The sequence below is a fragment of the Osmerus eperlanus genome, chromosome 16 (genome assembly GCF_963692335.1).
Source record: "Osmerus eperlanus chromosome 16, fOsmEpe2.1, whole genome shotgun sequence".
NCBI lineage: Eukaryota > Metazoa > Chordata > Actinopteri > Osmeriformes > Osmeridae > Osmerus > Osmerus eperlanus.
The window spans coordinates 10,893,285-11,003,978 of NC_085033.1; the positions used below are offsets into that span (position 1 = coordinate 10,893,285).

General features: G+C 45.1%; 7 protein-coding genes across 13 annotated transcripts; 6 read left to right on the forward strand and 1 right to left on the reverse strand.

The window, feature by feature from the left end:
• The first annotated feature begins 5,989 nt into the window (after positions 1 to 5,989).
• On the forward strand, positions 5,990 to 8,934 carry pi15b (peptidase inhibitor 15b). Its single transcript, XM_062481221.1, has 6 exons — positions 5,990 to 6,180; positions 6,436 to 6,713; positions 7,083 to 7,201; positions 7,375 to 7,507; positions 7,766 to 7,881; positions 8,118 to 8,934. The coding sequence occupies exons 2-6, from the start codon at positions 6,456 to 6,458 to the stop codon at positions 8,251 to 8,253; spliced, it is 762 nt and encodes a 253-aa protein (XP_062337205.1). The 5' UTR covers positions 5,990 to 6,180; positions 6,436 to 6,455; the 3' UTR covers positions 8,254 to 8,934.
• Positions 8,935 to 10,213: 1,279 nt separating this feature from the next.
• On the forward strand, positions 10,214 to 17,387 carry crispld1b (cysteine-rich secretory protein LCCL domain containing 1b). Of its 2 annotated transcripts, none has more exons than XM_062481087.1 (15): positions 10,214 to 10,408; positions 10,781 to 11,069; positions 13,458 to 13,576; positions 13,767 to 13,899; positions 14,109 to 14,224; positions 14,435 to 14,535; positions 14,660 to 14,815; positions 15,048 to 15,108; positions 15,361 to 15,427; positions 15,537 to 15,667; positions 15,765 to 15,808; positions 15,895 to 15,967; positions 16,095 to 16,164; positions 16,278 to 16,411; positions 16,754 to 17,387. In XM_062481087.1, exons 2-15 carry the CDS (start codon positions 10,809 to 10,811, stop codon positions 16,803 to 16,805), a joined length of 1,518 nt encoding a protein of 505 aa, XP_062337071.1. In that variant the 5' UTR covers positions 10,214 to 10,408; positions 10,781 to 10,808; the 3' UTR covers positions 16,806 to 17,387. The 2 variants fall into 2 exon arrangements, with proteins under 2 accessions (XP_062337071.1, XP_062337072.1); XM_062481088.1 differs by having other exon boundaries at positions 10,787 to 11,069.
• Positions 17,388 to 22,542: 5,155 nt separating this feature from the next.
• On the forward strand, positions 22,543 to 28,313 carry LOC134036337 (neuropilin and tolloid-like protein 1). Its single transcript, XM_062481233.1, has 9 exons — positions 22,543 to 22,741; positions 22,927 to 22,992; positions 23,097 to 23,231; positions 23,676 to 23,924; positions 25,949 to 25,990; positions 26,208 to 26,335; positions 26,492 to 26,720; positions 26,906 to 27,019; positions 27,166 to 28,313. Exons 1-9 carry the CDS (start codon positions 22,714 to 22,716, stop codon positions 27,789 to 27,791), a joined length of 1,617 nt encoding a protein of 538 aa, XP_062337217.1. The 5' UTR covers positions 22,543 to 22,713; the 3' UTR covers positions 27,792 to 28,313.
• Positions 28,314 to 28,439: 126 nt separating this feature from the next.
• atpsckmt (fATP synthase c subunit lysine N-methyltransferase) lies at positions 28,440 to 30,439 on the forward strand. Its single transcript, XM_062481114.1, has 4 exons — positions 28,440 to 28,967; positions 29,414 to 29,551; positions 29,842 to 29,892; positions 29,978 to 30,439. Exons 1-4 carry the CDS (start codon positions 28,695 to 28,697, stop codon positions 30,158 to 30,160), a joined length of 645 nt encoding a protein of 214 aa, XP_062337098.1. The 5' UTR covers positions 28,440 to 28,694; the 3' UTR covers positions 30,161 to 30,439.
• Positions 30,440 to 30,511: 72 nt separating this feature from the next.
• On the forward strand, positions 30,512 to 39,106 carry marchf6 (membrane-associated ring finger (C3HC4) 6). 2 transcript variants are annotated; one of them, XM_062481001.1, is made up of 26 exons: positions 30,512 to 30,799; positions 31,279 to 31,378; positions 31,557 to 31,630; positions 31,752 to 31,895; positions 32,035 to 32,107; positions 32,260 to 32,428; positions 32,689 to 32,863; positions 32,969 to 33,030; positions 33,243 to 33,275; positions 33,433 to 33,484; positions 33,573 to 33,631; positions 33,716 to 33,796; positions 33,956 to 34,024; positions 34,116 to 34,190; positions 34,305 to 34,439; positions 34,523 to 34,642; positions 34,759 to 34,859; positions 35,002 to 35,139; positions 35,250 to 35,457; positions 35,628 to 35,697; positions 35,908 to 36,107; positions 36,303 to 36,437; positions 36,666 to 36,755; positions 36,858 to 36,990; positions 37,102 to 37,237; positions 37,419 to 39,106. In XM_062481001.1, the coding sequence occupies exons 1-26, from the start codon at positions 30,781 to 30,783 to the stop codon at positions 37,504 to 37,506; spliced, it is 2,739 nt and encodes a 912-aa protein (XP_062336985.1). In that variant the 5' UTR covers positions 30,512 to 30,780; the 3' UTR covers positions 37,507 to 39,106. The 2 variants fall into 2 exon arrangements, with proteins under 2 accessions (XP_062336985.1, XP_062336986.1); XM_062481002.1 differs by having other exon boundaries at positions 35,908 to 36,089.
• Positions 39,107 to 40,257: 1,151 nt separating this feature from the next.
• On the forward strand, positions 40,258 to 47,217 carry ankrd33bb (ankyrin repeat domain 33Bb). Its single transcript, XM_062482342.1, is given in 6 exon segments — positions 40,258 to 41,355; positions 44,774 to 44,903; positions 45,271 to 45,411; positions 45,707 to 46,123; positions 46,156 to 46,268; positions 46,270 to 47,217. Coding segments are annotated over 6 exon segments (1,557 nt in total). The 5' UTR covers positions 40,258 to 40,866; the 3' UTR covers positions 46,537 to 47,217.
• Positions 47,218 to 51,383: 4,166 nt separating this feature from the next.
• ctnnd2b (catenin (cadherin-associated protein), delta 2b) lies at positions 51,384 to 108,074 on the reverse strand. 5 transcript variants are annotated; one of them, XM_062481541.1, is made up of 23 exons: positions 107,831 to 108,074; positions 97,196 to 97,332; positions 89,833 to 89,945; positions 80,101 to 80,135; positions 78,884 to 79,000; positions 76,464 to 76,621; positions 75,797 to 76,343; positions 75,275 to 75,418; positions 73,997 to 74,234; positions 72,180 to 72,236; positions 65,887 to 66,019; positions 64,852 to 65,065; positions 61,797 to 61,980; positions 58,937 to 59,054; positions 57,449 to 57,634; positions 56,225 to 56,398; positions 55,849 to 55,999; positions 53,728 to 53,962; positions 53,516 to 53,600; positions 52,824 to 52,950; positions 52,027 to 52,158; positions 51,802 to 51,878; positions 51,384 to 51,657 (listed from the first exon to the last, which is right to left on the reverse strand). In XM_062481541.1, the coding sequence occupies exons 2-23, from the start codon at positions 97,325 to 97,327 to the stop codon at positions 51,418 to 51,420; spliced, it is 3,597 nt and encodes a 1,198-aa protein (XP_062337525.1). In that variant the 5' UTR covers positions 97,328 to 97,332; positions 107,831 to 108,074; the 3' UTR covers positions 51,384 to 51,417. The 5 variants fall into 5 exon arrangements, with proteins under 5 accessions (XP_062337525.1, XP_062337524.1, XP_062337527.1 ...); XM_062481540.1 differs by having other exon boundaries at positions 53,516 to 53,609; XM_062481543.1 differs by lacking the exon at positions 72,180 to 72,236.
• Positions 108,075 to 110,694: the final 2,620 nt, after the last annotated feature.

A 110,694-nucleotide genomic window follows, 5' to 3' on the forward strand; every position in this document is an offset into this window, starting at 1 on the left:
ATCTGGTTAAATTAATTATACAAAATGTCTTTAAATGAAGAGGAGGCCTATTTATCTTCACATCCTGGACTGGGATGATAGAAATGTGCAGTGACGATGATGAAACAACAGTGACATCTACTGGCACAGAATAGAAAGACATCAGAGGCACACAACTCAAAATGGATCTTCAAGTACCACAGGGTGTCAGTGTACCCTAACTGCTCTTGTTTTAGGATTGAAACAACCTATAACTTGATTCCCACACTAATGGTACAGTGCATATTCTGCAGAACAGTGGGAGGATCCCTTAAATATAACTACATTTTGACATTTACATGCATATTTACATGCATTATGTAAATTATGTCATAAAGGACCATCACATTTGTAGAAATGAAAAGCAAGAAATGAATTCCTTTATTCGGATGAGTACCATGTTAGAAGATTGCTTATTGCTCAAATGCTCTGCACCATAACACAATATACAATATAATCATAATCCTCTCAGTTAGACAGGTACACAGTTGAACTATAATTAGAACACCTAAAAAGGAGGGGGGGGATAAATATAGTTCAAAGTCCCTGTGATGTTATGCTCTCAATCAGCTCTCAATGCCTCTTGTTCAATCAAATTACTAGGTCGGAACTCACTATAATACTTGTTATGAAAAGGAACTAGTACTGTTCTGTTTGAGGGATACTGTTCTGTTTGAGGAACGTGCAATCAATTACCCCAACTGTTAATGGATTATACCAACATTGAAAGAAAAACATTTTATAACACACAAGGAAATGTTTTCCTTAAAATAATGGGTGCACTTTCATTACACCAAACTGTTTGACTTTGGAAGTAAAATCATCAGTCACTGTATTCATATTTGTCCACAGTTGTTACAAAGAGGGGTTCTTACTTTAGCATGGTTTCTTATCGGCCCTCATGTATCAGCTAAAGTCAACACGAGTGAATTACATCATTTACTTTTATAGAAACACTGATTTCAGTTGCTGGGGGCAATTGAGTTTTTGCCATTATGTCACATGTTGTTGTTCAGGCAGTTATTGTTGAAGCTTAACACACAGACACACACACATGCACACACACACACCACACTCACGCATACCACAATTGGCTATGCAGGGTATAGTACTGTACTGTTATTATCTAAATATCCTTCTCCTTAACTTACTTTGTCATCTGCACAGACAGGACTGTCAACCATTACTATTATGTTCTCATGACATGTGAGAATTGTTGGTGATAGAAATGCACTGCATTAACTTACAAACTAAGTAAGATGAAATGCAACATATTGCTATTGCGTCAGGTGGCTGAGCGGTGAGGGAATCGGGCTAGTAATCCGAAGGTTGCCAGTTCGATTCCCGGTCATGCCAACTGACGTTGTGTCCTTGGGCAAGGCACTTCACCCTACTTGCCTCGGGGGAATGTCCCTGTACTTACTGTAAGTCACTCTGGATAAGAGCGTCTGCTAAATGACTAAATGTAAATGTAAATGTATTGCAGTTATTAAATCAGTAGTGAACTCAGTGGAAAAAGGCACTCTTGAACAAATACAGAAGTATGTGCAGCACCTGCCTCCAAGGACTATTTGAGTATTTCTCTATATATGGTACTAAAAATCCCTTCTCTCTTTGGATGCATAGCATACTGAACACATATTCAGCTAAGATAAAAATCTTAAAACATGAGTATACCTTGAAATCAAAACACAACATTTCAACCTACACATGTCTAAGTGTGTAGGCTGTATTTGTAGCAAGATTCAATGCAGTTTGAGAATAAAATAAAATATTAGACCAGCTGGTGTGTGCTTTGAGAATCGTTTCTAAACTCAGCACAATTACCTATAGACTGAGGATTGTATTTCCAATAAACCTCTTTTAGGGAGCTAAATGAAAAATGTGGTTTGTATTCAATCATGACATGATTCCAGAAATAGAACATATCCTTTTCTGAACAATTTTAGTCTTTTGGTGGTTCACCACATCTTGAGCACAAGGCTAAGAAGTATAGTTGTAATGTTGCAGTTTGCTGTAGTGGTACACACACACAGTGTGCCCCACGAATGAAAACTTTTTACAAATCAGAGGTCAAAGAGGAGAAATCAAATGGCTTTTTGTGGATGTTTCTTTCTTTTAGTCCTTGAATGGTCTGAATTTTGTTACCTTCTTCCAAATCGCTGGCTTGGCATTTAGACTGGATTTGTGTAAAGGATGATCAAGCCAAAATCTCCTGGATTTGGATGGTGCTTTACAGCCCAGAAACAGTCCTAACTGATGTTGGAAACAGTAATCTTTCATCTCACAAACAGATTTACAATTCCTGTACATAGTTTTCTGTACTTTATAGCGTCTGCAGCCAGGCAAGTGGATCATACAGTAGCATTCCACATTTAAACTATTGGTAAGTCCAAAGAAATTTAATGCCACAGGAAATATCAGCACTCACTTTCTGACAACACTTTTTGAATGTCTGAAGTCACACAGGAACAACATTGAAGCTACTTGACCTAAGAAAATCATGCCACCGAGTTGTGGTGTTGCAGTCTGTGGAGGATAAATTAATTCTCACATTCTCAGCAACTACTGGAAGATCAGAGGACTTTGGATGTGCAATGAAGGGTAGGGCAGTTGGAATAAAATAAAAATAAACTCGCTGCTAATTGTCAACTAACTGACAATCACTAAGGAACAGATTCATTATTTTACTGTACGCTCTCTGTTTTTCCAGCCCAAAATCAAGATCTGCTGTTGCTTCATCCTTGGGCTCGGGATCAAAACAGCAAATCACAAGAAAAGTCCTCCTGCCCTGTAGACGAAAACATCTGCTTTTTGATGAAACAAGCTACTATAATGTAATTGGCTTGATGGCATTTTCATATTTGGCAGAGACACAGCAAAAAAGGGAGGGGGAACCCTGGTTCTTTCATGCTTCAACGCTTTAAAGATATATAACAGTGAGAACATGTTATTCGCCAGCTGGTGAGGTTTGTTTTGGCCCAGATTTTGTTGCTTTGTGTGTGGCAGCCAGCCGTCCATGGCTGTCCTCTGAAAATACTCTCACAGTTACCACAGGCCCCACACCTGTTTGTTCACATGTTAGATTAGGGTATACAATCAACCACATGGACTGAGCATCCAGTATGATACTGTATGATGATGTGCAGTATATTGTATGATGACATTACTGATACATGGACCGCAATCCATGGAAATTAAACATATATGTTGGGAAGAAGAATCAGTTGTTGTTACATATGCTCTTTTAAAGTACTATATAAATGAATGACTCCAAAGTGCATCTGGTATGATGTGGTACACAGCTTGTTTAGTTTTTTGGAGGTATTGTCTTGACAACTTTACCCAAACAGCACAGTTTTCTTTTCCTAGTAGGTGTAGCCATGCATGTTGGGAAATATTTTGTTACAAACAGAGATGGGCTAGAGCATAGATAAATAAAATGTACACTTAAGGTTTGCATCTGGTATTTACACAAGGATGCATCTAGAAGCAGAAGGACCAATCAGACAAACAGGTCTTGGGTGTGAGAGCCAATAGAGTGAAGTCTCTCCACCTTTCCAAACAACCCATTTTCCATGGTAGTGTGGGGTCTGAGCTAAGACCAGGCACATGCAGATCTCAGAAAACATAATTCTCATGGTCATTATTTCTGGTCGTCAGCCAGCAAACTTCCATGGCCTGTGAAGTCCCAACCATCTGAGGAGGCCAAGTGTGGGTCAACTGTCAGTATTAAAAGTAGTTAAAATATTTTTTATTTTTTATTCTAATTGAGATGACACCATAATGAACTGATAAGCAGAATTGTTAACTGATTACTTTCTACAATAAAATGATTATGGGTTTATCTTAATGCTAACAATGGGAAACAATGTGACCTACAGTCTATTTGTTTACACACATTATTCCTAGATCGAGAAAAAAAAACTGCCTTTTGGATGCACTTTACCTAGTAAAGCTAGTGGTAAGGCAGCTTGATGCTAACAAAAACAGCCAAATGAAGGCTTAAAATCCACAGAGAAATACTGTGGGCTTAGCTAGACTGTTTCTGTTGGCCAGGACAGATGATAAATCAGCCTCCCCCAGTCCTCTGTCCCAGCTGTGGCAGAGAGATGGGACGGTGCCACTTGTTCAAATCTGTCAGGCCTCATCCAGAAACAACCACTTCACTCACTTCACTTAATACTTCCTAGCTCAAACCCTGCGTCCTACTACCTAGAACTAATATTATCTAGAACTCATATTGCAAATTCAGCAGATTCCCCTTAGAGTTAAGGTTTGGATTTATAATGTATGTACTGTATGGAGAAGGCTGAAACAGAAGGCTTTTAAGGTAACTGATCATTGTGGACATTTATGAGTATTTGCCTAAACTAGCCAACTGGGTAAAAATACCAATGCCTGTTTTGGTCATTTATGTGTTTGGTGGTTTAACGGGATTCAGTAGTTTTGCATTGCAGTGTCTAAAGGTGGTCAAGTCAAACTGGGTTTCTTTAAGGCCTGACCCCTGCCAATATGTTAGAATATGACAGGGTGGAGTGCAGATGAGTTCCAGCAGGCACAGAAGAGTGTACTTTAACTTTTAAAAGGCTGTCGATGTGAGAGTTCTATAATTGCAGAACTCCAATAAGGTCCAGATGACCAGAACCGCACTGTGCAATGGAGGTGGTTTGAAACCACTTTAGTAAAAAGAAAAAAGAGCCTTCGCCCCCGCTGTCGTGTATTGTAGGCCCTGAATGTCTCTATCCAAACACATTAGAAATGTTGGCTAAGTTCAGCATGTACAATAGTAGACAACGGCGTAATGGCCCCAGAGGTACATAGGTGGTGACTATATGGTAAATTCAGGCAAAAGACTCATAGCCTTGGTTAGGCAAGCACCATATTTGTGGCAGGTGATTCTCTTATGTTCCCAACTAAGTTGAAGACATACTTCCAACAGTAAGGGATTTCAACGTTTCAACGAGTCCCAGCTGTACAGTGCACCTTTGGTTGGCCTCCAGATAATATATATATATATAGCCATAGAGTGGACAGGACTGCCTGACACCAGGATGTTAGCTGAAATGGCTGGTTACCACTCTCTTCCAGTTTAGGAAGTGATGTAATCATCAATGGCTGCTACCAACTTATCTGCCAGCATTGAACTACTCCACCACCCCGACAAAGGGAGAGTACAGTAGGTTCACATGCTATTCTAACAGATGTTCAGCATACTTCTCTTTTTTTTGCCAGCAAAGCAAACATTTACGTTTGATGATCTCTTGTCTTTAATTTGAACATTTATCTTCATTACTAAAATTGTCACAGGTTGCATTACACATATCAGTTGTCTTTGTTCCTAAACATACAGAATATATCAAATCATAGCAGGCTATGAGTCCATTGTTATCATCAATTGTACTATCCAGAGTAGAGTACAATAAAGCAGATGAAAAACAAGACTGTGAAAAAAGGGTAAAGAAGATAGTCACACTATATTTCATGTCCAACTTGCCAAGAAAATTAAGACCAGCTTTGTTTTTTCCCAGCTTGGCAAGGCTATTTTCACAGGGGGGAAAACTGCTGACCCTAACTGAATCTGACACTAAACAAATAAAAGCTGTAATTAAACTGACAATACGCCAAATGGAGCCCATATTCTGCTCAAGTAACTAACAAGCATTGTTGCACAATGGTTGGAAAATCGGATTGACTTCCAGTCATTTGGTATGACACTGATTATGTTTATCTTTACACCAAACAAGTTTAACAATCCAAGGCATGTCAATGTTGACCTGAAATCCAAAAGAAAACTTTGGGAGGATCCCCTTCTAATAGCCTACAAGAGTGAAGGGATTGATTTCTGGGACGCTGACTGCGCACAGTTGGTGTTGAGGCATACCTGCTTCCTTGGCTCTCCCACCTGTCTTTATAAACATCATTAAAAAAAATAACATCAAGGTCTTCCATCGAAGGTCACATCATTGTGTTGCAGATTACAACTAACAGTTTTTATTCAAAAGGACTCACACAGTTCACAGCTTCAAACATCAGCTTTGGACGGCGATATAAAACCTCAGTCCATTTGAGAGAATGACATGCTGTTCATTGGTCGAACTGACACAGCTTGATAATAGAATAAGCTCGACTGGTACAGTTCACTTCTATGTCATTTCTAAGGTAAGAAAATAACCGAAATATGATTGTTTTGACATCGTTATATATGTCTTTGCAATCGATTAGGCTAATAACAATAACTTTTGGTTGAATTTAAAGTAGTTATGTGTTTTAGGGAAATATATTTCGGGATCATTTTGTCATTGTTTACAGTAGGGTAATGTAGGGTTAGTTTATCTTTCAAAACCAGAACAGGTTTATATTGTAGGGTATTTAAACCCAACTGCAATTTATTTTCCTTTTCTGGGATTTTCTCAGCACGACTTAACACAAGAAGTATGAGAGGCATCAACGTCTTGACCAACTTGGTCCTTCTGTTCAATGTAACAAGTGAATTTATCGTCAACTCGACGGATTACACACCAGCGGGCAATTTAACTGACATGAAATCAACCCTAAATCAGTCAGTCTCTCCCATCATTCCGAAATCCAGACGGAAGCGTTACATTTCTCAGTATGATATGGTTGCCATTCTCGACTATCACAATCAAGTGCGCGCGAGCGTCTTTCCACCTGCTGCAAATATGGAATACATGGTACGTTTCTAAAATTCAAAGGTTTTACGCTTTAAATGTGTTTTACACATTAGGCTGTGTGGTTGCTGTTGAAGAGGTAATTTAGTTGATTGTTCTTGTATTTTTTATAATAAGACTGAAAAGGCTAATTAATTGCAATCAAACTATGTTGCCTTCTTGTTCAGTGCTATACTGCCCTCTGCTGGGTAAATTGGATATTGCACGCAGCTCAGTGATATTTTAAGTGTTCTTCATTTATTGTGTTGTGGTCTTCGTTTCTGTATTTGAGGGAGATATCTAACGACAAATATAGCCTATGTATATAAATATGTGCAATGTCATGCATTAGGGAATCATAGTCACTCAACAGTCTGTCTGCCAACCCTGCAGTTGTGGGACGATGGTCTGGCCCGGACTGCAGAGGCCTGGGCAGCTACCTGTCTGTGGGAACACGGACCACCATACCTGCTGAGGTTCTACGGCCAGAACCTGTCAGTCAGAACTGGAGGGTAGGTACTCCTACATCTGCATGGACCTGGGGAATGTGTTAACAGTGGTGAGAACATGGAACATTGTTAATATTTTTCGTTAGCTTTAGGATTTGGTCTATCACAAAAACATATATTTGATAAATTGATCAAAGTAATTGAGTCAGATCCATGTTTTTCTCTGTATCCACCAGCTACCGCTCCATCTTGCAGCTTGTGAAGCCGTGGTATGATGAGGTCAGGGATTATATGTTCCCCTACCCCAGGGACTGCAACCCTCGCTGCCCTATGCGCTGCTATGGCCCCATGTGCACTCACTACACTCAGGTAAGACCAGGACATCCTGGCACCACAGAGAGGACAAACTGGAAAACTGCCCAACCAAGAGATGTGAATAAAACTGCACATTCAATATGCACTTGCAATACGATTTATGTCATAATAATAAATCTGAATGAACTGAAGTAAAATTGCAAACAGAAAATGCATGTTTTGAACTAGACCAGGACTTTTTAGCATGTTTGATTTGTATTGAAGTTAAGCTCATCTAATCCTGCCAAAGCCTTTCTGTCTGTGTGACTATAGATGGTATGGGCCAGTACAAACAGAGTGGGCTGTGCGGTCCAGACTTGCTACAACATGATGGTGTGGGGAGCCTTGTGGAGAGAGGCCACCTACCTGGTATGCAACTACTCACCTAAGTAAGTCCTATTTCATTCAAACATTCATTTTTACTGTTAATAGGAGAAGTTGATCTGTATAGTAAATAGTTGGAAGGGAAAACAGCCTTTCACATGTTGTCAGTATAGTCTGTGTAATATAATAATTATATTGCATTATGTCGATCAGTAACTTCAAATTAGAGGATAGAGTTGAGGATGGAAATGTGAGTGTCCTTCAGTGGTATTTCATCTTACAGTAACTTCTGGTATTCCAGGGGTAATTGGATAGGTGACCCCCCCTACAGTGTTGGGGTGCCATGTTCCGCGTGCTCTCCCAGCTACGGAGGGTCCTGTAGCAACAACATGTGCTACCCTGGGGTCCAGTCCAACTACCTGTACTGGTTCAAGTAAACCAACCATGTGTAAACAATATGAGTTGTTAGGCTATCCTTACCATTATTGTATTCGATGAAGCGTGTACTGGTTATATCTGTACTATACTTTCAATACAATTCAAAACGTATGATAAAAATAATACTGTTGATTTCGAGTGAAAAGCTATTATTGTACGTACTTGCCATGTTGTAGCATACAACTTTTTTTGAAGTCTTACCATCATATTGATGGTCAAATGCATTGATCGTCTACTATGTCTACAGTGTAAGTCATCTTGTGAATGGCATTTTGTAGCACGACAAGTAGGCTACAGGGGTCAAGCTTCTGGCCTTAGGAGGACAGGAAGGGAGCATGGATTCACAAAGGTGCTGAACAATCAACATACATGATTTACTTCAACAATTAAGGTTGTTATAAGCTATTATGGTGCTTGCATGGTTAAAACTACTCTCAAAGTCTTATGTCCACATTACAACAGTGATCTGTGGAGTTCAATCTCAATGCAATGATTTACTTTTTTTTTTATCTTCCAGAAAATGTTTTTATACCCGCTGCAGTTCATATAAGACTCAGGATTCTAGATGTTTTTGTTTCATATGTTTCCACCAATGAGTCCTAAATCAAATACCTGTTAAGTGTTTATGTCGATTTTCATAACACATGCTATAAACTGTAATAAACATGACTTGTCGCCCAGATGTAGTCACTGAAAGTAAACAGCAGGGGGAGATATATACCAATTCACCTTGCTGGTGGTAGTTTTAGAATTGTTAATGATGATTATTAAGGTGCCTGGTACCTGATACTTACTTAAGGTATTGTAAAGGCATTCTAAGCAGGAGTCCGCTTGTCCCATTAGTACGTTCAGAAAGCCCCATTCCTCTGGGAAGTCTGACTACTGACAGTGCAGTCGGTTGGATATCATTATGGCACAGCATTGTACAGCAGCCTCCATTGCTCCAGGACTTACAGGTGATCTGCAAGGCCCTGAATTTCATTCGACCTGAATTGACATGTTATGGTCACGTGGGGTGATTCCTTCAGACTCTGTTAGACAACACAAATGTTGTTAGTCAGCATAACTGAAGATGCTTTAGCATTACTTATGTCCTTATTGCTTCATACAATCCATGTTGATGTAGCCTACTGTTTTAAAGTCATAGTGTTGATGCCCTTTCTTTCTTTCCCCTTTGTGGGTATATATGTGTGTTCCTTCACAGGTGTAGGACATGTTTCACAAGATCATAACTCACATCATCAGGAAGCAGTGAACACACACACACACACACACACACACACACACACACACATACACACAAACACACACAAACCATCTTACAAATGCAGCTCTGTATGTAAACCAGCAGCGGTTTTGTGCTGTCAGATCAGCTTGTGTGAATTACAGCTCTGTGGTCAGGTCACAGAGGGATGCAGTCCACCATGCGGGCTGCTGCCTGCTCTCAAGCATTCATTCTTACACTGCAGGAAAGTCACAAAGACTGCAGTCAAGTTCGTACAGATGGACCTTTGGCTTCAGTGTTTAACATGAACAGAGTATGTCCACTTGTATTAGAATAGTAATTTTTATAGGATGTTTATCACTGTGGTTCTCATCTCATCTCATCTCATCTTGGTGTATCTGTAGGCCTATAGATTTGAACAATTCTCAGTCTGGATAATATATAAAATAAAATAAAACGATGTAAATAATTAATTTTATTCAAACTGAAATACACACACAACCCTGACAAACCAACAGCGAATACATAAATGCTACACTAAGAAGTGGGCTCTCCTAACCCAAAAAGTTTACCTTCACGTCACGTCGAATGGAATCAAGTTCGGTCCTCAAATAGTCCAACCTGGGGACTGGAAGCCAACGGTGGGCGGGATCACTTGCGCTACGCATCGCTAAACCCATATTTGGCATATAAACGAAAAGTGCGCTACCACCCTCGCACTGAGTGACCTAGAGGACTCAACAGGTAGCTGATCTCTCTCTCTCCCTCCTCATTTCGTTGATGTACAATACTGAAACACAACTGTATACGGTAGTTTTGATACTTGCTCGAGTATATGAATGGTAAATTCACCAGGAGATCAACATTCCACATGTGTTAACATTCCTGCTGCTGGATATTGGTTATCGGGGATATTTCTTTGTTGTAAGGTAAATTGTCAACTTTCGCTTCAATTCAAATTTTGCATTGCATGAACATGTAAGACCCAAGTACCTGCTTGCTCTAAAAACATCAGAAATATTCTTCAGTCTGTGCATGCTTATGAAATACTTTGTTTAGTACACAGCACACTTGATAGAGATCATCTCAAGATCCAGAAATTCAGCTCTTTACCATTAGTTTCCTTATAATATATCACATTTCAGTGAATAAAAGAGCAATCAACAGTTGATACTGAATAAATAAATGTGAAGCGACCCAATTATGTCTGGTTGTCTTCATGTCTGCTGAATCATATTTATTTACTTCTTTCCCTGAAATGAAACCAGAAAACTGATCTCCTTTTACTGTGATTCCTGTAGCTACAGCTATTCTCAAACCATCATCATCATGACCTTCCTTCTTCGGGATTGGCTTAGATGCATGGCGTTGCTTTTCCTGTCCCAGACAATGGTGGTTTCTATGGTGATCCCTAACTCCACCCACCTAGAGTCCATATTGGAGAAGTACATGGACAAGGATGATGAATGGTGGGTGGCCAAGCAGCGGGGTAAGAGAGCCATCTCCCAGGGGGACATGCACCTCATTCTGGACTTGCACAACAAGCTGCGTGGCCAGGTCTATCCACAGGCCTCCAACATGGAGTACATGGTGAGACCAAAGAGGGTGGGGGGGAGGGGTGTGTGTGTGGGGGGGGGGAGGGGTGTGGGGAGGGGTGGGGGGGGGTGTGGCGGCGGTGTTTATGACATGTGATTGATCACATTTCATGGACAACCTAAATACACACAAAGGCATTATCACCGATATTGTAGGCCTGCCTGCCAACCTGAGGAGCCTCAAAGTTTAGCCCAGCTGTGGATGAGCTCTGCACGGTAGTGGATCTGTAGGACTTCACACACCAGGATGAGGTTGTGGCTGGGCGGCCTGGCAGGATGGAAGTTCAGCGCAGAGTTCAGACAGGACGACACACGAGGGGGTTTTCACACAGAGCGAGAGCTCTGGGGGCACAAACTAGCCAGCCGGAGATCAAAGAGCTAGAGCAGGTCTGAGCTCTGGCCAAGTCATAAAGCCAGTGTGCTACTACCCTCCCTGCCCGGCCCTGCCAGCCAAACCGCTGGTCCTGCCTCTGCCCCAACCCTGGCCTGGTGCCAGCCCACGCCCCTGGTCCTGCCTCTGCCCCAACCCTGGCCTGGTGCCAGCCCACGCCCCTGGTCCTGCCTCTGCCCCAACCCTGGCCTGGCGCCAGCCCGCGCCCCTGGTCCTGCCTCTGCCCCAACCCTGGCCTGGCGCCAGCCCGCGCCCTTGGTCCTGCCTCTGCCCCAACCCTGGCCTGGTGCCAGCCCGCGCCCCCGCAGTGTTATCCTGAACTCTGCCTCCACCGTTTACACTCACCTACCAGAATATGAGCCTACTTCTGATCTCAGGCATTTTGTTTGGCAACCCAGATGAATCTATTTTGAATTGGAGTGGAACTGTCGAGCGCAGCAGTAGATGGACACAGTATGCCAGTTCAGATCAATTTTTTTTACACACTTTTGTTCTTCTGCCTGATGTGCTTTGCCCTGGAAAGGAATTTGTTAAAAAGGCTTGAATAACAGAAGCTAGTTGATTATGAAAGGATAGGATCTTGGGAGGGACAACCTTGCCTGGGGACGCTTTGAATGAATGATAATAAAAGGCAAGTCAAATTTCTGTGGTAGGACTAACTTTATTAGTTTGGGAGCTATGAAAGATATTACCACTGTAAGTATTGGTAAAATTTGTTTACTTGTTAAGTAAAGAGAATGCCGCTACTGTGTGTTGACTATGAAACATGGAGCGTGAAACATACTCTTAGAGCAGTGGTATGCGCAAATGTTTTCGGTGTAGGTATCTTACACTTTTTGCTTTGGGCTGAGGCCAGCATGTGGAGTGCAAATATCGCCACTGTAAGTGTGTAAATCCACCAAAGAACTCATAACCAAGGCCACTCTGAATGTATAGTGTATGTGTGTGCGTGTATGTACTGTATGTGCGTGTGTGTGTGCGTGTACTGTATGTGCGTGTGTGTGTGCGCGTGTACTGTATGTGCGTGTGTGTGTGTATGTACTGTATGTGCATGTGTGTGTGCGTGTACTGTATGTGCATGTGTGTGTGTGTGCTTCCTCCTATAACACATGGAATGAATTAAAGCTGTAGCTCAAGCCAGTTGACTGCACATTAGTATTTTTCAATTATCCTTCATCTGCAAAGGGCTTAATGTGACAGAACAGCAGAACAGCAGGACTGCAGACCACTACACCACACTACACTACACCTATTCTTCTCTTTGACAATATCTACAACTTGGCCAAAACACCAGAATACTTCAGTCTTGTATTTATGCAGCTCTTTGTCAGACACAGGAGGTATAGGAATACCTTACAGTTTTTAACTCCTATTGAACCACTGTTAGATCTGTATCAAATGGTTGGTGGGGGGTGGGTATTTGCTCTGGCAGGGTTTATGGAGGCATGCACAGTTTACCCACTTATCTCTCCATGGGCAGTGAGTGTACTAACATCTTAATCACAAGTGATGTTAAACTGCACAATTGCAGCTGATTCCCCCTTCAGCGAGCGGTATAAACCTGGGCATCACGTTGATAAGACCACCAGGCCCCCAACAAGGCCCCTCTGTCAGACTCTTACAGCACAACACAATGTTTTCCACGCAGCTGCGTCTCTCTGGAGACCAGCTCTTACAGTAAACCAGCTCCAACATGGCCTTGGTAAATAGTAGCACCAACCTGCAACCTGATGCGCCTGTGTGTGTAGCTGATGCAGTAGCAGTGACTTCTGGCTTTCCAGTGGGGTGGCTTCCCAGAAACCAAGCCGACCTCTGAGCTGACCTCTCAGAGATTCTCTGTTGGAGTGCATGTCCGGGGCTTTAAGTAAAGGCCCCAGTCCAGTGGGTCTTAATGCGTTTAGTTCATGGCAGATTTTGCTCGCCTTTCTACAGTGCATACAGTTTGTGTTGACTGCGTGTGTGTTTGTAAGGTGTCTGTATCTGTCCCTACAGGTGTGGGATTATGAGCTGGAGCGGAGCGCTGAGCACTGGGCACACACCTGTCTCTGGGAACACGGACCCACCCACCTCCTAACACAGATAGGACAGAATCTCGGAGCACACTGGGGAAGGTGTGTGTGAGTGTGTGTGTATTTGCGAGTGAATGTGCCCACGTGTGTGCCTATGTCCCTGTCCTCCTGCGTGTGCATGCATCCACAGCTGGGGGCGACGTGTGTGTGTGCTTACACATTGACTCAGTTCCCCTGGACCAACACAGTGGCTAAACGCCTCTCTCACCCAAACACACACCTGTTCCCTCAGAGACCGCCCCCCCACTTTCCATGTCCAGGCCTGGTATGATGAGGTGAGGGACTACAGCTACCCCTACCCCCAGGAGTGTAACCCTCACTGCCCCTTCAGGTGCTCCGGACCCGTCTGCACTCACTACACACAAGTAAGAGTCCTGATGATAAATAGGCCTACAGTGCAGCATGTCTGGCTCTGTAGTCTAAATGTCTGAATGTTACACCTTGACACTTAGTTGACGTCAACTCTCCCTATAGGCAGGAGTGAACTAGATGCGTTTACGCAACAAACCATGAACGGGCGTAGACGAGTGAGTTGACCTCTGACCCCTAGCCATGTTGTGTGGTGTGTGTGTAGATGGTGTGGGCTACAAGCAGTCGTATTGGCTGTGCCATCAACGTGTGCTACAACATGAACGTGTGGGGAATGATTTGGACCAAAGCTGTCTACCTGGTCTGCAACTACTCGCCACCGTAAGCTTGTCTCCTTGTTTATTCCATTCAGATTGTGGCACAACATCTTAATTAGTAAAGATTTATTAGCCTGTCTGCATCCTGAAAACATATAGGCCCACGACAGAGGAGGTACTGTGTGTTTCTTGACAAGACTGTACGGTCCTGGAGGGAAGGGGTTAAAAGGGTTCCCTGTGTTTTATCATGATGTCATCGTGTTTGTGTATACAGGGGAAACTGGTGGGGCCACGCCCCTTACAAACATGGCAGCCCATGCTCTGCCTGCCCGCCCAGCTATGCCGGGGGCTGCAGGGACAACCTCTGCTACAAAGGTAGCCCACATTGAAACGAAACACATTTCCATGGCTCCGACAGTTGCTGTTTAAGTCCCAGTGAACTCGGGTCGCGGTGTCGGCTGCGATAGTACCTTCCAGTATGTGACCGTGTGTTTTTCAGAGGGAGGAGTGGACAGACGTCCAGCTCCAGAAACTGAGGAGACCAACTACATTGAGCCAGAGCCCCCCAGAGAGCGAGAGGGTCGCCCCCTCCCCCAGGCCCCCTCCCCCAATGACAACGTGGAGAGGAACGAGGTGGTCAGCACAGAGCAGATGTGTAAGGACTCATCTCTCTAACTTATTTCATGACGCAATTTCAATATGAACATGGCTCTAATGCCAAACGAAATTCGATCACTGTTTCACCAAAGGTGACCCACAGAGGGAGTACATGTACTTCTGCCAAGGATCAATTGAGCTGCTAAAGATTTTTCGACAGCATTTCTACAATGTCTGGAGTCTGGAGACAAAGAGTGTGACAACTTCTTTTGGTTTTGTTCTTCTCAAAGGCCAGCAGGTGTCCTGTGAGACCAAACTACGGGACCAGTGTAAAGGAACCACCTGTAACAGGTACGTGCTGACCAGCACAGAGGAGACCACATCTCATTTTTTTAATGTCTCCACAAACTTGTTAGATTCGTCATGAGCAGTTAGGCATAAGAAAGATATTAAGGGTGAATAGTGCAGAAGTATTCAGCGGGTTGACATGCAAACCCATGCAGCATGTTTTCTGTTGCTGTCACAATCCCCAGAGGATGGGGTCGTGACAGTGGCTGTTTGTCGGAGCAGCTGCGTGTCTTAGCTCTTCCTTTTGCCCCTCAGGTACGAGTGTCCTCCAGGTTGCCTGCACAGTCATGGGAAAGTGGCCGGGACCCAGTACTATGACATGGTAAGTGGGAGTGAAAAAGTCCGGCGACATCCTTCCATACATCAGGTTAAGAGCACAGACATCCTGAAAGCAAGGTGTTATTAAACGCATCTCCCCGCCTTGTTCTCAGCAATCCAGCGTCTGTGGAGCAGGTTTGCATGCTGGGATCATTGACAATGATGGAGGCTGGCTTGACATCACCAGACTGGGAAGGAAACCACATTTCACCAAGTCCTACAAGAATGGGGTGCAGTCACTGGAGTGAGATAACGGTCTACCTTTAAATATGTTTCAATGGCTGATTGTAATCACATCATCAAACAAAGATGGTGAAACACCAAATGCCTCTCATTTACAGGAAGAACCGGAGTGCTAATTCCTTTTCTGTCGCCACAGTACCAGGTGGGTTCCATCTGTAATCACACACTGCAGTCTGGTACAGTACAAGTTGCTGTATATTTGATGTTGTCTTATCTTGATCTTCTTAGTGAAAGCAGTCACGTGTGAGACCACTGTTGAAAAGTTCTGCCCATTTAAGAAACCGGTACGGCACTGTCCAAGGTACAATAGCACTGCTGAATCATATAAACAAGATTATTGATACTTTCCTTCAAAATAAAAAATTGGGTATTGATTGGTGAATAGAATGGTCACATACTTTATTTGAGATCAATCTTGTCCTTCGTAGGTTGTTTTGTCCCAGGAACTGTCTGCGTGAGACTCAGGCCAGAGTCATCGGTACCAAAAATTACTCTGACGTAAGTCCTCAGTAAAACTTCCATGAGTCTCCTCGGGCATCTTTGAATGACTTTCATACGGCCAGGGCCACACCTCACTCCACCTCTGTGCATGACCTCTCGATTGTGTGCAGAAATCAAGTATCTGCCGAGCAGCCATCCATGCTGGTGTGATCCAGAATGACTCCGGGGGATATCTGGACGTGATGCCTGTGGACAAGAGGAAACAATACAGCGGAAGCTACCAGAACGCTGTCACCTCAGAGAGGTAGGGGGGAGGTTGGGTAACATGAGAGACCCCTCTTCTGGAAATACAGGAGACGCTGCAAGGAAAGACTATTTGAGGTGTTTTATTGTCTCATAGGGTCCTTGTCCTTGGTTTAATCACCCACGTCCACCTATGACCAATCTTTTGACCAATGTCTAAAAGTGATAAAAACTCTAAAATGATGGGCGGATTTGAACTTCTTCCCTTTTGATCTGTAGTTTAATGTTGTACCACTGAACCAAGTACTAGGCATTCCGTTTTTTCGTATTTATTTCCATGCTGTAATGGGTTAGGGCAATCCAAGTTCAACCAAGTAATGATTATCTTCTTCCTTCTCTCCAGTCTTCAGAACCCAACAAGTGGCAAGGCATTCCGAGTCTTTGCAGTCATTTGAGCCCACACTGCAAGGACACTCGCGGCCATGAAAAGGAGCAGGTCACATCCAACAGGGCTGCCATTTCACCCAGTGTGTCATTATGTGGCCTCTGACACGGCCTCTCTCGCTCAGCCAGGCTGAACCTCAGCTTCTCAAGGCTGCTTTTGGCCATGATCACATCTATGAGATATGCCGATCTCACGCAGGTGTTTCAGCATCCTGTACATTGATGTATATATCATGTTTGTACATATGTTGAATGTTTAAGCACAATTATTGTTTTTGTTGGTGTTTTTGGTTAGAAAATTCATTTGACTTTAGTAAGTTATGCATGCGTGATAAAGTTGAATTATTTAGATTTGGTTGTAATTTCACATGCATGTTTGTAAATATTGTGCATAGACTGTTAATTGCTATTAATGATACAGGACAGTATGTTGTATATCCATGTTACATTGTATGTTCGAATTCATAGATTTATTCAGAACAAGCCTGGCTGGCCAGGATAACAGCAGATAAAGAATTTAGGGGGACAGTTAAATGTAATCAAGGAATGATGTTGTTGTTGTCATAAAGGAGTAATAAAGGAAGAAACACAGAGGTATGGTTAAAAAGGATCAATCATGTCCCAGTAATCCCATAGACCAATTTTCATTTTCCAGTTGTCATAGTTGTACTGTTTAATTAGAGGCCTAATTAGCTAGAGGCCTCTTAGCTAATGCTACACTGTCTATACACTATATGGCAACAAAAGTGCTATAATCCACAATGTGCATGGATTGTAGTGTATAACCTACTCATTTGGACACAAAAATCACGGGCTGGCTTTTTCAGGAAGCCACAATGGTTTTCTTTTACCCCAGCCTCAAATTAAATATTACAACTATTACAACTATGTTGTGAATGGCGTCTTGAACATTGAGACATTTCAACCCCAAGGTCCCTTTCCTCCTGGACCTGTGAAGAATGAAAGGCAAGCAGGGCTCATGTTAAACTACTCAGGCCCTCTTGCTGTGCCAGCGAGCTGAACAGACAAAGACGCACTTTGTGTGTGTTGATCTCAATCTCTTCTCCCAGGATGCATTTCCTCCCTCTGCTGGCACAGATGTGGTCAGGCTCCAGCTGCAAGGTTCCCCATCACTCAACCCTCACACACATATGTATATAGTATTGCCATTGAACTGTCACTTTTCATCGTAATCTTCAGATTTACTGTCCATTTTAAAGAACCATCCATTCTGTTAAGTGTCTATAGGGCTACAGTACACAAAGAAGACACTTCTAGAATAATCTTTTCATGATAAGGATCTGCTGCCTGGCTGTGTGTTTTTCTGCATGACTGACCAACTGGCTGGTTCTGCTGGGTTCCCTGGAGAGAGAAGAGGCATGCATCAGAGCGCTGTCAAAATTCACAGGCCAGTGTTGCAGAGGAGGCCACTGGCACAGGAGAGTAGTGTGCTGTGGGGTGTTACTCAACAATATCACCATAACGCCCACCGTTGAAGGCCTATACACATACATATGGGCACAAAGTACACACACTTTTCTCTCTGTCCCACTGGCACACTCACATTCACAGAATATGGTGAGGATAAGGCTTTAGTAGGCCTACTTACGCCCTACGCCCTGGTTGACAGGAGAGTGGGTGTCTCATTCGTTGTCATACTCACATTCAGGTTCACAATCTCCCCAAGAGTGGCACTGTCCGTTAATAACATCATAACAGTATGGACATTATCATTGATCCTTTCAACGTTTGCATGGATGTAAGGATGTTTGATTAAGACTGGCAAAGGACAGTTTTGCCTCCACACTGGTCAATGTATGCGTCACAAGGCAAGAAGGCTGGCCTTCGTCTGCATATTGATGGTACAGTAGGAGCAGCAGCAGCCAATGAGTAGTCACCAATTTTGTAACGACCAATAACTGGTACACAATCACTCAACATGAGCTGAACAAAAAAGACATCCTAGGCTCTACTGCACTGTGACAAAAGTAGCACCCAGATCCCGACTGCTCTAGGTCATCTTTAACATACTCACACAATAATCTTACTTAACCAATAATGCCAGTGATTTCAGAGAGGAAATACATGAATAGTCATCGCTGTTATTTCTGTACCCCTAAAAGGTATTTAAGGATAGCCTATACAGCTCTCCAGCTGTACAGCTGACTGTACAGCCGTTAACGACATACTTGCCGTTACTAGTTATAGCGAAAGAACGTTTGAAACTCTTTTCTGATTGTGGACGTCGGTTTACAGGACAAGGATGTGTAATATGGCTCTAATTACAAGGTTTTTGAAAAATATCGGAAATTTCAAGGCAGTTCGCCGTATATAACTGGTGTGTGGAGGTGAGCGGTTTCTAAATATGACTCTTACAGTCGTTCTCATGCTCTATCTTGTTCTTGAGGTTGGATTCTGGGTGGACGAACATGATGTTCGTGGGCCAACAATCACTTGAATCCAGGAAAAGAAGTGTTTAGTAGTTAGTGGCTGCAAGTTATAGTTCCACTCCACTCTCACAAATGTTAAACATTATTATTCTAGCATAGTTCGCAGCTGTGCTTGTTGGGCGGAGTAGGGCAATCCTCTCAGTAGTAGGCTACTGGTTTTATAATGAAGATGAGGTATTTCCACGGTGGTCATTTAAATTCAACTCCTCTTGCACGACAGATGACGGATCGCATGCGACCGAACGTTGTGGTGTGCTGCCTCCTGCCACATTGGCAATATTACCATTGTAGTGGAATGATCTGGTGCGTCAGAGAGAACAGGACAGTTCAGGATATTATACACTTCACATAAACAACTGAAATATTCTGACCTGGCTTGAAGCCATAACCTGGTCATATATTATCTTCATTGATTAGACCATACTGTAAGTAACTGTTCCCTCACATACTCTTTTCCCACACCGCCCATGTGCCCGACCAAGCTGGGATTTTGGCAGTCCTTCTCCCTCATCCTGTTTGTTGCCATCCCACACAGAGACCTCCACTGCCAGTGTGGCAACCCTGCAAACACAAACCACTGCTCACAATCCCAATAGTGAAGCAGTCAGTTCTACTCAGAGAGGGTTTCATGCCCCTACTGTTTGTCCCTAAAGAACCTCCATGAAAATTTTCCGCAACTCCCAAAATAGTTGTCTGATGTCTTGGCTCGCTTAGTTGGTGCCCTGCTGTCGCGGACCATGAACAGAGCACACATTACATTATGAGACTAATTTCATCAAAACATTAATGATATTCATTCGTTCTGGTTTTAGCCTTACTGTGTTGAAGCAGTGTATTGTTATGATTAATTTGACCTGCAGTGTGACTTCAGTAGGACCTACCCTAACAAAACAAAGAAAATATGTTTGCCTTACAACACCACCAATAAATCCGTAATCTAATCAAACGTCATCAATCAGATGACATCATCAGGTTTACTGCACACAAAACAGACAACTGGCATTCTTCATGTCTTTACAGTAGGTTCCACAGGCAATGGATGCACATCACCAGGTGTCAGACAACACTGTTGTACTCCATGATGAGGGCAAAACTACCCCCATGATGCACCAGCTTTATAAAACTGTTTAAATGCAGCGATATTGACTGTATAGGGCACTGCATGCAATAAGACAGCTGGCTTCTTATATCACAGCACCAAGTTTGACTGAACAGTATCAACACAAACAAAATATCCCTGTGATGACATAAGCGGTTGTCTAAGCCTACCGTGTTTATTTATGTTGTTACCTGGTTTTTGAGTTTGGTGAAAAAACAACCAGAAATGCTAGAAATAGATTTGGACGACTTAAGAATATAGTCATCGAGAAGGCTGGGTTTCTCTGCTTACGTCATTACTGACCTTTTTACTGTTTGCTAAAGGGTTTTGATTTCACATCTCTTTTTTCCAACATTTACACTTAAACCATTGTATAACAGCTCTGAGTATGAAATAGTCTCTTTGTCCGGATGGAATGGTGTTGCATGAGCTGACACTTTACTGCTTGGCTGTAGAAGAATGGGCTTGCAACCAGCACCAATCATAAACTCCTGTGCTCACCTGTTTCCTGTAAGTATTGTCAAGAAGAGTTTAACACCTAAAAAATACAGACACCCTGGACTTCACTGAGACCTAGTCATCGTTTTGCATATCTAAAAAGTAGTCACATTAGTTAAGTAACTTTAGTGTGTTAAATTATTCATATCTAAACCAGATATTCACAGCCAAAGGCAAGGATAAACTGTTTTAAAATTGCTATAGGGTTAACTCCCCTCTATAGAAATAATTATTTTTTATTATTTAGTTATTTTTAGTTATTATTCATTGACTGATATACAAAAAATTCCAAAACACGTATTTGTTATGTTCACATTAAAAGTCAGTATTAGTTTAGTTCAAAGGCTTTTGGAGATGTAATGTTTGTATGCAAGTGCTGCCCTCTAGAGGAGATTGTGTCTAAACATTCTCAGGGGCTTGTGTCTGTGTTGGTGCAAACGGGGTCCAGTGGTAAGACTAAATATAACATGCATTGTGGCATGAAAACAGTTTCTTATAGGAAAGAGGGGCAGTTGGTGTCTCTCATGTGTATGTGTAGCAACCAACTGGCTCTTGAAAAATCCAACGTTGTACAACAAAGCCCAATTTGTCACTGGGTTAGATGATTAGCTTTCGGCTCTTGACGCACATCCAACTTACTTTGCATTTGTTGAAATGAAGCCGAGTGCATTCCTTTTTTCTTTTCCTTTGTTCAATGCAGCTGTGTGCACTGACTTGTCTCTATTTGAGTGTGCATCATGTCTAAGTCAGATTTGTGGAGAGCCCAATCTCCCACAGCTATAGTTACATCACAAACAAACCTATCATGCAAGTTGGCTTCCATTGTACCTGATCCAATTCCAGTGGCTCATCCGAAGTTACCCTTTTCTCCAAATCTCAGTAGTAATCTTTGACTGCCCACCACAACATGTTCCCCTACTTCTGAGGACTAGGACAGTGAGTGAAACACTACAGTTTTATGACAGTCAGGCTATGGATAGAATCAACTCTCACAGCCGGCACATACACAGAAACTCATGGTTCATTCCTCTCCTCTGCAGTCATTGCACACAGTTTAATTAAATCTCATGACTGTAATACAGACCTGTGCTCACATTTAGGACTCCTATCAATGGACACAGAAAGGAATGTGTAACTATGTAATTCCCAGTGAAGAAAAACGAAAATTCAACAACATGATGCCTTCTTTTGGTAATCCCTTCATCATTTGAAGTCTGGAATGAACAGGTATTTTCTGCCTTCATGATGATTACTGTATACTGTAGCCCCAAAGCTCCCAAACATCTGGCATTCTGATTATTATATTGACTGCAGTCCCATTTGGCAGACTGATTTGTCGATTTTGTTGTTCAAAAGCGCATATGGATAACCCATTTTGACTCTGTTTAAGTGAGTTTATGAAAAGTTCAGAGAACAATTACCAACAGCATCAATTAAGGATTGGTCTTGTGTTTTTAAATTGAGACGAACAATGAAACCTTGGTATTAAAAGAAAAAAGATCAACGTCGTGCTTTAAAAACAGAGAAAATTCTGTAATAAAACATGATGTAAAAGACTCCAGTCAAGTTGGTATATGAGAATGTGAGAGGTGGCTTGCCTATGAACATTGTCGATACAATGCTAAAATCTGAGTCGAGGTGTTCGTAATGAAAGCGTTTCTTGTGGATTATCAAGGTGGAACAAGGACCTGAAGGTTGACGGAATATGCAACATTAATCCTTGCATCATTTGGATACGTAATGGCAACGCGCGGCGGATGGACAGATGGTTTCTCTAATGCAGTGGATAATTACTACGACTAAACGGCTATTTCTTTACTATTTTGCTTACCTATTATTTCATGGCACGTTTTTTTGAAGACAGGAAGAACAATGGTTCTGAAACTTGTGTTGTTTCTTGGTGAGTTGACGTCGTTTTCCTATCTAGCTTTGAACTAATAGTAATGCCTTACATACAATCGTTCAAAGTTTACGTCAATTGTAACTATTGTTAATTAGTTTAGTGTCTCGTTTGTGTATCTTCTTTTCTTTTTTTTTTATCAACGATCAAGTTTGTTTAATGTGACTAAACCTTACGATTCACAGTCTTAGCTGTAAACCGTCTCACTCTAGTTTCAACTGGGACTACCAGCCCAACCAAAAAGACAGCAGGTAACAAATGCTGTCATTTATCCGGAATTATACGTGTAGCGCACAATAATACCACACAGTGTACTGTGATTGTTGACACCTTACATTCACGTGCCGTCCATCAGTGAAGAACAACTCTGGGGTCACACCTGCGGGTCTTTGTGGCACCTGGGTGAAGGAGTCACAAGGAGGTCTCTTCACTTCCCCCAACTACCCAGAGAAGTACCCACCGGAAAGAGAGTGTATTTACATCATAGAAGGTAAATCTTACTACCATATGACAGAGGAGACAAAATATCCAACACCTCAGTGAACTATTCATCTTTCTGTTTGAACGCCACAGTACAAATCAGGAGGTATGATTCTAATATATATATAATTTTTTAAGAAAATAAATACTTTCTACTAGTTATGGGAATGTTTGAGTTTGTGGCATACTGTGTGTTGTGATTTACCAAGCTGGTTGCACTATTGACAGTTAAATCTGGAAGTTGAATAATGAGTGAAACAAGTAAATAATCTCTATTAAATATTCAGTTGCAAACATTACATTAGAAAGTGCATTCCTAAAACCACGGCAGACATAATACCTTTTGACAATTAGGTGAATGTGATTAATTAATAACTGTTTTTTTATAACTTTACCCTCAAACTTTACATTAATTGATTACATTGTATGTCATATGTATGTCATTTTCTGACAGCTTCACCAAGACAGTGCATTGACCTCTTCTTCGACGAGAGCTTTTCCATTGAACCTTCGTGGGAGTGCAAATTTGACCACATTGAAATCCGGGATGGGCCTTTCGGATTCTCTCCAATCATTGGTCGGTACTGTGGCAAGGAAAGCCCTTCTTACGCCAAGTCGAGTGGCCGATATCTCTACATCAAGTTTGTGGCAGATTCGGAGCTGGAGGCCACTGGGTTTTCTGTACGGTACAATTTCACTGAAGGTGAGACAAGAGAGCACAAATTTGATTCTGCTGTTCATGTTCTGATGATAAATCATTGGAAAACCTTCAGAGAAACATTTGAACACAGTTCTATTGTGAGACTTCACAAGTACACCAGCCTGTGCCACAATTTCTTCTTTTTTTACAAGCACTGATTCTTAAAATGTCCTTATTGTTTTATGGTGCCCGTTTTAAACAGACTACTGTGGTTGTCTTCTTATACCGAACAGATTGTGATTAGGACAGCTGTCCATCAGGGTTTTGATTTCACAGTCTTATTCTAACTAAGCTTTCCCTGGCACAGGTCCTCTTCCCTCCTATTCACCCTCTTGCAGGGAGCTTGGGGGTGAGAGTTTAAGACCACTGGCACATTTTGATTAATTGCAGCTCGATAACGCTCACACATGGACACATGTAAACAAATGTACTCACAAGCCAAAAATACACCCAGAAAGGAAACCTTTAGCTAACCCTTAGAGACTCTCTACCCTAGGGACTCGGTCATTCGGTGATGGGATGAGGTTAGGTTTGTGCTGTCCATTGGTAGTACAGGCACACATCCTGCAGCTGTTGGGTGTTTATGTGTGCTTGTGTGTGCTTGTTTGAATGAGAGAGAGAGAGAGAGAGAGAGAGAGAGAGAGAGAGAGAGAGAGAGAGAGAGAGAGAGAGAGAGAGAGAGAGAGAGAGAGAGAGAGAGAGAGAGAGTGTGGTGGTGGGTGCTGGTAGTGGTGGGGTATTTGCTTCCTTCACTCACACAAAGTTAATGAAAGCTTGTCTTCAGGGGAATACAGCTTGTCAGTGCTGAGCCACAGCAGCTTAAGGGATACCATGGTCAGTCGTCCCAGAATTTATTACCAGCAGATTTTATAAGCCACCTACATTGAAGGGGGAAGATTAATCTGCCTCTCTCTCTCTCTCTCTCTCTCTCTCTCTCTCTCTCTCTCTCTCTCTCTCTCTCTCTCTCTCTCTCTCTCTCTCTCTCTCTCTCTCTCTCTCTCTCTCTCTCTCTCTCTCTCTCTCTCTCTCTCTCTCTCTCTCTCTCTCTCTCTCTCTCTCTCTCTCTCTCTGTCTCTCTTTCTCTCTATTGCTCTTTCTCAGACTTTGTTGATAAAACAGACTGTTTAACTGTTGCCAGCTAAACTTTGATTTTATTCCATTATTTTTGTCCATATCTACTGAACCTCATCATTCATTTCCTCTCCTTGCTACTGTAAGATGTTTGTGATGTAGACCAACGTACCACTTATTTTCTTAGCATTTGTGAACATTTTCTTTTTCACACGCCTCCCCACCTTCACACACTGTGCTGTACAGACAGTACAGCACTTATGTCTTTGATCATATCCACATGGATGCTTAAACACACGCAAGCACACACACTCACACAAACACCCACACACAGACATACACAAACACACTCACACACAAATTCAGAGAATAATCTGTGGCAAGATGAAACAGAGGTAAGAAACAGAAGAGGATTAATAGGGATTTTATGACTGATTTTAGATTAAACCTCAAAAAGCCTGCTTTGTCCTTTCTCTTACATTTCTGACAGCATTACTACATTAACCTGTGGCAATGTGGCTTGTTATTGTTACCTAATTTGATTTCACTTTCTTAACAAATTATTGACTTTATATATATCATCTTGATATATCAAGTCCCATTTCATGTGTGCGTTTCACCAGTGGTGCATCTGTTCAAAGCTGGTCTGAGGATTATTAATCCACCTAAGGACACAATCTTTATTCTCTGACAGAACATGCTCCCATTGCAGGGATGGGGAACAGCCTCTCAGCCCCTTTGATAGAGGACAAGAGGTGGGGGGAGCATGTGTATGTGTCCAGGGGGGAGTATTTACACTCAGTTTTTATAGTTTGAGCCATGCCAGTAGTGAATGATTATATAAATGTTCTTTCATGTTTAAATTCTCCAAAGAAGGGAGTTTTCATTCTACTGCACACCTTATCTTTTTTTTAAGAATGCTTACTTGAACTACTATAGTATTTCTCTCGTTCCAGATCCTGAATTCAAAGATCTTGGTGACCTCCCACCTCTGCCTTGTAGGTATACTCTGGACCTCTTTTGTATGCTCTGATATTCTTTTAGCCCTTAGTGATGCACCAGGAAACACAGTTGTTTTGAATTTAGCACTTATGGAGTTTGAATGTTATTTAAACTGTAGGACTGTAAGTCCCTTGCCAAACCCCCCTGGACCTTACGCTACACTGTTAGTTGTCCACAAATCTCTCAATTGAATGTCTGCTTTACTCTTTCAAGTTTGTGAGTTTGATATGGGAGGGCCCGAGGGATATGCTGAATCGGCCATGATATCTAAGGAGGGTAAGGCCTTGCAGACAGAGGCTGTGGACTGCAGGTGGATCATCAGAGCTCCACCACGTTCCAAGGTAGGAGACTGAGAATGGAATTGTATGACATTTTAGACAATGGGACATTTCCTGTACATTAGAGTTGTTGGTCACTTGAATGGTTTAGGTGGGTGCGGACGGCATTAAGAGATGTTTCAACTGTTTTTGTTCTCTCGTGTTTTCATTCAATATCAGATCTATCTTCGCTTCCTCGAGTATGAGATGCACAACTCCAACGAGTGCAAGCGCAACTTTGTGGCTGTGTATGACGGCAGCAGCTCGGTGGAGCACCTGAAGAACAAGTTCTGCTCCACCGTGGCCAACGATGTGATGCTGGTGTCGTCCGTGGGCGTGATAAGGATGTGGGCGGACCAGGGCAGCAGAAAGAGCCGCTTCCGAATCCTCTTCACCACCTTCCAAGAGCGTCAGTCGACTCATTTAGCCGAGACTTTGTAGCGTCTTGCTGTTCTCCTCTACGCTCAGTTGCTGATGATAGTATATAGACCCGTTTGTCTGCTCTTCAATTGATACTCTGCTTTTATTTGGACACTTTTGAACCTTGTTTTCAGGATGTTACCTAATGTTTGTCCTTGTTTCTTTTGTTTTTAGCCCCATGTGACGGAGGCACATTCTTTTGCCACAGTAACATGTGCATTAACAACACACTGGTGTGCAATGGTATACAGAACTGCGTCTATCCCTGGGATGAGAACAACTGCAAAGGTGAGTGTTACTGACCTGGGTCGAACGAAACAGTTTTAGTCCAGCTGAGAAACAACTCTGTTTGAGAAAACCATTGTGGTGTTGTGCATAGTGCCAATATGACAACACAAAAAAACGGAAAAGTGAAACAGGTTCCTGTTCAACAGAGCAGCGTAAAGCGAGCATATTGGACAACCTGGACCACACCAACGTGGCCATCATCGCCGTGACCTGCGGCCTGGTGCTCATCCTCCTCATTATCTCCGGTATCATCCAAGTCAAACAGCCGCGCAAGAAATACATCATCCGCCGGGACGGTTTCGACCCCAGCATGTTCCAGCAGGCCTTCGAGCCCCCGCACTACGAGCTGTGCACCCTCCGCCGGGCACCGTCTCAGAGTGACGTGACCGACCAGACGCCCGAAGACATCGACAAGTTCAACAAGATCCGCCGCTCCTCGTCCAAGTGCATCCGCGAGCACCACTGCGGCTCGCAGACGTCCAGCGTCCGCGGGAGCCGCAGCGACCTCAGCGTGCGCGAAACAGGCAGCCTGGCGGAGGCCGCGGCCGTGGCGGCCCAGTCGCCTCACTCGCACCACGCCACGCCCACCAGCCGCAGGAGCATCCGGGTGCTGAAACACAGCTACTCCCAGGACGGGGGTGACCCCGATGAGGATCTGATCGAGGACAGGCCCACCACGAGCCATATGCTCCACCACCACCACAGCCTGGCCGGACATGAGCACCAGTACCCTCACCGGGGCTTACACCGTGTCACATCCAATGACTTCTGAGGTAGGAGGAGGTATGTATGAGGTGAAGATAAGACACTTGATCAGGTCTGATAGAAAGATAGTGCTTGCACTGTAAGACATGAGCTTATCTGGGAGATTTAGTTATAGAAGGATCTTGCATGGCAACCATGGGGATTTCCTTGTGTGTTGTATGTTTCCTTGATGTTTTTCTTCTTATTTGTCTTCTTAATCACTTTTTTTTGCATGTTGTTGGGGAGTCAGTTCTCTGATTCAAAGTACCATGGTGCTAGAACCATGAGCAGCAAACTTATGTTTGAACAGGGTTGTGTATTGTACATGCATCGATGTTCCTCATAAGTAAGTTATTGTCTGTCGTATACACATTATCTATTATTTATATTGTGCCCATTCTTGTACCTGCTTTTCATTGTTAAGTTGTATACTTGTGGAATACATGATAGATATTATATTTAATATAATTTACTATCAATCATTAATTGTGGTCTTTTGTTAAAATATTTGTCCAATGCAATTGTTTTGCAATTAATTAAATAATGTAATTTATAAAATCTCCTTTTCTTTTCCTCACTGATTGGTCTTTTTTTTTTTTACAAAGATGCAAGAAAAAAAAGAGTAGGGGGAACGACGTTACTGTAGGAACTAAACGTCTTCAGTCCTAAAGTCGGGCATATTTTTGCAACGGACTCACCCAGTCTGAACTGGCGGCACTTACGGACTGTCTTTTATTACATTTTGACGTTTTGTATCGGTTACAAGTGTAGCAACGTTTTGTTTGCAAAAAGTAATGTAGACTATAATGTAACGGTTCATTACGACTGTTGCTGTTTTCTGGCCGTGTACTCTAAAGTTAATTATGTTGTCGATTTGAATGTCCTTGAATGAAAACGATCCACTGTGAATCGTTACAAGTTAGCCAGTGTAATGTCAGAGGCAAGTATATTTGAATCGTCTGCGACACAAAATAAAGTGAGCGACAGTGGCATAAAGAAGCGCATAGGACTGATTGCCACCGGGCTTGTAGGGGGTTCTTTGGTCGCCCTTTATGCAGTTGCGGGACCGTTTGTTGCACCAGCTCTGAGGAAGGTGTGCCTACCGTTTGTCCCTGCAACCTCGGCGCAGGTTGAGAATGTTCTGAGGGTCCTGCAGTCGAGATCAGGTTCTCTGGTTGACATTGGCAGTGGTGATGGAAGAATAGTGAGTACTCAATATCATCCTTTTAATAGTATTATAACTTTACTTACTGATTTTTTTAAAATTACATTATTCAATTGCAGGATAAAACAGATTAACTGTACTGATACAGTTATCTTCCATGATGAAATTGTCTTACACATCTGTCCAAGGCCGTAGCCATGGAGTCAACATTGGGGTTGACAAAATCTGCTGGGGAGTCTGAGGTTCCCCCCCCTGAAAACTTTTTACGTTTAGTTATGAATATGATTATTTTTGTTATGATAATTTCGGACAGTGGGCGTGGTTGCCAGATGTAACGCATCACATTTATATTTTATTTATATTTTTATATCAATATATTGGGGGGGACATTTTGACCAGATTTGAATATTGGGGGAGGATATATATTATGATTACGGCCCTGCATCTGTCAATATATAAACTGATTGCACTCTCTATCTGTCCAGGTCATAGCAGCTGCCAAGACTGGATTCAGAGCTGCAGGGTTTGAGCTGAACCCATGGCTGGTGTGGTACTCTCGCTACAGAGCCTGGAGAGAAGGAGTTCATCGCTCCACTTCCTTTCATATATCTGACTTATGGAAGGTTAGTCTCATCATCACTAGCATCAGGCTGGCTACAGAGACTAGGCTATGTCATGCTTTCAGCTTATGCTTGGCATACAGTACATGACACATAATAAATCAAGCAGAGGAATTCTCACATGGTTTTTACCATGTCTCAAAGTTATTCTCATACACTGAGTGGGTCCTCAGAGGACATCCTTAGTTGCCTTTACTTCCATGTGTCGTTTGTCCTCTCCTTAATATCGAAGGGTAGAAAGTTTTTGTAGAAATGAGCCTTCCTGCAACAGGTGACTTTGGTTGTCATTTCAGGTGAGTTTTGCTCAATACTCCAACGTGGTCATATTTGGAGTCCCTCAAATGGTAAGTGTGTCAGGTTCAATTTAAGCACTAGATAACATGAACTGAGTGTATATTTCAAGCAGTGCTCAACGATATTTGTTTTCAGATGGACCAACTGGAGGACAAGCTGGAGAGAGAGTTGCAGAGCTCAGCCAAGGTGGTTGCCTGTCGATTTCCTTTTCCCACCTGGGTGCCTGATGCCACAGCTGGGGAGGGCATAGACACTGTGTGGGTGTATAACGCTGAAACCTTTTATCACGATGTGGAACAGGAACTCAACAGACTGTAACTCCACCATCAGTAACACAGCCCCACGACACAGACAGTAATGCTGTTTCATGATCAATTCTACAGATTGTTAGCCAAGAATGTATTCAAAACCATCTGCACCTAAGACAATAATGGCAAATATATATAGGTCTACAAAATGTTTCTACATTTGGACTTTACATGTATCTAAAAAATAAAATGAAAACTTCCATGCAACTTTATCATGTTACTTTTGGTTAATTCGATTGAAATATTGCCCGCAATTTCGCTGTAAGCATTTAACAATAAAGACAATGTGAAACTATTGGTTGACGTTTTTGTGCGTAGGCTAATGATTCTGCGTCACCTAGTGGTTCAAATGTGTAGGCCTGTCAATTGTGTCGATGTTTACCTTTGGTCTGACAGAATGTTCAGGCTGCTAAACAACGAGTGTGGGATCTGATATGACTTGATATAAATTATAACACAGAAAGTTGATAGTTGACGACAATAGTTGGCTACATTGTAACTGTACAAGAATCGTTGATACTCAAGTTAGACATGAATTGTGTTTGGTTTACCTAACTTAATAAGGTAGCTGGCCTGCTAGCTTTACCGCTAGCTAGCCGAAGCTGCTGTAGCTGTGCCAAAGCTGTCAAGATGGATACCGCAGAGGAAGGTAGTATACGCCACAACTGTACTGTAGTAACTTTTTTTAACTAGCTGATGTTAGTGCTGATACTTTATGTACGTGAAGTACGATGTTCTCAATACATCTTGTAACGTTATTTAATAATTACAGCTAATGACTTCCCGAAATATGTGAGGAAAGAGTTGGGCAACTATAGAGCTATACGTATTTACTACTGTAGTATAGGCGACTATCCAGCACTTGTGTCGGATAACTGCCACACGATGTACTGTACAGTAGCAATAGCTAGGAGTTTTCACACCAATAATATCACACAATATTCCGTGTCCAGTAAACCTTGTATCGCCAATAATAATACATTATATGCCGAGGCTAATGGCAACGAGTATGATAAGCTAGTCCAACAGTCTCCCAACAAAAGGATATCCATACTGTAGGTACGTGGAATCATACCACTGTGCTAAATCCTGTATTTTGCCTCTTATTCCTCTCCCTGTGCCCAACAGCAGACATATGTAGGGTGTGTCGGTCAGAGGGGAGCCAAGATAAGCCCCTCTTTCACCCCTGTGTCTGTACTGGAAGTATTAAGTTCATCCACCAGGAATGGTACGTTCTCTTCAAGTACACTTCAACCCATACAATCAACCCTCAGGGTACTGGTACGGGTTGAACGAATTATGTTGATCAGTTCATTTCTCTCATAAACTCTCCATACACATGTTTTATATTTGATCATACTTAATATACTTGACATGCCTCTCTCTTGTTTTGTTTTGGTTTATAGCTTGGTTCAGTGGCTGAAACACAGTAGAAAAGAGTACTGTGAATTATGCACACACAGATTTGCTTTTACACCAAGTAAGTTGTTCCCTCCACGCACAGACTCACATTCACCCCCTTTCTCCCCTGACCAAGTTGTCAGTCTTTGCCACTATGGTCACTTAGTCACTTGAGGATCTTGTTGTTCTCTCCTGTTCAGTCTACTCTCCAGACATGCCTTCCAGACTGCCTGTCCAGGACATTTGTGCAGGCCTGGTGACAAGTGTGGGCACAGCTGTCAGATACTGGTTCCACTACACTCTAGTGGCATTCGCCTGGCTCGGAGTGGTTCCTTTAACAGCATGTAAATCCATCCTCTATGTAAAGCTAAACTTAAATAAAGGATGCAAAATCGTTGTAGGTAGACATCTTTATTGGGTGTGTTGAGTGAATGAGTTCTATACAAACTAAAGTGTGTATGTGTGTGTGTGTGTCTTTTACAGGTCGAATCTACAAGTGTTTGTTTACTGGCTCTGTGAGCTCACTCCTCACCCTACCCTTAGATATGCTCTCCACGTAAGTGATTGTGTGTGTGTGTGTGTGTGTGTGTGTCTCACTCTCTCTCAAACCACGTTTGAATCTTTTCAAAAGGACATTACAAATGCTGTTCCCACCATTTCTTCATACACCCATTAACCCCAAGTGTACTCTGATGTCGGTCCACACAGTGAGAACCTGCTGGCGGACTCCTTGCAAGGCTGCTTTGTGGTGACGTGCACACTATGTGCCTTCATTAGTTTGGTCTGGCTCAGAGAGCAGATCGTTCATGGTGGCGCCCCCCACTGGCTGGAGCAGAACCAGCAGCAGCCTCCCAACCCACCAGCACGGCCCAATGAGGTAAACGAAAGACAGCATTAACTTAAAGAGGTAGGAATGAGAACAAAATCTGAAGTTTTTATGAATCTCATATATTTGATTCTGTAGTCAAGAGTGTGCTAGCCATAGCCTGTCAAATGCAACAGCAGCCGGGAAACAAGCTCTAGGAGCAAACCAGACAACCTCATCATGCTCGACATTGAGGCCACGCACATCTGAAGTAGTTCAGTGGCATCGTGTCAGAGTTGACCCCCAGCCCTGGTGCCTCTTCCCCTCCCCAGCAGGGTCCAGGAGAGAGGGAGCCCGGCCCTGGGGCTGACCCCCCAGGAGAGCAGGCAGGAGGGGGGGAGGCCCCTGACGAAGGGTTAGACCCAGGGGAGGACGGGGAGCTGGAGAACGAGGATGAGGACGAGGCCGGAGCAGATGATGGAGTGGATGGCAACAATGGAGGACAAGGTGTGTTACAGTGACTTGGGCGTCTTCACTGCACATAACTGGATTGTGTGTGTCGTGCCAGGTCTTTCAGCAGTGTGTCAGTGACTGCTTGGTATGTGTCTCTAGATGACCTGAACTGGAACGCTCTGGAGTGGGACAGGGCTGCAGAGGAGTTGACATGGGAAAGGGTGAGTTTGAGTTAGGGGTCAGTACCTGTTGTCATTGACTTTCAACTGTATTTAAATTCAAATAGATTAAATATATCACTAGTGGGAATAGCTTAGCCTTTACTGCCTGCATATGCAATTTTAAAGAACTTGACATCCTGCCATACAAATTATTGTAATTTGTTGTATAAAGTGTACTTAAAAAAAAATACATTTGTTTTCTGAAATCACAGATGCTGGGTCTTGATGGTTCCCTGGTGTTTCTAGTACGTGTTCATTTACGATAATAATGTCATAAATGTTCTCAAAAATGTTGGACAGCTACAACAGACACCACTGTACATTTCAAACATCCCCATGAGCCTAGCTAACGATGACGGACTGCCATGAGTTTGTCATCCCATGTCTCTATTCTTCTTCTAGGAGCATGTGTTCTGGGTGGTCTCGTTGAACACTCTCTTCATCCTGGTGTTCGGTAAGTCTACCCTTGTTCTTCTGCTTCTCATACACTACACACTGTAACGTGGCATTTAAACTCCATATACCTTCCTTCCCTGCTATAGCGTTCTGCCCTTATCACATCGGGCATTTCTCTGTGGTGGGACTTGGATTTGAAGAAAATGTAAGTGTACAGTTCATACCCACACAGAAAGTGTCCAGCCAGTAGAAGGGTGTTGTCTCTTAATGATGCTGTGTGCTGTTCCAGGTGCGTGCCTCCCACTTCGAGGGCCTCATCACCACCATTGTGGGATACATCCTCTTGGCAGCCACTCTTATACTCTGTCACGTATCCTTCCACTGTGTGTCCAATATATGTGTGCATGTGTGTGCTGTCACGTATCCTTCCACTGTGTGTCCAATATATGTGTGCATGTGTGTGCTGTCACTATGAAGTATGAAAGACTGAAATGCACAACAGTGGTGTTCTCCTTAACAGTCACCTTAGGGTCTGGCTGCTTTGGTTAGGTTCCAGAGATCCAGACGACTGCTTGGAGTGTGCTACATCGTTGTCAAGGTAAAAGGCATGAGTAATGACGACCCATAATACTTTACAGTGGATCAGTTACATTGATTCAATAAAACTTGTGTCCTATCCATCTCCTCAGGTCTCTTTGCTGGTTGTTGTGGAGATAGGCGTGTTCCCTCTTATATGTGGCTGGTGGCTCGACATTTGCTCCCTGGTACGTCAATCACCTAGCGAGCCTCAGTGATTGGACAAACGGTCGTTCGTTCATCTGTAACACACGGGTGCGCAGCAGCAGGTGACATCTTGAGATGATGTGTGTGTTCTGCAGGAGATGTTTGATGCCTCTCTAAAGGACCGGGAGGTGAGTTTCCAGTCTGCCCCGGGCACCACCATGTTCCTCCACTGGCTCGTAGGAATGGTCTATGTCTTCTACTTTGCCTCCTTCATCCTCCTACTGCGAGAGGTAGGTCTTGACAGCCATACTTATCAGGAGGTGAGCTATACCACTGGTTCTTATCCTTGTCCACTAAATCCTTGTCTGTGCAGGTGCTGAGGCCTGGCGTTCTGTGGTTCCTCCGGAACCTGAACGATCCCGACTTCAACCCAGTCCAGGAGATGATCCACCTGCCCATCTACAGACACCTGCGCAGGTTCATCCTCTCCGTGGTGGGTCAACAAGATCTTCTTACGTATTCTCTCCTCTCCTTTCCTCTCTCTTTGTCTCCTGTCCTCTTTCCCATGTCTTTTATAAAGCCCTCCCTCCCTCCCTGCTCCGCTTCCAGGTCGTGTTTGGAACCATAGTCCTGCTGATGCTGTGGCTTCCTATCCGGATCATCAAACTCCTTCTCCCGGCCTTCCTCCCGTATAATGTGATGCTCTACAGGTGGGAATCGTAGGGGAACTGTCAGTCATTGAGCTGCATACTGAATGGTTGCTAGGTGACTTGTGGAAATGGTACAGCCCCTGTCCTGTGAGCTTCTCATTTGGTTGTTAAATGTTTTGTCCATTGATCCATGTCTGTGTAGTGACGCCCCGGTCAGCGAGCTGTCCCTGGAGCTGCTGCTGTTACAGGTGGTTCTGCCTGCTCTGCTGGAGCAGGGACACACACGCCAGTGGCTCAAAGGTCTGGTCCGGGCCTGGACCCTCACTGCTGGCTACCTGCTGTGAGTCTCTCCCTCGACACCGGACACACTGCTTCCTTCTCATAACCACACATTCAGACTGCAAAAATACTTACTTAATACCCTCTCCCCTCCCCTTCCCTCCCTCACAGAGACCTCCATTCCTATCTGCTGGGGGAACCGGGGGAGGAGGACAATGATGCCAACCATCACAACAACAACAACCTCCCCGGTCGCAACAACAACCATGCCTTTCCAGGCATAGGGGAGGGGCTACACGCCGCCCATCAGGCCATCCTGCAGCAGGGCGGGCCTGTAGGCTTCCAGCCATACCAACGACCAACCAGGTTCATTGTCAGGGTGAGCAGCAGCCAATCAGTCAGTCTTTCTTCACAATCAGGAAGTAGCTTTCACCCAAATATGGTTATGCTGCTGGTTGTCTAAAGATCAATGCAGATACGTCTAATGTAGTCCTCAGTGGTCATGGGTGTTGCTTTGGTTGTGACTAACCTGTGTTCTTGTCTGGGTAGATCGTGCTGCTGATCGTGCTCATGTGTTTGACACTGCTGCTGGCCAGCCTGGTGTGCCTCACTCTGCCAGGTCTGTCACACACACACACTTTGTTTTACTATCTTTGTGAGGACCGACAAGAAAATGTCCCCACTAGGATAGTTAAACAAAACAACACCCGCACAGAAGTGAAAATACCCACAAACACACGTTTCAGAATCGCACTTCATCCTACAAGTCTACCTGTCTCACCTCCTTCACCTCTCCCTCTCTCCCTCGCCTTCCCCCTCGCCCCTCCAGTGTGTGCGGGCCGCTGGCTGATGTCCTTCTGGATGGGTAGCTCCAAGATCCACGAGCTGTACACGGCAGCATGCGGCCTGTACGTGTGCTGGCTGTCCATCAGAGGTTTCAGTGTCCTGCTGGCCTGGATGCCTCGGGGACGCAACATCATCATGCTCAAGGTCCACGAGTGGACCCTCATGGTAATGCCCTCCCCAACGGTAATGACAAAACTATCTAACGCACTATCATTGCTCATGGCTGTGACACTGGATGTGGTCGTTGAAGGTGTTTTTGACGTGGTGGTGATGATCAGGGTTGGGTTCTAATGGGGACCTTTTCTCTTGCTGTGTGTGTGCGTGCTTGGGCTTTCGTGCTTTTGTGCTTGTGTTGTGTGTGTGTGTGTGTGTGTGTAGATCATCAAGACCCTGATCGTCGCGGTGCTCCTAGCGGGTGTGATTCCTCTGCTGCTGGGCCTGCTGTTCGAGCTGGTGATTGTTGCTCCCCTCAGAGTTCCTCTGGACCAGACGCCACTCTTCTACCCCTGGCAGGTACGGGATGCTCATATGGCCAGCATAGCGCCTCGCTGTTAACCCTCACCCTGTCGTAGGACTGCGTAACACAGCCACATCACTACATACGACCATCCAGAGCAGAACTCCCAACTAGATGACACAATTGAGTTCATTTCGCACCGCCAAACTGATCACACAAGACCACAGGAGGTGAATAACTGGAGCAGTGACCTGGACATGTGTGTTGTTGGGGTGTTTTTTCAGGACTGGGCTCTGGGAGTGCTCCACGCTAAGATCATCGCTGCCATCACTCTGATGGGACCTCAGTGGTGGCTGAAGACTGTCATTGAACAGGTCGGTCCCTCTCTGCGTTATAGCTGCATCACAGGGGGACAAGGACACAGGAGGTGTGGGAGGTCCAGCTGCCTGCCTGACTGTGGTTTATCCTTCCTCTAGGTGTACGCCAACGGCATCCGACAGATCGACCTCCAGTTCATCGTCCATAAGTTGGCTGCTCCTGTCATCACAGTTCTGCTCCTGTCTCTCTGTGTACCCTACACTATTGCAAGTGGAATAGTACCCTTACTAGGTCAGTCTGTGTGTGTGTGTGTGTGTGTGTGTGTGTGTACATGGAGTGTACCGGGTGTTCATGACAGGAGGTCAGGACTAGCTGGGACCTAACCAGGCCTCTTCCTCTCAGGGGTGACCCTGGAGATGCAGACCCTGGTGAGCCGGAGGATCTACCCGTGTCTGCTGATGGTGGTCGCTCTGCTCGGGATCCTCTCCTTTCAGATCCGACAGTTCAAACGCCTCTACGAACACATCAAGAACGATAAGTGAGTGGCTGGACAACACGGCACATGTTTGTTTTATTTAATGAATGAATCTGTTGGAAACTGTGATTTAAATAGCATACTATACACAGGACTTAAAGAAACTGCATTGAAAAGTGTACAAATTGAATATTTATGAAGCATTGTGACTCGAAATCCTGTAAGCATTACGTCTTTGCTCCAGGTACCTAGTTGGGCAGAGACTGGTGAACTACGAACGCAAGACAGGCAGGAGCCCCTCTGGAGCACACAGTGGCTCTACTCTCAACTAGATGCTGCCCTGACGTTCCCTTCTCACAAGCGAGGTCAACCTGAGCCTCAAAGAAGCGACACAAAAACATAAAATCAACTGAGTGAACTAACAATATTTTGGTGTATTGAATGACTAGCCTCTAGGTGCCGGTCATTACGAGTTTGGCACAATTGCCTGCTACTGCCAAATGAGCGAGGGAAGTTGGTAATGCTGTTCACAAACAGCTTAGCCTCATCTTCCTGGCATTCAGTCAGTTCTTGTTTTTTTTCTTTTAATAGCTTTTGTCCCAGATTTATAGGAAGAGAGGATTTGCTATCAGACACCTTAGCTGTGGAAGTCTGACCTTTTAAAGTACTCTGGAGACTCGTAGACAGCCCAGTGTTGATGTCCTGGACTCTGCTGGAGGCCACAGTGGTTTCTAACTTTATGTTCAACTTTACAATGGGTGTGCCTGACCTACAATCTTAATTGGCCTCAGAGACATTCTATCTAACCTCGGGACTTAAGATCATCCTCTGAGGAACGAGACTGAGACAGTGAATGCCAGAACCAGCTTCACATCGTTTTTTGTATTTATTAGTGAACTTTTTTTTTTTTTTTTTTTGGACAGTGTGGTTTACAGCATTAGTGTGAGAGAAGTTTCCTTAATTGTGTGATGATGTCTTCTCTCTGCAGACCTCCAGCCAAACACGAGGGGCTATGATGGGGAATAGTTTCAGAGTATAGATATTTTGCACTTTCAGCAAGTGTTGATTCAATGCCATTTATTTTTTTTATTTTTATTTTTGCAATCATAACATCAGTATTTCTTTGTGGTGATAACACCACACAACAAAACAGAATTTCAGATGTTCCTGTTGAGACTGAGTTCAGTTTTGAACATTGATTTGATAGCTTGGGTTTGTAAATAAAGGAATATTTGTTATGTTAAAATAAAACTTTAGTCTATTGTAAGGTTACAAATAATGGCTATTTTAATTTGTAATATTGAGTGTCTGTGACTGAATTTGAAGTTTTTCCAGTGTGAGCATACTGTATGTTGAGATCCAGCAATTGACTAGGAGTATCTACACAGACAAAGCTGGACAATTCTCACCTTAAAACTAATTTCTAAGCAAATGTTCTATTTTTATATGTGCAATTAGTGGCATATGCAAGTACACTTGATGATTTGTAAGGGATTTCGACCTGTGTAATTGTACAGCCTTGAATGTTCTGGGGATGACAATGGATGAATGAATGAATGAAAACCATTCATTTTGATTCAGTGTCACATAGATGAAAATGTTTTATTTATAATTTATTTAACCCAAGCTGGTTAGTTATGAACATGATTTACAATAATGGCCTATGCTATTTTCACACAACAGGTGGTACAGGCATTAAAGTGCAGGTTTAATGTTATTTGCAATTGCTATTTAATGTCATTGGATTTTGTACACCTTTTATGGGGTGGATGTATTTGAACAAAACAATACATACCAGTTGTGTTCTATGAGAATCAATATCACTCTATAGTCCCTTCATGGAATTTTATTAGTTATGTGGGAGAAAGGGTTTTGTTGTTTGGGCCATAAAATAATTTGAATACAAATAAAATAAATATAGTTAGCATGATAGCTTGTTGTTTGTTACTCGTTTTTACATGTACAGGATTATGTTCGGAGACTTCGGGTGTTAAAAGACATGTCAGCTGTGGAACTATTTGAAGCACTAATGGTCACATGTAATTATTACTTTCAGTGTCAAACTCGTTGCTCATTCTGGGTTACGTAACCTGGATGTATAAATCTCAAAACGGATTTAGTCGTAAAATACATCTGGAATGGATCTGATACTGTTGGTAAAAACATTCGTAAGGAGTACGAATAGCTTGCGAAGAGCAGAAGTTCCTGTGTTTGCTGGTGATGTTTTCTGATTGGCTTTTTACTCGGTATAACTCGAGACAACTATCATCTCAGTATGCCTGCTCCTCGTCCAATAATTGTATATAGCGGGACAAGTTATACCTTATTTCTCAGCCTGATAAATGGTTGAAATGCGTGAGAAATACAATTGTGTTGCGTGAGAGCGTGAGAAATGGCTGATAAGCGAGTCTCATGGCGAATGCATGAGATTTGAGAGCCCTGATTATCTCTAGTCTGGCCACGAAAGTCAAATCATCAAAATACCTCAATACTCCCGGTGAGGGTTTATTTGAGGTCGAGCCATCGAGGAAAAAACAGCCTTGCAACAAACTATCATCAAATGCCAGTTGTAGTGTCTGGACAGGATGACTTTTAGCTGACAAATGAACTTGCCGGGCAGTGTTATTTTTGCTGCATCCAATTATCTTTCAGCCGAATGACCCACAGTTCAGTAAAAGATTAGGGTCACATGCAAATGAAGCAAACACTGGAGGGGGCAGGACTGGTATTGTGAAAAAGCCAGGGAATCCCAACTAACGTCATTAGAGTTCGATGTTTTTAACCAATGTTCAATAAACATGGCATGCAGGTTATTGCCTTTACGGCAATGTTAACACTGCTTTAAAGAAAGACACCTGCACATCTACAGCTGACAGCACATTAAATTGCAGTCTGTGCGTCTGTACGCTCATAGTTTTACGAACAAATTTGACACGACAATGCATTATATCATTCAGAATAGGGTGTCAATTTAGACCAAAAATGAAGTCAAAGAAATTTAGAGAGGCTAGAGAGACAGAGAAAGAGAGAGGGAGGCAGGGGAGAGTGAGATAGAGAGCGAGAGAAAAGAGAGAGCGAGAGAGAAGGAGCGAGGGAGAGCTAGAGAGAAGGAGCGAGAAAGGGGGAGAGAGAGAGGGAGATTCTAAGGAGATTATTGAGTGTCAGTTTAGAAACTGCTTCTCTGCTGTCGCTCTTGCTAGGAGAAACAGTTTTGAAAAACTTTCATACAGACACAAGGGAGTAGGAGACAGAGGAGCTAATTTATCTACAGAAAGATTGGCACTTAAAGAGCTTTTTTTTAATGGGACATCCTTGATGATCGAGATTTAGAAAAATAGATACATTTCAAGTCTACAGGACTACTGGTTGCTAGTTGGCGTCAGTTACACAAGGATAATGAGAATCTGCTGTCAACATTGTGGTTAATGACAGGTTGGTAAAGCCTGGTGGATGTAAAGAAGTCCTGAACCATTACCATCGCTTCTGAAAGGAAGGTTTCTGAAACATTACAATGGATGTTCCATACCTCATAATGTCTGTTGAACGTTTAAGAGATAACGGAGAGTGCTGTGTTGTGCTGTGTTGCTTGTGACCTCATTTGAACCAGTGTGACCGTGAACATTCTAGCATTCTCAAAATTCTATGATTCAAGTGTTTCGCTCAAGCGGCGGGGCCCGGGATTGACGGTTTGAATGGTGCGGATCACGGATGACCCAGGAGGCGGGGGGACTCCTGTAAAGGTGCAGCTGAATGGCATGTCTGGACGGGCCAGGGTGGGGGTGACCCTGGGAACCTGCAAGGGCCCTGACGAGGACGAGGCCCCAGAACTGTCCCTCTCGGACGAAGACGACGGCTCCAGCGGTGAAGACGCCGGCGAGGCCGACGACTACTACGACGACGACGATGACATTTATCAGGAGTTTGAGGAGTTTGACTTTGATTCCTTACCAGATCTCCCCCCCGACCGCCAGAGCATCGCCTCCGACGACTCCTTCTACCCTCAGGATGACTCGCCGGAGAACCAGGGGAAGAGCCACCTGTTCTCACAGCCCATCCAGGAGAGCCCTGAATCGGTGTCCTTCTTCAAGGCCTGCAGCAACAACAACTCCATCATTGTGAAGATCATGATACGGCAGGGCTTGAAGGAGGAAGAGGTCAAGGAAACAGACAAAAACAGAAGAGTAGGTTTTCGCACTTCAACACAACTCTCGCACTTCACGTACAAAATCCACACACAGCCTAGAACTCCCATACATTCTAGAACTCAAGAGATATAATACTCTGGAACTTAACACTGCGCTTGAGGTACGTTGGGTAGTGCATTGGGTTTAACTGGAAAATGTTTGTCCCTAGTAAACAAGCACTACCCAGCACTTATTTAATACTTGTTGTCAAACACTGAAATAACTCCATTGCAAGACTGTACAGTGTACAGAAGAGTACAGTAGAAAACAGAAAGTGCCCTCAGATTACACTGTGGCTTTAGCATTTCGAAGCACACAATCATGTGCTGAGTTACAAAAATTGCTGAGAGATACAGAGATGGCAAAAGTACACACACCCTCCAACCAAGTAGAGGTACAGATACTCATGTTTAAAAAGACTCAGTGCTAGCTAAGACACAGATCAGTTGGTTAAGCCCAGGAAACAGATGGGTAGGGTGGGGGATTGCTCTGGGACATAGTGCCCAGGCAGCCCATAATCATGGTTTAGCTTTTAAAGAGTTCACCAAGATATCAGCCAAGTGAAGAACCAAGACTTGTATCAACTGATATAACTCTGATCCAGTGGCATCACGAGTGTACAAGAACTAGAGAAATGCTCAGAGATCAGTGTTTAGGTGCATGCTTTTGGAGGCAGCTCCAGTAATCAGTGTTGCAGTGCAATGGTAACTACCCTTTGACTTTTAAAGGCACTTTTAGTCACTGACATACTATTAGTGTGCTAATGACAGGAGTGGCCTGCTGCCTGCTAGTTGCAGGATTATGTTACTGCTGAATCATACTGTTGGATACATCATTTGGCATGTAGTCTGCATTTCTCAGGCAACTTTTAACTGGAGTTGAAACCTGTTCTGTGCCTTCATAGCCAAATACAAGTGTCATGTCACACGTGGCACAAAAGACTTCTGACATGACCTAGACACATAAGGTGCCAAACTATCCAAATATAAATCTACTGAGCTCTTTATAGATCAGTGTTGTAATTCCAGAGTACATTTCTCAGAATCAGAGGTTTACCTCAATTAAACATTAAAAACGTAATCATGTCTTAATCAGATTGCAAAAGTCTGCTGTGGAATCCTCCAAGAAAAACCTGTTTGTAAAACATAGCAGATAGGCCAATAACCAGTCACTAGTACGTTCATCTGACTAACAATGAAAAGTGGGATTGAATTGCATATGTGTGATGGAAGCGGATGTCCAGCTTGTTGCTAAATCAGCATTGCAAAGCTGTATCTGCGTCAGATGGATGGCACATGTGATGATGTGACGCTGACAAAGATCCCAGGTCTAGCTCTGGCTAAGCCGGAGTGAACAACAAACAAAGTACATACTATCTCAACTACGGTATGTCACTTCTGCCCATTGAGACACACAGTATAACCTCTCTTGATAAATGTGATGAATAAGCAGTACTGGACAACTGCACTGCTCATTTTGTTTTCTCTGGGTCTTTTTCATATTATCAGTCCTGTTATGCAATTAACTGGCTTTGTCGCAGAAGGGACATTTCAACAGCAGGGACTTGTATTTAATTCCCAATAATCACTAACGTGCAGTACAGTGGGGAGAATTGTCATTAAAAAGCAACTGAACAAACAAAGTTAACCCAGCGATCAACTCTGACATCCTCACCTGCAGTGCAGTGTCATGAAGGACCAGTAGGGTGTAGTGCAGCAGCAGACAGATGGTCATGTGAAAGACTATTAGCTCAGACTTATATTTGTGTTCCCAAAGGGATCAGAAAGGGCTTGTTAGACAGCAAGTGCCACCTTAAGTTCCTTTTATCTAAGTACTCCCCCCTTTCCCTGTGTTTGTACGGTACGTAGGTTTCCTTCCATCTCATTCAATAATTCACATTAAACAACTGAGAATAACCTCAGCTAAAAATAACCTAACAATCTGGGCCGGATTTAAGTGGATGTAGGGTGACTTGTGGAGAGACTGGGGTGAGAGGTGTCGGGTGGTTTATAGTCTGGTAGGGGGGCAGGATGTTCAGGGGGGTGTGACCCAGGTGAGGTGGTGGCAGGGTGTGGGGGGAACAGTCCAGACTGGGGTGGCCAATTGACTACTCAACACTTGTTGAGTATTCCCACCGCCTGGTGGAAGAAGCTCTCACGACACCTGTTTGTTCTTGTCAGGATGTCCCGCCTCTTGAAGGTAGGCGGTGTAAACAGATGACAGCTGGGTGGGTGGTGTCTGTGGTGATGGATAGGGCTCTGCTGCAGCAGCGTGTGATGTGGAAGTCGCTATGGCGACTGGAGCTCTGCACCAATGACCTTCGGTGCTGCTTTCACAACCCTATTTGTTACCTAGTGTCAATCCTATGTTCCCAGGGTCATCTGTTCCCAGCTCTGTCAGCACCTGCTGGGAACCTTAAAAAGATTGGTTATGGCTGGGCTTATATATCTGTTTAGAAGCCTTGCTCCAAAAAAAGGATAATATTTATGAAATATTTTTAACTTGAAACGGGTCACATTTGAGCCTAAGACAATGGGAGTGTTTTTTCTAGAATATTGAACTAGGCAACAAAAGAGCTTGGGCACTTCAGACCCTGAGAACATACTGGATAAACTCCCCTAGTGTCCATGGGGCCACACAATCAACCAAATTCATTTGAACAAAGTTAAGACAAAGACATACATTCTACATTCTATACTCATTAATGGAATTCCACTAAAACAAACTTTAAAACAGTTTCACAACACATATGTTTCATGTGGTTGGATAGAGTACAAAAAGCACCACGCATAATAATATCTATAACACATAAAATTACACAGATTAATTATTTTGGGCCTTAGTCAGTTAATGCAAACCATACTTGTCTTTGTAGTATAATCTTAGCTAGCTAGTTGAGGAAGCACCTTGAAAAGCAAAGCTATAGATCCAATTGACCCTGGTGAGGAATCTGAGGATCAAGAGCAATCAGACTCAGGTCTTAAGACTATCAAGGCCCTCAATGACCTCACGTCAGACACGCTAGCAGACGTAGTTGCCGATGCTGCAGCTGGCATAGGTATCTGCAACATGTTAGCTACTGTAGCACTCACAAGGTGCAACATGTACAAATGTGAATAACTGTGGGGCTGTGAGGTTGATTCTACATATGTTTAGCTTGGTAAATGAGATTAAACAAAGTCATTACTGATGTATCCTTTAAACTTAATGTACATTATTCAGCTTGGAAAGCTTGTTGCAGTGTTGGATTGACTCAAGGAAAGTCTCTCAGAATGATCTCAATGCCAATACCAAATCTGTAAATATTGTATCCCCAAAACAGCAATGTTTCTTCCTTAAAATCAAACCCTTAATGTATAATGAATGATGAGAAGGATAAATAATTAATGTTATGATGATGATTTGTTTGTTTCAGTCTGGGTTGATGCTGGCCTGTTACCAAGGTTACGTGGATGTGGTTATTGCTCTTGCTTCATGTCCTTACATTGACATCAACTGGCAAGACAACGAGGGCAACACAGCCCTCATCACAGCTGTTCAAGCAGGTACCATAACTATGAGGGTGTGCCTCAATTGTCTTCAATGGTCTTCTCTGTGTCAACTTCATTCATTCTGCTCCAAAACCTTTGAACTTGACAGGTATGTCCATGGAGGTATTCCTGTTGGGGTGCTTCCATGTTGATTTTACTTGCCCTTGTGTTTTTATGTAATTGTTGGGGGAAAAAGACAAGAAAGGGAGGCTGTAGAGTATTGAGACACATCCACACGTTCTCAGTTGTCTTTCATTTGGTTCTGCTGCTGTCGTAAAACACAGCAGAAGTCTAGCCTTTCATTTCAAGTCCTGTCACAATTCCCTCCTCCTGTGGTGCTGTGCTGTATGAACTTGTGTGTTTGTTGCTCCTCCACCTCAAGGTCACGTCATGATCTCCAACTACTTACTCAACTACTTCCCTGGCCTGGACTTAGAGCGGAGGAACTGTCACGGCTTCACAGCCATGATGAAGGCAGCCATGCAGGGCAGGGCTGACTGTGTCAGGGCTCTCATGATGGCAGGTAAAACATGAATTGGACGAGGTCCCACCCTTTCCCATTTTGTATTTTCACTTGCCTTTGAACAGGCACAACGATAACTAGTCGTACGTCTTTTGTTAATTCCGTCTTTCAACTCTCTTGGCTAGAGTTAATGTTTAGAGTTCTCAACCTCTCGACCACGTGAGACAGTGTTTTTATTAGACGTACACTTACACGTGACATGATGCACAATGTCGCTTGTAGAGGGTACGGGTCGCGTGCGTCGTGTGTTTTCAGCACAGGTTCCACGTGTCTAGCGTGTCTGCTTCTGCTCTAGGCGGGGACGTGGAGGCCCGCGACTACGGCCGGAAGATGACCCCGCGGGAGTGGGCGCTGTTCACCGGCCGCTACGACACGGCCGCCCTGATGACCCGGCTGATGGAGCAGCCGTGCGCCGAGCAGTTCTGCGACGCCTACCGGCTGGAGTGGCCCCTCCTACAGGAGCTAGTGGCCCAGGCCCAGGAGCCAAAGTCCTGCTGGCGGCGCATCTCCCAGATGGCCATGGACTGCTGCTCCTTCAACCTCCGCACCAAGACCAACGCGCTGGAGGACGGAGTCCTCGACCACACGGTCCGCATCACCACCAGCCTGGTCAGCCCTCTCGTCGCCCCCGTGTGCCGCACGGTGGCGCCGGGCAGCCCGCCGTGCGTGGGGAAGCGCCGCTTGGCCGTGCAGGAGATCCTGAGGAAGCAGCGCCTGGACGAGCTGAAGCGTCTGGGGCCGGAGAGGCTCAACAACTACAAGAGACTGTTCCAGAACTCCCGCGTGCTCCTGGTGCCCAAGAAGACGGACCGGCGGTCCAGCCTGCAGCCGCAGGTCCTCCGGGACATGGGAGACGTGATGTCGGCGTCGACGGTGGCGCTGCGCCGCACCAGCCTGCTGCCGCTCCACCTGATGAGGCGGAGCAGCGTGCGGCCGGGCATGGTGGTGCCCAAGGTGAGGCTTTGCAAGGCTCCGGCTAACGCCAACCACCTGGAGAAGCAGCGCAGGAGCAGGGAAAACAGCCACCTGCAGATCCCCAAGTGGAATTACAAGGCCATAAAGGAGGAGAGGAGGAGGGCGGAGGAGGACCGTGAGAGACGGGCGCCTACCAACAGGAGGAGGTGAGGGAGGACGGGGAGAGAAGGAGCTTTCGGTTGAAGAAGGATGAGAGACAACGTGAGGTTTAGAGGACATGCTAGCCTACATGGAGGAGGAGGAGGAGGAGAGAGTGCTCCAGCAGCACTTCCTTGGACTCGGAGTGGACTAGTCCACTAGAGGACACTGCAGACTATTCAACTCTTGACTGACTCAGGCAGCTGTCTCGCTCACACACACGCTGTCGTTCTTGGTCTTTCACAAATGGACAGGCCACCTCAGACCTCCATGTGTTTACTGAGTGACGTGGCATGTTTTGTTTGAAGTGCCCCTTTACATCCTTTAGCTCTGGAATTCTCTGGTGAGCAACAAACCGACAGACCTGGATTTTTGTGGACCTCATACAACTGCGTCAGCTGGAAGAAAGAAAGAAGTTTTCCGTTTGTGCTACTTATCTGGAATATAATTTAAGTGTTCTCAAAGGGAGGAACTAATACTTGAACTTCGTACAGATGTATTTTTTGTATTCATGAATCGATCAGTTCTTTGTGTTATTGGCTTATTTGATACACATTTGATGTGTTCTCCAAGACAGTTCTCTGTGTATGCAGGTTGCAGTTTTAGGGGTAGGCCTATTATTGACGCATATTTTAAATGTTATCAGTTGATTGTTTGAACGCTCAACTGTCAATAAAGATTACGTTATTTCTGCTTTAAGACAAGTCACTTAAAATGCCATTAGCCTTGGCGGGTGTGAGGGGGAGGGGTGGGTGATTGCGGATGGGGCAAAAGGGGAGCAGTAATGAATGGTTCTTGGCATGTCATTGCATTGTATAAGAGTCACTTGGTCAGGCCATAACTTTACTAAATGAAGTGGTTCCAGCTAGGGCACAGGGCAGGTCACTCTGAGCCAACACGGAGTGTTCAGGAGGAGAGTGGAGGGTCTGTGCCGACCTCATACACCATACACAGTGGGTATTCACTCACAGCTTATATATGTTTTTATATATAGCTTATTTGTATGTCTCAAGGCAAACAGACCAATCAAATGGGAGTCGTTTTGTTTTACTATTAAATCAACATTTCCAGTAGCAGTTGGTCAATGTGGATAGGCATCAAAACTACAGACACTATGTATTGCCCACGCCCTTTCACATATGAATATCAATGTATATGCTAAATGGTCCAAAGCGATTATGTAACTGCTCTTTTTGTAGAATAACATTATTTGCATAATCATCAAAGTTATGTAATTGCATGACTTACATAAGCAAAGGACATTTTGGTTACTGTTTGAAGCTTATATCAAATGCATTGCCTATTATCTGAGTACATCTTCAGAGACTGTGGTAGCTTGTACAGTATCTGCAGTCAGTCAGTGTGCAGCAGTAGGCCATCCAGGAGAAAATGGAAGACCTGACCTGCATATACAGTTCTCTACTAGTCCACTAGAGGACACTGCAGACTATTCAACTCTTGACTGACTCAGGCAGCTGTCTCACTCACACAAACTCTTATTCTTGCTCTATCACAAATGCACACACACACACACACACTCACACACACGCACACACGCACACACACACACACACACGCACGCACACACACACACACACACACACACACGCACAAACACACACACACACACACACACACACACACACACACACACACACACACACACACACACAGAGCGGCCACAGAATGATGGATTCTCCTAGGATTAGCCATGCAATTAAAATTTAAAGGGATATAATGGAATATTCCATGTCATATTCTAAAGCTTTGGAAAGCTCTTTTGAGCTATGTGAAGGAACTGCAGTATCGGGCGCTCTCATGAGAGAGAAGTGAAACACTTTATGTGACGGCAATGGGCTTGTTCTATGTGCAACTGTGCATGTCCCCTGGAGCTTGTGTCCCTCGGGCCCAGGTGTCATGTTCGTGTGTGGATGCACAGTAGCCTGTGTGACGCTGGATAAGTGTGGCTGGAGAAGCCCATGCAGAAAATGAGGCACCTTGTTGTTGATAAGATGGCACATTTCTGATGGGCAGACAGAGAGAGAGAGAAGAGAGGTATTCATTGACACCCGTTGGACGTTTCTGAAAGGTGGTGATTGCTTGATCAGCCTAGCACCCTGCTTTGTTCCAGCACAACTACTAAGTGGATTTCTTTGCCAAATCACCACATCTTATTCTGTTCCTATTCATCTAAGGTGGTAACAATGATTGTAGGAAGCGTCTCACAAGATGGATCGTTTCAGAGACAGAGAACAAGAAAACGCGAGAAACTGTGACCATGAAAAAACAACACCAAAAACTGTAAGCGCTTCGATGGTCTGTTTATATCTTTGTAGCAGTTGCAATCTGTTGAGGCAATAGAAAGATTCACATTTTTCTTTTATTTTTAAAACACGTTTGTCTAGCAACAAAAAGGTTACTGACGTTTGTAACCCATACAGTTTAGTCAGATTTCTGTCTACTTTTCACAAGGACATGGTCTGGCTCCATATGCTGACTACATAGAAGGTACCTCAATAGGACAAGTCGTGTCGTTTCACCAGTCGGGGGAAATTGCATCGTTGTTCCTTTTGAAAGCATCTGCAGATGATGTCTAGACTTCTAAACAGTACAGTAGGGGAGACCAGGGATCTGTGTAAGAATGGTTTGTAAATTGAATCCTTCTTTGAATTCTGTGGTTCCATAAGTGTTTTGATTAACGTTTACTCTTGGAATAATTGCTCATGCACTTGACGACCCAGGCTAGTCCTAGTCTGTTTGAACTTAATAGCACATTGGATCAGAAGAAGTGGACCTATGACATTGTGTCATGCAGGAGGGAAGGTCCTTCGGAGAGGGGTCCATTTTAAACACAGGGGTTGCATTTTTATCTAAAGTAAACAAATACAATGTGTTATAACGAATAGAATTCATTCTCCTAGAAGTCCATGACCTCCGTATAACGCAGTATTGAACTACAGAACCGGAAGCATATTGTCAACTCAACATATTGTAAAGTAAACAACTAGTTGTTTACTTTACTGTAGGTCTATTTGAAAGGATCTTCAGTTCTTTATTTTGTGGTTAACTAGTCAATGCTTTAGGGACATCAAGTGCCAGGAAACTGTTAACACCAAATATTCACACATTGGTATGTCTAGTTCTGTAGCACCTTGTCTTGTAGTGTTGTGACTTGCATGTAGACCTAAAGCAGACCCTGGTCTCCCCTATATCACATAGCAACAACATGACTACACAAATTCAACATTTTAGTGTGTAGACCAAAAAATCTATGTGAACAAAATCCTACATGTAGTTTTTTAAGTCTTTTCGTTGCTGCTATAAGTGACATCCACATCTGCACATAAAAAGTATATATTTATATTTATATAATATATATTCATACTCTATTAACAGTTTTCTACCATGAACGTAATTGCCACCAATCTCTTTTTTCTTCTTCTCTCAAACATCGATTATTGTACAACACAGTCATCTAATTTGTACATCTTTGGAGGGAATGAAGCTCTCAAAGACATTTGCCCCTCCTTGGTAGTGACCCAGTCCTGTTACAGTATACACAGCTTTATTCAATTAAAACACATTATTAAAAAAAAGCATTTACAAACTGGCATCATTAGAACCAAGGACTTGCTGTTGAGCGGAATCTTCAACAGAAGCTCCATGTTATCCCCCGAGGGTCCCGAGACAAATACGTTTGGCACGTTTTTAAAAACTGACAATGAGCACAGTTCACAGGGAGGCTTGGTTGTGGGAGATACACATGGTCCATGTCAAGGTGATCAAGGGACACGAAACAATGCACAGCATGTTGGGAAATGGAGTCTTTCTACGGCGGGTAAACCAGTCAACAGGCAGTGGAGGAGCACCAGGGATGATGAATGATGCTGATGTTTTGCTATTGTTACAACCCCCCTCAGATCAACACCATCAGATATGCAATGTTTCGTTTCTGACTGGTCTTCATTCTGCCGCTGACATACTTTTGTGTGGGTTGCTAGGCAAGGGTTCTGTTTGTTGACAAACAGTATTGACCTCTAGGAATGGAATAGATAAAGGTTAGTAGGAACCACAGAGAGAGAGGAAACACTGGTCTTTTGTGTAATATACACAATGCACTTGCATCTCTGTAATGTACATCAAATACTTTACACCGGAATTAAGAATTAAAAAAGTAGAAATTAAAAAAAGAAAGAACTGTAACAAATGAAAAAAGGTACAAAGTCTATAAGCGATTCTTTGCCACGGCGGGCACACAGATTGAAGCTGTATGTAACCTAAAGTTTGTGACCACTACTCCCTAGTGTGTGCGGAATGACTCGTCATTTTTCTTGTGCTTCATGTTACTAAACTCTTTGCTATTTACCACATATTTACAACTGTCCTCAGTCTGAACATTGCTGATTATCTCAAAGGTATTTCAGTAACACTCGAAAAAGCTCCAAGATATCATTAACCCTCTCAAGAACACCTTCCTGATGCCTTTAGTCCTTTTTTCTTTCATTACCCATGCTATGCGTGCCTCACTGATTTCCCTCTCGTTCTTTCTTTGTCTTTCTCTGCCTTTTCTTTCTGGATTTAAACCGTCTCACTCAATATCTCTCTTGATCAGCTCTCCCGTGAAAGACCTATGAATGTGGGAGCTCTCTCTCTCTCTTTCTTTCTCTCTCTCTCCTTTGTTCTCGATCTTCATCTCTTTCTCTCGCTCTCTCTCTTTCTGTTTTGCTCGAAACAAATGAAACGGCTGAGGAAATGTCTTGGTGGTGTGCATGCACATGCATGGCCTGTCCTGTCCTTTTGTCCCGACCCCCCCCTCCCTCCTCCTTTCCCCTGTCACGCAGCGCTACACCTCCCCACAGCCCCCCCCCCCCCCCATCCTCCCTCACCCCGCTCCTACACCCAGGAGTCTGGGGATGCTGGGTAGTGGCTGGTCTCGTAGTTGAGCTCGCTGTACGGTCTCGAAGCTGAGTAGAAGTCCACGTAGTTGCCGGTGGACTTGAGGCCCAGGTGCATGTTGAGGTCAGCTCCCTGTGGGGGGCGCTGGTGCACCTGGTCCTCGTAGAAGGAATCCTCGTAGGCTCCGCCTGCTCCCGGAGGATTCTGGAAAGGAGGGTAGGGCTCTGAGGGGTTGGCCTGCAGGACGGAGACACAAGGAAGGTTACGCCTCGGATACGGCTAATCCTCAACTGGTGAATAAAGCATGAATCCTGTATGAGCTGTGGGTTTGAATCGTGCCTGGAGAAGCAATGCTTCCAGAGGTTCGGGTTGCTGTCTCACCTGGTTGTGTTTGAGGTCATCAGTAGGAGACACATAGGCTCCCCTGTACAATGTAGACGTTCCACTGGATATCTGAACTGCAGGGAGACGAAGTACTGTGTTATCAATGGGTCAACTTCAGATGCTTCTCAACAGTAACAATGGAACTTCGACTTACTCTGAATCCGAATAGACAGCAGAAGTAGCGAATAAGGAACAGCTGGCGTATGAAAGATGTGTTCCTACCTGCCATGGCGTCTTTCCTGGAAGTGTGCTCGCCCTTGTTTCCATGGTAACTGGCATTGGTGCCTGTCGACTCGTAGTCCGTCTTTCTCTCCTTGAGTGCCATCATCTCCCGTGGAGAAGTTGGGGCGCTCGCTAAATGCATACACACACACACACACCCGCACAAGGACACAGACACACATGGACACACACACACGTTACAAGTTTGAGCAGAAACACCAACCCCCTGGTGAAGATGCCCAGCAGTGAAAATGTACAAGCTGCTCCAGTGGATGGTCTACTAACGACCACATGGCTTTTCTATAATTAAATCATGACTTTGCTTTTAAATGGTTTTGTATTTAAATATAAAACTGCTTCAACTGAGTCATTCTTCCGCTTTCTATATTTATCTTTCTCTGTGTTATCCTCTCTCCTTCTCTGTGTTCCTCTCTTGGTCTCTGCTTTCTCTGTTCTCATCTCATTGGGTAAGTGACTAAGTCTGCGTGGCAGCTGATTCAGTGAGACTGGATTGTCCTTTGTACACTTCAACTTCACCTTCACTTGTTATCTTTCGGTTGAGGAGAGATGGGTTCTCACCCACCCGCCAGAACCAGAGAGAGAAAGAGTGAGATTTAGAGGAGGAGAGGATATGGCAGAGAGACAGACAGACGGACAGGCAGCAGTAGAGACAGGAGAGGCTTGGAGAAAAGCTCTTTGATCTGGTAATGGATTTCTTTGTAGAGATGGTTTAGAGAGCTAGAGAGAAGGAGAAAAAGAGAGAGAGAGGCCAGAAGTAAATACAACAGTGGACTCACCTGATCGATTATTGGGCGACGTCCGTACAGGAGAGATGGATGGGGTTCGAGAGGAGGAGTAAGGTCGTTGTCTATCTCTCTCTATCGTAGATGAGGAGCCAATGAAATGATACTGAGAGTATCCATCCTGGAAAAAATCGGATAAACAGGACAATGTGCTGACCTGTAGTCTCGACATAGATATGAACAACGTGTTCAATCATTTATGAAAAACTACATTTCTGAGAAAAAAAACTGACAAATTTGATTATTGTTGAACTTGAATTTGCTGCTTTTTTCTCTCCAAATGAGATTTGTGGAAGGAAAGCTAGCAGTTTGTCTGGAAACGTTCTTATCCTTTCCCTTCATATGTAGAGGTCCCAGTAACCTAGTTACAGCTCCAAACTGTGCTGATTATAGAGTTGTAACCACCCATTGGAAAAGGACCTTTCCAGCCATTATGTATGGTTGTCCTTAAGCAGGGAACTCCCTGAGTCAGGACTAGGAAGGTGTGGGGGTCAGATGGCTGAGTGGTTAGGGGGTTGGGCTATTAATCAGAAGGTTGTTGGTTCGATTCCAGGCCACGCTGAATGGCGTTGTGTCCTTGGGCAAGGCACTTCAACCTGCTTGCCTCGAGGAGAATGCCCCTGTACTTACTGTAAGTCGTTCTGGATAAGAGCGTCTGCTAAATTACTAAATGTAAATGTAAGTACCTTCTTGTAGAGGCTGCGGAGGTCTCTGTACTGCCACATGCTGTTGAGGACTTGCGAGGCCGCCTTCACCACTTTAGGCGTGTGTCTGGGAATTCAAGAGTGAAAGAAAAACAAGCCAAATTATCCTCAGAGGAACAGCAGGAAATGACAAGGCACCACCCACGTGGACGTAGGGTCACGGTCAGCGGAGAGCAGCTCAAACCGCCACCTACTTGTCTCCTTTGCTGCGGGCGATGCCAATGAGCTTCTCGATGCCCCCCGCGTCTCTCAGAGCTTTGGTGTTCTCCATGTTCTTGGTGATGACCTCGTGTAGCGCGCAGCAGATTGCCGTGATGGTGTCGTCAGACATGGTCTTGCCCATGCCACTGCTGGCCCCGCCTCCTCCGCTGCTGTTGTTGTTGTTGCCCCCCGGCAGCCGGTGAACCAGGTCTCTCATTGCATACTTACCTGGAGCGGAGAGAGAGAGAGATACAGAGAGAGAGAGGGATGCAAAGAGTTTGGTTATATCCATTGAGTATGGACCTTAGGCTGTTGTTGCATGCAATAAACAGTACTTCTTGTCCTCTGAAGGAATATTTGCAGGGACTATAAAATCCATCTTATATATGCCATTGGTAGAATCACAGGGGGGGGATCATGGAGACATGAATAGCTGGCTTTGTGAGTGACAGCCAGTTGAAGTCAGAAGTCTGATCCCTGACCTCCAGTGTGACCTGGTCAGAGCTTACAGGGCCCTGCTAACATGCCCAGCTTTGAAGCCTGGGATGTCAGACACAAGGCCATTGTCTACAGTCCCAGGTGGGTGAAGGCCTTGGCTACCGCCCTCCAGATACACATAAGTATCAGAAAAACACTAGCGGTACTTTTCTCACCAGAGGGGCACATGGGATCATTCTGGAAAGTGGTACTCTGAAATGTAACATTGTTTGATTAGTGGTGCTCTGATTATGTGGGCACTTCTGGGTTTAAGGACACCCTGACGAAAGATTTGAGTGAAAGTCACAGGGAACCAGAACTAAAAAAAGAGAGAAGAGAGAACAGAGCAGACATAGATCCTTATCTGAATATTCTGAAAAAAGTCAAGTCAAATCTTCCAACTTGTAATAATTGAAGAATTCGCACAGAGATTTCACCGATGACATTTACAGCTAGGTCCTATATGTCGAGGGCTTAAACCATCCATCGTGGGCTCAAGCAGGGCTTCATTACGACCCGGCCAACGCTGTAGGCCTGAGGACACGACAGCCAGGGCGCTGAGGGAAATGTCAAGGCCCTCGATAGGCACCCGCGAAATTGAGTTTTCACAGGAAACACTAATAATGTTAAAGGCAGGTCTGGGAGAGTGGCTTCAACCACTGAGATTCAGAGCACGACCTGATCACTGGAGACCATACTGTACAAACACACATGAATTTACACAGACACGTACACTCTGTAACCATGAAAAATTACAAAAAACCTCAGTCAGATACTGGGGAATTCTTCAAATGCCCAAGGCTACAGGTACACTTGCACTTATAGCAGCTCATGTTGTTTAATTGTAACTTGTTTAACTACATGCTCTTATGGTTCTTCCCTTTGGCACTTATTTTGGTTGTTCACAATGTGTGCTTCATGTTTTGGCTACTCGCAATGTTTTGTGGCTATCTCGTTGTTATGATCAGTGACCTATGCACTTTGTAAAGCTCTCTCTTGGAAGTCGCTTTGGATAAAAGCGTCTGCTAAATGAATAAATGTAAATGTAAAAAATGTAAGGCTACAAAAGCATAGTTTTGAATGACTGTTTAACTTAGGAATCTCCCAAAACAATGTATCTTTTATTTAGTATGCGTCTACACATTTATTTCGTATATTTTTCTATTGAATCAGTGTCTATAATCCCATGAAAAGCTCAGAGCAGGAGGTAAACAGCGAGACAACCTAGACTCTGTCTAGACAGAGTTCTCACATCGTTGCAGCATGTGTCTGTGTGCCTTTCAGATTGGGTTTTACTGGTTAACATCATGCCAACATGTAAATAGGCGATAATTGAGGGTAACCCATTATTCCATCAAGCCAGAGGCATGTGTGTTGTGGCGCGAAGCGGCGCGACACGACGAGCGTCTGCTCAGCACGCAGCAACAGCCACAGGAGACGGCAGGGAGCAGTTGCCATGGAAACCCGGAGGTCCGACAGACAGCGAAGTTTATTAGGGAGATCACTAATGTTTCGGTATCAGCAGGGGATCACAAACAGGGAAAGAGCACAAAGAGCCGCACCCCTCGGTTTCTCGGTGAGGGAGCTCTGCCACATGCACACGCAAAGCGGGGCGTATGGGAGGGAGGGAGGCTCACCGATCAGCTCTTTGTTCCTGACGTCCAGGGCCATGTTCCTGAGGGCGGTGGCCACGGCGCACACCACGCGGTCGTTGTCGATCCTGAGCAGCTCCACCAGGATGGGCAGGCCCTTCTCCTTACGCACCGCCGCACGGATGTACACCGACCACTAGGGGCAGCAGAGAGCAGGGAGAGGACGAGTGGAGGAGAGGAGGAGAGGACAGACAGGCTTTTATACCAAAACTGTGTGAGTTCACAGCTCATAATACGAGGGTGAGGAAAGGGTTACTTATGAGTTAGTATGTCCAACTCCACATTATGAGAGTAGCACTATACTATAGTACAGTTGACTATATACTCCTCTATCCGTCTACCACAGTCGGCAGTGCTGTACCTTCCAGCTGCCGGCGGCCAGATTCTGCAGAGCCCCCGCCGCCCCCTCCAGGGTGTCTGGGTTGGAGCACTCGGACAGCAGGGTGAGGTAGGGCTTCACGATGGTGGGGTGCCACAGCATCTGGATACCTTTAGGGGGGTCCGCCGAGTCGGGGAAGGGCCCCACGCCATCCCACTGGAGGGTGAGAAGATTGGAGAGGGGCTACCACACAATACCAGCGATACACTGCTGCTGCTGCAGTACCTCTTTGCTACCAGTAGGCATGCTGTTGGAGCGACTGGATTGGCTGCCCTGCTGTGCAACAAGGCACAGTGGTTGCACCATCCCACAGTCAGCGTTTGTCTAGTTGAAGTCAGATGGAGAAGATAGAGATCGAAGATCAGAATCAGAAGACTCCCAGTCTTTCTCAGATTTCTTGGTCAAAATAAAACAAAGCTCCGTCATGTCAATCATCTCTTCTTCAGCCTCCCCTTTCAGAGATAAAACCCCCGAAAATGAGTAAATGAGTAATTATCCATTAGATGCAGCCTCTCCCCCCTCCCTCTCCCCCGGCCCCACTGCTGTTTCACTAATTGCACACAGCTGTGATGGAGAGAAACAGAACCCCGGAGTGGGTCTGTCTCAGTCAGACCCCCGATCTCTGATCAGTTTGGGGATGTGTCCTACTGCTGGCGGAGGTCTGGACGCAGGGAGCAGAGGCTGATCCTGGAGCTGTGCTTGGCTGCCGTGTTGAAACTCATCAATTACCTTGACGACTTTCCCTGGCAGCCCGGAAGAGTTTGGGTTTCAATACGGCTTTGTTAGCCACCCTCTCAACTAACAACAGAATGAGCCACTCAACTGACAACATCATGCTTATCCCCATGACAACCAGTCCATGTCGGTCATTCTTTTTACAGACAGCTGCAGCTACGCTCTAAAAGGCATGGGGGACTTTGATTTCTGCGTAATCCTCAATGGACAGTGGACAATTTGTTTTAAATCATAATACCATCATAGCTCATTGCTAGTCTGCACGTCATATCTACCAGACCTGATCTAATATCTATTTGCAAATGCAAAATTTCCGGTGCGCTTGATTTCACCCAAATGTATTCAAACCTTCAGTGTACCTTCAGAGTGCCAGTTGTGAGGTACATTAAACAGCAAGTCAAGAAACTGATCTATGTAATTGCTTCGGTGCACTCCTTCCCCCTAGTCAAATCAAGTGCTCCCTCCGCCCACCTGGTCGTGCCCCTTCTTCCTCTTCTTCTTCTTGCCCCAGCAGCCGGAGCTCTCGCCCTCCTTCCCGCTGGCGTCGGCGCACAACAGGCCGTCCAGCTCCTCGCTGCCCACCTGCTGGCCCTGGGACGTCTCAGCCGCCAGGCGGTAAGACAGGTTCCTCAGGATGCACACACAGTTCTCGATGGTCTGGAGAGAGGGAGGCGGAGGGGAGGGAGGTGGAGGGAGGGGGGGGGAGGGAGGGAGGGAGGGAGGGAGGGAGGGAGGGAGGGAGGGAGGGAGGGAGGGAGGGAGGGAGGGAGGGAAGGAAGGAAGGAAGGAAGGAAGGAAGGAGGGAGGGAGGGAGGGGACGGGATGGGAGAGAGACAGATAAATGAGGATCAAGTATTGAGAGACCTATTTTTGTATTCCTCTATGCTTAATCAATAATCTATGCTGTCTGTGTCGTACTGTTGATGTTCCTGCGAATATTGAGATTATCCAGAGGCCCCCGATGGGATTCCTTATGCGCAACAATCAACAGGCAGGAAATCCCTTAACTAATGAATATTTAGCGTCTTTGTTAAGACTGATTCTTATGGTGTTCAGAATTGCTGCATGTGTTGGAGTGCCTCCCGGCTAATGGAGACCGGTGAGCTAGCTTGTGGTTCTGGCCTGGGTCCAGGGCCCAGTAGTACACTGTGGTTCTGCTAATCCTATTGTAGTCATCATCCAGGCAGGCATACATCAGAGGAGGAGAGGCAGGGAAGGGAGAGAGAGGGAGGGAGAGAGAGAGAGAGAGAGAGAGAGAGAGAGAGAGAGAGAGAGAGAGAGAGAGAGAGAGAGAGAGAGAGAGAGAGAGAGAGAGAGAGAGAGAGAGAGAGAGAGAGAGAGAGAGAGAGAGAGAGAGAGAGAGAGAGAATAGAAAGAGTGAAAGAGAGAGGCCGACTACTGTGGAGGGATGGAGAGACTGATGGAGACTTTGATCAGCTCAAGGATTTCAGTGGGATTAGAGCTGCCAGATCTCCTTCTAACAGGTTTTTGCTGAAAGTCCAACAGACAGAGAACAAAGAGCCTCCCCCTAGACCCACACAAACCAGGGACCTCATTTAGCTCTTTTGGAGCACATATGTAGAGTACAGTGTGCATGTAGAGAACCCACTGCCTGCCTCTATGTAGAGTAAAGAAAAGAGAACAATTGAGTTGATGTTGAAGGTACATTGGAGGGTACATGTGTTGATGTTGAAGGTACATTGGAGGGTACATGTGCAAGGAAGTCCCAGAAGCAAAACTATGTGTGCCAAGTACTGGACACGTATGAAGTGTTTCCAAAACCGGAGCCTGCTTCAAAGTCGTTTCGACTTTCACCTCGCCAGGATTTTTTTCTACGTCTTTCCCCTTCTGCCTTTAATCGTCGATGTGAATATTATGGTCTGCCCTCCCCACTTCCACATGTTGTGCACATCCTCCAGAGAGGGCGAAGGGGAGAGGGGACAGGAAGTAGTAGGGTACCTTGCTGTCGATCTCGCTGCTGCCCAGGGCGGTCTGGATGACGTAGAGCAGAGCGTCTGTCAGCCCCTCACACTCCCTCATCCTCCTCCTCGCCTCTTCTCCCGCTGAGCTCACGTTCCTGCGACACACACACACACACATACAGATTGTCAACACATCTTTTGACATGTACTGTGAATTGAGATATATTTTCATTCCACATGATATAGTATGTAAGCATGGTCTTTTCCAAGCTGTGTAACCTTAAAAATATTGATGCATGTCCATATTGAAGGTTGCATTTGACTCTACAAGTCATATGTCTGGCTTACTTACTTTCTCTGCAGCTTGTCTTAAATGGCATTGTATTAAGAGATTCTAACAAATTATACAGTCAGTAAGCTTGCTAAGCATACAACCATCCAATCAAACATACAACCCACCCTCCAGACACCCAGCCAGACAAACAGAAACCCAGCAACCACCCAGTCAGCAAGCCAGCCAGCCAGCCAACGAACCCACCAACTAAGATACCAGCCTGGCCTGATCTGGTCAGGTGGAGTCTGGTCTGGTCTGGTCTGATCTAGTCTGGTCTGGTCTGGTCTAGTCTGAGCAACACACCTCACCTCATCCACTGTCCGGAACACACTATTTCTGCTTTGGGAAGGGCCAAAGAGACAAAGCCTGGATCAATCTTGTCTATAGAGCTGCATTTAGAAGCCTGGCATTGATGAGTTGACTGGATAATGGAGGTGAGAGTGGAGGTGAGAAAGACAGAGAAAGAGAGAGAGAGGGAGGAGAGAGAGGAGAGGAAGAGAGAAATGGAGCGGGGGGTCTGAGGCTATTATCTATCAGCTCAACCCTGTCTTATCAGTACAGAACAACAACACAAAAGGTCACAGTTCCCTGCTTCAGAAACACAGCAGAGATGACCTCTGGACAGAGACACCCTGGCCATATTCTCATCCCTCCACCACACAGCTGTGAGTCAACAAGTATTTTAGTGTTGTCTCATAAGTAGTTCAGTAGCTGTCCAAACACACTCACATTAAATGAAATGCTTAAGTGCTTTTGGTAAGAGATATATCCATCACCACTACTCTATACCTCTATAATATCTAGATATCTAATTTACTGTACAGACCAGTCAGACTAGCGATGACACATTCTCCACAAGGCTTTGTGAGTGTGGTGCGTGACAGACAGTGCTCAGTGCTAGACTCTCCTACTGTTAACCAGCTGGGTGTGGTTGTACAGACATACAGACATGGTCGCTGTCTGTAGCCAGATGATCCCAAGCAGACTTCCAGCCGAGAGCGCCAATCAGCCCGCCGCGTTTCCTGTCAGCTGTTGCCGTGACAACCGGCGACAACCGGCAATGGCGCGGCAGCCCATCTCCCGTGGCGACAAGAGGGGTGGGGGGTGACACGAGCATGTGGGAGCCATCCGGAGTTTTGCCGTGCCTCGATCGCTAGGAGCCCCGGTGCTCATTAACGGGCCATGACGCTCCAGGATTAGCTCGCTGGGCTAAGGGACTCACAAGCTTTCCTCACTACCGGCAGCTAACATGACTCAGCACATCATTACACCATTAATATACCACCTACTCACTCTCAGCAAGCCAACAAGACACAGAACGCTGCAGCACTGATGATTGGTCCTGTGAGAATGGGAATGCATCTCAGAAGCCAATGCGGTGCCTCTCCCCTGGCTTTCTGTTTGTGTTAATCATAGACTCTTTGACAAGGTAAGATACATAACACGCCCTGTCTGAGCGTGTATGTATGTGTGACCGTGTGTATGTACTTGTGTCTGCATAGCATTAGCGAGAACTTTCAAACTCACACTTTGTTGCCATTGAGTATTACTAGACCAATGCACAAAGAGAGACAGATGATTCACCCACACTGGGGCTGACATTTATAACCCTAACATGAGCTGCATTAAAACCGTGGTTCAGTTCAACAGAGGGACAGTCCAGATAACTGAGCTATAAACATGCTGGGCTACAGTGTGTGAACAGTGCTGCCAGGGTTTCCCCAAAGCCCCAGGCCCCATCACTCCCCACACTCTCTCTCTCTCTCCCCCCAAACCCTCTCTCTCTCTCTGTCTCTCGCTCTGTCTCTCTCTGTTCTTCCCCCAGTTTGCTGAGTGGACACTATGTGTTGCATCCAGACACAGACATAATGATGATCATGAGGGATAATGCTTGCCTGGCCAGTCCAGGCCTGGCAATGTTCATTTTCTGCTGTATCACAGCCCTGTATTAATCAATATTCCATTCATCTATTGAAAATGTACAACCAAGTACAGAGACCAAGTATCCATAAATGTGTTGCTGTTAGCAGGGAGAGAAGCTTGAGGATTTGGACCCTGGATAGATTTCTCAAACCACTGCATTGAAAGCATTCTTTCATTTGTGTAGCTGATATAGACTTATACACTTCCACTGTCGTGTTGAAGGACTATGTGCCAAACACATATACACTGTAATTTGGAATGCTTGCAAAGCCAGCCTGGATAGTACCGCCCGAGTACTGTACCGAGGCTTAAAGAGAGGCCAGCCTCAGTGGCCTCCACAGCTACACCACAACCTTCCACCTTTCTGAAATGCTGACTGTACATGACCTGCCATGACCTCTGTTGTGACCAGCTAGCTGACATTTGACCTCTACAGGAGCAGATGCGGATCAAACGCTGTCACCGTGCAATTAACATGTCCTCCGCATGAGATTCGCGTAGGACTGCAGAGAGAATAGCTGCTGCTTTGGCGACAGCAAACGGTTATTCAAAGAAACAAGGCGACCCGTACTGACGGATCTACGGTGTGTGTTTGACCTTTGAGCTGTTGCAGGGCCGTGTGGGGGCGACCCGTACTGACCTGAGGCAGCCGGTGGCGTTGCGGAGCACCTGGGAGGAGTGCAGGTGCAGCTTGCGGTCCTCCTGGTGGGGCGACGTGTCCCAGCCCGAGTGCGGGATGATGACGGCGTTGGTCAGGACCGCCAGGGCGTCCTGGATGATGGGCATCTTCAGGGCGTCGCACGACGACAGGTTCCACAACACGCCTGGGTCGCACACACACACACACACACACACACACACACACACACACACACACACACAGGCGTACATACACACAATGACGTACAATCAATAAAAACATATGAGAGTCAATAACGGAATGAACGTCCATTTTAGCTGCTCCACTCACTTTCGGAATGCAACAAGACCTCCTAAATGTAGAAATGGTAGCTTCTGTAAATGTTTAATGAGGCTCGTATGTGCATCTGCTCACCAAAGCAGCTTCAACCAAAGCAAGCGTATTTGTCCCCCTGGTGCAGATTTGTGAGGGGCAGTCATGACTGTGCAATAAACTGCAGCCTGCACCCAAGGCTCCCTAGATTGTGATCTTTCTCTATAATTTAATGTGCAACCAGCCAACCTCGAAAATGGAGGGACTTTTCTCTCGCCTACCAATTATATCCCTCCCTTCAGCAACTGGCTTCTGCACGGAGAAGGAACAACACACATCGAGGGAAAGATAGAGATGGCCTCTCCTCTCCTCAACTCTTTGTTTCTACTCTGCTCCCATCTTCCTCCAAACTAGAAGAGGGACTTAGCATGTTCGGGCATGCCTTGCTTCCCTATGGCCTGAACCTCTAGAACATCCGATAAGCGCAGGATCTAGGGAGCATCCTCCTCAGGTCCTCCTGACGTGCCAGAGGCGATAACTTCCAGTCTGCCGTGGCTAAAAGCGTTAGTTGTGTTTTTGATGTGTTTACACGATCGCAAATGCAGCTGTTAACCAAAGGTCAACTCCACACAGTGATTAGCGAGCGTCGGACACACACAGCACTCGGGGTGGGAGGGTCCTTCACAACGCTCCTCATCACAAAACACTATGATTTGTCAAGATGCCACACATACACACACCTACACAAGCACACACTCAACCCTGATTGTGATAACCTTGGCGGCCAACCCCACACATCATAATTCTAGCTGACCTTCACTCCTATCCCCCTCCACCCCCCCTCACCCCCCGTGCCCCCCCACCGCCACCCCACCACACCTCCTTTATGAAGGCAATTACAGCCAAGCACCCGTCATTCTTCAGCTCCATTCACCCTTGGATGAACAACAACGGTGTAATTACACTCCAGTGGATCTGCTTCACTCTTATCAGATGCCTTGTTTTGCCTCGTGGTCCGTGCATCGAAATGACTAGCTACGCGTCGGTAATTAGCGCAGACAGTAATCTTGCAGGGGAGCATCACTTTGTGCGGGCCGAGAGCGCAGCATTGCCGCGGCGTGGCCGTGTTGCCACAAATGAAAGGCCGTGCCTACAGCAGCGCTGGCGGGGCGGGGACATGATAGATATCTCCAGATGCCTAAAATGCCACATTTCCATGGTGAGAGCCTTTCATTCGACAGATGAAAGTGGTTAATTGCCTGAGCTTTACATCATCAGAGAAAGTGAGCGGAGCAAAAGAGAGAGAGAGGGAGAGAGCAAGAGAGATAGAGAGAGAGAGAGGGAGAGAGCAAGAGAGATAGAGAGGGAGAGAGAGAGGGAGAAAGGAATAGAGAGAGAGAGAGAGAGATAGAGAGAGAGAATAAGAGAGAGAAAGAGAGAGGGAGGGACAGAGAGAGAGAGAGGGAGAGGGAGAGAGAGAGAGGGACAGAGAGAGAGAGAGAGAGAGAGAGAGAGAGAGAGAGAGAGAGAGAGAGAGAGAGAGGAGAGAGAGATAGAGAGAGAATAAGAGAGAGAAAGAGAGAGAGAGGGAGGGACAGAGAGAGAGAGAGAGAGAGGGAGGGGGGAGAGAGAGAGAGAGAGAGAGAGAGAGAGAGAGAGAGAGAGAGAGAGAGAGAGAGAGAGAGAGAGAGAGAGAGAGAGAGAGAGAGAGAGAGAGAGAGAGAGAGAGAGAGAGGAAGAGATTGGATCTGTCTGCTATACTGCAGCTTGGTCTTGGGGCTGTGGGGTTGTGGGCAGTATCCCACTGAATAATGACTTCAGCTCCAGACCAGCGGGAGCAAAAGAGGGAGAGTGAGAGAGCAAGAGAGTGACACAGAGAGAGAGACAGAGAGAGAGAGAGAGAGAGAGAGAGACAGAGATCAAAATAAAAAATAAAAAAGAGAGTATGAAGGGGTGAACTGGAGCAGTGCTAAAGATAAAGTAAATTTGTTTTGGCTGTCTCTGATGTGATCTACAGAGGCCACCTTCGCACTTAATCCCTCTGACCAGCGGAGAGGAGAGGAGAGAAAAGGAGAGGTGAGGCGAGGAGAGGAGAAGAGGAGGAGAGGAGAAGAGAGGAGAAGAGGAGGAGAGGAGAATAGAGGAGAAGAGGAGGAGAGAAGAGAAGAGAAGAGAAGAGAAGAGGAGAGAAGAGAAGGAAAGGAGAGGAGAAGAGAAGAGAGAAGAGGATGAGAGGAGAGGAGAAGGGGAGGAGTACCCGTGGGTATGGCAGGTCTTTCTAGCAGCTGATTAATTTGTGACAGGAGGGAATATGTGCTCCGTCCTTTGAATTGCATTCTAATTTATATGGTAATCTTCTTTAAGACAGTACCGGTGCAAACCGTTCATGTCCTACGCATTTTCAGCTTAAAACCCAACCCAACCCTACAAGGAAATAAATATATAATCGCATTAAAACATGATTTCTCAATAAGCCTGCTGGCTGTGCTGAAAATCAGTCAGGTCCATTTGTCCTATTTTAAATCCTAAGTGAGAATGTTCCCCATTATTTACAAGACAGGTGATTAAATAACTGTGACCCGGCATGTGATTGGACGGTGGGGTTGGTGTGTTTCTGATCAGCTGCTGCACATGATTGGACAGCAGAAAGGGGCATGTCTGTTATCGGCCACGTAATTGGACAGCAGAAGGGGCATGTTTGTTATCGGCCACGTGATTGGACGAGGATGAGCAGAGCAGGTACCTGTGAGCAGCTCTCGTATCTCCACGTCGGTGGTCTTCCTGAGGAGGCGCACCAGGGCGGGGATCCCCCCGCAGTTCTTCAGGGCGATCTTGTTGTCGTCGTTGGCTTTTCCGTAAACCAGGTTCCTCAGCGCTCCACACGCGCTGCGGTGAACATCCGTCATCCGGTGATCCAGTAGGTCCACCAGCAGCTGGATCCCGCCTTGTCTCCGTATCTGACCAATCGGGATAGACAAAAAACGAGGACGAACCAATTAGCTTGAAGTTCATATTTATCCTCATACTGTGTGGCTAAGTAGGTCATTCATCGTGCCAATGTAGCAGCATCCATTTGTGCAATTGTACTATTTCCAAAGGTAAACCATATCATAGCCTGGAACTATGTTTAATGTATGTTGTTTTGGATCAGTCTACATGGTCTTGGATCAGTTTAGTTGAGACTTCCCAGTCAGGATGTATCTTCTAGATAAAACATCCAGATTCCAACAAACAGACGTTTGTGATGCAAACATGTTTTCCTACTTACAGTAACATGAATGTGCTTTACGTATAGAGTAAGTTACTGTGGGTGACTACACATGGCTATCCCCATTCCTAGCCTAGATTATACATCCTCATGTGAGCATGATTCATCATACCACCTCTGTTACATAAGCTTATGCTTGTGTGGGTTTCTGTGTGTGTGTGTGTTCAATCATTCTATTTTCCATCACCCTTCATCACTTATACTATATTAATAGGCACTCTTGTGTTAGTTCCGTTCCTTCCTATCACTCTACAGTCACGTGTGTGTGTCTGTCTGTCTGTCTGTGTGTGTGTGTGTCTGTGTGTGTGTCTGTCTGTCTGTGTGTGTGTGTGTGTCTGTGTGTGTGTCTGTGTGTGTGTGTGTCTGTGTGTGTGTGTGTGTGTGTGTGTCTGTGTGGTTGGGGGCTGGCTGTTAGAGTCTACTACCACAGTAATGAGTGACTGACTGTATATTTGATGAGATGCCCTGGCACAGCAGACAGACACACACATACACACGCACACACCCTACCTCAGACTTGATCTTGTTGTCTCCGAAGCAGAGGTGCTGCAGGTAGGCAGCGGCGTTGGACTGGACCGAGGGGAACTGGTGCTGCAGCATCTGGATCACCTCCGGCAACTCCGGGTCCCTCCAGCCAAACTCCCTTCAGGGACAAGACCCAAACAAACAGAACACACACACACGCATACACACACACACACGTGCGCAAGCACAGACGTACGTGCACACACACACACACACACACGCACACACACCAAACGCACACACATACGCAGAAGATTAGCGTGTTGAACACTCTTTCTGTCCATGCCCTGTGTTCCACTTCAGCCCCCCCCCCCCCCCCCCCCACGTGGCCTGTGTCTACATCATCACACTGTCTAAACAGGAGCATGGGTGATGAACACTGTCAGAAGGTGTGTGTAAAGCGTGAATGCGCTACCTTTATAGCAAACATGATACGCTTGGCAGAAAGACAGACAGGATACTGTGTGTTCCTGCCAACAAGTCTGTAATGGGATGGAACTTGGGCCATGTGTTCTGTTTAAGATATCCTGAATGAAGAACTGGGGTTCATGTCCTGACAAGGTGGTGCGAGATCTTCTGATCATGTTGGCTCTGGTGTTGGAGTGTTCACCTGTCAGGCCTTAGGATGACAGTAACCCGGTCCTATTCCTGCTCTGTCCTCTTACACAAACAGACACACTGACACACACACACACACACACACCACGCTCACACAGGCAAAGGCAGTGAGACTCCCGTGTGAAAACCTCAACAGATCAAATCAGCACCTTCCCACATCAGCACCTGCCAAACCTCAAACCATCACAGCCGCCTACGTACACACAAACACACATTCACCCATACAAGCACACACACACACAAACACACACACACCTGCGCCCCATTTAACCGCACTGACGCGACGTCACGCATGCCCAGTTCTAGCTAACGTGATATGTCACAGAGTCTCTCAGGGACGGAGGATCAATCAGAGTAAACGAGTTCTACCGAGCTATCACATTACTTAAGATGTGTGGTGTGGAGAACTGAGAGGAAGTAGGGCTAGGTCTATGTGTTTGTGTGTGTTTGGGATGGTTAGTGTGTGCATTGTGGGGGAGGCAGTGGGTTAGATGTGAAAGCGTTGGTAAGAACAGAGAGACTGTGCGAGATTAGGGGGAGGTTGTGTGTACGTACGTGTGTGCGTGCGTGCGTGAGTGTGTGAACGGCAGCGGAGCTAGAACAGTTGATGCTGTTGTGCACGTCTTGGCAGCTGCAGAGATGATGAACACAGTCTGACGGGAAGAGGAGCCTCGGGACCAGCTACATCTCGGGAACGACATCACACACACACACACAGGCAAGCACATACACACACACACACACACACACAGGCAAGCACATACACACACACACGTACACACGTGTACACACACACGCAGGCATGCACGCACACACCCACAAGAACGTCCACACACCCGTTCACACACACCCTTGTCAAGAGGACTCGACCACACTATGCCCATTATAGAGAGGAGCAAACTCTCAGGAAGGTCAGTGAAGCGTTGAAGCTCTCTCCTTTCCTCTCCTCAGTCAGCCCCTCCTCTCCCTCTCCTCTCCTCTCCCCTCTTCTCTTCTCTCCCTCGTCTCCACCCCTCTCTATCTCTCCTACTCTCCGGTCCCTCTCATCCTTTCCAATCCTCCCTCCCATCCCTCCCTCCATATTCACCAGGAGGCAGAGGGAGCCGGGCTGTGAGTGTGACTGGGAGGTCGTCCTCCCTAGCACACCGCAGGGGGCCGCATGCCTCCTCCACGTCACCGGGAAGACAATCCTCCAGTCCTCCCTCTGCCCATCCCCAGGCTGGGCCCACGCCAGGTCGCCCGACAGCCCCCTCCATCCACAGCTGAACCCCTCTGCACCAAGCGAGCATGCTCCATAGCTACACGGGGCTGGCTGGCACTAGGCGCCAGGGCAGGGCATTGTTGAGTTATGGGAGCTGACTGGGGTGCAGCCGTCACAACCTATCTCATTCTGTGTGTGCAGCACTGGCATCAAAGGAACACAGAGGGGGCCGGATTAGAACGGATTGGAAAATGACCAATGGGACCTGCAAATTATCAACCAATGGATGTGTGAAGAAAAAAAGGCCGCTTTTCAAAAAAGGTTCTTTTCTCGTGGATGACTGTAAAGCTCTTTTTTTTTGTCCCCTACAGTTATTCCAAAGTTTGAGTGTCCCTCTGAGTCCTGTGACTTTCCTACTTTGGATACATAGCTCGTGAACCAGCCAACAATGTTGGTGGACACTTCATTTGGAGAGTGCCCTCACAAACTGTCTACAGTACAAGGGTACATAGACATCCTGTGGATGTGTGTAGTCATGAAAGCAGTCCTCATAAACTGCCGTGTTGTATATTCCTGACATTGTGCTGTGTTCCTCAGGCCCACTGTCCCTTTACAGGGCATGGGGAAGAGCAGGCTGGGACTGGGAGGCACCAGCCCCAAAAGATTCAGTGGTCTGACTAAAAGCCCGGACACGCACACACAAATACACACACACACGCTTGCACTCACACGCAAACACACACACACACAGAGACCTCAGGGCCCTGTGTTAGCCATTTCTTTCCTTCATTACAGAATCACCATGAGAGACATTATTCACCCCTAGCCACCGGGACTAGGACTGGGAGGCCGACCATGATGATGTCACTGTTTTCTCTTTCCCTCCCCTCGTGCCGTCTCTTCTCCTTCTCCAACATTCCACGTATCATACCAGCGCAACCTTGAAAGGGGGAGATCATTCTGTCTAGCTCCCTATCTACGTCTCATTATTTCTCTCTCTATCGCTCTCTGATTCTGTACCTTTAAAGGTCTTTAGTATCAATAGGAGAGAGGAGGAAAGGGGAGGAGGATACATGAGAGAACGGGGGAGGAGATGTGTGGAGTGGAGAGCGGAGGAGAGAGGAGATGAGGGGGGGATAGAAGAGGAAAAGGGAGGAGAGGGGAGGAGGAGAGCAGTCTAAATGAGGTGATTTGTAGCGACGAGCTTCCTTTCAGGAGAGAATGAGAGACCAATCAAAGAATCTGCTGATTCACACAACCAAGACAAGGAGCCCTTTCTCACTCCCTCCCTCTACCTCCCTCTCTCTACCTCCCTCTCTCTACCTCCCTCTCTCTACCTCCCTCTCTCTACCTCCCTCTCTCTACCTCCCTCTCTCTACCTCCCTCTCTCTACCTCCCTCTACTCTCTGTCCCTTCCTCTGCCATATCTGCCTTCTTCTCTTCAGCGCTCTCGTCCCCCACTTCCACCACCCTACTCTCTATTCCTGTCCTCCCTTTTATCTCTGCCCTTCCCCTTCGCCCTGCCTGCTCATTTCCCTGCCTTCACTCTCTCTCCCAGCATCCCTCACTCTGCCCTCTCCTCCATCCTCCCTAGACTCTCCCTGCTCATTCTTCCATCCCTTCCACCCCCTTACTTGCTTCCTGCTCTCTCCTTCCCTCACACTAGTGTCAATAACATGCTAGACTGGCTGCTAAAGTGTCCCTATACTATACAGTATTCCTCCAGGCTTTGCTAATCTGGCCTCTCAAAGTCTCTCTTCTCCTGAGCACTAAAATGGCAGCTCGCTCTTCATCACCAGCACCAGTCACTTGTCTTCACTCTCAGCCTCCCTGCCTGGCTGGATATGTGTTTCTCTGTGTGTGTGTGTGTGTGTGTGTGTGTTTGTGTTTGGGAGGGAAAGGTAGTGTCTAGTTGTGTATTTTTGTGAGCGAGGAGGAGGGGCACAAAATCCCTGAGCAGAAAGTAATGTAACATTTGGCGAGTCAGTGAATTGAGACTAACTCCTGAGTCTGAGACGTCTCGTCACCCTGATCCTTTGTCTAGAAGCATCCAGGTGAACTTATCTCCCCACCACATAGCTGGCAACATTTGCATCGGGATACAGACCGCCATGCTTCACGCAGTCCAACACTTTGCCTCCACAATGAAGGAATTATTACTCAATTCTAAATTGTTTTTATAATTTAGCACCTCTAAAACACATTTTCTTTAGGCTGGTGTTTTTGATGTCTGTTTGTCTGCATGTCTGTCTGTCTGCCTATCTGTCTGGAGGGGATATCTGACTCAGGCTTACGATGGGTGAGTGCACTGACTATACTATTGTGACTCATTCAAGTTCTCAGTCAGACAACCAAAGAGGGACGTCCGTCCATTTGGTTTGGCACAACTAACACCTAATGTCAGTATTAATCAGATTAAACTAAACCATCTGGAATAACAAAGTCTGACATATGTCTGACTAACAGTCCACAGAGATGGTTGCTGCAAACATTCAACACTCAAGGACAGCTCTCATTAGTTGTGATCTGTCTGCATCTGTCATTGGCTATGTGTTATTTGGAGAGCACACTTCAAGGTTCACAAGAGTCGTATGTGTGTGTGAGTGTGTGTGTGTGTGTGTGTGTGTGTGTGTGTGGTAGAGGACTGTAAATAAAGAGAAATACAAACAACAAAAAAACAACGGCCACATGCAATGTCATTACCCTTGCCTTGCTCTCGTCTGCTCTGCCTGCCTGTCTTTATCTCTCTCTCTCACTCACTCAGTCACTCACTCTCTCTCTTTCTTGTTCTTTATCTCTCTCTCTCTCTCTCTCACTCCCTTTCTTGTTCTTCATCTCTCTCTCTCACTCTCTCTCTCTTTCTTGTTCTTTATCTCTCTCACTCTCTCTCTCTTTCTTGTTCTTTATCTCTCACTCTCTCTCTCTCTTTCTTGTTCTTTATCTCTCTCCCTCTCCTTCTTCAGCCCAGTCATGTGTAGCATCTGTTTAAACAAACACAGTAATGAGCAAGTCTTCTCTCTGCCCTCTGCGCTGTCAGCTCTGAGTCCTTGTTGAACAATAAAACAACTCCAACACACACAGACACCATTAAGCTCTGTACAGTAAGCTTTTGAAAGCACTACAGTTGGTTCAGAGGTTAAATATGCGTATGGCAAAACATGTCAAATGAGTCTCTTCATCTCATGCTTGCAAACAAACAAGGGCACACACACATATTCCCGGTTTGATAAAAAAAAAATGAAGCTCGGTAATGGTCCCTGCGTTGCATCTGTCAGAGCAGCTGCGTGCTCAGCATTCACACTGTAGATGACACATGATGGTCACTTCCAGGTAGAAAGGATAAAGCTACAGTCTATCACAAAGGTCACCAGCGCAATACGGCACACAGCCTGACCTGTAGTTATCAACCAGAGTTAGCCTGAAGTCATCTGAATGTTTGGCCCTGTCTATGCATTGTGTTTTGGAAACGTGTACAACAACAGATAGAGAACCTAGAATGATAGTATGCATGACACAGTATGGTGTGGGAGGGTGTGTGACTGTGTGCAAGCTGTGATCTACAGTAGGCCCTCATACAATCTAGGGTGAACAGGATCTTGGCAGACAGACCCAGCGGGCCTGTTGGAGATGATATAAAGGTCACAGTGTGTCAGTCATCACTGACCTCTGCTGCACACACACACACACACACACACACACACACATAGACACACATTGACACATACACCCAAATATACAGTATAACATATACATGTCTACACACTGGTCAGCTATAAATATATTTGTCAGCAACATCCAAGAAACAGATCATTACAAATAGGGAATGATTGCAAACCTTCCCCTTCAGTTAGTGTCAGTGTTCGGATGAAACTCCCAGAAGGAAACCATCACAACGAAGCACACTTAGAAACCATGGTGACAGAAACATAGAGGTGATGAAGGGATGATAGGACAAACAGAATGAGAGAAGAAAAATGGGTAACCTTTGGATAATGGATCTCTAATTCAGTCATCCGACTTGCACAAGTATCTGCAGTGTATCTGCCCCCCCCCCTTACACCCCCTAAAATATTGACCTTCAAAAAATAGAGGGGTGAACTGCAAGGCTAAACTCACTGAAATGGATCTTGACGAGAAATACATAGTTCATCAGCTGCTAGATCCAGTAGATAATGATCAATTATCTGCACTTTCTGGAAAACCTCAAGTGATATTTGAATGAATTACTTCTAGGACACAAGTGAGGCCATTATGTTCAATAAGGTTTATCACTACTGTGTTTCCAATACATCCAACAGGTGCTTAGTGTCAATGTAAATCAGAAGACAATGTCATGGAATACATATTGAGACTACCACTAGGTCACCTGCATTAGGACATGTTGTCTGCATAATATAAACATGAAGGACAGATTTGGTGAATGAGAGGTATAGAATATAATAAATAAATGTTGGATTACTTTGTCATTCTTTGCTCGGCTTGATTTTGATTCCACACAAGGAATTCAGGGTCGTACCTACCGAGAGACAGGCAGAAAGAAACAAACAAAAGGTATCGGTGTCTCGCACAAAAGGAGCTGGACAAGAAGGATTAGGAAGAATACTCACTGGACTGTTGTCTTTCTTAACACTTGTTATTGCATCCTCACACTGGGTTCAGAACATGCACTAGGTGACTGGTTTGAGGTGGAGGTGTATGTTAAAAAGGGGTCTTACTAAAACACAGTCATGGTTGGATTCAGACGACGTTGGGTAAGAATGAGACCTAAAAGGTTGGTGAGTAGTGTTGAGTTATTCTGAAGAGTATAGTATCCTCTCAGTATCCTTTTCAAATAAGTATTTAATGCCGAGTAACTTTTAGGTGTATTGAATATGGGGCTATACCAAGGTGTCCTATAGTGATATGGTTTATCTTCAATACTTCAACATATTGATCTGAATCTAGATAAACCCAACATTGCAACATAGCAAACTTTCATATGCCATACCTTACATCAAGGCAGAAGCGATGGTGTAAAAAAAACTATTGTTGTTAATTCTAGCATCACAGGATCCAGTGACCAGTATCAGTGTGACATAATGACACTAGGTTTGGTTGTTTTGGCGAGACCCACCCTTTAACAGAATATGAATATGATAAATAAAAACTGAGCTAAGATCATTGACTGTGTATGAGTTGGTTGCAGCCAGCAAATGCAATGCATTACAAGTCAATCCACTGATAAGAGTGCAAACGGCAAATGATGCTTGTAAAAGTCAACACCAGGGCTACAGCAGATACAGTGCAATGTGGGGAAAAGAAAGAAAAGGAGAAACAAACAGAAAGACAAACAATGGTGAATGAACGTAAAGGCAAAATTGACATTTCGAGAGAATGTATAACAATTCCTAGATTCCCCCTTAGACATAAAAACAGTAGTGATATAAGATTCAAATCATTTCAATGTCCTTTCTTCAATGTCTGTAAGCACTTGCTCCTCACACAATCCACAGTGTCAATGAGAAGCCTGGGCTATAATTGTTTGCTGTTGTCTGTAGAGATGCACACGCACACACAAGCACACACACAAACACACACGCACACACACGCACACAAACACACACACACACACGGACAGACACATACAGCATGTACATGTTTAAAGAGCCCAAGGTGAGGAGAGGTGAGGTTTAGGACAAGCTTCCTGTGTCCTTCAAATACACTGCATCATTCTCTAAGTAGCAGTCATTGCCAAAGTTCTCAGGCTTCTCAGTCAAGCTTGGCAGACAGACAGGGGAGGGGCTTGTGTGGTCAATACTCAATACCCTGTCCCAACTGACCCTTTACCCCATACCCCCTGCTCACTGGTTGACATCACTGGGCATATGACAGCTATAAGCAGTGTGGCTCAACCTCCACAATTGCTCCAACATGCCCTGTGATTGGTTGGTTGGAAGGCTGTCCGAATGCTGTCAAATTGAGTCTGATGTGCATACAGTACAATGGGGGTGTGGCCGGTAGGGTAATGGGGCTGAGGGGCTGAGGGGTTTGAGACAGGGCATCTGTGTCCTGGCTGAGAGGTAGAGGAGTGAGGGTGGCATACCTGGGTCAAATACATTTGGCTCACTTGATTTATGTCAGAGCTGAGATGCCTGCAGCATGCCTGACACTGTTTCATTAGTGTCAGTGTGCTGGGTGCCATAAATCAAGTGTACGCCTAGTATGTGAACGTATGGTATTGGACCCAGGTTTGGAGGGCAGGGGTTAGCGAGGGGGAGGGGTAGCGTGGCGACTGACCTGGGGTCCTTCTGGATGCTGTCCACAGACGGGGAGCGAGCGAGCGCAGCCTCCGGGGGCAGGGCGGGGCCTGACTTGCTGTAGGGTGACTCGGTGGAGGGACAGAACTGGAGCGTGCGGTAGGGGTTGCCATAGTCGCCGGCGCCGGTGGCAAAGCTGGCCCTCTGATAGGTCCCTGTGGCGTTCTGACTTCCTGTGCGCTGCAAGGGTATGGAGTCAACACCGGGGGAGGACGGGGCTATGGCAGGAACAGGAAAGTAGGGACAGAGTAGAAAGTTCAGGATATCTTCACAAAACTGGTTTACCGGGTCTAAGCGGGGGGAGGAATGAGCGAGTACACACACACGCACACAAATGCACACATGCGACACAGTCCCACGGAAACACAGACGTACACGCATGTCGAGCGAGAGAGAACAGCCACACCATGACCACCAACACAAGCAACAGCAGAGCGTATAAGAGGTGAGGAAAGAAAGGGGATGAAAGCAAAGTCAAAGTAAGAACATGCAGTCAAACAGAGGATATAATGACACACATACTATACATCATTACTAAGTGTATTATGAAGTGGAAATGTGTACTATTATAATGTGTTTGAGGTTTAACTAGACACTGTGACGACAATAGAAAACACATCTCCTTGTTAAGAAAGCTGGAAACCGGAACAGTTTGGATCATTTGACCACGATGGTTGGCCTCTATTTCACATAATTGTAATTAATTTCCATTTGATATCAAATTATATAATGAACCGTGACTAGGAAGCAAATTGCCGTTGGGATCCTAATGGGATTTACCTACTGTACCTGATCTGAGGAGAAGGAGATAAGCTAAACGATGTGAGAAGTTGATAAACAAGCTCATGCTCTTTCTAGCAGTTTTTCCTAGTGGTGATATTTACAGAAAAACACCCTGCTCAACGAACGCCCACTTTCAAAGGTCCATCTGGACGAGATAGACGAGGGCACTGACAGTTGGAACACCATTAACTTCCACACAATGGCCTCATTCAGTTGCACAATATTTGTTTATTTCCAGTTTCATTGTGGCAAATACCTTTTGTGTTCAAATTGGTTGCCTCTTTTGAAGAGTGACGACAGGATTATTGGGGGCCACAGTTAAATGATAAGCTATGAAATGCTTTTAAAGGTTTCAGGTGTTTCGCTCAGTCTCATCCCTTGCCTATCATTCAGTCAGTGCATAGTGCAGAGGGGGACTTAGCCCTGAGAATATTGAAGAGGATTGCCCAGTGCAGAGGGGCAGGGATACACCTACCCTGTCCCTGGTTGAGGCCTCTGAGAGAGGGTTTCTGGTAAACCCTGTCCTCGTAGATGGGGTCGATGTGATGCTCCGGGGACTGCAGGGGGCGTAGTTCTGAGCCCAGGTGACTGTGCTGGCTGCTGTAGGACCCCCTAGAACCTGGGAGGCACAACACATCAACACATGGAACAGTCAACTAACTACAATAAAACTACAAATACACTTTGGTAGATTTGAGACCACATGTGAAGGGACCAAAATCAAGCTAACCCTAACAGATGTATCCCATTTAAGGGAGTCAGGTGGCTGAGCGGTTAGGGAATCGGGCTAGTAATTGGAAGGTTGCCGGTTCAATTCCCCGCCAGGCAAATGACGTTGTGTCCTTATGCAAGGCACTTCACCCTACTTGCCTCGGGGGAATGTCCCTGTACTTACTGTAAGTCGCTCTGGATAAGAGCGTCTGCTAAATGACTAAATGTAAATTTACACCCCTACGTCAGCCTCTTTCACCGAGTATATCTCTAGGTGCAGCCCCACCTGCCAGGCTGCCGGGCCTCTGCAGCGTGGCGTTGGCGTACAGCTCGTGGGAGACCTTGAACCCGTCGGCGGCGGCCGAGTGCAGCATGCGCTTGGTGGGCGACAGGGTGGCGTAGTTTCCCACGGTGGAGCTGAGGTGGTGGAGGGGGGATGACCCGCCCGCCATGGCCCCCATGTGGACCGGGGAGGAGGAGGGCCCCAGACCGGACAGGTTGTTGATGGGGGAGCTGGTGCTGTAGGACTTGGCCAGGCGACTGGGGGACTGCTTGGGGGAGGAGACCCGCTGGAGAGTTGCGTAGCTGGGCATGTCTGAAGAGGAGCCCAGCCTCTGAAGCTTGGTCGGGGAGCCCACAGCCTGCATGGAGAGAGGAGAGCTCACGCGCTGGGCGGGCAGGGTGGCGCAGGAGTAGTACATGCCGGGGCCTCCAGGGGGCGGGCCGTCGGGCAGGTGGAAGGCGCTGGCATGGCTGGGGGCAAAGGGGTCTGACTGGGACTGAGAGGGGGAGTCGCCCGCTGCCAGCTGAGCCGCCGCCCGGTTAGATGTCACCTAGGTAACGGAACAAGGAGAGCCGAAAGTCAAAGTCATACAAAGTCATTGACATTAGAGCTGCGGTCATGGGTGTGTTAGTTAGGGTGAGTCATTGTGTGTGTGTGTGTGTAAACACACCTGGTTGTAGCTGTGAACGGCCCCGCCCACCTGACCACTGCGGGGTGTGACCTGCTCCCCAAGAGCTAGGCCCTGGTTGCTGTGGTAACCTGCAGAATAACCAAGTCCCCCATCCTGATTGTTGAGCTGCAGTGCACTCTGGGATAGCAATCCTTGTCCTTTGTGGAATAAAAGAAGAGACAAAGGAATTGAATAAATACATTATATAATTGTACACAACAAGTTTGAAATGAATCGTGAATAGCTGGACACCCTCTTAAACTGCCTTGTTATTTCCTTCACCATCTTTTGTCCCTTGTGCTTGTCTGTCACTTTAACTCACTCCTGCCCCTCCCCCTTGCTCTCTCCATCTTTCCGTCATGTGTTCTCTCTCTCTCTCTCTCTCTCTCTCTCTCTCTCTCTCTCTCTCTCTCTCTCTCTCTCTCTCTCTCTCTCTCTCTCTCTCTCTCTCTCTCTCTCTCTCTCTCTCTCTCTCTCTCTCTCTCTCTCTCTCTCTCTCTCTCTCTCTCCCCCCTTACACTCAAGCACTGTACTCTGTCTCGTACCTTTCACTCTCCCTCACCCACTATTTACTCGATCTACTCTCTCTCCCATCTCTGATGGAGTGTGCATGCATAATTCATAGGGGGGGAACGAGGAGTCACTGAGCTCTGCTGGTGCAGAATGAGGCCAACTTGAATGGAAACTAGAAACCACACCCCTCTGGCCTTCCGTCTTACACTGGTCACTCCCGACAACCAGACAACCCTGGAAGCCCTTTCTCTACAAAACCTAGCTCCTCAATACCTTACAGCCTAAATACTTGTGGTGTCTCACCCTTGGGTATCCCTTCATTGAGTGTTATTACATAGCACTGATGCCATTTAAATAATATTTAATACCTGTCTAAGCTGTTTCCAGCTGACCTGTTTTATAAGTGTATTTAACAATGTTAGTCTGACCAGGGAGGACTCTTCATTTTGTTATAGGCTGCCTTGAATCATACCGCTAGCATGGACCTGGTTGGAAGTTTAACTATTGTAATCTAATACTAGAGGGTATGGTTAGAAATCTGCCAAATGTGGGCTACACATTCATACACACACACACAAAATCCGCTCTTTAACATGACCGTGTGACTCTGATTGGTGACTGTGTATTATTTAACATATGACACTCATCTGATATAGCACTGTGAGTAAGCCCCCCAGTGATGCTGCTCTGATCACCTCCGGCACACACATCTTTACGGAGCTGAGTAGGTCATAAATACATAATCCCTCCGACAGGAGAGAGAATGACACCATGGTTATGGCCTCTTACTGGACATTTGTGGTATGTGTGTCGTTAAATTGTCAGTGTGTGTATGTGTGTGTGTGTGGTGGTAGTAGTATATCATTCCTACCATTAGTTGGGAAGTGTCGGTGCACAGGCATGTGTGTGTGTGTGTGTGTGTGAGTTTGTGTAGTCCATCAGAGGGACACTGCTAGCCTGGTGGTCTCTCAAGGTGCCTCATGCATTCAGTGATGCTTTTATTTATCTAATGCGTGCCCTGCATTTTCTATCAACATATTTGAATATTTCATCAAGAGGGTATTTATAGAACACCGCTGGAGTGGGGAGCAAGAGGCATGGGCACGTGTCGGCTTACACACACACACACACACACACACACACACACACGCACACACACACACCAACAAACCATGCTGTTTGCACAGTCTCCAGATCCCTGCACAAAACCTCTGAAAATCTTTTCAGCAGACTGAATGTGAGTGTGATTGCTTTTGTAGCTGCTGATTTGAAATCGTACATTCCTCTTACGTTTATGTTCAAAGGGGGCCCGCTGACATCTCACTGAGATATCATTTACATTTCAAACCCCTGACATATGCTGCATGTTTCCTGACAGGTCCAACTCTCCTGGTGGCTTTTAGGAGGAAATGAATATCATCACCAGGATCAAATAAAGAAGGGGCATGAGGGAATGAATCAAGAAGACAACGGCTTGTGCTTGTGGAGGAGGTAGACGGGTGAGACTGCTCGACATCTGGAAAGTCTTCAGGAGCTGATTGAAACATTCAGGCATTGACATTCTTCTTGACACTTCAGAGGCAGACCTATCACACGATATGTCTGTTTCCGCGTGATATTGTAGAGATGAAACTTGACATTTGTCCTGACATTTAAAGTCTTGACAGACATAATGCGGCCTCAAAATGTTGTAGTTAAAAAAAAAAGTTGCATTAAAAGTTGCTAGTTTTCTTTTCTTTTTGTTTAAAATATCGGGCTATTTGGCTGGATCTGCAAAAGATAAGATTGAAATCACCTTGTCTCTTTGGTGTGTATGGACAAAAAACTACTTTATTCCTCAGGTAAAAGGTCGGTACCTGGCTCAAAGCTGGCTTTAGTAAAAACACAAGGACGAAGGGCGTTCTTACTGTCGCCTGTAGAGAACTCCTGGGAGTCGAGGATGCCAGATTCCTGGAGGGAGCGGATACAGGAGTCCACCAGCTCCAACCCTGTTGTTAGCTCCTCCTCTATGTCCTTCTGACCGTCTGCACAAGACGCATTGAGAGGGGAAACAAGATTAGTCTAGCTTGTTACCACACAATCTTCAACCAGAACACACACACGCAAACCTTAAACAGTGATCTATGCTAAACAGAAAATTACATGGAAAAAATGAATTGCTACCACACCAACGCTAAGCTAATATAATCAGCCATGTTGGTGATGACTATGTTGGTGATGACTATGCTAAGCTAAGCTATGGTAATATGGTAAGATACATTACAGTAAGCTAAACACAAAGCTGTGGTCTGTCACGCACACTTAAACACTCAGATCATGAAAACCTACCAGACACTGACAGTTAAAAGACCATGTGGAAAGTGATACCCATGTTACCTGTAGCTAAGCAACATTAAGACCTAGCTAAATCAACAACAAAAAAACATAATTAGCTAGCTGAAATAGGTCTCTTGGGCACTGTTTTCAATTTGTTTGGTCAGTGTGCCAGTTAACAAACCACCTGATCAACCCCTGCACTGGCTGACCAGCCAAAGACTGCCAAGGAAGGGGATAAGGCCTTACACAAGAGATTTAAGATCAGCATTAATCTCTCATCGATACCAGCAGGGAGGACTAAAGCTTTGCACTGGGAACAGAGAGCTCTTCATTAGAGGCTTCATTATGTGATTAACTACATGTACCACGTTAACTCACAGAGTGATTCTGTTAGAAAGATTATTTCCGAACTAATTCATTGTTCTCCAGCTATAACGGGACCTCAATCCGGAACATTTCAATCAGAATATCTGATTTTAAACTGCGGTTTTTGCAGCTAAAATGCTGTGCCTGGAGCTTTAGGCAACTCTCTGAGTTGTGCCTGTGCGATACTTAAAAGACCTAAAGACGAGAACGTGTTTGCTTCTCACTCTGGCCTGACCCTTTCAATCACTCCCCTCCATCCATCCTCCCCTCTGACAGACAGACAGACAGAGAGACCCAGTCACTATGACCCGACACAACAATGACTGTGACACAGCCTGCTAGCCATCTAGCAGTGTTCCTCTACTTTCATTGCAAGCCGGAGCTGCAAACAATATCAGGTAGATCTTTTTTTCAATGACAGAGTAGTTCATGGAAAACATACCTTGGTTATTCCAGCGAAACTTCTCATCTGCTGAACTACGAGAGAGAGGACAAAGAACATGGTTAAAATGACAATGAATATAATAACCTGTTTTTGTGTGTATGTTTCTTTTTTGCAAGGGCTGTAGTTTTGTTTGTTTATTTTGTGTACTCCACCCTATTCACAGCAAACTAACTCTGTATGTCAAATAACCTGCCTCAGATCGATGGCATATTATCACAGATCTGAGGCACACAAACAAAAATCATAATAACTATGGATCCGCTATAGACGGGAGCTGGAGTGGAGTATTGAGTCCTTTAATCAATAGTAGCGTCACACTGGTGGAACACAACCATGGCTGGATCCAAGTAAAACCTTCACATACATACAGTGCATAGAGGTGTTCTATAGACCAACACTGTTTTGCATGGTCATATTCAAGGTCAGGGCTACTATAAGGGGCAGATATGTGGGTCATTGCGTATGGATTGGACATGGATAAATGGTGTGGACATATATGGGGATTATGTTAGTAAAAGTTAGAACCTGCTTCTCGGCATTCCGCTGAATGGACAGATAGTCGGGCAACAAGGCCAACAGCAGCTGCTAAATCATGCCATTGATTTCACCCATTGAGAGAGCTGATGTGAGCCTTCATATTGTGAGAGTTTGCATTGGGGTGACCAATCGCAGAATAGAGACAAAACCGCAAATGTTAATAGGACCCAGTGCCGGGCTACCGGCCCCTCATTCATCAGTCATTCTTTAACTGAACAATACACGACACACACGGGTGAGCACCAGCACAGACACACACTCACACACAGCTTCGGGGGAGGAGGAAGGAAACAGGGTTTGAGGTTTTGAGTAGACTCTTCTAGAGAGAGCTGAGAGGATGATAATACACATCACCTTCCCCTCACCCCAATTTTAGAGAATGGCTGGGCAACACTTTATGTGGAAAGAGCCCAGTCACGCGGAACACCGAAGCATAATGAGATGTTGACACTGAATGTGTCTGGTTCCTTGCACGTCCTCGTCTCAAAGATGAATAAAAATGCAAGACGTTGTGTCACCATCGTCACAGTTAAGGCTTGATAGTTATGCAGGGCTACAAAGTCTAGCCATCACCTGGAGCAGGTGAAACACCATAACAATGCCCAAGCTACCTGCTCTCAGCTCTGTTCACTAACACGGCTTTGAGCATGTTTACACATAGGGAGGACTTTTCTCATCTATTGTCTTTGCATTGGTACACAGGAAAAGCCAGTTGCAACTCGGGCTTTTAGACATTGTTAAGGAAAACATAGTGTATTCCATGTAACCATAGATACGTCTTCTCAGACAGGGTATTTGATAGGACAAACATAGTCTCTTATGGTCAGGTGTATAATCACTGCAGTATCTCTAAATAGCTCCATGAACTTTGGCTGAGAAACACAGTTTCTCCTATTGATTCAGCAGACAGATCAATTGGCTGGGAATGGATAATTAAAGAGCAAATAAAATAGTAATTGATGGTGTGATAAGCTGTTGTACCAGCTGCAGGTCACTATCTACTACCACACTTAATCACAGTTAATGAAACACTGCTTAAGGGGCACACACAGGTGAACACGCATGCAGACACACACACACTGTACCCATTTTATACAGCTATGATACCAATCAATAAAATCCCTTCACTCACTTCTGCAATTATGCTGATGGTAATGTATTCTGTTACTCTAGCACAAGGTACAAGACTGGTATCTCTTAACTGTCTCTTAACTGTTGAGTGCAGGAGGGGTGTACTCAAACAGGAATCGTAGGATTGAGCTCGGAAAGAAGAAGTCCAAACCTTTTCCAATGGTGTGTTTGTTTGTGTTATTGTGTTAGACTGCACCACACACTCTTTTCTCACAAAAGTATGATTTTCTGAACTTTCACAGAGCCTGATCCTTTTGCGCACACCTCCACACACACTTCCACACGCACACACACACACACACACACACACAAACACACCTTTTTTCTCTGGACCCACACACAGAATTCTGTTTACCTTACCTACTGACCTGACCTTCACCCAAAAGTGCATCCTGTCACTTTTCATTTATTATCCTTTACGCAGAGCCGACTAGGGCCACCAAATACAAGTTTATACAAGAAGCACAACAAGGACTACATGGCTACAATGCCCAGATCGCCTCAGGTGTAAAAGAAATACAAAACAGTCTTGACTTCACACAAATACCTGTTTAAATTAAGTGTGTGTACGTGTGTGTGTTTTCGTGTTTAAAATGTAGTCTATTGTGTGGCATTTAGAAACCAGAGTACTCAACTCTCAGAGCTCCCAGGCAGTCCTAGTAAGACATTTGTCACATGGATGCTGTAGTGGTCTCTCCGGGCCCAAAAGTTGTTTAATGCTATAATGAGACCCACACTACTGGTAAAAATATATACTTTATAAGACCTGACTATGAATAAACCTGATGGTCTGTGTAGTTGTGAGTGTATGTACTGGGATTTTATATTAATAGAAAAGTGGCAAACACATGGTTTTGAGTCTGAGTTGAAAGTCCCGGCCTGTCTGTTTTGGTCTGGAGAGCAGAGTAGCCCATTTCAGAGTCCCAGTGAGAGAGGGTCATTGAAGATCCTCAGGAGCTTGATGGTTTTGGAGGGGGTTACTTTTGAGGTTGTCATCGCCGCTGAGAACAGTCCCCTGTCAGATAGCCGTTTAAGATATAAATACAAGCCCAAAGCACCAGTGCTCATGACAACTGTAGTTTGGCTAAACATGACTAGGGTATTTCAGTCTAACCATCCAACAATGCCATGCCACATCTGCAGTTCATCACTTCTAACCACTATGTAGTGTATCCTCTCTGAGGGTGTGTGTGAGTGTGTGACAGATAGAAACAGAGAGAAAGACAGAGGCAGGAAGAGAGAGAGAGAGATAAGAGAGGGAAGGATATCGCAATAAAACCAAACAAGAGCTTTACCATAACCATAGCCAGAGAAATGCGGTCATTTCATCCAACCAAACACATGAATCCAGTTTATATAATCAATTTATTTTCCACTGTAGAATAATATCTGTTATCCGGACTTGGCACAATGGCCAGGCACATTGAATAAAAAGCAGTGGAATAATAGGTTGAACAAAAAAAGCCACGGTGACAATCAGGGCTAGGTGGGAAGTAGCACCTAGCAGAAAAGCGTTAGCTAACTGAAAATTCATTTAGCTCGTTTAGATCCCACTGGAGAAACAGATAAAAAGGTTGAGGTGGAAGGTTTGAAATGTGCTGAGTCAAGGGACGGCTTCACAGGAGGAGTTCCCAGCTCCTGAAAAGAGAGTCAGGCAGATCCAGAGAGAGAAACGGGCAAACAAGCACTAAAGAGGCAGGGAGGCACATCCCTATACAGCTATATAGAACTCTAATTACTGTCTAACTGTGTGGCTGTGGGGTCCTAGAACTATGCCTGGTCGTATGCTCCATCTTGTACATCACAAACCAACTGTTCTGTGCTCTAGGCTCAAGCTGCAGAGACAGCATATGCTGAAGGACTCCAGAGAATGTGCTGAGGTATAGTATTTCCATCTGGTTATCTACAAAATGCAGCATGGCGTGGCATTCTATACAGTGTTGGGTTAAATAAGTTGAAGAAACATGAATTATTTATTGAAATGTAATTCATTTTGACTTGTCCTCCATTGTTTGCTCCTACTGCCTTTTTGCCACTGTTCTTCTCTCCTCACTTTAGACAGACCACTTCATCCCCCCCCCCCCCCCCCAGACCCTGGGAGACACTCACTTTTCTCATCTTATCTTAGACTGGACTTTGGTCAGATGATGTGCAGTGTAACACGAAGTTTCAGGTGGTAGGTCTGCCCGCAGCTTGTGGCAAATTAGCCTGAGGGGTAGAAACTATTAGCTGAATAGAACATTTTGTACTTTATAAGGTTAGTTCCTGTCCACAGGAAGTGATGCGATGATGACCTTTCTTGCCGAGGATGATTAAGACAGTGTAGGTGGGAGACGCTGGTTCCAACCAAGTGATCTACCCACCTTTAATTGGACTAATTGGATCCCTGCTGAACTAAATTAGACACTTCCCTGTTGGTGATGAGCCAGAAGATGGGCCGTCAGAGATTCTTTCTCACTCCTTAACCAGTCATCTCAGAGAAAACCCAAGACTATTGGTAGTGTTGAGTTGTATTTTCATCTCTACACACTACACATCTATTTATTTTACTCATTTGATCCCCTCTTGCTAACAGACAAAACTACTGCCAGCCTTGTTGATCTTGTTGTGTCTCTTCTCCAATTTGGGGCAGCCCAAGCAACTGCAAGCCAGGCGAAGGAACCCTCCAGTCACCATGGCCAGCAGGTGGATGCCAAGGCTGAGGAGCAGATCCAATCTGGGCCTGGCTTCCTCTATCTCACATCTCTGCCATCTCCCCTTATCAGCACTGCAGAGATACAGCCAAGGCTATATTGCTCTATGGCAGCTATCCAGTCTTTTCGGCAGGCCAACAGTAAAAGAAGCCAAAATAGCCATGCGTCTTCCAGCTGTAAGCTGTAACAGACACAGTTGCGTGCTTCTGATTTGGTGTTTGTCAGCTTATGGTATGGCTCTAGAAGATTCCCCATCAGCTCAGCATCAACTCGCTCTCTGGCAAGAAACCATGCCAGTTTATGGAATGTAACCATGGCAACGCCATCTGAAGTGAGGAGCAGTTTGGCAAAGGAGGGAGAAGAGGAAAGGAGAAGGAAGATTCTGAAAACCTATATTTATCTGTCTTCTTTCTTTCATCTTGGCCTCTATTATGGCAGATACCACCAACTGCCTGAATGGCTACAGTGGTATTAGCTGAAGTCTAATGCTTTTGAATTCAGGACCTGGCATATTTACATCAGCAGCATGAGTGGGCTTACAGGCTACCCAGCCAAGATAAGCTAAAGACATAACACTGAGCCTGTAAACCATTCAGCCAGTCAACCAGCCTGACAGACAACCATCCAATCAGTGAGTCAACCAAATACTAAGTTAGACTCCTATTCCGCCATCCAGCAAGTCATTCAGTCTCTCGTTCTGGGAGTCTTTGATGTGGGCTCAGGGAAGGGCAGACCTAGCGCCAGATCAATACGCTTTTTCTTCCCCTTACTGTATGAGCCAGTCTGTGTGAGTCACTCACGCCCAGACACCCTTAATAAGCCTAATATCCTCTGCTATCAGACAGGCTCTGTCTGAGGCACTCCAGGGTCCACACAGGAGGGGGGAGGGGGGGGGGGCGGAAGGTGGGGTGGTGGCTTTTAAAGGACTTATTACTGCAGGCATCCATCACCCCTTCCCCTCCATCCCTCTGTACTTCCCTCTCTCTCACCCCCACCGCCTCCTCCCCCCATCTCTCACTGCCTGCCTCCCCGTGCAGCAGTATTTAGCCCTGTCGCCTCGATGGATCGATAGGGAGGAGCCGTATGGATCACACACCAGGCGCTGGGCTTTAGGATGCAGGTGATAGCTCTGTTAGACAGAGACAACAGAGAGACAACAGAGAGAAGGGTGGGGCTGAAGGGAGGAGAGAAGAGGAGAGAGAGAACACAGAGAGAGAGAGAGGATGTCTGTGCATGTGTACAAGACAGACATGTAAGGGTCACGCTATATAAGGACCTTATAATGTCACACAGAAATATGAAGTGATATAGATGGAAGCTTGATCCTTGATAGGATGCAGTCCTTTGATGTCCACATCAACATATTATCAAACGGTTCAGATCCCATTAAAAGCGATCTATTCACCTGAGAGGCAGCCTTTTCATGATTCAGAGCCATTGCCTTTGAGTGCCCTTTAAATAGAAGCTCAGCCATGTTTCATCAAAGCATAAAGATGCCAGAGCCTTGTGAGCATTGGCATTTAGAAGACGAATAATACCATTTCCCATGATCGCGATTCAAAGGCGGGACAGGTTTTTTTTGCACTTATTGAAATGGAAAACACAACAACAACCTTCTTCTACAGTCTCCGTTATTGCTCGGGGAAAATCAATCTCCTATCAGAAGACTGAACGGATAAAAGAAAGATTAATATGTGGCTACTTCCATTCCCAAAGTTTTGTTTTGTGCACGGTGTCTATTCTTCTTTTTTTTATCCAATGGCTAAAACAGATGAAAAGAAAACAGAATTTGTATTCAAACTTTCCAGATTTCCACATTGGTCATTTCCATTTTGGTCGAAGAAAAAAAACAACAGTTGAAAACCACAGCTGATGTGCCACCATAATGTCTCACTCTCCCCCTCCATCTGAGAGTGTTGCCTATACTGCAGTATGCACTGACACCACAGGAGACTGTGAGACTAAGCTGGCAGCAAAGTGCTCTGACAGCTTCTGCTTAATATGCCATCGCTGTGCCTGACAGACAGCGTTTAGAGACAGACAAACACTCACCCTGGGAAGAGGCTGGCCCGGGCCAAACCAGAGCTGAGCCAAGCCATGCTAGCCCGCTAGCAGCAGCTGTTAGCCAGGAGACACCCAGGTGAGTGCTGCCCACGGGAGTCCCTGTTTGGTCATTACTAAAACAGTATGTGGGCCAGCAAAGCAGCCATTATAAGATACCTTGAAATAAATGGTTTAGACACTGACAAGGATGTCCTGTTCTATTTCAGAAAATGGTTATGTTCGATTGGCCATATGGCCAATAGTATTTCCATGTGGAGGACAGTAGCCAAACCACAGGAGTAGAGGTGGCTGAGAACACCAGCAGTTGTAACTCTGCCCTCTGGGAATAGTCTAGTTTTCCTACTGAGGATGACTGCTGGAAGAGGTGAGGCAAGATAAGTGTCATAGCAGTTTTAGGCAAACAGAGATGATGACATCTACAATCTTTAAAGTGTAAAGGATGTGAAATATGTAGGACAAATGTTAGCCTAAATATAACCAAGCAAAAAATTACATGTTTCAGTGTGGAAAAAGCTTGGCTCAAACTAGTATTTTTTAAGTATATACTATAATACAAAGTATTTCCATTGGAAAAACAATACAATGCTGATGTCACACTATAAAGGCAGGAATCTCAATGTATGTATGTGTCTGTCTGTCTGTCTGTTTGTACCGCAAACCTGCGCTGCACTAGTTTTTCCAAACCCATTATAACATCCTAAAGGGCAGGAGACAACAACAAATGATCAACTCAGAAAGCACACTAGACATTTGGCTGACATCAGCTGAGTCCAGGTCCAGCATAGGTCCAGGATATTGACTTGTAGATACTGCTGTCTCTATCTGCTCCGAGTCTGCTAGGGGGAATACCCAATCAGGTGGATGTCACATCTGAGGGCCGGCCTCTCAATCACAGGCCTTATCACCCCCTGGACGACCTCCGCGACCTTTACCCGCCCCCCGAAGACGCGAGAACGCCAGAGGAGCAGCGGATGCCCTTCAGTTGACTCAGAATCAGGAGGAGGATCAATGTTCAAGAGTCTCCCGTCGCTCACGACAAACCTCTTTCTGACAGGTTGAACCAGTTAGTATAGAGAGGAAAATGATCCCTCTAAACACTATCTGTTTAATGGAGCCAAGAACAAAGTGTCTTAATGACACTGTAACACACACACACAAACACACACACAAATACACAGACTGAAGATGGGTTGTCAGTCATGGAGGAAGGCTGAGAGGGATTTCGGAAAGGCCCTTGGATAAATGTCAGTCAATGAACCTCTAATGTTTCAGTCAGCTTGAATGCATATAACCTGGGGAAAAACAATAGAGAATAGAGAGGTGAAGAGAAAAGAACATCTATTGTTTCAATGCTATCTGTGGGTATAATAATAAATAATAAAAGCCTTTATTGTCATTGTATTTGGATACAACGACATTTGGAGTGCTACTCCTGTTGGTGCAACGAGGGACAACATATAACACAACAACATTACAATATCTAAAAACAGTACGAATATCTTAAAAATATTTATATATTAAGAGTTCAACAAAGTGCGGTGGTACAGATTAAAGTACTTCCCTAGGGTAGTGTTTTCTATGTGTATGTGTGAGAGAGACTCAGTGGGAATCTGTCACACAAACACTTTCAAGGTAATACAAGTGTCAGGAAAAGGCATCATGGGAAAACTGCTTCCTATCCAGGCGGACCAATTCTGTCTGGTCAGCTCAGAGAAAAGCTCCCTGAAACAATCCTGAAACAACACAAGCTAAATGGACAGCCAGTGACCTTAAATGCCAGTGGGCCCTCTAATGCAGGTCTCTGCTGACGGAACACAACTCAATAGATAATGGGGCAAATGGGGCAGACATAGGTTATATCAAGTCCTGGAGATCTGAAAACTGGAGATTGATATCAGTGAACTGTCCCTTTAACTGAGATCCAAAAGCAGCTGACAAACTTTAGGGCGTACTACATCTTTAATTGATGAAGTACCATATGCCTGACTGTTGTTTTTAGTTAGCATATGCCACCCCAGACATTTGACCTGCCTTGACTTATTAAGACACAAACAAAGACATTACTGAAAGAAGAGTCACTAGCAACTCTTTTGGTCTTTTTCTCCTCTTCAACACACCCATGCCTCCTTTACTGGTTTGTGTTTTGGCATTGTTCTGGAGATGCCAAGTTACTTTCATAAAGTGCCAGGTACATATCTGAGAGGGGAAATTTGTGCATCACATTGTTTCAGTTTCGTGTTTCATGTTTGGACATGGCGAGTATTTTCAGCTTATAGAGGCTTATGGACACCCAGCCAGATTGTCAAAGATGGACTCTTTCACAATGTTCAATTCCCACCAAACAACTCGCAATCAAGCTACAGTATTATTCATATAGGATGGCCTGGACAACAGATTCTTTTTTTCATGAAACCACAAGCTACAGTAGCATACTGGACGTCCCCAATGTTGAGTCCTGGTAAATAGGCCTCAACAAAGAGATGGTGGTTTGCAAGCTTAGAAGGTTGAGTGGTTAATTAGAAATCAGGATAAAGAATTTAAAGACCATCAAGTTAATTGTTTTGTCTCAAATTAAATTGAGAATTACAATAACAAAGATGCCTAATTGGTTTGAGGATGAAATTCCCCACCGGTTAAAGGACTACACACACACACACACACACAGACAGTGTTCTGTTGCATTGTGTCCTTGGTGGCATGTCGAGGCTATTATCACTTCAGTGCTCCAGAATAGCAGGATTGCTCCTCATTGTTGCCGTTCTGGGATCAGATGTGAAAGAACTACAAAAACATATATTTGCATGTGCAAGATGGTGGTTCTTTATTTGTTATCTTGTCAATCGATAGCTAACAATAAATGACTGAAGTGAGACCATTGTAAACCTGTGCCAAATTCCTTGCCTTCTTAATACCTCCAGCATTTGCATACAGCTCTGAGGAGCATCTATCGTGGAGTGAAAGATCCAGCTGGGAGGAGCAAATGAAGGAAAACATGCAGGGGGAGGGGCCCACTGAACACACCTGTTCAAACTGGACAAGAGGAGGAGAGAGAAGGAGGGAAGGGGCAAGAGGGAGAGAGAGCACAAGAGAAAAGAGAAAAACAGCTCAACAGAAAAGAGAACGAGGGACAGACAAAGAATGTAAGAGATAGTAACAGACGTAAGGAAGGAGGAAGCAGAAGTAGAGAAAGCGACGGGAGAAAACAGAAGTCTTTGCAGGTAGCCGTTGGTAAGAGCTAGGTGGACACAGAGAGCCAGAGGCCAGAGGAGAGCGAGAGGGGCCGTGGCCGCTCAGATGGACCCACCTGATGCTGCTCATGCTGCCCGTCTCAGATCCCAGCTTGCATCGCTCCAGTTGGGTGGCGACTATCTGTCGCTCGGCTTCCAGCTCCCGCGTCAGTCGCTCAAACTGCAACTCCTAGAGAGGGTGGGAGAGCAAGAGAGACAGTGAGGGAGAGAGAGAGGCAGAGAGACAAACGGAGAGAGTCTGTTTGACTGTCAGCAGCACTGTTCTAAACTCCTCTAAACCCCATCACATCCAGCATAATGTGCTGGTGGTGGATCAAGAAATCAATCCAGTACTCATTTTAAATTCTGCTTTGTTGAACAAGGCCTTGCAGCAGCCAGGTTATATAAGTTATAACCTGAACAAGAAATCCAACACCTTTGACTAAACCCTATATATGACGCGATACGAGTATTCACGAGGATGAACCCCTTGAGATGAACCACAGTGTTTTCGAGGGGGCCTTAAATTATGTAAGAGATCAGTGACTTTTCTGTCTGAAAAGCACCACACACAGGCAGGCAGGTCGACAGATGTGGTCGGCCGTTTTTATTGGGGGTTTTCATCCAATAAAAGGCAAGTGGGGAATTAATTTGGCTTTCCATGCTCAGCCTTCCAGGACCAGGGGTTCACATACAAAAAAGTTTTTGAAACCGTTTGTCTCTGTAGTGCCCATCTGAAAGAAAGGTTCCATGTAAGATATTTTTCAGGCTAGTTAAACCATTTAAGATTATAAATAGATCTGTGGCTCCAGACAGAAGCATGGAAAATGTGCATTTCTGTCACAGATTGGTTCGGTCTGATCTGACAAAATGCAAGGCATGTACTACATTTTTGATAATGTGCATGTGCGGTGGAGGTCGGAAATCTTGGATTCAGTCTCCTGCTCCACCCACCAGTGGTTTTTGGTCATTAGTTAGAGATCCTGAAGGGGTTGAATTAAAGTGACACTAACACAGTAGTGTGTGTCTAGCATGAAATCCCCTGAGCTAGCTGCTAGCCACTAGCCTGTGAGCTGCAGTGCTTAGGTGGTAATTTCTGAGAATCTCCCTTCAGAAAGAAGTCTCTAATTTGGCCCGGGGCAGCTCCATTCAACACTGTTCAATACAGCAGCGTCCAGCTCTTTAGTGACAGCGCTTAAATTAGTCCACCGGACACAAGGTCAGTGAGTCTCCCTGAAGCAAACTCACACTCATTGCAACACAATGTATCACCTGCTATTCTGGGCCAGAGCCCAACACAGCCCCACAACAAGCTCACTAATTCCACATTGAAGATGATGAGGCACATACAAAACAAATGCACACATACACGCAAATTACAACAGTGAGTCTCTCAAGGACATACTAACATGTAATGGACACAAAAGTAATAGACGAAAGTTATAGACACAAAGCTATACAATGGTTTACAATTCATAAAGTTGACTTGTGGTTGACAATTGTGCATGCATGCAACTTTTTGCATCTGGGCAAACATGCGCATAGCACCATTAATATTTTATTTGCTGAAGAAATCTATTTTTTGAGTGTTTTCAGAATAAATAACAACTCATAATGCACCAAAAGTCTGAATTTTTGGTGCAGTGTAGCTCGCTAACTACTTAGCTGGAAACTAGCTCAGCCTCACAACAAAAGCCCTGGCTCTGTTCCCTCCAATTCCAGCACAGAACCAAACACCTGTTACTGTCTGAGAGAGAGAAAGACACCAAAAATTGTTGAATCTGTAATAAAAACATAGCCATACCTTCACATGGACCATACTTCAGAGAAAAGCAAAAAGTACAGACTGATACTCCACCTCTGTGACCCATCAACAACATGTCCTTAGTCTGAACTGTTCACATGTCTCATAAAGAGAGAGAAACCGTCATTAGGGGGAGAGGAGGGAGCAGCGAGCCCCACACTAGTGACTGCCTCCCAGTCACACACAACACAGGGGCTCAGCCAGGCACAAAGGTCTCCATGGCAACAGAGAATTTAGAACCCCTTTGGCATTATTTATGCAACATCGCATCACAAAAGGACACTCCCACCAGCCTGCCTGCCAAATCCCGCCGCTCGCCAATCACTCTTTTGACTGCTCCTCTCCTCGAGACCATCTGCGCCCCCCGCTGCAGGATCTGAGGAGGAGGGGAAGGGGGGGGGGACGGAGGAGGAGGGGAGAGGGGAGAGGGGGGGGGGGGGGGAAGGGAGAGGAGAGGGCGGGGGAGGAGGAGGAGAGGAGAGAGGGGGGCCAAGGAGGGGGAGGAGGAGGGGAGAGGACAGGGGAAGGGGGGCGGAGGGCAGAGGAGGAGAGGGGAGAGGGGAGAGGGGAGGATAAGGGCACCGAGAGAAGAGGGGTGGAAAGAAGGGGAGAGGATAGGGGAGGAGGTAGAGGACAAGAGCTGGCGACGGGTGGGGTGGGAGGAGACTGCCTGTGTGAGAAGCTCCACACAGAGACAGAGTGAGGAGTTCAAACGGTGCTGCGGAGGGTTGAGGCAGCAGAAATGTTCCCTTCGTCCAGCCTGGGCTGTGAACACTGGTGCTCCCCCCGGGGATACACATGCACACAGGCACGTACAGGTACACACACACACACACACACACACACACACACGAAGCACACACATGAGGGAGTGGCCAAGACACAGACACACACGTGCACAGCAACACACAGGGACACACACAAAACTCTTCTGCATCAGTGAAACTCTATGGGCTGTCCTGGGCTGAAAAGGGAATACACAATATACCATGTCATGGACAGGGTTTAAATATAGCTCCGTACGCACACACGTGTCAGCCCTCTGAGAGACGAGAGGCTTACAGACGCTTGGGAGGACTGAGCCAGTAGCCACCTTCCGTTCCTCTGCCCAAACAGCACATCCCGTGGGGTGTCCTGCATTGTGAATACACCATGTGTGTGATATAAAGAGTCGTTTGTAGGGGTGGAACATGGAAATACTGGGAGGAGGCCAACTGTAGAAATAGCAGGACTTATGAGATCGGCAGGAACCACCCACGGGTACGTGTGGGAATGGTCACAACTCAAAAAGCCATCGCACCTGTGAGATGCTAACTCACTTTGCTATGACAACTCACTCTGCTCTGATAACTCACTGTGCTATGCTAACTTAGCCATCCGTACTGGAATGAGAGAATGATCGAATGTTGCCCTGGGCAGCAGAAAGTAAAGACTCTAGTGCAGTGATTAGCTTTACTTAGACGCCCATACAGTACAGACAGTATGCAAAGCAGTCTGCTCTCCACTCATTTCTTTATTCAAATATTCATAGGGTCAGCACACCCATTCCAAGTATCTAAATCATGAACAAATATACAGAATCAAGCTCTAAATGATGAGAAATAAATATATATATATCAACCTGACTGTCTTAAAGCCTTAGAGCTGGATTTTCAACCCCTGCTATGGGACATGCAATAAAGACTGCTAAAGCTTGTGCTTGCAGAAGAGCTGTGGGGAAAAAAACATCCATCAACTACCAAAATGAACCGTCTCTTGTGTCCACATGGTCCAATCAAAAGCTTGGCCTGATAATTTGATTACCAGAGAGTCAAGCTCCATCCCCGACAGTTAACAGGGCTAAAAGAGAAGGATGAGGCAGACAATAGCTTGTAAGGAGTTTCTATATGGCAGAGCCCCTAAAACACCATTAAACCAATTAACAGAGAATATAAACGACTAGAGGATGAAGAGAGGGGGGGGGGGTTGCTTGGGGAGCTAGCTGTGGTCCTCAAGTATAAATGGCTAATTGTGCCTTGTGGACTTAAGACTGACATTTCACTTCGTCGGAGGAGACAATTTGATTACAAAATGTCATCCTGGGTATGCCTTCAGACTTCTTTTTGGAATTTAATCAAATTCCTAACAACCCAGAGGTGAAACTACTCTCTGCAGCTAGCAGAGACAGAGAGAGACAGGGAGTGAGAGAAAGAGAGAGAGCGAGAGAGAGACAGAGAGAGAGAGAGAGAGAGAGAGAGAGAGAGAGAGAGAGAGAGAGAGAGAGAGAGAGAGAGAGAGAGAGAGAGGAGAGAGAGAGAGAGGGGAGAAGAGGAACCCTTTTAAACAAAAGAGGTGATGGAGAAGGCAGCATCCATTTGGTCGTCACTCAAAATAGCTCCACGGCCGAAAGCTCTTTGTTACATCAACTCACATTTTGAAAAATAAAAATATCTGTTTGGTAATTTTCAGGTAAAACATAGGTTAAATTTAGCATTCTGGCTAGCTTTATTTTCCCCACATCTACTGCTAATTTAGTAACTTTGTGGAACATCAAATGATTAGTCGTAGCTAATATAGGCTACGCCTACCAGTGGAGCAGCAAGTTTAGAAGTTCCTAAATATGTCAATTTTATTTCACATAATTAAAAATGACTCTCCCTTAACTTAAAGCTGTACTTACAATGGTCACATCTTGACACCTATATTCTTTCAATTTACAGAAACTATAGATGAATAAATCCATACAGAAAAAGTCTGGAGTAGGATTGCACAGTTTAATGCTGGTTATCAAAGCATGTCTTTGAGACCTCTTAGTTAATAAATTCTTAAAGTAACTCCTCCAGCATCAGAGACACACTGTAGCAGAGCAGCTTCTCTAACTGGACTCCACAGCTGGCTCCTCAAGGGCTGGAGTGGAGATTGAAGTGTACTCTGAATTCTGATTTGTTAGAATCATTGCAGTATGCCTTAGAGCTAGCACAGCTCCAGTCCCTCCTCTGCCAAGCTGGTCTGATTTACTCATTCAAGCCTCCAGCCAGGTGCCCTGCCAAGACATTCTCTACTTCAATTTTAACCGTTTTTACCCTCAAGTCAACTAACACACGCACATAGACAACTAAATGCCAACTCTTTGCAGTTGGAAATAAAGGAACCGTGAGAGGCAGGAGTCCACATGCTGTGCTTTCCAAATACATCCCCCTCCCTTATTTCACTGAATGAATATTGTAATCACTTTTTGTGTCCAATTTGATAAATCTATTTAAACAAACATGTATGCAAGATTCTGGCTTAGGAAATGAAATTCAGGAAATCTTTCAACAATTAAAATAAGAGGTGCCAAACCAATTCAATCAATTCCTGAAAGAATGGAGACTTATTAAATCATTGGTTTGTTGATTTGATTAATAATAAGATCTGTTCAAATAATTTAGAAATCACCCAAAGTTTAGAAACATTACTTGATTTCACCTTCCTAAATGACAATTTTGTCTTTACAACTTAATCTTATTCTATCATAATAATCCATCTGACCTCAAAGAAGCTCACATTTGAATTTCTCAGATAGAAACCATCTATACCAAAAGTCTTTTTTCAAATTCCCAAAAGCGATTGAAATGACTTTGGTGTCAGTTAAACCCATTGTGTCTGAGTGGCCATAATTGATGGCCATAATTACAGATTGGAAACAGATTCCCCTCCTCCGATTTTTTGATTCCCCAAATCAAAGTCAGTTTGAAACACTAGAATGTCTTTTCTCATATTACTGTTAAATTATGATTCTCTGAAGCAAACGCTTCAGAGAAAATGACAGTGGTTTCCATAACGACCTTGTCCAAACATATTCCTGCCCCCCCCCCCCCCCCCCTATAATGATGTTGGCTATTTCGACACACTCTCCCAGGTGCTCCTCCTGTGTGTTCTGATTTAATTTGCATGTAGGGGATCATTGGAAGGCAAATTCAAACTGCGAATACTGAATCATTCTCAGTGTGTGAAAATCAAGATATAATCAGGATGTCTTTTGTTTGTGCGTCAATCAAGCGCCTGACCTAAAGATGAACCTATCAGCATGGCTGGACATTTACCTGGTATTTCTAAAGCATCAAATAGCTCTTGAACTTTTTATGTATCCTACATTCTTCGTTGAACAGGTAATTCTGAGGACATTGAGATAACTAGGAAGTCAGAATTTGAGGTTGAACTAGTAGGCTACCGCTGATAGCTGTAGGCATTAAAACAAAATTGACTTTGCAAAGAAGGAAGCAATGAGGGATGTATTTTGGGGGCATTGACCCGTGTCCTCTGACTATAGGGCTGCCCTGGTGAGTATGGGTGTGGTCTCTCATGCTCTACATCCCCTTCTCAGCCCCACAATGGACAGGAAGCAGAGCCGTCCTGCCTGTGTCCTCTCCCTCCTGAACAGCACCACAACAATGTCTAGTTTGTATTAGTATTCACGCAGCTAACAAATGTTGTCCACAGCGGTGAGGAGCACGGAAATGAACGACAGGCAAGCTTGCCGAATGGGTTTTGCTCACCTGCTTTACACACAGTGTTTCCCAAGTAATTGCCTTCAGGCTGTTCTTTTTACACACACAAAGACAAAAACTCACAGACATCATTCCCCCCCTCCCTCCAGTTGTGCTGAACAACCACGCTGGGTTTTCAGGGACATAACTACACACTCACACACACACACACGGATCACAGGGCTATTAGAATGCCCTGCTCCATACAGTACATGACTGTGTGGCCCACTTAACTGTTCCACAATGTCCTTCTACCTTTTCAACTCCCACTCTGCCATTCTAGAGCCTACCTCCAGTCACTCAATTCGCACTTTACCATTCTAGAACATATTTTTACCTACTCTGCTCCCACTTTGCCATTCTAGAACCTATTTCTCAACATCCACTTCCATTTCAGAATATCCTCTTATCTTCCTTCCTGGTATCCACTTCCGCCATTACAGAATGTGAGTCTAAAGGCTCAAGTGAACTCCTGGTGGCCTCTGATGATGGGCGGATGTGGATGTGCACCTGATCAAGTCACAACTTATGTGCACATGGTGCTTTAGCTTTAAGTGGACTAAGAGAATCTTGGGCTTGTACAATGTATTCAACCTATTCGCTCTGAGGAGACCGTCAGTATGTTTGGCTTTCCTAATGTGTTTCTATCCTCTGTCCCAGACACCTACCTGAAAAAAAATGATGCCAATTACAGCTGTGTCTACCTGACTACACACTTGCTTCGTCACCCAACAGAGCAAGGCTAAACAGGATGGATCTTTGTCTGGACATTCACCATTGCCTTATGATGAAGCTGCTCTGTAGATAATAGGTCTCCGAGCAGCACGGTTAAGGCCTCATCACTTACAGTCAACAGGGTTCATTGTTGTAAATACATATTAAGTCTCTGTCAATTAAACAGATGAAGTCAGGGTTGGGTGAACTGAGCTGGCAGCAGGGTGTGGTAAATAGACCAGATGGTGACTGGATCTGTATGTAGGAGGGTTGCTTGTTTGAAGCTTGCTGATAACTGTTATATCTGACTCGCACCATCTTTTTAATGGAACCCCTTCATTACATGTTCACACATGTCCATTCACTGGTTGTTCTGACGAGACGAGAATGGTCGAGTCTGCCGGAGGGTCTCACCTGTTCCTTGACGGAGGCCAGGATAGCGGAGGTGGTCTCGGCCTCAGAGCCATCCCCGTTGGAGGCGTTGAGGACTGGGCTGAGCATGGTGGCGTTGTCACTGTCACGGGCCTGTTGGTCCGGCACTGGCATCACTCCTGGAAGACACACATCAACGCACACTCAATACTCCTCAACACACACCTGCTGTAACGCTCAACACATGATAGACTGTGGTACAGTGGTTCACCTGCTTGCCTGTGGCCTCCATATTGATCTGGAAACATCAACATGTTGAGACTTAAACGCAGGGTAGGTCGTGTTGTTGAGTTTGATTGGATGCCATTCGGACCGAATGCTATGATTGGATGGGCTACTTGTCTGTCTGTCTCCCTGGCAGTAGTCAGGCAGCGCGTTCATTTACAGTCCCATTTACAATATGCTCACTAAAATGAAAGCCTGAGTATTAGCTGTGACGGTTGACATCCCAGAGCCCAGATTCAACATTAGAGTGAACAAAGAGATTACTGTTCTATACTGAATCAGATTGTAGATAAATAGCTAACACTTGCTAACTATCCCTGTCACAGCATTATCATCTGAGAGCATGGACTAATAATTTCACTTGTGTGTGTGTGTGTGTGTGTTTGTTTGTGTGTTTGAGATATGTGTGAGTTTCTCTGTTATTTATGTATGTCAGATTGTGTGTGTGTATGTCTGACCATGTAAGTAAATTGAACATAACAATGACTCCAGCGTTACCAAAAACGAAAATGGACCTAAATCTCCTGATAATCCTAATGTATTCTGAGCTCAAATAATGGCCATGACAGCCCAGACGAGGGCTCTAAACGCTGATGAAAGCTTGTCAAAATTGATCCTGTGCACACACATTGACTTTAGTATTCTTAAGTATGCATGTGTGTGACAGCAGATTCACCAGGGTGAAGGTAGCAGAAAGTCAACCATAGCCTGGAAACAGAGGAGACTATTCTGGGATGCTGCCAGGCAACAAGCCCTGGACATTGGCTGCTAACATGGCTGCTGACCAGCATCCTTTGCTTGTCATCCATTTTAAACAGAGTTCCGAGCTCTCTTCCTCTTTGTTGTTTGCTTCCTTCCCATCTCTTCCCCTCCATATCTCGCTCTCTCATATTATACCGTCTCTCCCGTCTAGACACTTTGTCTTCATCTACTCCACCCCGCTTTGTCTTTCTCTCTCATTCTCTCCCTTTCTCTTACTAAGTCACTCCATCTCTTGTTACATCTCCCTCTCCCCTTACTATTTCTCCTCTCTCTCTCTCTCTCTCTCTCTCTCTCTCTCTCTCTCTCTCTCTCTCTGTCTCTCTCTCTCTCTTCCTCTCTCTCTCTTCTTCTCTCTCTCTCTTGACCTAGTTCCGTGCCTGCTCATTTCTCTTCCAGTCTGTGAGTTCTAAACACTGGGTACTTATCTGACAGAATGTCATCTCTCCCCAGTGTTCTTTTCCCCCGGGGTCACCACACCTAATGTCATCCTCATCTGTCATTAGCAAAAACCGAGCTCCACCTTGCACCAACTCATTTCCTACTTCCTTGTGGCTACAGGAAATGGCACACCCATATCTATAGTTGGGCTTGTTGGAGCATAGAATGTATAAAACGACCCCCTGACCTCCATTGAAAATTGTCTTCCACTACCCTCTGATGTTCCATTTTGCCATCTTTGCTTTTGGGGAAGAGAGTATGAAACTGGATTAGGACATTTTGAGAAGTCAGTATGTCAACATTCCCTTTCTTAACATCAAAAGCAGTTAAATTAGGAGGCAGGCTGCTGTCATATATAGGTCAAGCTGGCAGGCTGTGGGCGACCAGGGATGCTGACACCCAGGGCTGACCAGTACAAAGCTGCTTTAGCCCAGCAGTGACAACAGTGACATCTGGGGTTGGAAGACATATAGTCCTGCAGGCCTCCATATGCGGCCAAGGCTGGATTAGGCCTATAGTCTGAACTAATCTTGGATATTCATCTGTCTGATTGATAAAGACCTTGATGAAACATAAAAATAAAAAAAATCTCTTTTGTATCTTATCGAAGTCCAAACTCTGCATGTCTCCCTGATGACACATGATTCAAAGAAGAAATTTGTCTGCTTTTTCCGATGTGAAATTACTGTAAGAACGTTTCTTACAAAACGACATTCTGCACCTGTGATTCTGTCTAGACACTTTCAACACATTTGTTCTAAATTCTAAATACAGAATGCTCTCTATATGTAGACTTCACACATTAAAGCAACAATTAGCTTAGAAGAACCAATGTCTTGGTTCTGAAAGACTCCAGATTGTGGAGTCGATAACAATCTAATTAACATCAAAAGCACCCTGATGCATAGTGAAACTGACTCTTAGCCATCTCAGAAGCTCCTGCAAAACTCTAAGAACACTAATGGAGAGCTTATAGGCTCCACGCACACGCAAACACACACACACAGCTAAGATTATCGATTGGCGTTTGGCAATCCTCCCCTCAATGTCACTTGAGGATAGCTTTGATGAGGAGGAGGACACACTTACAGACTTTTAACCACTATTAATATCCATTATTCGGAGTTACAAAAGTAGACCACCAGATACAAACAACACTAAACCCACCACAGAGTTGGTAGTGCGGGTGATGAACTGTGATATGACTGACATGTTCGTTCTATGACTGTGTGTCTAACAAGTGGAAGTGCATGTTATTCACACTGGGCTCTACAAGCACCTTAGTTCAGCTCTTGAGAGTCTGATCAGACCTCGATCAAAAATTTAAAAGAAATCCGGGTAAATACTTTGAGTGTTTCCAATGCAATGTGGAGTGTAGGGTGAGTGGGGTTAGATTTCTTTGGCCAATAGCCCATCGTTTACATGATGGAATTCAAGTTCATCAACCATGGATAAATACTTGAGATGATGAGAGACTGGCTTGTCTGGCCCAGGCTCATTTCTTTAGTGAGATAGTCCTTACTGAAATAAGATGCTGAATGCAGGCTAGGTCTATTCTGGTCCAGAGTCCAACATCATTCCTTTCCACAGATACACAAGGTATTAGCATAAAAGCAATTCAGGACAACAAAACATATTAGTGAAGACTAATGAATGTGGTGAAGCAATATTGTCATGAACAGATCAGAGAATAACTCTTCATTTCAGACACAGACAACTCTCTTTCTCCTTCCATCTCTGACAAGTCAGGTGAGGGTGAGGATGTGGCTGCGGCAGAAAAGAAGGATGAACATCAGCTGTGAATAGCCTTGCCTGACAACCTGTTAACCTTTCCCTCTCACAGCCTCTCATCACAAGGCATCTGTCGGCTGCATGACTCTCACCCCGGCGCTTGAACCATCAACACGGATAGGCCTTTGGGATCTGGGTATTCAAATAATGAACCCAAAATGTTTCATTGACATGAGCTGCAGTAAGCAACATCCGTTTCAGCGTGTGGTGTGATGATGGGCTGTGTACTCGGTGTGTGATTACCATGGTAGGAGGTCTGACCACAGATTGGATTTGGGATTGCTTCTGGACTGGCACTGGGTCTCTACCTGTATTTTCATATTACGATGTGTTCCAGGAATGCATTGTATGGCATTCTAGTAGGCTTCATCTACTTTTTGATAGTGATGCTTCCTGAAATTTGTGTGAAACAATGACACCAACAACCTCAGATGCGAGGCTGTTTCATTGTTCTAATACCTTCAATGTGCAAAAACGAACCCTAGTTTAGTATGGCGGTGATGCTTACTGTAGGTTTATTGGCGTGCTGCTACACTCGTTGCAGGGCATCATATTGCCCCGCCAGATAAAGTTAGGGAAGCTGCAGGCAATTATACTCTTGCAACACTACTGGTCCCTGAGGAAGGCAGAGCATGACAGAGATGATCAAGTGTAATTAGTGTGGGTGTGTTTGTGTGTGGGTTGTGTGTGTGTGTGTGTGTGGGTGTGTATGTGTAATTAAAACAAGCCTCCTCTGCTTATGAACATTTTCAGTTACAAATTCTGGGATGATTAGTTTGGAGAGTGTCTGGGCTTCCACATCCGACACAAGTGTTGATTCCCTTATTTCACGTGCATCCATTACGTACCAAACGTGACGATGCATTGCCAACTGACTATGCATATAGCAAGCAATTCTGCTCCTTGGAATAAATAATACAGGAAATTGAGCTAGAGGTTTTCAGCAGCGAGGGGGAAGGTGGGGTGAGGAAGGTGAGGAGAGACAGGGAGACTGGAGGAGGGAAGATGTGAAAAAGATGTTTATGGTAGAGAACATGAGGGGGAAGGAGAGGCTGAGAGGTAGCTCTAAAAAAGGACAGGGAAACTGAGGGAGGAGGGGGAGGGTGGACAGGAGGCTCACGAGAAGACAGGGAGAAGGGGACAGCGGTGGTGAGGCTGTGCTGGGAGGCTGTGCAGGGAGGCTGTGCTGGGAGGCTGTGCTGGGAGGCTGTGCTGGGAGGCTGTGCAGGGAGGCTGTGCTGGGAGGCTGTGCTGGGAGGCTGTGCTGGGAGGCTGTGCAGGGAGGCTGTGCTGGGAGGCTGTGCAGGGAGGCTGTCACAGCTTGGCCCGCTCTTCCACACCAGAGAGAGCAGGTTCAGCGTGACCACTGCCTGCTCATGCATAACTCAACCCTGGGCTATGTGGAGATTCAAGCAGTCCAGAGCTTAATGGCCCTGTGTGTGTGTGTGTTTGTTTAGCTGTGGAGCTGTTCGCCTTGGTTTTCACTCAGCCTGAAGGCATCATACTACTGCTAGGAGTTTATATATATGTGTGTGTGTGTGTGTGTGTGTGTGTGTGTGTGTGTGAATCTCCCTCTCTGCATCCCTACAGCCTACATGCCCTACAGAGACAGAATTTACCTCAGATAGAGCCAGCTGCTGACATTTACAACAGCACGTCAACACTGCTACGACAAGATCCCATCAACAGTAATCACACTGCCTGGGTTGGATATCTCACTAGAAATAGGGATCTAGACAGTTTAATCCATATTGATCCCTCTGGAATAAATGCCTTTTATTGGAACAGTTTACGAGTACATTACATTCTTGCCAGATACACAGTGATATCTTCCTGGTCGCTAGTGTAGAAGTAATCTGTTCTAGATGATTATCTTGGGGCAATTTTTACAAGTTGCCACCAAGTTGCAGGTTAAAATTGGTTGGCCTTCGTCAGAAAGCAGGAGGACAGACCAGCACAAGATTTGGATGTAAAGTCTCTAGAGAGGCATGTGCATGGGTCAGTGGTGGTCTTACTGGCTTAGCTACAGTCCTACACAGGAGAACATGTCCCACAAACTTGGAGATGGTTTGGTCATGGGCCTTCATTGATTGGCTGGAGTGTGGTTGCCATGGATGACCCCTGCTGGTCAGATGATGAAACAACGACGGCAGGGATGGGGGAGGACCTCAGGGCAGAGTGGGGGTGGGGGATGGGGAACATGGCAACCCACCACCTTACTCTTTCCCTGTAGCATACAGAGCAGACACACACACATCCACACACACACACATCCACACACACACACACACATGCATGCCAACCATGATCTGGTCTGTGCCTGTCCCCTACTGAATCAACTGACCTTCAACCACCAACAGACCCCTGTCTTTTTCACTAGATGCACACAAAACAGATCATCTCCGTTGGCCAAAGTCACACTGGGCCCTTGCCTTGTAGGCTTACACTGTTACTACTGTTTAATGTGTCATCACTCTGGAATATAATCGACATGCAGTTACACGACAGTACTCGTGAAAATCCTTCATTCTTTTACTCTGGGAGTACTTTTCACACACAACTTTTCATTAAACCAAGCGGTTGTTATTGATGTTAAATATGATATGTTTGAAGAGATAAACAAATGTCAAAAACAAGAGCATCCACTAAATGAATCCCCTAGGGTTACTGTAAACCGTCTCCAAAAGTTTTAATGATGTTTGCATCATCGTTAGCTTTCTGCTCTCTCTGTCAGTTGTACTGTGAGTGCAGTAGGCAGACATCGTTGTGTGTGTTTCGCTGTGAAACGTGCATATGTGCCATCACCGTAGACAACTAAAGATCTGCTTTGAAGATAATCATATCATTAATTTGAGTCTCTCCTAGCCTTGGATCCAGCATTGTTTTGCTTTGTATCATTTGATGCTGTAAACAGCATCTATAAATACGATCAACATGATGAATTATGCATCCTCATACAGATCTACGGTGTGCACAGGAATGCACAAAATGACTTCACCAGAATAGTGATGAAAGAGCTTACGAAACGTAGTCATGACCGACACAACATAAATAGACTAGAAAAACGCGCCACCACCCTTCACTACAACCCCGATGGAGTCAGACAATCTGTGAAGGACCCCCATCACCCCCTGGTAACAGTGCAACAGAGAGACAGGACTCACTGATTACAGTGGAAGCAGAAAGTAGCAGACTGTTGTCACAGAAGAAGATAGAGAAGGTCATATTGCCACAATCACAGGTGTTCTACGGGAATGTGATGTTTCATGGCAGCAGTGTGGGTATGTTCAGAACATGCATTATACATCAACTTGACTTTGAAGGCTCCAAGAAGGAATGACATCACTGGGGAATTCTCTGTGGTAGGAGGCATCAAAGACCCAGCAGGTATGGCTTCTGACAGCCCCTGAACACAGCATACAATGGAAATAAAACATAGCTCACAGAAACATGAGAGTGAAAATGAAAAAATATTCATGAGTGAATGACTGTTTTTACGAGTGAATCAGTGAATACAGTGTGTAGTAGGGAATAGCTTTGGGAACAGATCTGATGTGGCCAGTCAATACAGGACGTTCTATCACTCTGATCACCAAACTACTATAGAACTATGCACTTCTGTTTCTTGGTCTTCTGCTGTACTTCATGCACTATTTGTACATTGGTTTGGATGAAAGTATCTGCTAAATGAATATTATAAGGCAATGTAACAGTGAGAAATACTGGGGCCACTATCTAAGGTTAATTGTGTTAAGATGAACACACACACACACAGAGTGATATGAATTCATGCATGAAAGGAAACACAATACACACAGACATACACTTTAACCATATTTCATATGTGACGGCTGGACCGATAGGTGTTCCTGTACATTTATTTGCTCTTTTATCTAAACAGATGACAAAAGAAATGACAAGCATGCCCTGTAGCGTGTTTACTGCGCGATCCCACTGTCTCTTTATAAATAGAGGCAAGGAACACTGCTGTCTCTCATATTTCATGTGTCAGTGTGTTTTATCATCACGGGTAGAAGTGTTCATTGAGCACGGCAGGACTCAACTCTGACCAGTGGTGATATGCATACTGAGTATGCAACTCCGGAACATTGTGGGATGAGTCTTGATGTCCTGCAGATGACCACTGGGGCCCATGGGAGCTACCTTGGTTACCTGTGACCATGCCAGACCATGTTATTCAAATCTAAATGTATTTATATAGCCCTTTTTACATGCAAGCATGTCACAGAGGGCTTCACATACGCCCATAGAAATGCCCCTCAACCAACCTAAACCCTCAAGGAAGACAAGGAAAAACTCCCAGAAAAGCTCACTAGAGGAGAAAAAATGGAAGAAACCTTGGGAGGAGCAATTCAGTGAGGGATCCCCTCCTCCCCCTCCTATTCATCTGAACTAATGTGTTGACAAGACACAAGATCCGAATCCTATCTTCAGATCCATTTTGAACTGTGGACCAGGATAGACCTAGCCTGCTTTTAGTATCTTATTTCAGTAAGGACTATCTCACTGAAGAAATGAGCCTGGGCCTATTTATCCAGATTGCATTGGAAACACTCAACGTATTTCCCAGGATTTCTACAGGTTGGATTTCAAAATAGAGCCCCAAAGTCCTCACTGCCCACCCCCCATCAATGTCAACCCCTGAGAAAAAGCGGTCTCAAAGGCTAACTCACGGCTTGTCAATCGCTAATATGGTTTGACAAGGCGGTTTCTGGATCCATCCCCTGACCAGCCTTCACTGCGCTCCGTGGACGCCCAGCTGTGGGGAACTCCCGACTTCTCTGTTCTCCCACTACTGCTCTGCTTCCCCAGAGACTGCCATGTGTTTGCTTTCTAAAATCTTCTCAAAGATCAAATCTGTATCTCACACATCCCGGGTGAATGGTGAACAACACTTTCATTTTGTATAAAGGGATTACGTTGTACAATAACAACACATGTTTAATGACTATCAAATGCATGATGTCTACATCTTTATCCCCTACTTGTATCAGAGAAACTACAGCAGCACTGACAAGGCATTCCAGGTTTGGGTCCAGATCATATCACCTTCGTCATCGGGTCAAATAAGCGTCAACATGCAGAGGAGGGATTAGCGTGTGCCTCAGTGGCCCGAGGAGAGGACCAGGGATGAAAAGAGAGGCTTTAGGTCCCAACAATAGCTGGACTCCACAGCCCCAGACAGCACTTCCTAACAGGGAGGGACAGAGACAGCCCTGCCCTCACCTATGGAGCATCGCAAACACAGATACATTTGAACTCTAACACGTCAAGTAGACATTGACAGAGGTGACACCAAAAAGACCAAAACAGATGAGAATGGTATGTTCCTATTAGGGTTTTAAACAACAAGATCTCCCCCAAGCGTATGATTCGACTTAACTATACATAAGGTCGGACAAATAGTAAATTGTGCTCTGAACTCTACTTACCATCATCAACACATCTGCTTGAGTCGTTAGCTGTAACAAACTAGCTGTAATAAACTCGGTCACATTCATTAAGCTTAAACTACTCCAACTGACACAAACAGAGAGATAAGTAATTTGGCAACAAGCTTGACATAGATTGATTGATTACGTGAGTGCGATAGAGAGTGGCTATAGCACAACACCGAAAGACACCGTTAAACCAATTTAAGAATTTGGGCAGAATTCAAGATGTATAAACTTTTGTTTAACAAGGTGAAAAAACTATTTTTCCAAAACAAAGAATGCACGGCGGTACCGTACATTCTGTCCAGAATCATTTTTCAAATTGAACAATTGTACAATTGAATAATTCATGAAAATTCTGCTGTGAAATGTTAGATTTGGTTTGATGCTTCCTGCATGTGTAGCCTGTGTGCGATTGATGACCGGGACCCCGTCCATTATCTTCCATCTCGCCTGTTAGCGGGGCTGAAAAGGGGCTGAGACGAGACACGCCGGCCGGGCATTGATACCAATCAGTCGCCTGGATGATTGGAATACAGCGACCTGCTGAAAGACTAGCCGCTGAACACCATCTCGTTCCCGCCCGACATGCAACGACTGGCTTATCAACCCAGTTTATCAGGACAGAGCTACAAACAATTCCCTTTGATAACAGCCTCGTTGGAACTGTTCTAAGGAGCATAAGACGGGGGTTCGAAAACAAGAGTTTTTAGGGTAGGGCTGGGTTGTTTGCCAGGTGAGGCCAAGTCCATACACTGAGCAACTAGTCACGCGAGCATTGTTCTTTTAGTAGTAAAGCTACTCAATACTTTATGTATCTACCTCCATCTATCACTGGAAATACATGACCCTGTATGAACAAAAAATTATATGGGCTATTCAGGTCATGCCTAAGGTCTACAAACAGGCGTATTAGTTTCATATTAAAGTTAATATTATTTATTGAGGTTCACAAGGCTGAAACACATTAGACTGTAAAGCTGACATGGGAGAATGTTGTGTGACACACTTGTAGACTTTTTTCTTTTTTTAACACTCAATTCTTCTACTCCATCTTGAAATGATCAGAATAGGCTACCTAATAATTGCGAGAGCACAAGGAATCACCTGGAGAAGCTTTTGCATTTAGACACAGCGTTGACATGCAAACTAGGCTGGGATCACATTTCTCCCCTAATTATAGACACAATTCAGTAGGTTGGATCCGATCTAATTTCTACCGGGTCAGAAAGCAAAACTCGCACAATTAGGCATGATCAGGATGATTCCTCTTGTAATATTCATGTGGCATTGCAGTCAAAACACGACCTTATACGGGGCATCACACGAAATAAAAAGGGGAAAAAAAGAAATTAGGGGAATTTTATGCAGTATCCATAACGTAGGCTAATTTATTTGAGCCTAGATATGGCTGCTCTACATAAATAATATCAACATTAAAATCACAGTCCACTAATGAGTAACCTGTAGGCCACAAACGAATTGAGATGTGCTTATTCATTGGCAATCATCAGCTATGAATTAAACGAAACGTTTAATCGCTCCATCTATTGTCATCGCATTTGGATGGCAGACAATAGATTTAACTGCAATCCACCGACGACCAATGTAATCTTATAAATATCGTTGAAATTGAGGTCAATGGGAAAGTAATACGTTTTTTTGCATCCCCCGCCTTGGATGGCAAATTGGAGCTCTAATGGATTCCATTTTCAGTTCACAATCAATGCAAGCCTATAGCGCACAATAAAGCCACACACACTTCCTGGCGCTGGAAAAACATCTGGCAGAAATAACAAAATAAATAGAGGAAACCAAAGTGATTGCAAGACAAATATGTCCCTCAACCCTACCAGAGAGTACTGTCAAGTGCATAATTTATTGTAACTGTGCGATATGAGAGAATGACAGCTGGAAAAAGCTACTAGAATGACATTGCGCTTACTGTAAAATATCCCGGGGAACCGCGCTCTTCTCGACTCCCCTCGGTTGTTGTCCAATTTTCAAACCATATATAATCGGTAAAGAAGCATTCCTTGCGAATAGTCCGCAAAACACACCTTACGCTCGACGTCTGTGTTGGCGGAAAGGGCAGCATCCACTGAATGGCCGAGTAAGACCGCTAGATAGGCTATGCGAATGGTAGGAGAGACCGTACACTGCGGTGAGCAGCGGAGAAGGCAGCGGCGCTTGCTCTCTTCAATCCTCCCAGGTCTACCACATCCCCCATCGCCTGTCAATGATGTGCGGAGTCGTGGGTACCACTTCAACACAGCGACACCTACTGGTGATGTACGAACATGAGGAGCAACCCGTCACTAAACAAGACAAGAAGGACAGATAAAGTATCTAGGGAAAAGAAAAGCTCAGCATGAAAACTGGGACACAGAAAACCTAGATCCTAACAAACATACACAACCACTGTGCTAATGAAGCATGCCTAACATCATCAACTATATAGTGTCATTGCTAAATACTGCTGCTGCTTGGCACTGCTCTTATGCTCCCTCTTAAGGATACTAAGTCAGTGTCAGTGGAAGGTTAAGATGATCCAGTTATGTCCCCCTGAGGACTGGTTCATCCGAGAGAGGTGGTCATGACTGCAGCCCATGTGTGAGTGTGGCCCCTGGGGGAGGGGGGGAGGGGGACCAGGGCACAGTCACAGACCCAGAGGAGGGCACACCTGATCCTTCTCTGACCTCATCTCCCCCTGGTATTATGCCATAGGCGCACCACCACTCCTGAGACCAGAGCCTGACTGTTCTCCAATGATATATGTAGTCACCATATACATAATGGTAGCTAGCAGTGTAATGCTGGCGTATGAATAAGTGTGGTAGATACATGCCATAAATATGAAATATTCCGATGTTACCAAGAGACGACCTATGAACTGTAATCATGTGGCAATCCAAATATTGATGTGGATGGGTCTGTCTCAAGACAATTGCTATTCTCACCAAGCCAGAGTGGATTATCATGGTGAACCAACATCCACAATAGCAATAGCAACCACTGCTCGGGTGATGTCATTTCAGACGAGAGTGCACACATACAAGCACACACACACAAGCACCCCCCCCCCCCCCCCCCCACACACACACACACACACACACACACACAATGTAATCCCCAGCTGAGCAGGCGGTCTCCCTGGCATTGAGGCCTCCCTACAGAGAAAGCAACACAGGTCTTAGTCAGAGTGCTTCCGTTCTGGATCAATGTGCTGTCTCTCACTCTTTCTCTCATGCTCTCTCGCTCTCTCACCCTATCTCACTCTCGCTTTATCTTTCTCATGATCACCCTTCCTCACCCTCTCTTTTCCCCTCTGTCTCTCTCTCGTACTCTGTCCAGCTTCCCCTTTCCAACCCTCTCGTGGTTCTCTTTCTCTGTCTGAGGGTGTTGAAAGCTTACATACTCATGACCTTGAAGAGTAGATTAGAGGCTAAAAAGACAAGGATTTAGACCCCATGCCATGCTGACACATCCCCCTCACACCACAACCTCCAACACCCCAGGAGCTACATGCATATAGTTACCAGATGGGGGTCAGATGGCTGAGCGGTTAGGGAATCGGACTATCAATCAGAAGGTTGCAGGTTCGATTCCCAGCCGTGCAAATGACATTGTGTCTTTGGGAAAGGCACTTCACCCTACTTGCCTCGGGGGAATGTCCCTGTACTTACTTTAAGTCGCTCTGGATAAGAGCATCTGCTAAGTGACGTAATGTAAATGTACCAAGAGGACATACTCTTGTGTCCCATATTTACATAGTCTCTATACACATCTTAACTAGATCAATTAAATATGATTGTTGAATCTGAAGTTGTTTGAAACCACACATTTGAGAATGCATAACCTTACCTAAGAAGTCAAACGTCAAAGTCGATCACGAGGATGTCCTCTTGGTTTTAATGATAGAGTTTGGGGTTGGTTTGGTCTTCTACTTGGTGTCACATTAGCGCCATCTTGTGGACACAAAACAACAAACACGCCACGAATAATTGAATGACCTCATCCTTACCACCTTCTGTCAAATAATTCCAGTTTCAATAATTTATTTGAATTTTAGGCAACCACACATTTGTATTTAAAGTAGAATTAATGTATATTACTTACACCGTACAAATTCTCGTTCTCAGTCTGATTATTAAAATTGTGTTGGCATATACTAGATTAGAATGGTAATACTGAGTACAACTTGACACTGAAAACTAAATAGTGTACAGACTAAGCTAACAAATAGCTGTGTATATGGATGAAGCCTAAATACTATTTGTTTAAAATGGATCTTTCCAATATGGCAATATGCCGTCAACCTAATCTCAACCCCTCATGCGTCCAATGACAGTGCGGATGTGAATTTGGTTTCTGTTCATTGGCCGAAACTGAGGAAACCTTGTCTATCAAATGATGGGATGGACAATAAACTGGGGCTTTAAATCACCGTAGCCGCTGTATGATGTGCGTATCGTTACAGATATGGATATTTGTTTTGGTATCAGCTGCAGAAGGCGTTTTGGGTACAGTAAGCAGATCGAACAAACAAAATAGCATTAATTTCCCCTGGATTGCATAATCGCATATTATCCCGTTGGTTGTAGGCCCTTTGCGTTCGAATTTTGTGTTACTCCTTCGGAGATGTAATACGGATTTCACAGTAACGGGAATAAACGCTTATTGAAGGTAAGCTTCTGTAGCTACTGTACATGTACAGTTTTGAAGAATCGCGCGTTGGTGGCGTTATTCAAATAATACATCTTCTGTAAGAAGCTGGACCTCTGCATGCACAATATCTGATCGTTGCTG

Coding starts and splice junctions, on each gene's coding strand:
- LOC134036337 (XM_062481233.1), top strand. CDS start 22,714: ATGGTTCTGAAACTTGTGTTGTTTCTTG. Junction 26,721..26,905: donor CTTCACCACCTTCCAAGAGC/GTCAGTCGACTC, acceptor TTTTGTTTTTAG/CCCCATGTGACGGAGGCACA. Junction 27,020..27,165: donor GGATGAGAACAACTGCAAAG/GTGAGTGTTACT, acceptor CCTGTTCAACAG/AGCAGCGTAAAGCGAGCATA.
- crispld1b (XM_062481087.1), top strand. CDS start 10,809: ATGACCTTCCTTCTTCGGGATTGGCTTAGATGCATGGCGTTGCTTTTC. Junction 14,536..14,659: donor GGACAACCTCTGCTACAAAG/GTAGCCCACATT, acceptor TGTGTTTTTCAG/AGGGAGGAGTGGACAGACGT. Junction 15,428..15,536: donor GGACCCAGTACTATGACATG/GTAAGTGGGAGT, acceptor CCTTGTTCTCAG/CAATCCAGCGTCTGTGGAGC.
- marchf6 (XM_062481001.1), top strand. Junction 31,631..31,751: donor CAGATTTGCTTTTACACCAA/GTAAGTTGTTCC, acceptor TCTCCTGTTCAG/TCTACTCTCCAGACATGCCT. Junction 31,896..32,034: donor AGTGGTTCCTTTAACAGCAT/GTAAATCCATCC, acceptor TGTCTTTTACAG/GTCGAATCTACAAGTGTTTG.
- pi15b (XM_062481221.1), top strand. CDS start 6,456: ATGAGAGGCATCAACGTCTTGACCAACTTGGTCCTTCTGTTCAATGTA. Junction 6,714..7,082: donor CTGCAAATATGGAATACATG/GTACGTTTCTAA, acceptor CCAACCCTGCAG/TTGTGGGACGATGGTCTGGC. Junction 7,882..8,117: donor GTATGCAACTACTCACCTAA/GTAAGTCCTATT, acceptor CTGGTATTCCAG/GGGTAATTGGATAGGTGACC.
- atpsckmt (XM_062481114.1), top strand. CDS start 28,695: ATGTCAGAGGCAAGTATATTTGAATCGTCTGCGACACAAAATAAAGTG. Junction 29,552..29,841: donor ATATATCTGACTTATGGAAG/GTTAGTCTCATC, acceptor TTGTCATTTCAG/GTGAGTTTTGCTCAATACTC. Junction 29,893..29,977: donor TATTTGGAGTCCCTCAAATG/GTAAGTGTGTCA, acceptor ATTTGTTTTCAG/ATGGACCAACTGGAGGACAA.
- ctnnd2b (XM_062481540.1), bottom strand. CDS start 97,327: ATGCCAGTGCCGGACCAACAGGCCCGTGACAGTGACAACGCCACCATG. Junction 66,020..72,179: donor GCCGAGCAAAGAATGACAAA/GTAATCCAACAT, acceptor TTGTCCCTGAAG/GGAGTTTGGCTGGAGGGACC. Junction 56,000..56,224: donor TGGCCGCCGGCAGCTGGAAG/GTACAGCACTGC, acceptor TGCTGCCCCTAG/TGGTCGGTGTACATCCGTGC.